Genomic DNA, 103,556 nt, shown 5'->3' with positions numbered 1-103,556 from the left:
TTTTAAATCTATAAATATCATGAGATAATAAAAATGCCCATCACATGTTCCTATAATAGAAAAATCACATTTTCACTTTGTATAACCTGGTTTAGTACTTTGTTTGACCTGGCGTTGTATAACCTAGGACATGACTCTGTCCTCACATGTATGCTCCTTATCTGCTGCTGTCTGGTACAAACTAAGAACTGCTTTGTCCTTGAACACACAGCTGCAGCTAGACAGTTTTGATGGCACCCACAATTGTTCACACACACACACACACATCCTGAACCTGCCTCCTTCTTTCCTTTCTCTATAAAGTTCATGTACACTCTTTGTTCGGCATCAGTCTGCAGTTCCACTCTGTTGTGACTGTAGGCTGATCCTTAACAAAGCTCTTATTAAAATATACAAAGACAACTTGGTCATTTTGACAACGTTTCATTTTCAGATTTCCATCACATTCCATAAGACATTTAATTTACACTCACGTAAAACAAAGGAAAACTGAAAAACGTCACATTTTGAGGAGCAGAGCTCAGTTCACATTGGACATTTTCACTTGATAAATGACTTCTACTCAATAATCAATCGATCAATCAATTCTTAAAATTGTTGTTGCTAATTTTCTGTTGATTAACCAATAAAATAATTGACTAATATTCTAGCTCTCCCTCACAGACCTACAGATCTAAACTTCAGATGCCAGCAGGACACTTCACCTTGACCACCCATCTTGTCAATGGAAACCTCGAGGTGGCAATCATCCAGGAACAGGGAGGGCTCAGCAGCCTTTTCTCTGCGCGCCTGTATATCCGCCTGCTGCCTCCTTCTCGCAGCACTCGAGCGGTTTGCCACACCGTCACGCACTCGTCACGAGGAAACCGAGCTGGCAGTTGTCACATCACAGAGACAATGAGCTTACAGCGAAGTGCTTTCGAGCGGGACAGTGTTTGCTTTTGTATGTATAAATTGTGACAGTAAGTGCTAACACTGTCACAGACTCCCTGTGACGACCTTAATCACCTCAAATCCACCAGCATTTTGTTCCCACTTCAGGTCGGGCGACCATTTCCTGTCACTGATAACAATCTGAGCATCTTCAGACCTGCTGCAGCCATTTGTCCTTTTCTCTGTTTCCTGCCATACTGCTCTGGTGAAATATTATTCATACCTTATATCCTGTAACCCGGGAATTAACCTAACTCCATCCCCTATGGGCATAGCTCTGAAGAGCAGAACCTCGCTGCCCTAATCTATCTCCATCCAGCTCAAAATGGCTGCAGATACAAAGGCAGCCTTTTGCTTGTCAGGCAAAAACAAATTTGAATTCTGCCGCAACAGTTTTTAACATTGTTAGGAAACAGTGAAAAGTCCACTTGAACCCTTTTTGCAGGTAATGTGCACTAAAATGTGTTGTGTATGTGTGATATTCTCCTGTAATAGACTGGGATGTCATTATCCACATACTCACCAGATACAGAGCTCAAGATTAAATTACCCCCTCCTCTCTCTTCCAAAGATTAGTTTTGAGGTGTTCTGGCTTTGCTCAGCTTTCCATTGTTTTTGTCTCTGCGATCAGGAGAAAGCTCGCATGGCGGTCTCATGAGCTGACCAGAGCATTTAGTGTATTATCAGAGACCTCAGCGTGAAAGCCGGCTGGAGTCGGTTTGTGTTTCTCTATGCGTATGTCTTTCCCACTGTGGCTGTGAGGCTGTAAATTTTACATCGACAGCTGATTTCCTCCCCTGAGCAAAACTGCATGTCCATAACCGCCCCGTCTTTTCATTCATTCGGCAGATATAACTGAGGTTGTGTGATTTTGTTTTTCCATTAGCGTGTGACAACATGCCATTAACCTACACCAGTCTACAACGTTCAACACATGCAGCGATTGACGAGGCTTTCAGGAAACACATTTAAATACAATTTCCTTGTAATGGACTGTCGAAGAAAAAATAAAAGCAAGGGTATATCCTCTCAAAGGAGCCGGGCTACAGTAAGTGCCCCATTTATGTAGTTGATTTTTCTTCAACAGTGATGTGCTAATGAGCTTCGCAAGAAAAATGCATCTCGGTAAAGTGCAGCTTTGCAGGAAAACACCTTCAGTGTCGGTGGGCTGTTTGCAGACGAGAGTCAGGATGTTGACTGGGTGGGATGTGTGCTCAGGATGTCAGGAATGAATCCGCGGCTGCCAAATATAGAGCCTCTTTTCACAAGGGGCTTTTGGGTACTTTGGGAGGCTCAGATGTGAGATCCAACAGCCATTCAAGCAGGGAGAGATGGCAGTCTGCAGCGGATGCCAACGGAGAGAATTAAAGGAACATCGCCTTCGTCTTTGTGCCCATGTTACCTGTTCCGGACAGCTGTTTTAAGTAACCACAAAAATGCGCCGCTAAATGTAGAACTCACTGAGAGTCTGTTGTTAAAGGTGTATCGATGCAATCACAAGATGACTGAGTGAATCAAATTTACAATACAACAATACAAATGCTTGCACTTGAACCCTGAGATGAACCACAGTGTTGGTCAAGGCAGGGCACTGAAGTCACGCTTGTATTGGCCGATTAGCTCTGGCCCTCTGCTTTATATTCTTTACAAACACTGGCTGATTCACAGCTGTGTAGCTGGCAACATGCAATCATATTCATTCAGCCGTGCTTCACGGACATTATAACCTGACACTTCCTCATTGTTGTGCTCATGCCAACCATCACCACCATCCCAACCGTCTCCTTCTGTGGTACGTCATGTTGTTGATTCGACCACGAGTCATGCTCGTGTGTGGAGGACGATCTCAGCAAAATCCGCATCGCTGCTTGGATTCATTGAGCGTTCCCTCAAACAGCAGAGCCGTCTCTGACAGATCTAATTACAGAACAATTTGGCCTAAATGGTCGTTTCTTTGACTTAAACGTCTCTGACTGAACTTCTTATATTCTTGAGTATAAGGTGCTCTAGCAGCGCTCCATGAGGATGGTTATTTAAGAAAAGCTCCTTCACTGAGTGCACACAGACAGATGGATGATGCAATTAGTGCTACAAAGCTCTTCCATTGATTTCCTTTTGATCTGTCTGGTGAATAATGACGAAAAACTGCCTTTAGTCATTTGGAGGCTGCGAGAGAAATTACAGAAGTTTAGGACGGAAGTGCCTTAAGTACCAAGGAGTTTTCTCTCCTTTTCAGCAGCAAACACAAAGCTTGTTGTGGTGGGTCTATGGATAATTACACCAAGCTTTAGCCATTCTAGTGGCATGGCTTCAATGTCAATGGTTTCAATGCTTCAATGCTTATTCCATGGACTGCCATACTATTTTGTGCAGACATTCAGGATAAATCCAAATACTCCAAAACTTGTGCCATCATCAGGTCAGAACTTATCATTTGTCCAATACCAACAAAACTAATGAACATGGTAAACCTTTTACCAGCTAAACATCAGCATGTTGTTGTGCTAGCATGCTGACGTTAGCATTTAGCTCAAAGCTAACACAGTCTCACAGGCTTTAGACTCTTAGACTACAGTCAAAAAGTCACAATGATCTCCTTTCCTAACGACTTTTCCATGACCTCAATGGAAAACGTCATGAAGTCAAGGAAAGACGTGGAGAATTGATCATTTCACACTGAGCTTTTTTTCTTTTCCTTTTACAAACTTTATTCATAACACATGGACGATAAATCCTCCTTTCCCAACTACAAAAACAAAGCAAATAGGAATGAAATGTTGAAATAAGATAACATGAAAGAAAATGCAAACAGAGAAAGCTGAGCCATTAAAATAATAATAAAATAGAAAAAAGGAACCAAGCAAGAAATCAGATTAAATCATATTCAGACATATTTTCCTGGCATAGGCACTTTTGACATTTCTATACAATTGTTTTGCAGAGAAAATTAATTTTTAGTGCATTCCACAATGGGAGGGGATTTAGTTAAAGGACATTTATGTATACGCTATAATAAGCTATTTTGTTATGATGATGATATTGTTAACTAGAAATTCAATATGCTTGTTCTTGAAAGACGATTCTAACTGGACAGATTTGAAAGAGAAGAAATCTGTATTCATGGATTTGGGCTTCAGTTGATCAGACAAGGATTTTCGTGAGTTTTGGATCGAGTCACAAACATAAAACAGCTGCCCCGAAGTTTCTACATTTATGTGGGTCTGCCGAGGTGAAACTACTCGCGTTAAATGTCACTGCCACAAGGAATTGTGGGACGGTATTGTCTCCTTTCCTTTTGTAAAGGAAGGTCCAGTGTTTCCTATGCTAAAGAAGATAGGAAGCATCGAAGCTCCTTTCCCCTTTCATTTAGAGAATTCAACCAGCTCTTATCTTGGCTGCTGCTGAAACACTTCAGCTCATTTCACTCAGTTAGGAACCTTCCTAAGAAAAGAGACTTTTTGACGCTTTAGTGTTTGTTAAATGAATAGCTGTTGAAGTTGAGTATGTAAGTTGATAATGCAAGATGTAATTGTATCGTATTGTATCAAAACGTATCGTATCGTATTGTACAGTGCCTCTAAAACGAAAACAGAACATTTAGTTAACACGCTTCTCAAACAGCTAACATGTTCCTTCCTCTGTCGCAACCCTGAGGCCAAATCTTAATTCTTTGCCCTTTCTGCTGGTGGAGATCTAAGAATAGCAAAATTCCCTCTCCAATTTTTATCCATCCATTCATCAAGCCTTTATTAGACAGTGGCAGTGGAGACAGACAGGAAATGCAGGGAGAGTAGGGGAATGACATGCAGCAAATTGTCCGGCTGGCCAGGAGTCAAACTGAGGACTCTCTGCTCAAGGCATTTGATCCCATGTGGTACGCAGCCTCACTATTCAGCTATCAGGTCACTCTCTGGTTGTAGTTTTAGCATACAGAAGTGAGAGTGGTATCGATTTTGTTGCCTAACGCTCAGCAAATTAGCAAATAAGTGTACATGTGAGCTAAGATAGAAACTAGTTGCATGTGGCCGAATCCTGGTCTTGACTAATAGAATTTACTTGAATTTGTTGATACACAAGACGAGGAAACACAAAAATAGTTGGTGACCTGCAGAAACAACTTTGAAATTTTCTCATTGAGGTAAAAACGAAACTTCAGAACAGCTACAATGCAGCGAGCGCTGTACAGTACAAAGTGAATCAAACAGTAAACGTGAATATTCAGGCGCATACCGACATGTATGCAACCTACCTGTATGGACACTGGGGTCTCCAGAGGTTAGGAGGAAGCAGGTGGCCTCTTTCTTAGCCTTGTCTCGCCCTCGGGTGCACCGCAGGGACCACTTTTCACTGGGGGACAGCGGCTGGGTCAGGCTGCAGCCTTCCTCCTCTGAAAGGGCCACATTTGCATCTCCATTCTGTTTGGAATCTGACAGGACGACAAAAACACACGGCAACGTAAATGCCAAAGCTTTTACTGAGACTTCCCCTGAGGGCCAAGACAAAGGCAGAGGTATATTGCATAAAAATGGTATTTTTCTGTGATGAAATCCAATTTGACTGAGATGTTATAAGGTATAATTTGATCTTGGTGTGTCACTTTCTTTATGACTAAGCGCGGTTCATCTGTCAGGCAAACGCTGAAAAGCCTCAGGAACCGTAAGACTGGAAAAACAGTGGCCATTTATGTTACTATCAGGCACAGCACAACTCAAATATCTACAATGTGGGCTCTAGAAGATGAATGATGTGCTTAAGTGAACAGGTTGAATAAAATAATCTGTAAACAATAGGATTGGCTTAAAGAGTGAGTCCTCCAAAATTACAAAAAAAAAACATTCTCTCACTCACCTCTAGTGGCATTTACAGAAGTGTCACTCAGTACTGGAGGTGAATAGAAATGTGTTTGTGTTGTTCACAGCACAGGAAAACTAACTAACCTAAAGGTTCAAACATCTCTTTCCAGCAACAGTGTCCCCATTACTCTGATTATCCACAGAAAACAGGTAGTATATATATATATATATATATATATATCTTTTTTATATATTTATATATCTTTATATATCTTTAATATTAATATATATGTGGTGGAAAGTGATGACACAACTATGACAATGTTTCAGTCATTTTTCAAAGAGTTGAGTGAAAATAAAACAAACTCTCACAGGGCCACACGTCACAAAAGGTAAGTGAGGAAATGTTTTTTCTGTAATTTAAGAGAACTGAACCTTTATTGTTGCATAGCGGCCTGACCTGAACGGTTCCTGCTGACACTCTCTTCAGCAGCCAGCGGACACGTGTCGCTCTGCGTGCTGTCTCTGTGTGAGTTTGTTTCTGACTTCCCAAACGAGGCAGAGTCAGTCGGGGCGTCTGGGTTCGGGTTGTGCTTCTTCTTCTTTTTGGGCAGCTTCTGTTTGGCCATAGCCAGCGAGTAGTACATCCCAAAGTTATTGACGATGACGGGGACCGGCATGGCGATGGTCAGCACCCCAGCCAGCGCGCACAGCGCCCCCACCATCATGCCCAGCCACGTCTGTGGGTACATGTCTCCATAGCCCAGTGTCGTCATGGTGACCACTGCCCACCAGAAGCTGATGGGGATGTTCTTGAAGTGTGTGTGGTTGGAGCCTGTGGGGTCGTCGGGCCTCGCTCCGATGCGCTCAGCGTAGTAAATCATGGTGGCGAAGATGAGTACACCCAGGGCCAAGAAGATGATGAGCAGGAGGAATTCATTGACACTGGCCTTCAGCGTGTGGCCCAACACGCGCAGGCCGACAAAGTGCCGCGTCAGCTTGAAGATCCGGAGGATCCGAACAAACCGCACCACTCGGAGGAAGCCGAGCACGTCATTGGCAGCTTTAGATGACAGTCCGCTCAGACCCATCTCCAGGTAGAACGGCAGAATGGCCACAAAGTCAATGATGTTGAGCGTGTTCTTGATGAAGACCACCTTGTCTGGGCAGCAGACGATGCGCACCAGGAATTCAAATGTGAACCAGATCACACAGATGCCCTCCACCAGGGTGAGGATGGGCTTGGTCACCATCTCCCTCCTCTGCACTTGGTGTGTGACGTTGCCCACGACAACCTGCTCCGTCCGGTTCTGCAGTTCATTGAAGGCTTCATGGGTCTCCAGGCAGAAGGTGGTGATGGACACCAGGATGAAGAAAAGGGAGGCGAATGCAACACCCTGGACGAGACAAGGTGAAAACAGTTAGTCACTGACAATCAGCACCATGTTGTATCTTCCCACAGCTAATAAGTAATCAACACTGAGTTCATCATACTTTCAAGTCTTGTGTGATGGAAGAGCTCCCTTTAAAAGCCCGTGTCTGTAAGATGTGGATTACATTATAGAAATTATTTTATCTGCAAACTTTACAGTATCACCAATAAAAAGACACGGGTGCCAATCAAGCCTGTGAAGCGAGCGGCGGTGGCAGTGAGTGTCAGGTGATTGACAGTAAGCAAAGACTGAAATAATGAACACACTGATATGAGACCACTTAACGCAGGCACAAATAAACATGGTAAGACACGGACTTTGACAACACCAAAGAAAGAATCTAAGTGTGTTGTGATGGATCGCTGTTTGCGAAGCTCAGCATGTGAAAGGATACGAGGATGGATGGCAGCATCCTTTCAGTTCAGCAATTAAAGGTCATATCAAGTTCGACTTTTAGATGCTGCTGTTTGGTTTTGAAAAACTAAATATAAAGATGCAAAAAGGCACCACAGTAAAAAAAAAAAAAAAAAGTCAAATTAAAGTCATAAAATCACAAGTCCACAGGAAATGTACCCAGAAAAATACAGACCAATTTCAAACCAATTACTCTCATGAACACACAGACTGAATCATACTGAGAGAGAACGTGCTTCCATTATCATGAGCCCTGCCAGTCACAGACACCAGGGGGCGCTCACATGGCGCCAAAACAGTGTGGACTGAAGGCGTGAGCTGAACAGCCATGAGGCCGCTGTGCCAGTGGTCTTTCAAATATATCAGGAAGGAGGTTTTTGGTTAATCTGGCCGCAGCATGTGACACAAAGCCAGAGCCTGATTGCGAGAGGAGGAGAGGGGAGAGAAAAGAGCGAGTAGCAGGGGATATGGAGGGAGAGAGTCTGGACAATGAGCTGAGTCATGAAAGACCAACAGTATATTCACCTGCCCTGGTGTCAGCTTTATCACACGTTTCAGCGAACATCTCTTTTGCTGTCAGTGTTGCCATTAATGCAAATACAATATCATAATAATACAAATCATTTATTGAAAATACAAATCCGAACAAAATTGCGATTGACGTTGAACCACTTTCATAGTTGATGGGAGGTAAACCGAATGATGAGGCTGCATAGCGCTCACTTGATCCAGCACAATGGCTGTGCCTGTCTGTGTGTGTGTTAACATTGTGTGCTTACTCATACCCGATCTGTCTTTATTGTTTACTAAAGCCTGGACAAATTGTAATGCCTCTCCAACCTTTCTAATCTTCCAGCTGGATAAATATGTACCTGGGCCTTGCATGCACTTAGCCATTTTTTCTCCCTCCGGGGGCCTCTCACATATCAGTCAGCTTTATAGTGTTTGGGTCTATGATTAGAAAAAAACAAATAAAGCATGCAATGTCCAAGGGGGGCACTAATTCACAGTAGACACAAACAAAATAAATAAGACCTGGGCCGTTTTATGGAGTTTAGTGAGTTGGTAGAAGAAAAACTGGCTGCTTGCAGTTTATCTTCAAAACAGCAAAAACTGAGACGCTTCACACGTAAAGATACAATACCTGTCTCTTCATATCTCTATTTGGCCCCCCACATAATGTGCAGCTTTCTACCATGACAACCCCTCTTCAGCTTCGTCCCTGCAGAGCTCTGAGGCACTCGCAGCTCTGTTCCCCTGAGCAGACAGCGACCGAGCCGCAGGACAAGAGGGAAGGCCGCGAAGCCTCAACCCTTCCCCCGGGAGGAGATCTGAATCCCCCCTGTTGCATGGAGACGGTTTCCCTGAACATCACCAGGGTTAACGGCACAGTGTGTGAGTGTGTTACAGGACCGAGTCACGAGATGCATCACAATGGGACAAACAGCATAAATGGAAAAACTTAATCACATGGGCGAATTAGCAACTGATGAAGCACATTTCAGAGGCAAAAGCTGGGGAACCATGTAAAGAATTTTATGACTCATTTCTAACAAAATCAATATCCTTCACTAGTGGAACTTAGAAATTGCAGCTGTTAATCAATAATCCATTTTCTCCTTTAAAAGTGTAAAAACAAGTTATGTTTTTGTATTTTTCTGATACAGACTGATTTTTTTTTTCCTTTCCTCTGAAAAATTGCATTTGATTAATACTGAATTTGTTTGAACGGCAAAACTTAATTAAGTACTAATTTCCATGCTTTCACAGTTTCTCTAACAAAAGCACACAGATAGATACAAAATGTGTTTTTCTTTGTGTCCCCTCATCCGTGATTTCCTGTTGGAAATCTCTCCAGACAAAGGAGCCAGACATTCAGTCAGCGCCAAATAATTAAGGTTGTCCAAACCGAGCGGGTTCAGCCTCTGATGCAGAACCTCACTGAGTCTATTTCCAACGTCACTTAATAATCTTCCTGTTATGATGGGATCACACCCGCTTCGACGGCGGCGACGTGTAGATGTTCCTAACCGTGAACCGTGAATACTCAGCACTCATGGGTCGGACTGCACCCATCTCCAAAAACCAGCCTTCATTCTGATGTCAACAACACACCTGAGAAGTTTCCTGACCGTATCCTGCAGGTTGTGACGCTCTCGCAGTGACATCTGTCCACATACACCCACCCACACACACCCACACACACACACACCCACACACAGACTCACAAAGTGAAAACAATACCAGCCAATACCAATACTGTCACAGCTTGTAAAAATGGGCCCAGGTTTCATCAATCCTCGGTGGACTTCCAGGTTCCTCTGTGGATTCTTCACTTGCTGAGCCACAGGCCTGAATAATGAGCTCTAACCTCAGTGATGCAGTTCAGTGTAAACATCTGAGGGAGAGCTGTTATAGAAGGACAGCTGCCACTAGATTACTGGTCAGAAATACCAGTAATCAATCAGTAATCTATGCAGGATCATTGATAACAGGGGCTTGGAAATTTCTGACATCGGTGCTGCTATGTTCCGATACTATACCAGCACGTGTTTGCTAGCTTCCTCAGCTGAAACCAAGACCACTTTTTTCATATTTAACACTATAGCTAAACTTGTAAAAAAGCATCACTGTAAAATGTTACTTATTTAACTTTGCTGAAATTCCCACTTTCACTTCTAGCTCTGTTGCGGAGAGTGGAGACAACTGCCACCAGTCACTTTTCCTCACCTGCCAGCAACAAGCCACATGTAGAGGGCGTAACATGTGAGGTGTTTGTGACAGCGTCCCTTAACCTGGAAAACAGTCCATAGGTTGAACTTATTGCAGTCATGTCCCCTATACGTCAAATCTGCCCAAATACAGTAGAAAATTAACAAAAGGATTCGAGATGTATAAAATCAAAGAATAAGCTTCTTCCTCCCACATTCATCCCCTTCCTCACATCCTCATTTCGTGAAACCTTTAATCACACACAGTTGTGGCATTGTCAACGGAAAAATGTCAGCACATGTCGGACGGATCATCACAGTATAGGAAACACGACCAAAGGCAATGCTTTTGTTTACTATCGCTCATCTGCTTCATAATGAAATTCAATGCGGTACAAGATGACCAAACAATGCATTTCTTTTTCATGCTAATGATGCCTGGAAGCACGTTCCACTTCTGTCCAGCATTAAAAACTTTATGACCTATAAACAGTTGACATTTGAATTTGTTCAATTATTTACTGCCCTGTAGATTCTTGATCAGTTTGATTACTAGGGGACCGCGACTGACACATTTACTAAGCACCAAATATGTATTAGGTGGTTCTCAGACGTGTTTGCCTATGAAAAGGACACGAGCGATCACTCTGGTTATGTTTACTCAGCCTGAATTTACCACACTGTGTCTGTGTGTATGAACGCACATCTATAAGCAAATTCAATGATGGAGCAAAAGCAGGTTCAGAAGCCTCAAGAAATGTTTCCAAAACTAAATGTCTTTTCTCTTATTAAATCCTTGCTTGCCACATGGGTTCTAACTGAATATGAGCGTGATTCATAATCAGTCATGTCTATGAATCGGTCTCATACACCGATCCACGATGAAAGAAAAGGCTCCGGGTACGAGGAGACCGACAAACCAGCAGCCACTAAATAAAACATGAGTCCCGCTTCTGTTCAGATGCTTGTGATGATTCTCTCGGCCCCTGACAGAATTCAGTTTACTGAAATGCCAAACGGTTTATCCCTGGACTAAACAGAGCTGGGAATCTGCAGCCGCGGGGGGGAGGCACCTCTGCAGGGGAGGTGCTGGAGGTCCTGGCACACACGAAGACAATTTGCTCTGCTCATAAAAAGGCTCAACCTGAAAGTCTAACAATAACATGAAACAGCCTGACCTCACACCTGTGTGTGTGTGTGTGTGTGTGTGTGTGTATGTGTGTGTGTGTGTGTGTGTGTGTGTGTGTGTGAGTATGTGTGTGTGTGTGTGCCACGCTGCTTGCTGAGAGGATTTTTTTTGGGGGGGGTTTGTGAAGTGTTTGTCTCTGGCTGTTTGTACTTTCATTATTCGCCTGAGTCCATCTCTGCTAGTCTTGTTCAATAAATCTGGCAGCATTTGCACGTGTCCGTGCGGTTTATTTAAGGCCTGACACAAAGGCAGATTACAATATCATGTTTACAGCTCAGTAGTGGAAACTTTAAAACGCAGACACACAGTGGCTGGGGCGATTACCATAATGTGTCTTTGCCACCACAGAGCGTTTCCATGTCGGTCTGCTGAGCCTGCTGTGTTATACAAGCAAGACTCATTACGGGGTCAAATGAATGTTAACACAGAGCTTTTATTTCTCATTTCCGGGGCATGTAAATGTAGCTTCACCAATCTTCCCGAGGGTTAAAGCCGATACAGACGCCATATAACATTATTTATATAACTAGCGCTTTATTTGTATTCTCTGTGTCTTTTCTGTGTCTCTGTCCTGTTTCCTCTTCGCTCTGTTCCTGTGCTGCTGTAATGGTAGATTTCCCTACTGGGGATCAATAAAGTAATAGCTTAGATTTTCTTATATTAAAGTAACTGCACTGTTGTGGAATACGTACATTATATCATTTTAGTGTTTCCATTTTATGTTGCTCCACTAAAAGTCAGAAGATAGACAGAATAGAATATTTCTGAGGAATCTGATAATCAGACAGATTTGCCACTTTTTCCTCATTTCACTTCTAATTTAATCGAGGAACAAATTGTAGATATGGATGGTGATTCACTTGGACTCAATAATGGAATGATTAGATTCTGGTGGTCAAAGGTCACAAAGGACAAACTGATTAGACTTTGGAGGCTAAAGGTCAGAGGATGATGACTTCAGAAAACACTTTTCAGCCATTACTCAAGACTTCACACAGCAAAATTTCAACTAAATTTCATACAAATGGTTAATATTTTATATGATTCTTGATGAACAGGGATGTAACCTGAAACTAGTTGTGGAGGCATACCAGTGTGAGGCGGTAATTCTAGTTTAGCTCTGTTTTTCGTCTCCACCAAGTCCTTGGGGAAACATTTGGCTCTTTAGCTGCTTAATGCTCCACTATGTTCACTAGCTCATCACTAACTGCGTCTGTCTGCTGTTTGGTGCTCAGCAGGTAATGTACAATGGGTTTATCAGAGCTTTTTCACTGAAAACAGCTGCCTGCTGCAGCTAGAAATTAGACCATGAGAGCAGTGAGAGTGAACTGATGGCAATGAGCTAAAAGATGCTCAGAAGCTCCGAAGTGCTGAGGAGAAAAGCAGGGTTGGTAATTATCAGAGGAGGAGGAAGTACACAGCTTCATTACTGGAGTTAAACTACAGACCCTCTCGGTCAAACATGACTCCAATACAAGTGAAAGTTCTTCAGTCAGATTTTTACTTGAGTTAAAGTTAAAGTACTGGAGTACTTGATTTTAAAAACATTGTTGTACACATTTACAGAACCTAATGACTCTGAAACAACCCACTGACTGACTGACTGACTGACTGACTGTAGAACCTGTAGAATAAAGAGCTTGTAGGATGCGAGTCAAAGTCTGTAGAAATGTAAACACAGCAAACATTTCAAACTAGATGAATCTTTCTTTATTTCTAAAGCTTCAAACACAGACCTCAGATCAGACGATGGTCTCTGGTGAAGAATCTTCTGCCTCATCTTTATCTAACGTCGCCATCGTTAGGACGCTGACAGGTTCAAACATGACTGACAGTGGAGGAGTTGGCTGTGATGGATTTTTCTCCTGTGATGAACACAGTGTATGGTCTATCACATTTTCAAAATGAAAGAAAATTAATTCCTCTGACTAAAAGCTCTGCTTCAAAGTAAGAATACTTCATAGAAATCTAGTGGAGTCAAAAGTTCAATATTTGTTAGATATTTGTAAAAAAATAAGAGTAAAATACAGATAATTGAAAAATCTACTTTAGTACAGTACTCAAGTAAATGTATTTTGTTACTGTCCACCCCTGGTGTCACTGTGAGCAACATATGTACAGTCATTTCATCCATTGTTGATATAAAAATACTGATTCAAGCTTTTCAATAAAAAGATCCAATAAATCTTAAATTGTGTGAAGGATGACACAGATAATATAAAATTCTCTGAGCACTGTAATGAAGCCTTTGATGATATGTAATGCCACTGGTGCCAAAAAGACATCAATTCAAGGTCGTCTGGCGTCAGTGTGTAGACAGAGCAGAGCACCCCGAGGGGACGGCCGCCCCGGTCCCAGCTGGGAAAAATCCGAGCAGGAGGGAGCATGGCAGGCGGCTCAACAGGCAAGAGGCTGTGTGTCGGTGAGCAGCAGCTGGGGAGTCCCATCGCAGCCATCACCTCCAGCTGTTCAGCATCACACCCTGTTACTAACACAGACTCGTCATACGCAATAACCAAAACAACAAGCCTTGTGAGCAGTCAGCAGCTGCAAAGCCGAGGAAGAGCAGCTTCTGCTGATTTTTTTCTTAGAATTCATGTCACACCAATTCATGTCCGGGAGTCAACACACCTGAGGACAGAGGAGAAATAATGTCCACGACTCAGCCCGTCAGCTGTGCTTCTCCTGGGGAACCGCATCACAGATTAATGCGACCACAGACATTATCAAAATATTAGAGAAGGTCTCAGACAAAAGTTCTAACTCTTGACTCCCTGCTATTGAGGGGCAGGGAGTCATTTCTACCTTTGATCAACCTTCATCATAAATCATTGAATTACAGCAGGGCCGGGACACTGGTAAATCCAAGAACCACCACTTTCGACATAAAAGATCAGTGGTGAAGACCTTCCTGCACCGAGAAGAACATCTTGACAATGCAGAGGAGGATAGAGGAAGGGGGAGTGTCCGGTAAAAGGAGCAGATAATGAGAATCCTTAAGACCAGGACACACACTGCTACATCCACCAGAAACAGCGCAGTGGGACACCTTTCAGTCACTCTAAAAGGTCTCCGGGTGGAAACGTCACATTGCTGCTTTTGGCGTGTGTTTTGGGGCGTGTCTGCAGGCTGAGCGTCGGCAGGAAAACAAGAGGAAGACTAAACAAACTTTCACTGCAGCGTCATAAAGCCGTTCTTTAATTTCATTTGATAGGCATTAAAAACAGGAATTTTCAAAAGACTTGATGAATGAACGATGAATCATTCGATCAACACTTGAATTAAAAATAGATTTACAAAACAGTATAAAAGTATGATTAAATAAACCATTTAGAAATACATTATTAATTCATGAATGAATGATAGAATTCGAAAAACTATGTGAAAGTCCAGAGTGTCACTGAAAGACTAAATGGAGAGGCCAAATGACTCAGCTAATTGATTAGCTAATAGGAAAAGGAAAAGCAGCTGGAAAAGGGCAGATGAAGAGGGGATCCAGGTGTATTCTCATTTTTAAAATACCTTTTCAAAGAGTTAAATTAATTATATCATTTAGATGCTGATGTGGTTCTCACAGCTCAACAGCTGTATCTGCCCATGACAAGTGTGGAGGACCAGGGATGTCACAGGAAAAGTAATAAAGCATTTCCTTCATTTCATATTTTGATTGGCATTAAAAATAGAAATTGTGAAGAGAATTTATAAGTAATCGATTAATCCCTCAATAAATACTTAAGATTCAAAAATGGACTTACAAAAATCAAATACACCATTTTTTAAATACATTCATTATTTCATTAATGAATCATTTTCTCACCAGCAGACAGAGGTTATACAACCACCTGTTATTACATGACCGAAGCAAACCTGGAGCTGCTGAGGTTTAAGTGTCTGCTGGTGTCTAAGTGCCGTTGAAATTCAAACAAGTGGAAAGTTTTGTCTGCAAACAAAGTGCCGGCCAGAAGGTCGAGCCAGAAATCTCAGCGTGTGGAAAAATAACCATTGAATATTCAGCACTGTTCATCAAACCCTTTAAAACCTCTTCAGATTGTAGCCAGTAAAAATACTGACTGCACATCTGTGACAGATGTATAAAATGTGTGGTTAGTTAAACGGGACATCTATCCCAGCTGAATAAAAATATGCTTTAAGGAATCCTTGTTTTGGAACAATGTTTTTTGACTGTTGTTGTTTCAGTTAAAGGTTTGTACTTCACATGGTTTATTTTATGAAGGAAAAATCTAAACTTTTCCGTCTGAACGGCTTTTAATAAGGGAAAATCACATTGGCAAAAAAATTCCAGTTAAGTTGCAGCTCAAACACCAACAATCCACATCGCTAATAATTGCTCTTTGGTTTGTGTGGAAGAAAGAAGATATTTTCACTAACACTATATTTATTGTTTGTTTCTTGGTTTTTTTTAATGGTCTGCAAAACAAAGTCTGCAACTCCTTTCAGACTTATTGTTGCATCTGCAGAACTCGCAGCAACACGGCCGATCTATTTTCAGCAAACAGCTCAGAACTGAGCAGAATAAACAGCCAGCATAATCACGCAGGATTACATCCCTCTTTCGCTGAGAACTCGGTGTTATAAAAGTCTCCTTAACGAGGCTGTGCTGCTTTGATGCTGTGTGAAAAATCAGATCCTGTGTTTCATTCACAGAGCGGCAGAGAAAGGTGTCAGCGCTGTGAAAGCTGGGCCCAGAGGAGTACGAGGTTCAGCTCAAAACACTCCTTTATTATTTATCAGCTGGGTGTCACACTGACACTAAATGTGAGGTGTGAGGATATGTTTCATAATTAGCAATAATCAAAGCAACTTATTGAAAAGATATTGACTAATATTTTATAAGTAAATGTTGAATGTTGATCATCTCAGCCTGACAAACAGAAGTGAGGTTTTGATGAAGATGTGGTGACATTATTATAATTTAAGAAGTGAACACATTTATATAATTCCCTGATCACACCCATCCGATATTAAAATCTTACAGACATATCAATATCAGTAAAATCTTGGTCCAAAATATATGAATCAAATCTTTATAAATAACAATTCAACAAGATATAAATGTCTGTGATCCCCTCACTATAACAATAAACTGCCTCATCCAAATTCATCCCAACTTTAATGTAAATATCAATCAATAAAACATGTATCAGAGCAAAATTAATAGAAAAAGAAAACTTTATATTGCCAGATAAATTGGTTATTGGACATTTATACTCCAGATAAGACATATCAGCCCTAAAGAATCCCACATCAGTCAATCCCTTGGTCTCATAACAAAGACAAATTGATTCCTTCCTCTATGTGGGAGAAAATACGCTTCTCTTTTCTGTGGGAAACAGCTTTAATTGCTCACCACTGATAACAAGCTGCAGCCCATAACCACAGCGGTGATTAATTACACGCAGCTGGGCCGGGGAATTAATGAAATATTGCATTAGGGAGGATTGAACAGAGTGATGTGTTCTGAGTTTAATGTTAATGTCAAGTCTAATTGTCACGTGTAAGGAAACTGAGATACTATCTATAGTAATACTACTGAAGCAATCGCTTCAACAAACTGGGATCAAAGTGAAACCATCACGATGAGGATAATGTTCTGACTTTCAGCTTTAAAGTTGTTTGAGTGTGTTTACGTCCTTATTTGATGGACAGAAGAAACTGCAGCTCTTTTAATACTGTCAAATTTAGGACGCTGCAGCAGGTCCGTCATCCGAAATAAGCTGACAAGATTTCTTTAGGCTGGACATGAAAACCCTCTAAAAAATTAAGAAATGAAAATGGCTGGAGAACAGATTTGTCAGGTCAACTTGGTAAAGCATCACCGGGTGAGATACTAGTGTGTTAATGTCTACAGTCATAAGGATCATCCAGTTGTTGACACCAAAGAATATATGGACAAATGTTAATCATGATGACTTAATAGTAAAATGATGCTCTCATCCTGTTACTTTGTGTCTGTATAACAGGAGTCTACAGCCTTGCTAGGATCTCTGCAATTAGGCACAGCAGTGCGTTGAGTTAAATGTTTACATCCACTTTTTTTTTTAACTTTTTTTTTGGCCCTTTTTGTCTTTACGGTGATGAGGACATAGACAGAGAGACAGGAAAGTTAGGGAAGAGAGAGAGGGGATGACATGCAGCAAAGGGCCTGAGTCAGATCTGAACCCGGGCCACTGAGGACTGAGGGTCAATGGTGCGCTACCAGGACAGCCACCGGGCAGCCCCAACATCCACATATTAACATACCTACAATGAAAATGCTAACGTGCTAATGCTTAGAAAGTATAATGTTTGCCATGTTCACCATCTTAGTTTAGTGTGTTAGCATGCTAACATTCACTAACTCTCACTAAACATAGAGCGGAAAGGAGGATTGTGGGAATGTCATGAGGATTGCAGGTCATAGAAAAATAGTGGACAAACCAGAATCACCACCTCGTGGTTTTCTGCCTCTGCCACTCAGACTATTTTCAGGGTACATCCCTGTTTATCCAGAGGAGTGTGAAGTTTTGTCATAATAGCTGTGTGATGTCTGGGTAATGGCTAAAAAGTGTTTTGTGTGTGACCTTTGACCTTTGACCAACAAAGTCTAATCAGTACATCCTTCAGTCCAAGTAAACATTTATGCCAAATTTGAAGAAATTCCCTCAAGGCCTTACAGAGATTTTGCGTTCACAAGGCCAAAACCACGATTTGTGAGGTCACCATGACCTTTGACCTTTGACCACCATAGCCTTATGAGTTTGTCCTTGAGTCCAAGTGAATGATTTGAAAGGATTCCCTTGAGTAGTTCTCATGATATCACGTTCACAAGGCCAAAATCATGTTTTATGAGGTCACCACGACTTTGACCTTTGACCACCAAAATCTAATCAGTTCACCCTTCAGTCCAAGCCGGTCGTCTCTGAGATATCGTGTCCACGAGAATGGGACGGACGGACGGATGGACGGATAACCTGAAAACAATATGCCTCTGTCACCGGTGCGGAGGCGTAATAAAAATCTGAAGATGGATTTGGGGGAAAAGCAAAGAAATCACCAGAGTTTATTACAATTCATCCTGAATTAATTTCTGCAACAAAGTTCATGGCAAAGTCAACAGCTGTTGAGACGCTCAACTAAAAAATTTAAATGCCAACTTCATGGTAGCACTGGAGAGGATTCACCCTCTGGGCGCCGTTAAAATCCGTACAAAACTGGGTGGCCATCCATCTGACAACTTGTTGAGATATTTCAGTCTGGACCGAAGTGGCAGATCAACAGACGTTGTCATCTGTACAGCCATGTTGTTAGCATGATTAGAACAACATGCTAATATTCATAGTGTTCATCTGATGTGGAATCTTTAAACTCATTCTCACTGTTCCATTTGTGTGATGGAGCACAGAGCCATTACTGTTTTATCCCCCTCTGACTGCACTGTATGTCGAAGCTGTTACTCTCACAGAGCTGCTCCTCCAGTCTTGGTTGTTCCTGAACAGGATGTGGCTTAAATGATGGACAGATTGACTTCCCTCTGGCTTTTAAGAATCACATTACCTGAGATGAGCTCAGAAGCTCTTTGAAACAAAAAGAGCCATCAAGGTAACATGAATCCTTCAAACTGCTCTCCGCATCCATCCACAGCGCACACGGAACAAACATACGAACATGAATCGGCTGCAGAGGAAATGGATAAAGAACATTACGCCTTTGTCAATACGCATCCGCCTTCACTCATTCTCACCACATCCACATCCAGGCAGACTCACATCTACGCTGCTGTTTTTCCAGAGAACTTCACAAATCCAAATCAATTCATTTACAAATATTGTGAGAGTGGTGAGAGACAGACGTGATTAAGTGGCAGGCACAGCGCGGGTCATCTTCAGATGGCACCTACGCAGTGGCAGCTGTGACTCAGACATGTCGGCTGTTCTACTGTGACAGCCTCAAATGCCACCTGGACAAGAAGCTAAAATAAACACTATTTGTAATGTGACCGACATGCAAAAAGAACATTATACTTGTGCAACACTGTGAGAGTCTGTGAATAGACCATTGAACTCCACGAGCGGGCAAACAGAGATTAGAGTGAGCATCAGCCTCTCTCTGTCTGAACTAAATGCATTTTTCTTTGTGATTGATGAGAGCCCGACAACTCCTGCTGTAGTGACACTCGATACTTGCTTTCAGGTTTACGCCACTAAACGCTCTGCTTTTGTTGCTGAGCCATTAGCAATAGCATATATACTTTCAAAAGCTTACAACAGGATGACATCCCCTGTGGGAGTAATGAAAGCAAAATGATTTTTAGCAACATTTATTGTATCTCTAAAACAAACAGTACGAGTGTATGTTGCTCATCAAGATATCTTAGGACACTGAAGCTGTGACATGGTGTCGATCTTTGCAGGAAATATTATTACTCAATGAGGAGAAACACAGCAGCAAGTGCAGCACCAACATTGTAAAACGGGAGACATCAATTAACTTTCTTAACATTGTTTTAATGGATTATTAGTTTGTTTTTCTTGCCTATATGCGCATGTATACCTTCCTCTTCTAAATTAATATACAGCGTGATTTACTCCTGCAGCCTTTCAAGCACTCGTGCTGTGAGCACCTTCGAGTGTAAACCTTGAACAGGATGTGTGGGAACACTTCACCAGCTCTGTATTTCGGTCATGAAACTGCATTTTCTCTATTTTCAGTATTTCGAACAAGCGAAAACTGCCCGTCACATTATTGAACAGTCTGCTGTACCTGTGGAGGTAAATAGATAAATGTGTCATCTTTTGTAATATGTAATATGTTATTAAAAACAAAACATATGTGTGAAGTGACAGCGGAGAAGTTGGATCCTGGAGACTGCAGAGCTTTTTCCAACAACTCATAAACATGAATAACATGGTTTTATCTGTGTCATACAACGACATGATTACAACAATGAACATGGTTTTGCACTCATGGCATGTTTCAGAAGTTCACTGAAGAAAAAACAGGGCTGAAACAATCAGTTGATTAATTGAACAGAACAGAAATGTAATACTATTTTGAAAATCAAATGCGAAAAAAAATACTAAAGATTCTCTGGTTCCAGCTTCAAATTGAGAATTTGTCATATATGATGAAGATTTTATAGACAAAGCAGTTAATCAGGGCTGCATTTGACAGATCAGTTGAAAACAATAGTTATTTGTAGCCCTAATTCATACGCTGTGTGCTCCGTTACCAGTTTATTAGGTACACCTAGCTAAAACCGATGCAGTCTAATCCAACAGTCCTGCAATAAATCCTCCGTCATCAAGGTTATAATGTTCAGTTTGTGTTGAAACTGTTTTAAAGATGCCAAGTCTGACCGTCATACACTGCTTTGCTTACTGTACTTTGTACCTTGGCACGTGACAAATAAAACTTTGTCATATATCGTATATCATAATTTTGGATATCACCCGAGCTGTGCTTTGGTCGAGGGTTTGTAAGATTTTCCTTTTTAAATGTTGTTATAAAGTGAGCAAATTAAAGAGGATGTTGATTGTGCTCCTCTCTTGACGACGTTGTCTTTCAGTTCCTGTTTATTCCCACCAACTGTATCCACTTGCACCACTGGTCGGGCGAATGCCACGTGACTGAGTGATGAAGTTACAGTGTAACTGTAACGTTAACTGATGCGTTTCTTTAATCTAGCTAAGTTGAAAAATGGAGAGAAAGTATAAATCAGGCGGAGCGAGAGAGTGAGAAAATGTTAGTTGCATCCTGTGCTCCTCCTACACCTTATTTCTCATCTTGCTCGTCCTTCCAACACAACCTTACTGCTAGCTCTCCTAGCCTGACAGTGGCTAACGACGAGGCTGTAGATCAAAGCATGGCATGGAGGAGAGCAGAGTGACGTTTTAACAATGCGACGGGATACATACAGACATCGTTAACCTGTTAGGATCTTTTGGTTCTATGGAGGATGGTGGAATATACAGATGCACTAGACTCCAGCAGGCTGAGCAGGGGCGACAACTGGTGAGTGAAACATCCACAATTAGTCTGTACTATCTTAAACGTTGGTTATGATGAGATCAGTCAGAGCGTTAGATCATCCTGTCGTTTGACTCCACGTTTACCGCATCTCAGCACCTGTCTAGACTGTCTTCTTTGTATTTGAACAGGCCTTGAAAAGAGACCTGCCACGTCTACTTTGTGTTCATGTTATTCTGATGTAAGACAGAGCAATCATGCACACTGGGCATGCGTGAGCCGGTGTAAACAGGAAGTAGATTGTCTACTCTGCAGTTGATTGGTTGCAAGGTCAGTAATGAACTCAAAAACCTGTGTGTCATGTGGACGGGAGGTGAAAACGTAGCAAAAGAGATGCGTTTTAAAATGAGAACGTGCTGGTGTGGACATAGCATGAGACGGTGCACCTGCCTGGCGTGTCTTGAGAGTGCACTGCCCCCCCTCTGTGTTGAGTCTAGCTTCGCCCCTGGATCATCCAGCTGTCACTTGAAACTGGTGGATCAGTGTTGCCAGGAACAAAATGTGCAGCAGCAGCAGCAGAGTTTATGTTTTCTGGTAGATTTTTACTACTGAATAACTAATCTGCACAGTCTCAGATCAATGTGGACACAACTGAAATCTGGATTCCAGTGCACTTAACAGGTTTGAAAAGTGTCCAGACTTGACAGCAAGATGTTGCTGTTGTTTAGTGTCTGTTAATTGTTTTATTGTTGTTTGACTGTGTCCTGTGTTGATTTTATGTTTCCATGGAGGACTGTCCACTATCCAGTACTGATACTGAGAGAATGAAATAAAGTAAATAGAAATTGTACAGACTGACTCTGGCTGACTCTTCGGATCAGTGATATATACAAATCAGGCAATTGTTTAAAACCTTGAAATGAAAAGTGTAGCTACAACGCAGACAGTTCAGATACATCAAACACGGACTTCTAGTTGTAGGCTACCTGTAGCTGCTGCAAGTTGATGAGCCTGTAGAGACACCTGTTGATGAGCACATGTGCGCCTTTTTCCCTGAATGGAAAATCACTTGCAGGCTTTTTATGGTCTCACTCTGACATATGGCCAATAACGCGCTGAGAGGAGGGAACAGCTGGTGAACTCACCCTGGCTGCTCTGGAGGAGTACGGGTCGTCAAACAGGGCCCAGAGCTTCGGCTGCCAAACTTCGCAGCAGCCCCTCGACCTATTGGGACAGTCCTCGATGCCGAACCGCCTCGGCATCTCTTTGTCGTCGTCGGTGTCCTCCGGGTCCGGCGGTTCAAATATCTCCAGGGCCTCCTCCGCGTCCCGGTGCTGGCGGTAGGTCATCCAGCAGCACGGCTCCACGTCGGTCTCGTCTATCCCCCAAAACGCCAGCTCCTCCTCGAAGAGCGGCCCGCAGACGTCTGCCGGGCAGTGGAGCTTGCCGGTCCGGTAATAGTTGAGCACGTAGGCGAAGATGCCCGGGTGTCTGTCGAAGAAGAACTCGGTGGCACTCGGGGGCGCAGCGTCCGAGTCGGAGCTGACCTGCGTGTCCGGGTCTGCCAGCCACGCCAGGCGGGTCCCCGGCAGGGTCCTAAGGGTGCTCTTGTAGGTTTCATGGCGGGTGCCGCCCACGTTGATGATAATTTTGTCCGAGTCTTCCCCTCTGGCCATCTCCTCCTTCAGACATGATTTAGACGGAGGTTTGTTGCCAGACTTGCGCCCTCGGTAAGACGAAACACACACCGAGCTTATCATTGAGAAGCAGGGAGCTTCTGGCTGTTCGCCCCTCCGTTACAAACTGTTGTCCACTCAAATATCAAATAATTAACGCAGAGTGCGCCCTCATTTCAGACCCCGGTCCTTGTAACGGTCTGTGTGGCTCATTTATCCAGGAGATGATGATCCAGACACCAAAGTGAGACGCTCAGTAAAAAAAAAAAAAAAAAAAACACCTGTTACAAAACTCAGCCGGGTGCCGAGACAAAACGCAGGTATGTGTTTTTAAATGTCGAATAGATTTGCACAATGTGACTTAAACTGGTGCCTCCAGAGGTTGCACTTGTTTCCCGTCCATCAACACAAGCTTACTGCCAATAATAAATCAGATTATTGGTTAATTACACGCGGTAGTACAGGGCCTGCAGCGTGAACCACTGAGCCTCAAGTAACAGTCACTCCTCACCCTCTGTTAGACAAAATCGTATCCAAATTCTGCAACGCCAAAATCCACAACTGTTGCTGACAACTTTTCCCTTCTCCACACAAGACGGAAGAAGCCTGAGAAAGAAGGATCCAGCCGTACATTTAATCGTGCACGGAAAAATCCCAGCAGCTCTTCCTGCTGAACGCGCTCAGCTTGCGTGCCAGATGTGGGGTTTGTTTTCCAGCTGGGGATCTGTTGCTTCACCACAAGTAGCCTGTCTTCCCTTAGCGACACACACCCACTTGGACGGTGCGTTTAACAACAGGCTCCACAGTTTAACTCTTTGGCTGCCGGCGGGGGTTGGCGCATTATAGAACCACTCCCTCTAATTAGACCAACATGACGCGCTGATGAAGTGTCTTATCTGTGCGTGCGTGTGCATGTGCGTGTATGTGTGTGTGAGCACTAAGTGTCTCAAACCTTTAATTTATTCTGTTGTGGGCTGCTGTGTATCCAGGTCCGGGTCATCATGGGAACATGCTGACCTGCACTGCAGCAACAGCTTCAGATTTAATGAGTCATATAGAAAACATAGCAATAAGTACAAACAGCACAGATGTTCTCTGTAGTGTCGGCGACCTCTCACTCCTATTGCATGGGGTTTGTTTAGGTCGTACAGGTGCTTTTGATGTGTCTACTCCTGCATGTGGAAATGTAAGGGACATACTGTAGTTGAATACACTGACTTATGGAAGATTACAACTATATAGCAAGAAGATCTGCACAGAAACAACTCCGGCATTTACTGTTGTTGTTTCACTGCGTGGCACGCACAGACAACTACACAAACAAACCTATTAAATTAGGCAATTTCATCACCCTGTGTAGTGATGATAATGTTGAATGATCAGCAGTGGTCACTAAAGGTCAACTGAAAGATCCAGATGTGATGTTGTTGTCATTTCCAGGAGCTCATTGTTATTGTAAGTCTGATCCAACAGGTAGCTCTCAGTACTCCAATGTGTTTAGAAAAGTCATGATGTTGCTGACACAGCCTGTTATTGCCACCTAGTGGACCCTTCAGTGAACAACATGTCTGAACGAGCTTCTGGAATGAGCTGTTCAGTGGTAAAGATAATCATTTGGTGATTATCATTTGGTGACTGTTCATATGCTTTACTCAAATACCAAAGAAATAAATATCTAAAATACCAGTTACAAGCAAAAGCAGGATATTCTATTCAAAATCTTCAAAGGAGAACTCAAGGTCTTTTTCCAGGTCTTGGGGAGTAGGCCTAATACAGCATGTGCAAAATAGAAATAAGTAAATCAAGATAAAAATCCTTAATTGTATTATCAGAAGAAATTACTTAAAGTATAAAAAAATAAAAGAAGTCATAATGCTGAGTGGATGATAAAAGTGTGTACAATCTTAAGCCCCAGCACATTCATAGAAAGAAATAGAAAGATGGAAGATGTGCTGCATTGAAGCGTCTAGCGGGGAACCTGCTTTATTTGTTACTCTTTTTTCAAATATTGAAGTGTGACCCCCTGTGATCTAATGTGGTCAGTTCTCCTTACAGCTAGTTACAATATGTAATGCGTGTTCTCTAAACAGGTGACAGGTCCAGCACAATACAACACTCTATAAAGAGTAGCCTATATTAATACAAAAAGAAGTGTAGGCCTCTGCATTGGGTCTTTATAATATAATAGTATATTTTATGTCATGTTGGTGGGAATCACTGCCAGTATTTTACTTTACACAAACTAATACAATTTCAATAAAATAATACTTCCTTAAAGAAATACTTACATTGCCAATCAGTCTAGTAAGCATTAGCAGCTGGTCTTGGTGCAGACATATGAAGCTGGTTGCTATGGAGAGCCTCTATATTCAAGAAACTCGTTCTGAAATCCTGAATTTCACTCTGAGACATTGGAGGTGAAAACTACCAAACTTTCAATCAATGATTCCTGGAAAAGTGCGCAAGCATTCACCGAACGAAGAGCCCCAGTTGACCTCATGTAGGACCAGCATGCACCTTGGAGAGTCTTTTTTTTTTTTACCAGAGCAAACGAGGCAGCAGGAGCTGTGATTTCTTTCTTCTGTTGTTTGCTTGCTTGTATGGACAGTGGACTGTTTTACCTGTGTACAATACATTCCAATACAGGTTTGTTTCAAGTTTGATTTTGATTGTGGAAAATTGGTCACTAAAAAGGCGATCTGTTCGGATGTCAACCACAGTTTTACTGTGGAAGTCAGTGGAGATATTAGAAATGCCTCCAACCTCCATCCCTTTGAATGAAGCTCCACTGATCTGTGAGGATTAGATGTATGAAGCACCTGCTGGGGACACGGTGGGAGGCAGATTGTCTCTGTGTCCCATCCTGGGAGAATACAGGGTCCAACAGCTCCTGCCTGGAAGTTCACAAAAGACTGAAGTGTATCTCAGCTCACCGCCCTGCACCTCGCTCAGCAGAGAGATGAGGTTAAGACATCATCACTGATCAGGGGAAGACAATAAAGACCATCCCGTATATCATCCTGTGGCCCCAGCATTATGCAGGACCACAATTCAGCCACTTTCCCTCATATCCTGTCAGTTTAACTTTCTCCTGTCCTGTGTTGCCATGGCAGCCAGTCACATCATTGCCCCAAGTTGTTGAGATGCGGTTTTGCCTGCAATTCCTTATGCTGGCCTCTGTCCCTCCACTGGGAGCAGCACAACATCTGTTTTCTATTTCTCTGGTTGTATGTACGGCACCTGACCCACTGACTGTCCTCCTGCAGCTCTTCACGCTCTGCCTCGATGATGATGTGTTTGTTCTGCTGACTGTGCGTTTGGTTCTGCCTCGGTCCTGCTTCGCACTTGAGAGTTGACAGTTGAGAGTTGTGGATAGAAGTGTGGAAGTGTGGAGCGGAGGTGTGTGCTAGAGTGCTACGTCAGATTGGGGCTTTGTGGAGTGGGCTGCAGCAGGCCATTGTTTGGCCAAGGTGGTAAACCACCCTGACTGTGACACATCTCATGTTGTGATCAAGCGAGTTTGTACTGACGTCCTGAACAGTATCCACACTCAGTAAATATGTGGTATTTGCTGTATGTAATAGTCTAATAATCTTTCAGCCTGTGTTTTGATTTTTATGATGTCACAGAGGTGGTCTTTGATTGGAGAAGTGGCCCACCATACCTCCATAAAACACTGTGGTAAACCCTGCAGCTCTTGAATGTCCACCAATTGGCATTAATTAGGTTATTATGGGATGTGCTGCAGGGGCTCCTGGTGTTGCTAGGAGACTGGCATTTACCGAGTACAGAAGAAATAAAAACTCTGATGTTCAGGGGACATTTCAGGTCAGGTTTAAATTATTTATAGTCAGTTAGACCAGACTGAGGTCATGCTGCTGTGTTCAGCGCCGCTTCACAAACTGTATGTGCTGTAACATTTATACTGTATGTGTCACAGTATGTGACGTATTTTATTTACAATTTTATTGTTCATTGTCTATATGTATGCTAAGCTAACGTTAACTACTAAACCGGCACCTGTTGCCATGGTGACAGTAAACGTTCATGTTGCGGAGTGAGGGAATGAAAGCAGGGTGCTGGATTTTATACACTGTGATGATGATGGAGATACATTTTAAATACACCACATTTATGATTTTTGTTTTGGTGAGTAACATACAGGGAAATACAACTAGCACTTCTCCATATACAACTGTTATTGTAAATATCCAGTCAGAGATGGCAGAATAAATATTAACATAGATAATAACATTGTTAATGTTGAGATGTTAGACTCAGTGGCATATTTTAGAATAGATGTTCATTCAGAAAGAATAAACACATGGTCTTCTGGGGGACAGCTAGCTGCTGTGTGAGGCGACTTACTCCCCCAACACCTATATGGGCTCAATTTAGGGTCAAAATGATTTTGAGCTTGTAAAGTAATGTTTACAAATAATTCCATAGTTTGTAGTTTGTAAATCAACCTCTGTAAACCTGTGAAATACGTCTGCATGAGAAATTTTGTAGTGCACACGTCACAGACTTTAGACGACATGAAAAGCATTGTCTTGTAATGCTTCTAATTATGCACATAGCGTTAATATATCAGAGTCTGATGTTCTTCCCTTAAAGACTGCACCATCTAGGGCTACTAATAAGATGAATGCACATTTTTATTTCAGATGGTTTTGTGTCTTTGGATGGAAAAGATACCTGTTAAGATTTTGTGATCTGCAATCAGGGACTACTGAGAGTTTTATTGTGGAGAGCATTTTGCCTATTTTATCCCGAACTGCTCAGGACAGAGATCTCCTGTGCTCGTCGTGGTGTTGGTTCCTCTTTGGGTGTCAATCATTTCTCTTATCTGATCAGGTGTGTGAGGAGATTTTAATGGGTCCATCCTCAGCTGCCAATTCAAGAAGTAGACATTATCCTGGAGACTGTCTTGGCTGGGACAAGGGTTTGGAGAGAAGGTCCACCACTATTGTATGTGGGTTCAAACTAGACAAGTGCGCTGAATCGCACCCTAAAGTAACAGGTGTAAAGAAAACTTACAATAAAAGGCTTCTGGCCTCATCTGAAGAGGGATGCTGTAATGCAATGTAAAACTTCTGTCTACTATATCATTTCTTTACAATGTTCTTATCTCATGTTCGAGCTGCATCACAATAAAATCCATGAAGGGGAATTTAACATGGTAGAATAAACTTCAATTATGAATTCAAAGTGGTTGAGGCCCAACTATGAAGAAGTGGACTTGATCACCACCTGCTGGTTGATGAGCAGAAAACCTCAAGCGAACACTGGTGAGTAATTCACTATTCAAACATCACAGCCACGTCCTGCGTCATGTGTGTTAAATTCGAATAGAAACATTACTGACTGACAAACTCCAATGAATGATTATCGTACATATTTATAGTAAGAAATAATGTCAACAAAACAGAACAATATTTACAGACCTGATTTAGATATGACCCTAAATATAAATAATCCATTAGTATAATATTAATGTAATAAATATAAGAATTACAACTATTCAATCTTTTAGGGGTAACATAGTTTCTTTGTGGAGCAAACAAACTAGAAAAAAATTCTCATGTGAATCTTTGTGTAAAGAAAACAATTGATTTTATTCTGTCCAATAAGCAATAAAATGATTCTGAGCTTCAGTAAGTGTTACTGAAGCAAACATGTGTTACATTACTCAGTGAATTAACGGTACCCTGTCCAATAAACAAAATCACCACCTCCAATAGGATAATACCTGAGACTGTGGTGATCAGGTATAAGATCAGGAAGATCAGGGAAAAGCATGGCTGGATTAACCCACTATGGGCACTAGAGTAAAAATGATCTGTTGCCCCTTAATGCCTCCTCTTTGCCCGACTCTGTGTGTTCTACACCAAGTGTGATGAAAAACCATGTAGCCCCAGGTTTGATGTGTGTCCATTTAAGATCATTACAGAAGTGAAAGGGAAGATAGGCAGGGCCCATTAAGATGCTCATCATTTCACTTGATGTTTATTAAATAGTGGTGCATGTTTTGGGGTCTGGGGCCCTATCGGGTAGCCTGGCCCTTTTCTCTTTTTTTTTTATACCAATTATCATTAGAGCATCTCAAGAATTAAGTGACCACAAGCCACTTATCAGTCATTGATTTTTATTTTCTTGTAGCTTCAAATCACCTGACATCTCAAAACATTCATTAGCCTGTCTCTTTAAAGAACTTTTATTAAGACAGAAAACAGTGAAATTACAACATTTGTGGTACCAAACAATAAGGCAAAAGCATTTCTGTAAACAACATACTGACATCCATGGTTTTAATCTACTTCCTCAATAGTGGGGCCCTGAGAGTTGCCTCCTGCCTGGCCGCCGCTGCCTCCTGGTGCTGCTCCCTGGTACATCTTTGTCACAATCGGCTTGCACACCTTCTCCAGTTCATTCTGCTGATGCTCGTACTCGTCCTTCTCTGCCAGCTGATTGTTCTCCAGCCAGGAGATCGTTTGGTTGCACTTGTCGATGACCATCTTTTTATCCTCCTCCTTAATCTTTCCTTTCATACTGTCATCCTCGACACTGCTCTTCATGTGGTAGGCATAAGACTCCAGTGAGTTCTTTGCTGAAACCTTCTCCCTCTGCACGTCGTCCTCTGCTTTGTACTTTTCAGCATCCTGTACCATCCGATCAATCTCCTCTTTGCTGAGGCGGCCCTTGTCATTGGTGATGGTGATTTTGTTTTCTTTGCCGGTGCTCTTGTCGACAGCGGACACATTCAGAATGCCGTTGGCGTCAATGTCAAAAGTTACCTCGACCTGTGGTACACCTCGGGGGGCAGGAGGGATACCTGTGAGCTCAAACTTGCCCAGGAGGTTGTTGTCCTTGGTCATGGCTCTCTCGCCCTCATACACCTGAATCAGCACACCTGGCTGGTTATCTGAGTATGTGGAGAAGATCTGGGTCTGCTTGGAGGGGATGGTGGTGTTGCGTTTGATTAGCGGCGTCATAACTCCACCTGCAGTCTCAATGCCCAGAGACAAGGGAGCCACGTCCAGCAGCAGCAGATCTTGGACGTTCTCCGAGGTGTCGCCCATGAGGATAGCAGCCTGGACTGCTGCACCGTAGGCCACAGCTTCATCTGGGTTGATGCTCTTGTTCAGTTCTCTGCCATTAAAGAAATCCTGCAATAGCTTCTGGATTTTGGGAATTCTTGTGGAGCCACCAACCAGGACGATTTCATGGATCTTGGACTTATCCAGCTTGGCATCTTGAAGGGCTTTCTCAACTGGCTCCAGTGTTCCCCTGAAGAGCTCTGAGTTGAGCTCCTCAAAGCGTGCCCTTGTGATGGAGGTGTAGAAGTCGATGCCCTCGAACAGAGAGTCGATCTCAATGCTAGCCTGGGTGCTGGAGGACAGGGTCCTCTTTGCTCTCTCACAAGCCGTCCGCAGTCTCCTCACCGCTCTCTTGTTTTGGCTGATGTCCTTCTTGTGCTTTCTTTTAAATTCCTCTACAAAGTGGTTGACCATCCGGTTGTCAAAGTCCTCCCCACCAAGGTGTGTGTCTCCTGCAGTGGATTTTACCTCAAAGATGCCATCCTCAATGGTCAGGATGGACACGTCGAAGGTGCCTCCACCGAGATCAAAGATGAGCACGTTGCGCTCACCTCTTTTACCTTTGTCCAGGCCATAGGCGATGGCTGCTGCTGTGGGCTCGTTGATGATCCTCAAAACATTCAGTCCAGAGATTACTCCTGCGTCCTTGGTGGCTTGCCTCTGAGAGTCATTGAAATAAGCTGGCACTGTGATGACTGCATTTGACACCTTCTGTCCCAGATAGGCCTCGGCTATCTCCTTCATTTTAACCAACACCATGGACGAGATTTCCTCTGGGTAGAAGGCCTTGGTCTCACCTTTATACTCCACCTGAACTTTGGGCTTTCCGTTATCGTTGATCACCTTGAAAGGCCAGAGTTTCATGTCAGATTGGACAATGGCGTCGTTAAACTTTCTACCGATGAGTCGTTTGGCATCAAAGACTGTGTTGGTGGGGTTCATGGCGACCTGGTTCTTGGCAGCATCTCCAATGAGCCTCTCTGTGTCAGTAAAGGCCACATAGCTGGGAGTGGTCCTGTTGCCCTGGTCGTTGGCAATGATCTCCACTTTGCCATGCTGGAAAATCCCAACGCAGGAATAGGTGGTGCCCAGATCGATGCCAATGGATATTCCCTTAGCTGAGGACATCTTGCTCGGTTCTTTAAAGTTCCTAGAAAAATTATGGAGAGATCACATGTAATTTTTTTATGCTACACTAATCACACCACTGAAATCATTCAGAATTACTAGATTATTGATGTCGGTAATGTTGATGTTTCGTTTTTATCTAATTATCAGGCAGAGATACTATGTCAAAGGTGTGGTTAAAAGTAAGGAAACGCTGACTTAAAAACCTTATTATTAAGGTTTTATTTATTTATTATTTATTAAGGTATCTGCTCCACGACAAAAATATAAATGTAACATATATTTTCTCCGAATTATAAACCTTATCATTTTAATTTATGTATTCTGTGAATTAGAATTGTTTTCTATTTTGAAAATGAAAAAGAAAACCACAAACTTTAAGTAATTTTAAATGATCAAATACTCAAATTCAACTGTTTAGTTAATAGAATTTGAAATTAACTTCATATCACCATTAACAAAGACATAATGTAAAGCAGAATTGATGCATTAGTACTAAGTTAAAGATTACATTAAAGCCTGAGGATGCACCCCACACCATCAGATACGTCATAACATTAAGAAGCTTGCAGTAATGCTTCCGTTCAAAGCTGTTTAACACATAAATCTAAAATCTGATCAGTTGCTACTTACTTTCACTGATAAGCGTTTTGTTGCTCAGAGAAGTCGAAGGATCTCAGCAGAGTCCTTTCCCTTGTGTCAGCCTTTGTCTCTGTGTCGCTTTTCTGAAACTAATGCCAGACCCATTGCTTATATAGTTATAACCGGGTTTCCAGAACACTCCCAGCCTCCCAATCCCCTCCTCCAAACTCAGTGACTCAACTGTTAATATTAGCAACTAATGCAGCTGGCCTGGTGCGAGAGAGCCGGTGAATATTCCAGAGTGGGACAGTAGTTTGACCCTCAGCCAGAAGGGCTGACTGTGAGGGAACACGATGTAGAGAATGCAGCAATAAGGCTCCTTCAGGGTGACATGTTGAAGTGTTACCAACTTTATCACCATAATAATGGATGCAACTACTTCAAATGTTCACTTGACACGTCCTCTTTTTCATTCTCTCTCATTTTCTTGGTACAAACCCAGTTTGACATGTTGAGAGTTACTTTTCTCTGTTAAAAGGACTTTGCTTTATTGCTGATTTAATGCATTCTTTTACATACATAGTATACACTTGTGCATTTTGATCAAATTAAGACAGTGACAATAATATGGCAAACATAAAGTCTAAGATTTCTCACAAGATATAGCTCATTCAGTAGAGTTACACTTAATACCAGAAGCAGTGGAAGGAAGACATTAAATGTACCACAGTGGCTGTGGTTTTACAAAAGAGGAATGTTCATTTAATTAAGGTCAGTGCTGATATTTGCTTATTGTAAATGATTTAAAAGGCACATTCATAGCATGGCCTTAAAGGTATTATCCAGTCAAAACACTCTTCAGTGAGAGGGATCGCAGCTGAAATTTGAGTGAGCAAATGGAAACTTGGTATGAAATGAAACAGCAGTTTGAAAATGTTTTTCTGGCCCCTTCTCCACAACTTTTCCTCACTTCCTTTTTTAGGAACGCATACAGCCTGTTATCTTTAACATAACATCCTAATCTGTTATTAGCACATTAAACATCTCTTTGCTTCGCAGCTGTTGAGGAGAAGCTCTGGGCGCTTCAAGATCATTTTACGGTGAGCGCTGCATGCCAACACCGCCAGTCAGGAATTTAAAATGAACTCCAGCCATTTGCACTCTATTACAGTTTCTTAGAATAAACAACACCGGATTGTATTTTTTATATAACAAGTGGTATTAATCACCGTGCTTTGTTGTAATGATAAGGATGACTGGATGTTACCTTTTAGGGCATGTATGCAGATACCATTCAGTGAGATCATTTAACGCATATAAAACAAAACATTTCTAAAAGAATGTACATTGTAATACAGAGTTTTTTTTATGGCTCAACCTAAACTCATGGAATGTACTAATAAAATCTTAATGCCAATGACAGACAAAACATAAATGTTATCTTCTGTTCCATTCTTACGGCCATTATTTGGCACTGTGCGTAAATAGGGTAAACAAACAAATCTATAACTCTACGTGATCTAGTAACAGAAGCAGGAGCAACTAAACAAGAACATACACATGAAAGCATGCAAGCAGGCTTTGTTTTTAAACACGTGACAAGACATGTAAAATGTTAGTCGGTTATACATTTTATATTTCCTACATGTCTTATTTGTCATATTTAACACCATGTCTGAAGTGCTATTAATAAGTTACATTCAGCATAAGTAAAATAATTCCTCCTTTTTTGTAGCAATTTAGAAAATAAAATAGATATCTCTGTTTATCCCAGGGCAACTGTGTTTTGAGGATCACACCACGCCATCAGACACTCTCATTAATACCTGTGAACGAAAGGTACACATGTAGATTTATTACACTAACACATTGTGGTAAAAAAAAAAAAATAAAGGGGAATAGTTGGTGATAAAAAAGGGTGAAAGTCGAAGGACCTACCTGTAATAATTGGGTTTGAAGGGGCCGTTCTTGTTGAGGCCCATGTACTTGGCCTGCTCATCAGACAGCTCTGTCAGGTGGGCATCAAAGTTTGGTAGGTGCAAACTGGCCACATACTCATCTGGCAGAAAGACACAGATTGCAGTCTATATTTTCTAGATGGAAATGTTCTCCAGCACAAAGTACAACTTCTTCAATCTGCTGTATCGTGTCATTTTATGGTCGAGTCACAGGGTGGCGTCAATGAGCAACTTATAGGTGAACTAGTTCTAAATGTTTATAGTATATAACCTAAAACTGCTTCTTTTCAACACATTTATATCATGGTTCATGTGCTCAAGCTAAAGTCATGTGCTACAGTTAAAGAATAGTTTCTGTGTAAACAGAGTCAGTTCTTACCCATCTTCTTAGGCAGGAGATACACATCCTGTTTATAACGTCCCTCTGGGGCATTGAACAACTCGATCAGAGCCAGAGCCTACAAATAACACAGACCACACACTGGCTGTAAGACTCACTGAGGCCAACAGGAAACTACATGTTACTGCAGAATAGCAGGGTGGTGGTGGTGAGAAGGAAAACTTCTTCCTTCAGCTGCAGCTAAAGTCCAAGCATCTGACAAAACTACCAACCTGAGTTGTAGCAGTGATGGACAACACGAACGTAGGCACAGTGGAGCAGCTCAGGTTTAAGAGGCGACCCTGAGAATTAATAGAGAGCAAGTATGAACTGCACTGAACAAAAACAACAGGTCAAAGTTTAAGGTAACATGTCGTTTGAACCACAGAGCGAATTGGCTGAGAGCCCTAAACTGAGGATTTTATCCCACATGCTAGATGACCCGCAGTTACCATGGCAATTTCTATTATAATATTACATCACCAGAATATTTCACAATGGTAAAATGCTTCTGAGCCTGATGTAAATGCAAGATGTTGTTAGAGTTAAAACGCAAAGAGTTTTGATGGTTGGTTCAAGTTTATCAGTGATAATTTTAAGGTTTTAAGGTATGTAGGAGGGGCATTACCTCTGCCAGCAGGACCACCCTCTTTCCATCTGGCCAGATGATGTGGTCAACCTGAGAGCGAACCCTCTCCCAGGTCAGCTCAGGGCTGCGCAGACTCGCCTGAAGACATGAAAGACACTCAGTCCTACAGCCGCAGGTAAAAGTATCAAGGTGAGAGGTCTGACTTTGTGCAACACAAATGTGGTCATTTATATATTTACATGTCAGTGTGGAGAAGGAAAAACATCAAGAGAACTCAGACAAAGAACATAAAAGACGTTGCATGAATCATCCCACCATGAGTCAGTCCAGTTCCTTAAGAGGAAGATATTCTGGATTTAAAGCCAGACAAGGTTAAATAAGGAATAGGATATGAAGCCATTTTGGAAAAGTCTACTGGGCCATATTTAGACTTAAAGAACATGTTTGTTTTTTGTTTTTTTTAGAAGAGTTGGAAACGTATTTTCTGAGGGTTGAATGTGTGAAGAACAAAGTTGTGCGACTTGTTTTACTTCTGTTGGACTTTCATTGAAGCTCCCTCTGGCCTGCGCCTCAGTGTGTGTGCAGAGTTGGAAATTTAAATAGAAATTGCCCTGACACATATATTCAAAACGCTCACCCACACAGAGCTACATAGACATATTACCACATCTATCTCAGTATTGGAGTGTCCCATATTGCAGACGATGCAGCCGTTCTTCATTCGGTCAAGCTGTTCTCTGGTGACGACGTTCTTGTTGCCTGTATTAAAAGAAAAAGAACAGTGATTGAAGAGGGAGTAAGACATATAAGTGGGATCATGACTTGTTTGACTGTCAATGAACTAGCACACAGACCCAAAAATCATTTTAGCATTTAAATGAAAAGGCTGGTTTTGACGCAGAGAGCTCAGCTGCGATATTGAAATGAAATGTGCATTTGTGGGCTGGAAACATTGTGACTATCAAAGCAGAAGTAATGGACGTCACTGCATGAGGCAGAGTACCAGTGCAAGTTATCACCACGTCCATCTGCCGAATGACCTCACTCAGCTTGACCACTCGGAAACCGTCCATGCTGTGCGGAAACACATACAGACGTTTTGATTAGTTTCGGCTGCACAAAACACAGTGAAAGCAACTTAAAACGAATTAGCATAACACATTTTTCTTTTAGCATCACAGTTAATCTGATGCACAACACAGAGACAAAGCGGAGCACATCCAGTGATGGAGCGGTGCTGACTGGTAATGGGTTTGTGACTCACCATGCCTGCAGGGCACAGATGGGGTCAATCTCAGTGATGCACACAATGGCTCCGAGGGCTTTAAGAGCAGTGCAGCAGCCTTTCCCCACCTACACACCACAGGACAGTGCAGTAGTTGTAAACACAGATATACAATGTGCAAAAAGAGTCTGCTGCACCAGTGAAAATCCAGTCATTCCATCTAAAGTAAGATTTTTTTTAAATCAAAGAACGATTCACCTCTCCATAACCACACACAACGACTTGTTTGCCTCCAAACATTATATCTGTGGTCCTCTTCAAGCTGGCAGATACAAGCAAAATAACACACTTTAACCCATCTTCATGCTTCAAACACAGCAAGTCTTCACACTATAAAACCAGACAGTGTGGAGCTTTCTGGACGATTCATTCTCCTCACCCATCCAGGATAGATTCACGGCAGCAGTAAAGGTTGTCGAATTTCTGCTTGGTGACCGAGTCGTTCACATTCATGGCAGGGACGCACAGCTTGCCAGCCTTAGACAACTGGTACAATCTGAGAGGACACATGAAGAAAGATGTTTCACCCACACACACACACACAGACACACACACAGACACACACATATCAACACACAGACTGAGCTGCTATCCTCCGTGACCTTACACTTTCCGGAGCGCCTGGATAATTGATTCCAGTGAGGGTTGTACATGCACAGCTGCTGTGGGCTGCGGTCGAGCTCTGTCATGTTTCTCAAATCGGCTCCAGCCTAATCAGGCCGCTGACCTTTTTCAATCTAGAGTCAGCGTGTATTAAAAATAATATGGTTTATATATCTGCCTTTGATACGGTTTGTGCTGACACAGTTTATATTATTCATTAGTAACCGCTTTTATTGGGAGTATGGTTTGCCTCCAGCTCAACTCCATCTATTCTCTAATGTAAAGACCTCATGGAAAAGGATTTTAAAAGCAGTTTACTATCTGTTAAAAACAGCGCTTACAACACTGGGTTTTAATATCTGTATCTCTTTTATTAGCCTTTTTATTAGCTATTAAAAAAATTGTCTTGTGATCTGAAGAGGTCAAATCATCTGTTGCCCAAAGTCAAGTGCATCACGAAAGCTGCTAAATAAATCATGTGGATATATTGTATACAACTTTGTTTGCATTGATAAACACTTGCTTTAAATCTTACATCCTTATACACTTCATGTTGACATCATTTTGTATTTGGTGGTGAAGGCAAGTGGTTTTAGTATCACACAGCACAGAATGGCCATAATATGATTTCAGGAGTCTGATCAATATCAATAACTCAAAAAATACTGCCAGTCTTTCTCATTCGTTGTCCATTATGGGCTGTCACGAGCTGTGGAACAGATGTGAAAATGTTGACATTTCCTGCCAAGGAGTCAGAGCTTTGTCAACCATCCACATTTTACTCATCAACATCATACTGTAAATGGCCAAAAAGGACGCACTGGTTGTACTAGAAACTGTTTTTCTTCACTTCCCACGTCATTTATAAAATCAATCAATCAAACTTTATTTGTATAGCACTTTTCATACATGTGAGTACAGTTCAAAGTGCTTCAGCTAAAAAGAAAGGGACAAATCAGGTAAGAAAGAGCTGACAATGAGATACAATAAAATGGATTTAAAAAGCTACAATAACATTAGCAAACAAAAAAGAGAAAAGTAATAATAAAAGAGCAGATGAAACAGAATGAAATACAATGATAAAAGAACAGGCAAAATAGAATAAAATACAATTTAGATCATCATTACAATGAAATAAGTGAATAAAATAAAGTGACTAATGACTAACAACCATATTTAATGAAAAGCCAGGCTGAAGAGGTACGTTGTGAGTTTATGTTTAAAAATTTCAACACTTCCTTGGGGAGACTATCTCGTCGGCTCAGAGCAAAAATCCCCCAAACTCATCAAATCGAAGCCCCATCTCACCTGTGCACCCCAGTGACACTCTCCTCCACGATGCCCCGGACTTTCTTGAAGACGCTGGGATACTTCTTGTACACCCAGTGGGTCAAGTCTCCACCATCATCCAGGATCTAAGAGAAAGAAATCTGCATCAGTGAACCGCGTGATGGATGACCTTCACATTAAACCCCCCCCACAGTCTCTGCTAGCAGGGTAGAGCCCGGGGATAGCAGAGACCGAGGAGAGACAGACTGAGACTGGTGTTCAATTTATCATGGGGTTGTCAGATTGATACCATATTGGCCTGCCAGCCCTCAGTGTTGACACAGCGATCGATGCACCACCAGAAGTCATCCTCTGACTCACCCTTCCACGCAAACACAGGTACTCCTGCAGGAAGCAAAACACACACACACACACACCTAATGGCAGAGACAGGCAGCAGAGGACAGGCCAGCTGCACAAGCAACAGATCCATTAAGACAGCATTACACAGTGAAAGAACATGTGCTAACTGGTTGCTCTTCAGTTTCAAGGGTTCATGGGTTCATGCTCAACTTTACTCTTACACAACGTATTTAAAACAATATCAGAAATACATGCATCACCACTCTTTTTGGTATTGTACACATCCATTATGGTTGATGTATTGACTATAATTAGTTTATTTTTAGCAAGTGAAAACCATCATGTTATCTGCCAAGTTCAACTAATACAAAGGATTTTTAATTTTCAGAAATAGATACATTTTATGTATAATTTCAACCCACAAACCACACAAAACTTGATAATACAAGGAAGTTGCTGGACTAACAAACTCGCACAGCGCCAAAGATATAATCAAAATGCCTTTATTTTGTCAGGGCATATGTCCAAAACAAAGATCCCAAAAAGGGAGTAAATCGTCGACCAGTTTACTTCCCTTTCCAACCACGCCCTGAGGAAGACCCTGTAGTGGTTGAAACCGGGCTGCATTTTACTCCCTTTTTGGGATCTTTCTTTTGGACATTTTACTCTGATGTGCTCTAACAAAATAAAGGCTATCATGGACATCCTTAGCTCTGTGCGAGTGTGCCTGACATTAGCCCAGCAGCTTCCTCGTGTCTACATTTCAACTTCAAGAGCACCTTGCATTCACCTGGACTCACAACGGCAGAACGGAGAGCACCCGGTATTTCTCTTTGTATTTTTTAAAACTTGATAATACTTGATATTGGTGATGAGCTCCTCTTGTTCCCATGGTACAAGCTGTTTAGAAGCTGCTGACCGTGGAGAGGAGAAGATCTTACCCGTTTCAGCCAGAGCAGCAGCCACCTCGTTCTGAGTGGAGTAGATGTTACAGGCAGTCCAGCGACACTGAGCCCCGAGGGCTACCAGGGTCTCAATCAGGACCTAAGAGGAACCATGGAATATACAGTCACATGAACAGGCAGCAGTGATAAAGAAGAGAAGGACGTATCAAACATCTGCAGTGGACAGGACGAGAGGACGTACTGCTGTCTGCGCAGTGATGTGGGTACAGCCTACGATCTTGGCCCCAGCTAGTGGCTTCTCCCCCTGGGCTCTCTTCCTCAAGGAGATCAGGGCAGACATGTCTGGGGAGGAACAGATTGAGCACAAGTTAAGGGAAAGCTGAAAGGACATAAAAGGTCAGGTTCTGTTTTGGGAGAGAGAAAAAGGATGGACGCTTCTGAATACAAAAATAAGCCCTTTCCACGCGGTGGATGTGCAGTAAATGGCTTTAAAATGGAGACTGATTGAACAACAACGCCAGCAACAGCTGTTGCTGGCCAGGCTTAAAGCCTGAAGAACACTTGACAAGCACTCACGCCTACTTATCACTAACATGGGCAATGTAAACAACCAGAGAGACGGACGACAGAGGAGGGACTACATAAAAAAAACAAACGCTCAAGATGGGAGAGGATGTATCAAAGGAAGAAAATAAGTAACCAGTGACGAATAGAGCCGAGAGAAAGAACTCCGATCATGTTTCCAGAATAATATTGACACTGCCCCAGCCTTGGGTCATAAACTGTTTTGAAATCAGGAGGGAGAGGACCTTTATCAAATAGTGTCTAAGCAGCAGAACAGATGCCATGTGATACGTATCTGGGAACAAAGTCACAACAGGTAGCTCAAAGCTCTCTCTGCATAAATGGTTGATACAGCGTGTTCACGACTGCCTCTGTGCAGGAGAAGTGACTCCATAAGAGACCAAACGCCACAAATCCAGGCTCAGCTCAAACCCACTGTGATCAAAGTGCAATGACTGAATCATCAACGGATCCATTTTCTGTCTCCAAACGGAAAATTGTCCATAATCTCTGAAACGCCGGCGACGTGCCCCTGAGGTCAGATATACCTTGCTCTGCGATCTCTATTTCTCGACGGCCAAATTCAGCCTGCTTGATGTTCTTCACGCAGAAGTCGCTGCTGCCGTGGGTGTTGACCTGGGCTTTATCCCGCGGGGAGGTTTCATCATCGGAGCTGTCGGTGTAGGACGCAGCTGGGAAACGGAGAACACAAAAGGTCACTATTGTGGAAAAGCATACAATAGAGCCAATTATGAAACATATACTTCAAATCCATTGTGTGGAAGGCGGAGCTCGTGTGTATGCGTCCTTGTACATAATGTGTGTGTTTATTGTGAACTCTCCTCTGCTCGTGTGTGTATATTATATATATATACTGTATGTATATATATATATATATATGTGTGTGTGTACTCTTATGCAAATGTGCTGCATTTATAGGTGGGAGTACATACTTCTCTCCAAATACATTAAATACATCAGGGAGTTTGTCAAACTGACTAAACACCTCATGGGAGGAGCCTCGGTGGCTCACCTGGTAGAGCTTAGTCCTAACTGTAGCAGCCGTGGGTTCGAGTCTGACCCACGGCCCTTTGTTGCATGTCATCCCCCCCTGTCTCTCTCTCACTATTACTATCACAATAAAAGTATGAAGCAACAACCCCCCCCCAAAAAAAAACATGTCATGGAGGTAGAATGAACGTTTCAGGTGTGCAGTACCTGAGCTGTAGCTGTCTGTGGACGACTGCGAGATGGAGCGAGAGAGAGAGCGGCGGCCTGCCTTGGTGGGGTACTTAGTGAATTCCTGCTTGTCCTCTGTGTTTGCGAACTGGATCTGGAGACAATCAGGACAAAATGGTGCACGACGTAAACACAACATGCTGAGAAACGTGCGCTGCGTCAGGGGAGAGAGGAACAAAAACGTAACATCATCATCATCACACATACACAGCGATACACTCCCGGTTATATGGTGCGGGTAATGTGTCGACACTCTCCTGTTATATATTTGAGCTCTTTTTGCTGTTTCAGCCACTAAAACTGCCCTATCAAAGGTAAATCACCTGAGTCTGTTGCAGTAAATCACAGGTGGATCAGGAGGAGGGGAGCTGATGCTTATTTTTAGATGCTCTCTGCTGCTCTGTGATTTATGCTTTGTTCAAATACACAGGCTTCAGTTGTTGGTGTGGTTCATCGTGTCAAACCAAACCCTTCAAAGGGCCTAAGATCAAAGACCTGGAAACACATAAAGTGGATCAGCACACAGCTTGCCTGGTTATTTTCTGGACTAGCCTTTGACAGAAGAGTCTCAACAATCCAGTGTTTGGGGTTACAACCAGACTTTGATCCAATTTTTTTAAAACTCGTATCATTCAGCTACTAAATAAAAGCTGGTGCCTAGTGTGAGTTTGGCTCTATTCAGGGCTTGGCAGGCTACAATTAGAATTAGGAGCTGACAAATCCACTAAGTGTCATTTTAACGCCCTGAAACTGTAACAATCTGGCAGCAGCAGCAGCAGCAGACAACAGTCAGCTGTCAACATTAGAAGCAGCAGGGAGACGTAACCCACAGGTCCTTGAGTAATCTGGGTCAGTTAGGACAGTGGAGAGTCACTAGTTAAAGTTCAGCAGAGCGGTTTGACTACACCGATCCTGACAGACATAGAGAAGTCAGAAACAGTCTCACTCTGGGTGCAGAAATGATTTACAGTATCTTTGCATACGCAGAAGCCCAGGTGGGTGAAGCTGTAAGTCCTATTTTACTTACACCCTGTGAATACATGGGACTGTAAGAAAACAGCTGTTTCTGGACAGGCTCACAGCTCATTATTCAGTATTTTACTGAAATAGGACGTCTGCAGGTGGATAGCAAGTCCGAACCCTATGATGTCCCAGAGGTTGGAGTATTAATATTACAGAACCAATGCTAAAAACCTATGGTACCTGGACGTTGCAAAGAGCCCGATGAGGCGTTGCACAGAGAGAGAGATCTGCTGGCCGCTCTCTCAGTCCGCCTTTCCGAGAAAACCTGCAGGTGTCTTCGGTGGCTTAGCGGCAAGTGTGTTGGATCAAATCCAAGCTCACCATTTGATGTTGTGCGTCTTGTATTCCTCACAACATTGTATAACGTCACAACATCGTATAATGTCTGGCGGTCAAGAGCGGTGGACTCTCAACATGCTTCTTTTTAATGCAGGCAGGCCTCCTTCATCTCTTTGTTCACCTGTTGTTGACGCTGTTAAGTGATATTGTTGCAGAGTATGTTTTTGTAATGTTGACAGAAATTGACAGTTTACATGTGCTTTTTCTGGGATGATTATAAAACCGGTGAAAACCATGCAAAGGCCTGCTTAATGTTTCTCACACTGACAGAAAATCTTTCTTTTAAATGTAGTGTTAGAATGACATTACACACAACTCTCAGCAGTAAGGACCTTCACTCTGTACTATCCTTCAATGTCTAGATGGGTGTTGTTCTCTTCCTTAAACATTCATGTTGACGTCCTTTCAGATCTCCATTCATTGTGACAATGCGGCAGGATTTCCTTGTTCTCTTATTTTATATGTCCATAGAATGTGTTTGGACTAAACACTAACGTGCAGGCCTGCAGAGTTGACACAACACACAGATGATAAATCCGGGAACACATGAATGCCAGACTAACAACAGTGAGTTGGGTAACATTTGAGTGTGATGTGCACTGCACATATGGAAGACATTAAAGCAGTACTACATTTAAAGGAGTTATTTCTACTGTCAAACACAATGCTGCAGAGAGGATGTTTTTCTGAGTGTGAGCTCACAGCTGAGTGAAACTGGTATGCACAAGTTAGTTACCTGGTATTTACCACTCAAACGTTAGCAGATACAAAAATGTATGATCGCTAAAGAAGTTGACCTGAACACAACTGTACTTCTTCATAGTAGTAAAAGTTACTGCCATGACTTCAATCCATTCAAAATAAAAGAACCTATGGCTGAAATGCTCAAACAGCAGTAACTTCTTCACTTATTCAGTGTTTATATCTTGAGTCCCTCTTTCCATGGGCTGTGACACCTGGGCTTCAACCATCTACTGTGTCAGTAAAAAGAAACTCAAGAAGCTTGTGAGACAGTGTGAACTGAGGAGATCTCTGCATGTCTCTACTTTCACAATTTGGAGTGCACTCGATCTCATACACTTGCAAAATAGCACTTTTAGCTTTGCTTTGCATCAGTTTGGACACCTGAGGATTCAGCACAAGTTTTGCATTGTTCTTCCTCAGTTGATGGACGGCACAATCAGAGAGGAATTTTAAGGAAAACAAGAGGTTAATTAATAATGAATTGCTCAGTGTTACTTAAGGCGGCATTCTGTTTTTGCTACGCCTACACAATGAACTATCACAGTCAGGTGAGCTGCGAGAATAAACTTGACCACTGGAGGAGAAGACTGGACTTCTACCTGCATTTCTGCAGAACATTTCTGTTACAAACTGTGAAAGACAAAGAACTCACTCTACATAAGTGCAAACAGAAGACAGAAAACTTGTAACACGCCAAAAGTAACTCCGGCACATCTGTGTGTGAGATCTGCAGTATCTTTAACTGTGCAGGATGAGTTCTCTGTGATGCATTAGTGGCGACTCACCCTTTCTCTCCCGTGCCCATGTTTGTGTGCCATGGCTGCCTGATCTCTCCAGTTTTCCAGCCTACTTCCCTGTGCCTGTATGTCCTCTGTGTGATGGTACTAGGTGTCCCTGATGCTATTATCCCAGAACACTCCCAGGCAGAGCCGGGGGGAGGTTCCCACCTATTATTCTGATTTCTAATGGCCAACCTGGAGAGGGAGAGAGAGAGAGAGAGAGAGAGAGAGAGAGAGAGAGAGAGAGAGTGAGAGGCCTGGAGAGAAAGGGGAGGTTGATTCCAACTGAGCCTCTCTCTCTCTCTCTCTCTCTCTGTCTCTCTCTCTCTCTCTCTCTCTAACTCTCTAATTTTCTCGGGTTCTGCCCTTGACAACCAGCTGCTAAAGTCAGTAGGTTGTATTTTATGGCAGCTTTTTTTTTTTAAGTGCTGAGAGAGCAAATGCAGGAACAAATTGCAAAGGCTTAAAAAGAAAAAAATCCAGTATGTACCTATGCACAAACAAGAAACAAGTTCATAAAAATTCACACACACACAGACACACACACACAAACAACAAATTTGGTGCAGCTTTTACTTTCAGTCTGTATTCCTGATTTGGACAACTAAATAAAAGGGGATTGGCGGGAGGAATTAAACCCTGTTTGCATTAGCCTTCTGCTCCATCAATAAGCGGCCCATCCAGTCCCATCTTACAGCTAAAAATACCCTTTCCCTCCCAGATAGCAGGCCAGGTCACAGACTTAAGCTGTGGTGCGACTGTCAGCCGGCAGTGCAAAGGGCTCAATGTGGGCCTGGCATAAGGCAACACCAACTACTTAGCCAGACACCATTAATGCCCTACAGCGCCATCTAACCGAGACGCCACTCAGACGCTATCATTCAGACAGTCTAATCCACACAGGTCTTTGTATACTGACTACTCACAGTGGTCACGTTCAACAAGTCAAAGACACACTGGAATATTATTGCATACAAATTGTGCACTGACAATAGTGTAATGCTCAAATCAAAAAAAGTGCAGTAGTCATACAAGTCTAGTTCTACAATCTGTGCTTCCTGCAAAGGCGCCTACTTAGATCAACACATGCATGACGGATTAAACAGTGTTGTGAAAAAAAACATACAGCGTGCTAATCCTTCCTCCAGAACTGCGTGACCTTTAGGAGAAGCTATAAATTCTACCCACGGCCATAAACTCCAGTCGTCAGAGAACATGAAAATCGAGGTGATGCAAAATCCTACATCCTCATACTTCATAATCAAACAGACGGGAATGTGACACTGATATTTACAATATCAATATCAGTATCATTTTGTTGCCAAAGGTGTAAAATGAGAAGGTAAATATGAAGTAGGACAGAACGCTAAGAACAAATACTGTAGTTAAACTAGTTTTTAAACACCACAGGCACAACTGAGAACACAGCCTGAAGATGATGAAACTAGTCAGTATGGATGTGTTATATTTCTCAGCCTATGGCGACTTTACCCCCAATGTTAATATGGGTCACACTGTGGGGCAAACACAGTACTTCACTTGTGTAGACTACGGCAGAGTTTTAATAAACACTTTAAAGAAACTGTTTTTCAGTGTTATTTCTAGATAAAGCTAGTTTGATTTAAGGTCCCATATTTTGTTTTATTTGAAGATACATTTGTGGTTTGAAGAGCTAAAAATCCATCTCAATATAGTTTTACATTTCCTCCTTCATGCTTCTCTCTGGAGCTCTAACAAGAACAGGCTGTTTTGTGTTGCTCTCTGAGCCTCTCTTCTGATTGGCTGACTGTTGTCTGAGTGACGCACGGCCAGGCCAACCACAGCCTACCATAGCCATCTACTGTCGCTTGGTAAAACTCATCAATACATTCAAATGCTTCTGGTCAGTCAGCGCTGAAATGAGTGGAACAGACGGTCAAATTCAAACTGAAATGTCCCTGTAATTCAGCAAAAATAAACTTTAGCCATTGGTCTCTAATATTTCCATCCTTCTATAAGCATGTTAAGGAAGGGGGAAGTTAAAGCAACAACAAAAAGGTTGAACGGTGGGTGCGGGTGGGCTGTGGTGGGGGCATGGCGCTGTGACATCACAAAATTACGGAAATCCTGAAAGCTCGTTTTAAATCACAATTTCTGCTTAGACCTGCTTTATGTTCAAAAAAAGACATGGAAATCTCACTTTCCACCATATGGGATCTTTAAAGACCCACAGTGAAAATGTGTCATGTATATTTTGCATATTTGGTTTTGTGTTTTGCATATATGTTTATACAACCTTAAAATTATTCTTATGTCATAAGTTTTAGTAGAAAAACATGACAATGTCGGTGATTATTAGTCCAGTGTATGTGATGCTTTCAGCCGTATTCATTATCTTGAAGTTTGACTTTTGAATCTCTCTCAGGGTTACTTTAAGGCTTTCCTCATCATTTACCTTTTCGTATGTCTCCACACTTTAATTTAAACTTGCCAGGTGGGGAGAAAATCTGTATTTGACCTTCATGAAACTCTGCCATAATGTTGGCAGACAAACAAGACGAGATAAAGGAGAATATGGGGTATGAATATTTTAGAGATTCTATGTGAAACTGTCCACAGGGATCAGATAAAACATGACGACGTATGAACAAATTCATGGTGAGTGAGTCCTGTTCTCGGGGGGGGTGGGGGGGGCGTATTGTGTAACTGCTGGATGGATTCAAAGAGAGAGGAGGCTGAGTCGTGGCGTTCTTTGACTCACCCACCCACACACACACTCACTCACACACTCACACTCACATATTCCATTTAATTCCTAACATTGATTGTTTTTGCTCAGCGCACCTTTCAGCTGATTACGTGACAGTGCAGAGGCCTCGTAAGTTCAACACGACGTCCAACTCTTCATTTTCATGTGTGACGGTTTTTAATTAGATTTTCCACTCATTTTCAGTATTTGTTTTTACTCATTCATTTTCCTCATGCGAACAGGTGGCTCAGTTTGACACTGGGCTCTCACATTTATTCATAACATACTGCTTTGTTTTCATGAGCACCGCGCTCGATCCTACCATCCAATATGTTTTCAGTCAGGCTCCCTGAGGCGGCTCACAGTCCACACATTATTGCCTCGTCACACAGGGGGTCCGAGCTAATATTCTGAAGTCTGTGAACCCCGCTGCTGGGAAAATAGAGAATTTTTTTATTATTCTCATTATTATGTCCAGCTCTTGTGGTCAAAAAAATGTCGATGTTCATTCATCCTGGATGTTGTGGTGATTTTTAAGACGTATGTTTGTTAGTTTATTTAACAGTGATCGTACAGACAAACATTGTTACATGCTACACAGAGGACAAGCATGGAAACAGATGGAGGGATTACTGTATGGAGGTGTAGCTCAAGCTAAATTTCAGCCCCTGTAGTTTCTATTAATGTTTAGCAAATATTTCGTTTCGCGTCTTATGGCCAACAATGGTGATGGTCTGCTTGTGATTAAGTGTCCTTCTCTAACACTGCAGTTTTTGTGTGTTTAAAAAAAAAAATTATATTACAATTATTGCGATTGCAATTTCATTTGGAAAGTTTTTTTTATTTTTTTTTGGACCTAGTACCAAACAAACATGTTCCTTTCCGTCTGGAGAACAGGATTTGTAGGCGTCTCTGTAGCACCACAATGCTTATGGTGCTAACAATGAACAACAATGTGACACATTTTACACATCATAGCTCCTGCGATTTAGATATTGCACGTGGCCATATTGCGATTTCGGTTATATTTCAATTAATTGTGCGGGGCTTATTGCTGCAATCCTTTTGGCTGATTTGTACATAGCTTCAATGAGGCCATCCAATCATGTTAATGTGAACACCAGCTGGCGAACATGTCTGTGTGTAACAGAGGTGTGATGATCACCATCTCAACACTGAATCTTTCAAGGAAACATCACAAGAACCAAGATGCACAAACATCTCAGTTTATGTAATGAGGCAAAAGAAAAGCAACAAAATCCTGATCAACATATATTTTCTTCAGAGGAATCAGAGGGGGGGGGCGACCACTACTGCTTACTGTGACTTTTAAAAGTCTCATAAAGTTCAGCAGTCAGTGGCAGAATAGCTGATGTGTCAGTAAAAAACACTCATTATTTAATGTGTCATGTAGAGGCCAGGTGATACTGACATGGTGAAGCTGGTATCAAGTTTGCATCAATAGCAAATACAAAAGTAATGCCTGTACAGCCGACCTCAGTGGAAATACATATCTATAAATTATAAACACAATACATTAAGGTTAATGAAATAATGAACAATTACACATAAAAATGTTTCTGAAACATTTATGCTAATAAATATGTCAATATACTTACCAATATTTAATGGTGTGAAGCTGATATCAGTGCACACTGCCTGTGTGTGTGCACCAGTAAAGAAGCACAGGTGTCACAAGTCAAAGGTCACCTTGAGGCCATGGCCTTGGTGTTCACCTTCAGCTCCACAGAACAAGTCTAATCAGTTTACGTATCAATAAACCTGAACTCCAGAGCGAAGGAGACAGAAAGGTCAGAGGATTTTTCTTTCTGAGAGACAAAAAAAGAAGCCTTCAGCTCTGTGTGCTGCATGTTTATCCGCTGCCTGCCTGGTGCCAGCTGTTACACACGGTGGTGGATCTGTAACGATATGAGCTGCCACCTCAAGGGAGTCTTTCAGTGTGATGATTGTTCTGGGCCGTTGTAGAACAGCCAAGAAATCTGGCTTTTTCTCACAAGTGCACCTTGAGCCGCTAATACATTTTTATCATGCTCTTCCTATTGCTAACAATGATGATGCCTAATGGGCACGCACGCAGGCACGCACCACACACACACACACACACACACACACACACACACACACACAAGGATGAGTTCACTTGGTACAGACATGATTGATTTTTACAGATTCGATTTTTCACGACCCTGAACCTTCAGAGACCCCCCAGCTCTGTGACTGCTGTTCATGGTGGATTGAAATTCTTCAGAAGGCAAACACCTCATTAAATACCTCATACTTAGAGTGCAGACCCGCTGCCTAAGCTCAGGTATGTCAGCCCATGTATTTCTCCACTTTGCCCAGGGTTTAAGAGCTCAACCTGGCTCTTCGTTGTTTCTTGCCTGCAGGATATTGGCATGATAGTGTGGTTTAAATAAACAGGAAGGCTCTGTGGAGGCAGACTTTACAGACTAACAATAATCCAGTCTTCATGAAAGCTCCTTTTTCATAATTACATGTTGTTACCTCAGTAATAACATAGTAAGAGCTATGATTAGACACCACACCATGTGAGACAATGAGGCAAAGCTTTTCTCCTCGGATTCTTCAGCTTAATCTATTTGAAATGGTAAAGGTGATTTTCCACTTAGCAGATTGGCTCGGGATGGAGTGATCCCTCAGTGGGATGACGGCTCCACAACATACACTACACATTACTGCAACATCGCATCTAACAATGCACCAAAGCCCCATTTTCCTCTCTGCTTAACTTTGGGCTGAAAACGCAAATGAATAAGTGATACATGGACACAGCAGATTACCTATGCTGTACAGTAGTGCTTCACTGCAATGCGTACCAGAGTGGATTTATGCTCCTGACATGTGCCTGCCCACAGCTCTCACACACAGCCTCTCTTCCCGGCGGCAGTGACTGATGGCGGGCATCACGTTCACGTCTCTTACCTTCTTGACGGATTTCAGAGTGGGGACTGCGGTGAAGGCTGCGGACGGCATCTCCCCGACGTTCATGTTCACATCACTGCTGTTTTTGCTCACAGTCATCGCTGAATATTTCTCCGCGACGTTTTCGGTCTCTTTGACATATTTCGTGGCTTGTTTAACCTCCGCCTTGCTGTCCACACCCGAGTCGGTCATTGCATCCAGGTGATACCGATACTGCTAGAAAAGAAATAAATAAATAAAGGAACAGAAAGCCGGCTCGGAGTGGAGTTCAGACTGACGTTAGCTGTTGCCTCCTCGCGCTCCTGGTTGAAGCTTGGTGGTTTAAAATGAGAGAGCCGACGCTGAAGCGCTTCCTCTCGGCCTCGGTGCGGAGCAGTAGGTGTCAGACTCCAGCGGGGATGAACCTGTTCTCTATCCGCGCTACTTTGTCAAAGAGCGGCTCAAACACTTGTTTCAGTCCTGCGGCTCTGCTGTCATCCACTGACGACGCTGAAGTCGGCTTCTGATTCGTAGCTTCCGATTAAGGAAGCAGTTAAGGGGAAAGTTAAGGGGCACGTAACTTCAAGCGCTCAGCGGACACATTGGACCAGGTCCAAAATAAAAACCGCTTCACCTAGACTGGTCAAATCTGGACTGGATTATCCCAGAGAAGCCAGAGACTCTTTAAAACACTGTTTAAGATTTGTGAAACCTTTAATCCAAAAAGGAAACCTCATTCACAGGCAACATCCTATACCCTGAAAGCATGGGAGACATTTCATGTCACTATTGAAACCACTGTGAGGCAGAGGGGTGAAATAATTACAAACTTAAAAACACATTGTTTCGCATTTATAATTTTCACAACTACTTTGAGTACAAAGTATGTACCAAAATGTACATAGGTTTATGATATATATTGCGGGGACAACCCCCAAGGATTTTCGCCTGTGCCTGAAAGTACAGTAAGACCAAGACTCACACACCACGTGACTAAAACTGGTAAAATATTGTCTGTTTTCACTTGGTCCATTTGTGTAATATAAGTCAAAATCCATCACATCCATTAGTTTGAACAAAAAATCAAAAATATTTTTTGTAATATGAGGGAGAGTCTGATTTTTGAGGGGAAGATGCCCCCTCTGGTTTAGGGGTAAGAAGCCCTCCATGCGCATCACAAACTCTTTGGATGATGGGTAATGAGGATGATGGGCAGGGAGACACTGAAGACAACTGGTGGCCAGGAGAGGAGGATATTAGCTGACGGATCAACCAGACGAATTAATTGATTTCTCAATCAAATGTTGATAATTGTGAATAAGTATTGACAGAAAGCTTTTCATAAAAATGTCTTCACATAAAGATCATATGAAGAACAAACACATGAATGGCTGAATCATGGCTATAACACAGGCCACAGTGAAGGCTTTAGCAAAGGAGTAAATTAATCAATTGACCAATTTATGAAGATAAGAAGATTATATCTATGAATCAATGAAGATGTTTTCATTTCAGAGTAAAAGTAACTTTTCTATTTTTGTTACGAAGTGAAAGGGATTAAATGGAGAGGCCAGTCTAAGTATATTGGTTTTTGAAAGAGACCTGGTCCAATATGATCTAGATGAAAAAGCAGTGACATCTCTCTGTGTTGTATTTTCACTAACAGAATAAAGGTCTCACAGATGGCTGGGTTACAGCATCGAGGCTTGGCCCAAAATGTCAAGCAGATTTTCACAAAAGCTAAGGGGAGAGAAAAAACGGCACTCAGAGTTAAGTTTCCCCTTAACTGCAGAGTCGGAAGCTACGAATCGGAAGCGGACTTCAGCGTCGCCATGATCCCCTCAGACAGCAACATCTGAGAGGGGAGGGGGCGGTTTGTTGACGCTGTCACCTGAACAAGTGGGCAGTATGTAGGCGGTGGTCGTCCAGTCAGCGCCGGTGGGAAGGCCCACGGAGAAGTAACGACTGCGGCTCGTTACTCGTTACCAGTTTAAAAAGTAATGACACGGGATTTACTCTTTACTTCAGTTGCCAGTTGGCGTAGACCTGGTTGGATGTTCACACAGCGTCACCCTGGCCGCAGCCTCCTGCCATGGATGCCTTAAAATACATCCCCCCTGCTCATAGGAGGCTGCGTGCAAGTCCCGCCTCTTTTATTATGATTGGCTGATCGTGGTACGAACGTCACAATCTCGAGCGTGTGATTGGCAGAGCCTGTTTGGGACAGCGTTTGAGAGGTCTACTCGAGGGCAAAGGCTTGTTTTTGTCCCAAATGTGAGAGACTCAATTATGGGACCACGATTTCGTAATTGTGACAAAAGTTTATCAATCGTCATCATTCATTGTCTCTCCGATATCTATATAATGAATACGAGCTCAAATATCAATATCATTATTATCCTTTTGATTAAAGTGTTTTGGAAAATGTTAGATACGTCTTCACTGATGTGAACAGATGTAAACCTTTACAAGTAACAGGAAGTAATGTATGAATCGCTATGATACTGAAGAAATCTTCAAAACCTGACCTGATGATTCTCAGGCAAGTTCTGAAGCATCCTTATTCTTCTTATCTATCTTTCTATCTATCTATCTTTCTATCTATCTATCTCTCTATCTATCTATCTAGTTTCCAATAATGAATCATGAATTGAGATACAAGAATCATGTAAAACTGTGACATGACCAGTAGAGGTAATGATTAACATTACTATACTTAAATATAATTTGGAAGTAAGTTCTACTTTGTCATCAATATACACTAAGCACCATACTATTACAGCCTCAAGTCTTAATGGGATGGATTTCACACGATGTTAGAAACAATCCTCTGACATTCTGCTCCTTGTTGACATGATTGCATCATATCATTTCTGCATATTTGTCAGCTGCACATTCATGCTGCCAATCTCCTGTTCTACCACGTCAAAGCTGTTCTACTAGATTCAGATCTGGAGACTGGGTTCATGAAACCAGTTTGAGACGATCTTTGTGACATGGAGCATTGTCCTGCTGGAAGTAGCCAATAGAAGATGGTTAAACTGTGGCCATGATGGATTAAACATGGTCAGCAACAATACTCAGATAGGCTGTGGCATTTAAACCATGATTGATTGGTTTTACGGGGCTCAAATATGCCAAGAAAAAAAATCCATCCGATTACGCCAGCACCACCACCACCACCCGCCTGGACTGCTGACACAAGGCAGGCTGGGTCTATGGATTCATGATGTTGACACGAAATTCTGACCCTACCACCTGCGTGCCACATCAGATATCCACATCCATCAGATCAGGCTATGACTTTGACAGGAGGGGAACCCAATGATGTCTTCTGCTGTTTCATTTCAACCATCTTATTCAAAAGATGGAAGTGTATGTACTGTATGTGCCTTCTGCCAGAATGATTGGCATGTTGGCACTGAAAATTAGTTTCCAATGATATGGCTGAAATGACTCATGAATTTCTGACAGCATGCCAATGGCTGAAACTCCTGACATCCTGAATGACTGATGTAAAGATGTCTACACTGAACAAAACCGGAAGTAAAGAATAAACACAAATAACCTTGATTCACATAATAAAATTTAATTGACATAGGTTTCATGAATTCAATGTCCAACCTTTTCTCATTATAAAAAAAATAACATTTCAGGACTCCATCGGATGGGTAAAAAAATCTATTATCTACAATGAAAAAAAAAACCCACAAACACTTAGGTGGACTAACCAATGGAGAAGTAACTATATGGATAGGATGTGTAATGTGATGCCACACTGAGTCATTTTTTCCTACAAACACTAAGTTTAACTACAAATTGTATAAAATGCATCCACAGAATTGGGCAAATGAGTAAATACATCTAATAAACACTTGGCAAGAAAAAGAATTTCTGTGCAACATCTTCACATTAGTATCACATTTCAGTTTTTTCTCAGTGGACGCAGGTTGCACTTAAGATGCTGGGTCCATCCCCCAGAGTACATGGATTGAAAAAATAAAACTCAAAATATGGGGCATCACGTAAAAGATAAAGGACACAAGTCTAGCATCAAGGCTGAATGAGTGTCTCTGGAAAAAAAAAAAACAAACTCTGTACCATTTACAAAAAACATTTAAAGCAAAAAAGTATCCACTAATGACAAATTTTCATATTTTAACAAACCAGGGTCTAACAGAGTATATGGCTTCGCAGCTGTCATCTCCTCTGTGTCACTGAGCCTGGTTAAACAAAATTTTTCATTATTGTCCAACCAAATCCGTATGAAAATAAAAAGCTGGTCCTAAGTGCTTGACCAGTAAAGCTGAGCATGGAGAGGAATCCTCCATTTCAGAGAAGACCAGTTCTTAGGCTCAGCAGCCGCATGGCCAGCTTCCTGGAAGACCAGTGTACGAGTAGAGAGAGAACAGAAGAAACAGTGGTGGAGTTTTCGTTGGTGGTCTGTGACAGGGGGGTGGGGGGGTGACAGAGGAGAAGGTGCGGCAGATGGTTTAGCTGGGGTGAAGAGTCTCAGGCAGGGTAGAGTTCACTGACAGACATGATGATGATTTTGGCGACAGTGCTACGAGACTCGGATCATCTGAGCCACCGTCTCATCTGCTGCTGCCTGGGCTACCTCCTGCTGCTGCTGCACACGAGGACGACAGAGGATCAGTGAGGTCACCATAATGAAATAGTAGGAGTTTCATTCATAAATGAGATATTGCCTTTTCCAACAAAGAGAAAACTAATTACACACAAAGTATTAACAGAACAAGTCAGTCAGAGTAAGTTTGGCAGTTTACAGAGCTTATTTGACAATTTATGACATACTTACAGGTTTAAGTCAGTATATGTTTATGACTGAGTGATGATGTACAGGTGATGTTATTCTACACAGCTTTTTGCCACACCTGTGCCAGGGCCAAAGCCATTTCCTCTTTGTCCTTAGGGGAAAAGAAACGTCCTCCATCTCCTCGCTTACGCTGCATGGCGTGACGGTGGCGAGACTCGTGCAGGTATTTCTGTCGCAGAGAAAGTGAGTGTATAGGATCATGACCAGTTTAACATTATGAATACATTGTACAGTCTGCACCTTTATGCAGCTTTCTGCTCATTGTTTTGACTCTCTTCTAAACCCATACATGAAATCTCAGGCAGCCACTCCCTCCACGCAAGATGATATACAAAACAAGCCCATCACAAAATGGTAGCCAGACAAAGTAAACGAGTAGCTAGTGAGGAACAAGACCTCACAATGCAAGGAGACCTTCGATGTGCCCATGTGAGTGGTGTAAGGTGATGACTAATATGCCATACCCTCCTTTCTTTGGGGATCTTGCCCTCAGCCTCCAGCTTGGCCCGGGCCTGTCTTCGCTTCAGGATACGATGGTACTGTTTGGCATTGACATAGAGCGGCTCCTCCTCGAGCATCTCAGCCCCTGGCAGGGGGATACGTTGCATTGTGGGAACTCCGGCACCTCCAGGCACCATCTGATAGAGACACACAGACACAAACATGCACAGTGCTTAGACCCTCTAGCATAAAAATCGTTCAACAGAATATACTGACACAAACAAGCAGTTAATGTTCGAATGGTTCAATAAATATCACATCAATCATCAGACCAAAACTGATGTACAGTACAATATCACGTTTAAAAACTGATGTCAGAGGCCCTGAGCACCCAAACAGGTGTTTTCAGTCATTCTACAGGTCGACACTGGCGATATGCTGAGAACAGCATAAAGTCATCAAATGAATGTAGGGGAAAGTTGTCTCACCCTAATAGGTACAATAAATTGAAGAGATCCCATTCAAGCACAGTCTGTATATAAGTTATATATATTTATATAAGTCCTAAGCAAAATAAGTGAAAGCACATGTGTGGGTGGACAACAGGTGTTAGGGACTTTAATTAAACATAGTAATATTCATTGCAATTAACTATCATTTTTAAATAATGTTGCCTAAAAAGTTTCATGGTTCATTTTGTAAGATGTTTAATACAATTTACTAGCAAAAACAACAAAATGAAGTGTCACCAAAATAATTAATAATGAATATCACTGCAATGATTCCACTAAAAGATAATTAATCCACTACGCCAAATTTCTACAGTTTCATATTGTGCAGAAACAGGCAGTTATGATTAGCACAAACATTATAAACTAAATACTAAATAATAATCACTAATAATCAATAAACTAAATAATCACTACATTTAAAAAGACATTTTAAGTTCTGTGACCTCCACCACACCGCACGGCCTCGTGTCAGTCTATATTTAAAAAAAAAAAAAGAAAAGGTAATAAGATGCTGGGTACCTCTGCACAGGGTCTTACCATGACCATTCCACCTGCATTGACCATGTTACCGGAGACGGGCAGGGTGACGGTCACAGTGCCTTGGCCGCTGTTAGTGGTGTTGGTGTTGGCACCCCCTGCCTGTACAATCTGGGCGCCGGCCAAGCTGGCAGCTGGAATTGTGATCATTCCTGAGAACAGATTATCATCACAGTTCTTACTCAAAATGACAACTCGACAGTACACCTGCTTATAAAGTCTACAAAGCACAAAGCAAACAAGAAAGGTAGGAGAAGACGGAGTTTACCCTGCTGCAGCACGGTACCGTCCGCATTGACAGGCTGGTAGACGATGGTCTGCCCGTCAGCTGTCTGTGCCACCTGCTGGCCCTGAACGCTGATCTGCTGACCCTGTGGAGCCACAAGTAAGGAGGAAAGACAATTAGTATCAATATAAATAATAAGTTTGATGAAATGAATTTGCCACTCAGCTGGTCAGAATTTAATACCTGGTTCTGTCCAGCAGTGATGGCTGTCTGGGGCTGCTGGATGATGATCTGCTGGGGCTGACCCTGCTGGCCCTGTAGCTGGAGAGTCTGACCGCCCTGTAACTGGATCTGACCCGGCTGCACCAGCTGGATCTACATACACACACAGTAACACCCAGAGATTGGTCTTAGTTTGATAAACAATACGATGGCTGCAGTATAGACTACAATACTGAGGCCATAATCTACCAGTACTATTTCACAGAGCACCCAGTATCCCTGTGAAGGATAGTGTGGTACATTTTCAGTACAGATTTACAAATTTATTTAATTTATAAATCTAGTTACTAAGCCTTATCCCTTACCTGCTGTAGTCCCTGAGCTCCAGACACAGGGACCTGCATTATGGTTTGCCCCTGTCCCCCTGACATGGCCTGCACCATGATGGGTTGCCCTGATGATGTGATGAGCTGCCCGCCGCTCACCTGGACCATCAGAGGCTGCCCCTGGACCTAGAGGGAGATACAGAAGGCTGTTATAGGAGCACTGATGGTGTTTGTTAGCTCAGTATCACTGATCTGTGACTTACAGGACTGCAAGCAAGCGATGTTGAAACAGGAACATCCAGGATACCACATCATAAATAAAAGTCTTCAATGATTTGCTGTCATTCTTTCTGTTTTAGGATATACTGACACAAACCTGTGTACAGTATACTTTCAGTTACTTTTGTCATGAAGTTAGGCTACACTTGCAAAATACAAAACTTCTGTATTCAGCGGTTTTGTATTTACTGGAATACTACTGCTGAATCAAGGTTATATGAAGCTCATTTCAATCCAATTTGTTTAAAAGCACATGATTAGATAAGATGCTATGCCATCAAATGCATTCACATGTACGACTTGACAAGAACTGATGGTCCAACTAACATCCATAAATAAGTGAATGACCACAATGGACAACTGAAAGCCTGTGGCAGCAGTTGTGCCATAGAGAAATGCCAGGGGGAAGGGACCACCTGCCATTTTGTAACACCAAATATACAGCAAGATGATGAGAAGTGACAGCCAGCAATGATGATGGATCCATGTAATTCAACGCCAAACCCAGAAGGTTGTTCTACTAACTGCAAAACACATCCATGTGATGAATGTTTCAAATTGCTTTCATACTCATCATGAAGAACATCTGACTTGAAAATCTTGCTTTTACAAGCAAGAGACAAACACAGTTGCGACAATCAGTAGCCTTTTGTAATTTCCTTAGCCATTAGAGCATAAGTGAAAACCTGAGGCTGACACACAACACACTGTGCCAAGGAACATGCAGTTCAGGCAGCTGTAAGACATGCTGGGAAGGGAGGGGGGGTGAACCAAACAGCACAGAGATGGGTCATGAAAAACAGCCCTGGTTGTAGCATGCAAACTGGTAGGCTGTAACACTGTCATGACACTGACACAGGGCGGCGGTGACACCACTACCTGGAGTGTCTGCACCTGCTGGCCTGAGGCCGTCACCACTGGCGCCTCTGTTTGCAGCTGCACAGCTGTCACTGTGCCCTGTGTCTGCAGACAAGGCAGGACAATATAATCTCAGACAAGTAGTCATCAGGAAAATAGACTGGATCTGGATTCCACTGGAACGCTTTGATGCTGGTACCTGTTACCTGTGATCCTACAGCAGAAGGTGGGAAAACATTTGTTTATCACAACCAAATTCACCTGAGTAAGTTATGAGCTCACCTGCTGCTGGATCTGTCCATTGGCAGTCTGCACAACTATCTGCTCCCCAGTAGTAGTGGTGGCAGTGGTGTACTGCTCCATAGCTTATTATTGTCACAATCCTCCTCTCCTGAGACAAAGGAAAGACACATACAGTATTAGCTGACATAAGATGAATAGTTTTCATCAATGTATTTTATATACAGCCCACATCATTCTTGACCATCCACGAAATAACATGTTTCCCAGCCCTTATCTAACGTTACATGTTGACAACTCATTGTTCATGAACAGTTGACATTATTTACATAATTTACGGTCACCTAAATTCAGTTTATCACGCTGCCATGTGTCATAACATGTCACATGTGTCTGAAATTTAGAGATGAAATATGAACCTCACAGTCGGTGATACAGCGGGGTCAGCTGCTGGGTGTTGTTTTGTTAACTGATATATTCGTATGGGAGCTAACGCGGCTAGCGTCAGTTAGCAAGCTAAAAAAGCCTGGTAAACGCTAGAAAGCTCAGAACAGAGGCGACTCAACAGGTAACCAGTTAACGGCAGTCCTTAGGTGTGTTGTTATTAATTATAGTTTATGATAATTTGCTTTACTGGTGGGTAGACGCCGCTATTGTCAACCACCCCTTTGTTTTAGATTCGATGTTTTAGCTAAGAAGCTAGCGTTAGCCGAGGCATGCGGACCACCATAGATCATCATGTTTCCTCGCAGGAGCAGACACCGAAAACAAGAAGTTATTTGCAGCCCAACCAGCCTGGGACGCAGCGGCCTAAATCAAACTGCCATTTGAGTTTTTTTCCTCTCTTGCATTTAGCAGGGTTAGTAATTTGGTTGGTCCATGACAAACCAATCCGTGCTGACAACTACCAATGCCTTCAATCGGGTCTCCCTTACCGTATCTTCGCTGTCCGGTTTCCCTCTGATTGGCTCTAGTACAGCTCGCTAAAGCCCAATCAACAAAGTGAGCGGACAAAATGGCGCAAATGAAACAACGGCGCCCCGGGAGGAGGTGCGCAGCTGCGTGACACATGAACACAGGGGCAGAGCGGGGTGCAGAGTCCGCTCTCACCGCCAGGTGTCGCCGTTTGACTAACATCCTGTTGTATAACCATCTTTCTTTAATGTTTTTCACTTCACTTTATCAAATGACGAACAGTATACATTTTATAGACAGGGGGCACAGAGAGTAATGCCAGAAAAGCTAAATTCATACTATTTTTAAACAACAGGAAGGGCACCCATAAAATTTTAGACAGTTTTCCTGGGGTAGGCTTTATTATTTCATCAACATATCTATTTCTTGCATTATTGGGAGTAAAAAAAAACAAATAGCTATTGAAACATATAATGGATTATATATATATATATGTGTGTGTGTGTGTGTGTGTGTGTGTGTGTGTGTGTGTGTGTGTGTGTGTATACCTTATCTATCTATCTATCTATCTATCTAAACTTCCACAAAAGAGGGTGGCAGATGGTGTTTATGTGGATATAACTTGTGTTTAAATTATTTCTGTGAGCTAATTTCCATTTAATAATCAATCCATCTGATGGATGGATTTGGAAACTTATTTCAGTATGGAGATTTATGTGAACTGACCATTTAGAGACTACAATAAAATGATAAATGAAATTTTTTTATAAAGACCACTCCAATTCCCCTTAGAACAATGATTCAACAGAGTTTGGTGCACACACTAGTATTGCGCACTATGTGCACACTAGTACAACAGAGGGGTCTGAAGCAAGCAGTTTACTAATAAGTTTGTTAGAAATGTTTTTATCAACAAAATATTAACACAAACAAGTGAAAAGAAAATCTGTTCTACAAAAACGGAGGCGTAGAGGTGAGGAAAATAAGAAAAATGATCTATCCATCCAATAATTTCTTGCAGAAAAAGATTTTAATTGGGATAACAATTCTTGTGGATTCAGGCTGTATCTGAGTGGGCTACCTTTTCAGAGTTAGCTAAGGACAGAGGGTGTTGTGTGACATTGTTAAACCCAGTCAGGCAAATTTGTAATCTGTGATCCTGTCCTGTGATACCAAGCGAAATTCAACTTGACCTGACTAACTTCAACCTAAGGATGTATTGCTACACCCACTAAATGTCTCTTAAAGCAGAAAAACATAGATTCCCTGGTAAACATTATTCTATTCATAAATGGAAATATTTTTATATATACTTTTATATATATATATATTTATAAGTTTTTTTTTCCCCTTTTGTGTTTCCTGGATTGTTTATGCTGCTTGAACAATGCTGTGTCTTTCATACTAATCAACATTAATTCAAGATGAATATATACAATCAAATTTTGTACAATACAGAAAGAAAATACATATACATATTTACATGAACACTTTCTTTTTATCACCCCCCGTCCGGTAGTCGGCAGTGCAGCACGCTCTTTATGTTGCAAGGCTCATGTTTGCGGAAGCACATCCACGAGTTTAACAGGTCTACGACCCTTTATTTTTCTCCCCATCCCACCCGAAGTGGAGCAGGACCCGCCCCTACCCTGCTTCTGATTGGCTAACAGTCTGTTGGTTTAGTCACAAAGGGTGTTGCTTGGTTAGGGTTAGGGTAATCAAATCAGGGAAAGCCAATCAGAAGCAGGGTAGGGGCGGGTCTTCGGCCACCTCGGGTGGGAAAAAATAAAGCGTCTGCGCCATATGTTCGGAGGTTTTGGATTTGAAGAAGTTTTTCCTTTTGTTGTAAAATAACGGCGAAGCAGTGAAGTGAATCCAGTGAGCGTTACAAGAAGAGGGAGGTCTGGTCTGTGAGTGGATAGTTTGATGTTATCCTGACACTGGACTCACTCTATAAACCTTCTCTCTGACAAATCAAGCTAACGATATTGGCTACACAAGGCAGGACACAGAGTGAGCATGGCCCGACCTCTGCAGGTCCTCTCCCTCCTGTCCAGGCTCGGTTCCCTGCCAGTGAAAACCACAAGCAGCTGTCGGTTTGCCAGCAGAGGTGCCAGCGGGGCGTGGATGGGACAGAGCCATGTGCGCAGAGACAGAGCCTCAAGATACAGCGATGAGATGTCTGAGGAGGAATTTGGACTGGAGGATGTAGAGGATGTAGAAGACAAGCTCCAGGCCTTGGATGAGTAAGAGTCAGCAGGAGTTTTATTCCAGTGTTGAATGTTGTATGCTGTGTGTACAATCTGTGACACTTTAAAACCATGTCTCCCACGTTTTTCAGTGAAGGGAGGAAGAGGCAGAAGACTGTGAAATACCACATACTGAGGAGGCAGATGACTGCACCAGGAGCTCCACAGAGGAAACTAACCTGGGATACTATTGAGCAGATCAGGTGAGGAGCTCCGTTAAGTCGGCCCAGGTGCGTAATCAATAAGTACCATTCACTTAATATAGGCTTTAAATTAAGTGTTGATCAATTCTCAGATATCTGAAGCAAGAGCAACCAGAGGAGTGGACAGTGGAGCGTCTGGCTCAGGGCTTCTCTGTCACCCCTGATGTCATCCTGCGGGTCCTCAGGAACAAATTCGTCCCATCTCCTGAAAGAAAATCCAAGCAGGATGCCAAAGTAATGGCTGGACTGGGTCGGCAGATGCTGCCTTCAGGTGCTGGGGCAGGGAAGGACAGACTGAAGCTGCCTTCAGGTGCTGGGGCAGGGAAGGACAGACTGAAACTGCCTGGTAACTGTGCACCAGCCAAACTCTCATCTGGAAGTAGAGAAGGTGCTTTAATCTCTGCAGCTGACCACACACCAATGATACGAGGAGAAGGCTCAGGGTCCCTGGCCACGAGTCCTGCCCCTGTTACTGTTCTGCCCCCCCAGGTCCCAGCTGGTGCCGGTAGAGCCGCCACAGTGACAAGATCAACAGAAGAAGACAGAACTACCAACACAGCTGCGGCAGAGCAGGACACAGAGGAAGAGGAAAGCTGGGATGGACAGGTGTTGACAGAAGAAGAACTTGAAAAGTTTATGGAAATGCAGAAGGCCGTTCCTCCTGTGGCGCAAGTTGGGAATGATTTCTTTGACACAGAGGGAAACTTCTTGTATAGAATCTAAGCACTTTTTGTTGAACTGTCAGTTAACAATGTTTGATGCTCAGGGTTGCCAATATTACACTTATCATAATCAACTCAGCAACCTTTGGAACAGATGAGTAGTGTACAGGCTACACACAGGAAAAACAAGTCTAACAAATAAAATATATTTTGTATTGCAGCTATTTATTTAACTTTTTCTCTGTCTTGTTCATTTATTTATGTTTATTCACCGATTATTTGATTTGTTGATCTCCTTATTTATTTCCTATTCACTTATTCCCATATCTATACAAAGCAAGATATAAAATGAATATACAGAAAAATAAATGTGGCAATGGCAGGGGAATACAGAAATACAAAAAATGATTTCAGGGCTTAATTGTCTAGTTTCATATTTTTCCCATTGCTGTTAGTTAGAAAAAAGAGTCGGCTGAGAAAAGTAGAGGAACGTATGAATTTATTGGCAAACCCAAATAAAATTGCCTCAAATATACAGAAGAGAGAAACATAGCAGATACAAAGATGTAACCTTGTATATTTACAGAACCATCACAATGACTTATTAATTTATACAGCAGTTTTAAACTGTAAGAAAATGTGTTACCCTCACTTAATGCAATAAACCCTCCTTAAATAAGAACTCAGCAATCTCCCAGTGTATAGCAGCTGCATAATAACCCTGTATCCACTCTGTGTTTTTTATTTGAGTTGACTCTCTTGTTAAGTAATCACAGCCTGAATGTAATCTCATGCCAAGGCAGAAAAGAGAGAATAACCAGGTTTTTATATTATTATTAGGCTTCTTTCTTTATGGAGCTCTGTGGAGTTAACATGCAGTTCAATGGGAGCCCACATGAAACAGACTTCATCTTTGTCGACAAGTGCAGCTACAGGATGTCACTGCCATACTGGATGAAACTGGTTACACATGAGTTGATATAAATAATTATCAGTAAATAGATGCTGGCCACACATTGGAAGGGCCTCACATCATGTCCTCACACCAGGCACTTGCATAACCACATCCAGTTTACTGCACTCCGAACCTGCTAGTCACAAATAAATAAAACCTGCATGAAAGCAACACATTTAAAACAAGACAGACAAATGATTGTGCAACAAATGTTTAAAAGAAGGGGAAAAAAAAAGAAATCCTGTAAGACTTGACATGATCTGATGAAGACAGATCTGTAGAGAGGCATTGGCCATTCCAGTTTAGCTGACAGCAGTGATTAAACAGAAAAATCAGCAGTTTACCCTAAAAGAGCCTGATGAGAGACTTTCCATAATCCAGTTATTTTAAGTGTTTGTTCCAGCAGATGCAAATACCAAAAGAAAGAAAAACCCCAACAGTCTCGCATGGTGTTGCAGCTTATAGAACCATGTCTGTTAACTATTAGGCTACAGTGTTAATTATGCTATACAACATTTACATTATTGAATTGCTCCTGTGTTTCTGTCAAATTACACTGGCGTGTTGGGTTATCTGAATGCGTTGTAAAAAATATCTGTTGACATTTACTATCAAACTATAGTTATTTGAGCCATTTCTTAACATCTTTGTCATTTGCCACGTAAGTTTAAAAGTTTGTTAGTACAAAAAACGGCTCGAATGATTATAAACACAACTCGTATATGACTACAGTGATTATTACAGTATTATCACATTTATCGTTACGTCACATTTAGGAAAAATGTTAAACTACAAACTCTTAGCATACAAAGGACCTTGTGCTTTAGGCAGTTAGAACTGCAGACATTAATGTTTTAACAAACCCTGTCTTTAAACAGACACACTTTACCACCCTATACACTGATGCATAATGTGTTACACACAAAAACGTCTCCATTCATCGAATGGAGCAAGTGGAGACCTTAAGAGATATTCTGCCAATAGGGTTATTTACCGTGCATGGATAATATACTGGATCTAAACATGTTATTGCTATCAATCCTAATACAAATGGAAATGTCCACTTGTGTCTTATTACTTTGACCATGGATCTCAACGCCATGGAGTACCTAAAGTATGCAGGCTTGTATTCCATGTACAGACTAGAACAGGGGATTTCATAAATCAGTGCCAAGAGAGGAGGCTGAAATACCTAATATTTATGTATTCTTGGCCGTCCAGACACTTTTTGACAGACAAATAATTAATCAAAAGTAGGGATTAAGACTCGAGTGGTTTGGGAGAGTTATTTACCAGCTTCCTACATTAATCTTTTTAACACCTTCCAAACTGATACCACGTCAAAAATGGCAACAAAAAAAAAAAAAAAGAAGAAGAAAAAAACAGGTTTATGTACAAGTGCATGAGAAAAAGGACAAAGAGCTTCAACAGAAGTGAAAAGTATTTCCAGGAGCACTCCCAGGTGACGGGAGAGGCAGGACCCGTAATGCAATGGTGGTGAATTTATACAAATCGCTTTTCTTCAAAACCCATTACTCTGGCTCTGTAAGCAGTTCAAATTACTGCATCAGTTCTTCATTTAACTTGAAGATTCAAACTCAATCAATAGAATCAATAACTGAAGCACAACACTACAAGACCTCCTTAGTTCTCCTCAACTGTGCATTAGTCCCAGGACGCCTCCGTACATTCATTATACTTCACAGATGACAGCAGAGTGACACAGACTCTTCGTCTGGTAGCTGAGGCCAAAGTTCATACTAGAAGGTGAAAGGAAGAAGTAGCTGGAGACAAAAGAGTGACAGGAACAGCGGCCGTCCACGGGCAGGACTGGAAACCTGTTGCTTAGTTGCATGACAGGTTGTGCCTGCTATTCAAGCAGGTCCTGTGCACAGGGAAGAAAGTGACATACCAATGAAGGCAGAGCCAATCCAGGTGAGCAAACAAGAAACCACCTTAGTCATGTTTGCACACACACACACACACACACACACCTAACTCGATAACTCAGGGTGACCTAGTTATCGGCTCAGTTTATGTAAATTTTCTTACTTCCTCTTAAACCTTACTGGTTTCTGTTGTATTTTAAAACTTGTTTTCACTTTTGAACATCGCATAGACTGTCTCCTCCCACAATGCAGTGCCGCAATGCCAAAGATATGTTTGAAGTAATTTAGAAACAGTGTCACTATCACATTTACATTTGCATTTATATTTATAGTTTGAATACTTGAGCTTCAGTACAGTGGGAGATTCTAAAGTCAGCACTAAGTACCACACCGTATTCACAACACATCTTAAGGCTAAAAGTAGCTCTTAACTTGCTGATTTAGGAGAAACTCCTAAAAATAAATGGCGTGTCAGTCTGGGAGAAGTTAGAAGTAGTGGAGAGGATTCCTAACTCGCTAAGACCAAATCACAAAGAATCATAAAAGAGCTGCTGTCATTGCACGTTGCAATGTTTTGGAAACCTTAGACGATGCTGAATTATTTAAAAGATGCCAGGTGAGTTTTTTTTTCCCCCAGTAAGGGTTAAACAGGCCCACAACATGAAAAGGATTTACTGTATTTCTACATCCATAAATCCAAGTAAAGAATTTTTCCCCTAGTCGTAACATCAATGTAGTGTTTGCTGCTGACAGCATCTGGAAGTTTCCAGAGCGGATTTAACAGTAACGACTATTCTCTGGTGTTCTCTGTTCTCTGGTGATAATTCATTCACATGAATAAATGCCTATAAAACTTGGATATTTGTCTTTAGCGTCAAAGTGTGTGGCTCAAATTTAGAAGGAAAACCTTGAACCCGTCTCTCTATCCTGACTTGTATATGAGTGAGGGAAATATATCCACCGTACCTCATCTGAGTCGTCGTGAAACTCTATCTTGCCGTTTTGAGCGTGGTTGGTCTCGAGCGGTTCGTCTATCCCCTCGGCAGCGTTGTCCTCAACGTGCTGCTGCAGCACGGAGTACCTGTGAACCAAGAACCTGAGGGGCAGATTCAAAACACTGTCACGTCACAATCATCTGAAAAACACATCCGACACACAAAACACAAGGAAAGCCAAGAGAGGAAGAGCGCTAACTCTAAATAAGTCAAGATACAGTTTGCCATGCTGCACATGTTCTCCTCCACACAGGGTTTTGTTTAGGAACTGGACATATAAATCAGAAGGAAACACTAACCTGCCGCCACACACATATTTCTTGACAAAGACGATTCCTGCTGCGATGCTCAGCAGCATGATGATGATGATGACTGTTATCACAATGGGCACAGACTTGGAGGAGTGACTGTCTATCTGTAAAAATAACAACAGACAGAAAGTGGTAATACAGCAACAGATATACTGTCGGCAAACGTACGGCATGTTTAAATCTATATTCATAACATTTTTCAAGAAGTGTGACGAAGTAGAGGAACTGACCAGAAGCTCTGGGCCCACCAGGTCGCTCACACACCTCTTACTGAGGTCAATCTCTTTACGCTCAGGCATCTCTCCTCCCTCACACTTATCTCCGGGGATTTTCCTGTAGCTGTGGAACGAGAGCACAGTGGTGATGTTATTATTGCTCTTTGTTTACATATTTTTTACATGTCGCGCTTGCCTCGGCTCTGATACACTTAAATCCCTGTAATGTAAAAAACGTAAGAAGAGGCTAAAACAGTTCCTAGTTGTTGTCGTGAGTCTTATGCCTCCGTGCCAGCGACGTCAGCCCGTCCCATTCTCGTGAACACGATATCTCAGTAACGCCTTGAACCTCTCCAAATTTGGTACAAACATTCACTAGGACGCAAAGATGAACTAATTAGATTTTGGTGGTAAAAGGTCAAAGGCCAAGGTCACGGTGACCTCACAAAACATGGTTTTGGCCTTGTGAACGCAATACATATATAACACCTTGAGGGAATTACTTCAAATTTGGGACGAACATTCACTACGAATCAAGGACAAACTGATTAGATTTTAGTAGTCAAAGGTCAAAGGTCAAGGTCAGTATGACCTGACGAAACAGTTTTTAGCCGTAACCCAAAACATTACACAGCAATTATGACAAAAATTTCACTCAAATGTTTCATATTTTCAATGACTCTGGATAAACAGGGATGTAACCTGAAACTGGTCTGAGTGGCGGAGGCAGACAACACGTAAATCTAGTATGAACCTGTATCAATACAGCAGCCTACCCTCCCTGCTGCACATAATGCTTTAACTGGAGTCTTCAGGGACAGTCGAACAGCTATTCATTTTCTGTTGAGCCAGTGTGCGCACAGTGAGGCAAACATCATTTACCAAAAACATTCACTCTTCCACAACGAAGACATGAGACTCACTCTCCTCGTCTGCTTCCTCTGACTGCTCTCTGCATGACAGATACTTCCTCATTCTCATCACTCGTCTCCTCTGACTCAGACTAACACTGAGGCCAATCCTCTGTCACTCTCTCTGGCATAAAACATGACAGTGCTGATGGCCTCATTCAAAACCTGGTTTACACTTTTATATACAAAGTATCTGTTTTAATATTGCACATAGATAAATGGACTACAAAGAATCAAAACTATTCAAGACACCATTACTGCAAAATTAACCTTTTATCACTTCCACTACTCAGGCAAGATGAGTCAAGACAATAAACAAAGATAATTATCAAGCAGACTAGTTAAAGTGAGTCACGTGGCATCAACACATTCACTGCTACCTCCTGTATGTTGTCACAGGGACATTACCTGTTAATGAGGTGATATTATTCTCATAATTGATTGATTTTATGTAACAAACTAGGGTTAAACCAGCAACACTGACACACAGAGATCCTCTGAAGCTGGAGCCTTACCCACTAGTCTGCAGTTGCTCCTCTTTGCCGTGCAGACAGAACTCCAGCACTTTTCCTTTCAGGTCCGGCTGCTCCACACACACCGAGCTGTTCTCCTGACGGTAGTATCCGAAGTCACTGTGACAGGCAAAGGCGGAAGGAATAACCTTGTTGGTTGTTCGGCTCAGCCACAACTTATTTTCACCTAAAGTAAACACACGCTGCAGGATTCTTTCACACTGCTATTTGATAGCAGCTCGGCATGTTTAATGTGGAACCTCCTCAACTTACTTTAGTTTATGTTTTAAATTGCATCCTCTGCATCCAGAAACACAGTTTGAATAAAATATGAATGATCTACAGTAATTCTTCTAGTCAAACAGTAGAAACATTTACAGCCAATTTGCACTTCTACCTCAGCAGGATATTGTGATATTGTGGTCTCTGCCTAAAGCAGAAGCCTAAGAACAGAACATAACAGTTGTGACTAGTCACCAAAAATACATTTAAACTGAACGTTATCCAGTGGCGTCTACTCGGATGTATTTGAGTGGTTGAGTTTGATATATTTCAAAGTCTCACCACAGGAAGTCATCCAGGGTGCACGGACACGGGGTCGGCTGGGTGTTGACCTGGTAATCTCGTCCGTTCCAGCAAACAGAGTCCTTTCTGAGACGCAGGAACTTCTCTTTGTAGCCAAGCATGCAGCCATCGTTCGGGTCGCTGATGTCATCCGAGTGTGCCAACCACTGCACATAGTCGTTGTCGTCACCTAAAAAAACGTCAATATTCTGGGCTCAGTTTACATGTGACCTCAAACAAATCACAAAATGATGACAAAAGATTTACACAAGTACAATAACATCATATTTGTATCCGGTCACTCACAGTCTCTGGTGAGTAGATCCCTGAAGTCAATGGTGATGGAGATCCAGTACTGGCTGAGGAGGGAGTCTCTGTAGCCCCAGACACTGACGTTCATGGAGCGAGCTCCCGGCTCTGACGCCAGCCCAGTAAAGTAGATGGGGTCGTCGGTGAAGTTGTACACACCCCAGCACTGTCCTTCATCGGTGGAAAACCTGTCAGGACATTGAAAAATGTACAAACATTAGCATCAAGACACTTGAAAGTAAAGCAATAACATATGACAGGGAGTGGTAGAGAATAAGATGTATAGAAAGCACAAGGCTGACGTCAAATGTGCTATTGCTTTGATACAATGTTCATTTAACATATCATATTAATGTAAAGAAAGACAGGTTTTAGACTTGTCTTATAGTTTGGTCCCCTGCAAAGACAGACCTGCGCTGTTATTGAACATACAAAGCAGAGCAGAGTGGGAATAAGAATCACCACATGCTTTTTGACTCTGACACTGGCAGACGGTGTAAACACTATACAAGAACTATATAGTAAGCAGAAGTTAAATGAACAGCTGCACATGAATTGTATTTACATAATTTTATATATTTTACATTATATTTTATATAGTTTAATTACAGATTCTATGGTGATTTTATTACTGCAGTTTGTGAAGAAGAACTGTATGAGAAACACCTTTTCATATCCACAACTACAACAACACAGCAGCTACCGCCTCAAAAAAGACCATACAACTGAGTCAACACACTAACAAGAACACACAACAAAAACTGACCATTAATAACTATAACTGTTCAATTAGCATTGTATGAAGTTTCATCTGTATTTTTCACTTTCCACTCCAGTCAGTAGCTGTAGAGAGGGTGAGACTAGAATTCAGACTAGTACAGCAGTAAATACAACATCAGACATATTTCAATTCTATCATCTCATTGGATGTCTGTGTAATAAAATTCTGTAGATCTGAGCGAATCTGACTGACTTAGAGTTCTTACATCAGCACATGAGAGTTTCTGATTAAACAAGAAGCTGTACAACATTATCCTGCTAAATAAACTCAGACAAGCTTCCTGTTGTCTTCTCTCTACCGCTTATGCTGTAAAACTTGACTGGTGTTTGTTCTGGACTTACTGGTCCTGAACTCTCTCTGCTGCTCTGCTCCTCTGTGTTGTCTGCAGAGTTTCAGCTGAGCTGATGGATCCACAGCTATTTGATGCAATTTGGATTTTCTGGGTTGTAACTTCTTTTCTCTGAGCTTTTTAGCCGGACCTATGCTTCTTTCTCTTTTTTTCTTTGTTAGTCATGTGAAGTGAGTCAGCAACAGTCCACTGCAGCCTCAATGTTTAAACAATGATAAAGATACCAACACATAAAGGGTAAGTGGGTGGAAGGAGCTGCGGGACCAAATGTAGTTTGCTGAGGAGGCAGACATGGGGGAGATGATGGCCACATAGAACCAGAGTGGGCTCTGCAGCCTGCTCTACTGGGCCGATCACCACACAGCCACACCCATCTCTCTCTCTCTCTCTCTCTCTCTGATAGTTTCTTTCTTTCACACTGAGCCGCTGCCCCAATTTGTGTAGCGACCCAACGGGAAAAGTCGTGGATCACTGATGGCCACTCCACCACACCACTGTTGCGAAGGCTATACAGAGTTTATCCTAGCGTAGTGAACGGTTCCACTGGGAAACATCGCTTAACAGTGCTTAAGAAAATCTCTCTGTCTTAGCTGATATTGTGGAGGTCTGGGAGTCCACAGCTCAGTTTGCTTGTTCAGCAGCTTTTTCACTGAAAACCTTTGACACGACACAGTAGGGAAAGCACAAATAATAATAAAATTGATGATGGCCGAATTCCATTTAGCTGCTTCATTTTCAGGGTCTCGGTATTGTGCATGCCGGCTCAAGGTCACACTGTTAGCGAGATATTTGTATAGAACAGAGTCATCGATAATGTTATTAGTGAGGCCTGTGCTTTTTCTACCGTGAAAGTTAAAATGTCTGCTGTGAAAAAGGCCTATTACTGTGAGACTAAATTTAATTCAGAGGACAAATTGAGCACAGAAACGTCTCCTAGCATCAGCTAATACAGGTCAAACCCAAACTCCCCCATTCCCTGTAACTGTAGCTCACTTGATCTGGTTGACAGGTTGATTGGGGCTGTGCTCCACAGCCACCAGCAGTCCTCCAGAGTCCAGGATGGCGTAGTGATGCGGTCCATCGAGGGCCTTTATCCAGGTGTACCCTCCATCATCAGACACATACACATCCGGCCTCATCACTGAGATGGCATCACCAACACTCCCTGATGAAATATGTTTAACCAGATCAGTAACTTCCAGGTTATCTCACACAAAACCTGGACAAATTTGGTATGAAAGCTCTGAACTGGGAATTACCATGAGCTAAGATGAGGCCCACAGCATTTGGTTCACTGAGAGGCAGCATGGGGACATTCAGCCTCATGGCAGTGCTGTACGCTGCGTGGATGTGGAGACTGCACTGTAGGAATAGACACAATCAGCATTTGGTGTCTGGAAGTTAATAGTACCAACACGGTGAAAGTCACTGACTGGAGATGAAAAATAACCAACACTGCCATGTACACTGCAATCCAAAAGTCAATTCATCATTCAACAGAATCCCAATCTGTCGCTACAGTTTTCAAAAGTTTTTCATCAAGACTGATCCACTTTTTATCTTTGTTTTTTTCTTAAGAAACACCATTTCCTCTTTTTTTTTTTTTTTTTTTTTTTTTTTAATTTACCTTCTCTGGGTCCTTGGCAGTAGCATCACACTTGCTGTTGGCAGGTTTCCTCAAGGGAACCCATTCCCCTCCCTGATCAAAAGACACCACAGACTGCACAGAGTCACCTGCAACAACAAGAACAGACACAGACAGAACATTTACTGCTAATCTGCAACATTTAGCTCACACTGCACTCCAGAAACAATGTGTGAAAATAAAAAGCTTAGGCTCAGCTAGCCCAAAATTACAAGTGAGCAAGAGTAAGCAATGCAAGTGTCAGACCCATACGGCCTGGGCAATAATCATACACAGAGTGGTCATGAGTGGAGGGATTATAATATAAGGAGGCAAACAGAAGTGATTTTCAGCAGAAAATACAGAGCGCAGACATGATGGAGTTAAGATTTAGCTGGTGATGTGAGATATTTCTGCTCAAGTGTCAGCCAGCTGCACATCTAACACTGAACAGCTAATTAAATATTTACCCAACGCCCTCGCTCCAGTATGTAATGGAGAAGTCATACGTGTGTGTGTGTGTGTGTGTGTGTGTGTGTGTGTGTGTTTCTAGGGGAATTTGAGTATAGGCATGTGTTGCTATTCCTTTATCTAAGCACAGACACATGTATAGAGCTACCTTCAGCCAGGACACTGGTGATGAAAACTCCACGCAGGGAGGTGACGTTGGTGAAGTCTGTATCACCACCCGTGGTGGTATAAAGGTGCCGCTCCAGTGACTTAGAGTACACAGTGCCCCGGTCATCTGATACATAAATGGTACCAAAGCCTGTATCTGTGGACAGACGGAAAAAAACAAACAGGATCACACACACCGAAGAGAACATTCACATGCAGCGTTTCAGCGCTGGTGATATGAAATAATGTCCTGATGGTTATAACAGATAATGAGGCACTTGAATTTACACGGTGCAAGTTCACTGCATGGCCAAAATTATGTGGACACCCAAACATAACACCCGTATGTGACACATGAATATGACATTCCAAAACCACAGACATTTATACGTTGCTATAGCAACCTCCACTCTTTAAGGAACCGCAGCTGATGCATGCATCGCGCTCAGCTAAAAGACCATTAGTGAGGTTGGCCACTAGCGCTGGGAGACAGGGCCCGGGCTTGCAGTCAGGTGTTCTAGTTCATCCCAGAAATCTACATTTTCTTTCATCGGAAATAAATGGCCTAGTTCAAACCATGAAAAACCATGAAACCCTGAGAACAAAAGTACACAAACAGGGTTGTCTGAATATTTTTGGCCTTTTTCACTGAAAGTGTGTCACAACTTCAGGGTCTGGGTATCGTGCATACCGGTTCACTGTCACATAGTCATGACACTTGAATAGAACACAGCCATTGTTAATGTTATTAGTGAAACCTGTGACGAGTCAACACGTCTGCTGTGAGAAAAGATTTTTTAGGTTAAATATAATATTCATAAATGTGTTTTCTAAGATTTAAAAATGTGAGATACAGTTCACACCTGGGGGTAAAATATTTGTGACCAAAATTTGTTTTTCAAATTTATGCACAGAAAACCACATTGTTGCACCTCAGAAGTGTAAGACCTGTAGTACAAGTCAGTAATTCGCATTTACTTATTTCCTCAACCTTATTCACATGTAATGAATAGTTTTTGAATTACATTTCCTACAGGTGCAAACACAACATCTGTCTCTTAAATAGCATTACTGCTTTATTACACACAGCGCGATGAGTGAGTGCGTGACGCTGCCGTACGGACTGACCTCCCGGCTCGTCAACATGCATGAAGACCATTTCATCGTTCGCTGCCAGGATGGAGTAGAACTGCTCGTGGCCAACAGGGGGCAGCTGGGCCATGTTCCACGTCTCACCCTGGTCAACTGACACGTGGATCATCCTCAGAGTCCCCTGCAGAGAAAGACGCGGTACAGAAAGAAATAGAGGGAGGCAGACAGAACGAGAGAGAACGGGGGATGAGAGAAAGAACGGGAAAAAAATAAAAATAACTTGATTAACGTTATAAGGAAACAGAGCCATGCATACATAGGCACAGAGATATGCGTCTTGAAAACTACATATTTTGAGTGTAGCAAATTAATTTAGCATATACAGCATGTAATTCAGTAAATACTGTCAGTACTGAAGAGGAAACATGAATGTATTTTACTTCATATTATTTCCTGCAACCACATCCCCTTCAATTGTGACAACTGAAACCAACGCTACAGAAAAGAACACCAGCACTTAATTTGAAATTCAATGTCACGAAAACAGTCCGGAGGTGCGGTGTATGTCTCACCTCACAACTGCTTACTGGATTTCAAATTTGTCTTACAAACACAAAGGTATAAATCAATGAATATCTGGCCTCAGGATGCATGATCTCGTATGGACCTACTGTGTACTGACCTTGCCTGTCATTACAGAGGCAAAGAGGAAGCGTCCACCCAGGCCAAAAGAGTAGATCTTAGTGGCCACAGTCTTGATGGTTTTACCATAGTCTGTCGTCCTCCTCAGCTCCAGCATTCCCCGATCACCTGACAAAAAAAACTTTGAAATAAAAGTGCAAAGTGCGAGTATGCAAAGTGTAACTAAAAGTTAAAAATATATGTGTAGAATTTAAAAGGAACAAAAAGCTTCAACAGGCCAGAATCATCGGCTATATTGATACCAATTGTCATTTCATTCTTTTTACTCATCATCCAATCCAAATCCAGTCGATCACTGAAGAATAGAGGTGTCAATAAAAGCGCGTACGTGTCAATAAAAACACGTAGGCGCTTATCTTTTTTTGGTTTTATCCCATGTGCTGTTCCTCAGTAATCTACATGTACATACATAAATGGATGAGGTCGAACGTAGGTCTGGACTGAATTGTCACAAGGTCATTTTTCATTTCAGGTTTTGCTTAAAGAGCGGCTCACTTACTGCAGGATCCGTTGAGGCTGGCTGTAAAGAAGATGGTATTCTTCCTTCCCCTAGAATCGGAGTAGACAGTGCAGAGAGTTTGGGATAAGCAGACGCACATTTGACTCCAGAGTCAAGGATATGTGAGCAAAACAGATGTGGACTACTTTGTTGATAATGACGTGATAGTTCTCAGTGTGCTTGCATCTCAATAAACAAAGTCAGGCTGGGAAACTCTGCACCAGGAGGAACCTGGTCTCATACAGGATTCCTCACATAGTCTCCATCTATTCCCATAATGCTGTGTTTTGTTTTCATTGTGAAAGTAAACATCACATGACACAGCTTATCAAATAACCAGCATACAGACATGCACTTCTGCTTTTGAGTGTTGTGTTTTGACATCTCTGTTGATAATGACCCATTTTCCTGCTACCTGTTCCGTGATAAAAGGTTATGTTTCAGGAAGTCTGTTTTGGACCTACGATGTTATCAGCCATGGCGGCCTTGAAAACACAGCATTAAAACTGAAACCAAAAAGATATTTAGAGATCCAAAGGTCACTAGGCAATGAATACCAGGGAGTGCCTCCGAAACAACAGGAGTGTTGAGAGGGCTGGGTCACAACAGAGCTAGTCAAACAGTCACTGACTGCGATACCGTTTTACAGGCAAAGGTGCAGCGACAATAAAAGTCTTTGGAGTAAACCTGTGAACATCTCGGGATAATTAATATTCATTAAAATCCTCCAAACTATCAGCAAAGGAGGGTAGATAGGCAGACCTGTGACATATATTTGTTCAACAATAAAACTCAGTATAGAGAGGTGGCATTCAGTTGTCTTCCCTTACCTGTAATAATAAGCTTGATGAAAGAACTAAAATTAGAGCGAAGGACAACTGACTAAAAGAGAGCATATGGGTTTTTCAAATCTTTGCTATATGCCCCACCAATAAGAATGGGGTTCCTCCACCACTTCCTACTCTCCATGAACAGGAATACTTCACTCAGACACAGACTCTTGGGCATGCTGAATCACACTGGTGTTTGTTCACTGCGCACCTGACTACGGTGCCTGTATCATCTGTTTGTCTTGTCTCTTACCATTTCACCAGACACACCATGTCATGCACCTTTTTCCAGTTGCTGCCAAAATCTTCAGAGAGCCACATTTCATTCTGAAGGTGAACAACAAAAAAAACAATGTCTTAAATCACCTGCAACAACACCAGTCTTCACACAGCTCAAACAGACCTGCTCAGAAACACCACAGCCATGTTAATGAATGTACTCTGTGCAAACACATGATGAAAAATGATTGACCAATGGGAGCCTTCTTGCTATGTGGAGGTGGGATGGTGGTCCGACCTCTGCTTAAGGATTTTATAACTGACCGTGAAAAAAGTCGCTCACCCTCTAAAATGAATGACTAGGAAACTGAGATCCCCACCAACAGAACGGGAGTTTTCATGTTTATATAGACTCTTCTTATGCTCTTCTCTCTGTGAGGTCAACTGACATCCAAACTGATTGCTCTCCAAACAACATTACCATTCATTACTTACGTTGTTGCTGAGGACCAGCAGCGCTTTGGAGTTATCAGGGTTATAAGTGATCTGCATCAGGGGGATGAAGGGCAGGTCCCTGTGGGTGAAACTTTTCCCAAAGTCATCAGAGACAAAGATCCGAGACCCGTGACCTCCGGACACGTCACCTGTCAGGATCACCTGGAATCCAGAGTCCAGAATTCAGATTGATGAAGCCACGCAGGGTGTTAGGGATGCATTATAGCAGCACTACATTTGTGAAAACTCTTGATGATTATATAAAATAAATGTGTTGAGGACTTGATAAGGTCATGACTTACTTTCCCAGAGTTCTCGGGGCCGATAGCGATGCCAAACTCTGATCTGATGAAGGTGTTGTTGATGAGGTTGGTGACATCCTGGAATGACTTCCCATAATTCTCGCTGGTGGAAAAATGGTTGCAGCCAAATTACATGCAAATCAAATACAAACTATGTTGTTTGGTTTTTTTTTCCAACAGGTGAGATCATAAGAATTACCTTCGATAAAGTTTGGACTGCCCAAGTCTTATCATGAAGAAGGGCACCTGAAAAGTGGTCAAAGCCAGGATGACCTGCCAGGAAAGAGGGTTAATCTTGAGTGGAGCTTGGATCATCTATTGTTGTGCATGAGACTCTGATGTGAGGGAACTTATTATGTCATCTATGCAGGCAGACTAGCCTGTTAATTTCATACAGTTCACTGAGTAACCCACCCAAGTTAGCCCTACTCATGTCACAGTGGAACAACCATGCATGCGAGACAAGTGCAGCACTCACCCCCGTGCCATCTCCAACCCAGGCCAGCGACACTGAACCACTCAGGTCATTGAAGGTGTACTGTGAGAAAAAGCAAAAACATCACCATGTATGTCAAATATGTTCAGAATAAACAGATTGAGGAGTATTGTGCACTGTGAATAGTTCACTATGAAAGGGTCAAAGGGACCAACTGACCACACAATTATAAATGGCAGTCTTTGTGAATTTAGCCTCCTGACTGTATTTTTGCTTTGACTGGTGCCATGTTTCCTCTCACCATGTGCTCAAGCAAACAGCAGATGGTTAAGTGTAAAAAATGAAGTACCACTTCACTTTTTAGGACAGAACAGACAAGCATTTCAGCAAGCACAAGGCTTCAAGGCCACTGCTCTCAGGAAAGACTTCTGAATACAACTCCTGAACACCACATTAAAACTAAGGTGGAAGAATGAGATTTTCCTCTGATTATTTTAGAGTAAAACAAGTCATTTTATCAGTGTGGCCCTAACAAAGACACTTCATGCTTCCCATTCTGCCTGAAATCAAAGTCTAGAATCATGTTTTCCATTCAGTGGCTTATCACTCTTCAACTGTGTGGACATTCACAATCTGTTTGAAGCAGGTCTTTTTCAGCAGCTCATGTTGTAAGCAACTCCGGCACAGGTGGGACCTGCAGCAGAAACCTCCAGGGGGATGACGAGGCTGAGCCTCTAGGAATTCTGTCGACTTCAGATTACTGAGGCCAAGTATACAAAGACTGCAATGCAAAGTTGATCACATGGCGATGAGGTGCTACGCAAATAGGCAGCACAGGACTCTGCTGAGTCTGTCCAGCCTGTTTGTTTTGAGTAGAGCAGTGCACAGTTGTGTAGATATTTTATGAGATGCAGAATTGGGTTGCTTTCTCTTTGTGGAGTCCAAATTTAGCCCTCTCTTCTCTACTGTACTTCTCCACTGTAGTCTCTGCTTCCTGACAGACTGGCTGCCTGCTTTCGCTAACACACAAACACAGCATTTAATTACAAAATCACTACCACACAGCTAGTCACATGGATGCCCCAGGGCCAATTTTCCTGTCAACACTGGGACAGATTCACTCTCTGTCAGGCTGAGAAAAGTGGATCCTCTGACACAGACTACAGCAACAATGAGATATAGGTCATAGCCACTGCTGGAGCATTTGACAGAGGTTTTGCTGGTGCTTCTGTGTAGCCTGCGCACATCTTAAAGTATGAGGAAAAGAGGCGTTGTTACAGTTTCACTACACTGTATTTCACTGCACCAAATATTTCAGAAAACAAATCTTGGCAGCCCTGACATGGTAGCCCTCAGAAGGACAGGAAGATTCCTGTAGTGGCTTTATGAGCTTGTAGAAAGGTTTGGTGATGATACATGATGTTTTAATGGCGTTTCACAGGAGGAAAAATAAACCTAGTGTCATATCCATCTAGCGGACATCCTGGGCTGCAGGGTTTTACAGCTGAATGGAAAACAGCCCATCAGTAGCTAGGTTTCTCAGAACACCGGATAGCTGATTAGGCCTATTCGTGCACCTGGTTAGCACCTGCGCATCATCCTCCTCCCTCGGCTCATGTAAGTGTCAGACGTGCGGAGTTTAACGGGACCTCTCAGTAGGTAACTTACACGGTGGGTGTTGTCTGCTAACTTGGTGCCATATTCTTGAAGAGCTTGGCAGGAGTCGCCCTGGTCGGTGCTCCTCCGTTTAATCTTGTGATTTGGTGATGGAGCGAGCCATGCGGGCAGAGACCTCTTTATGATTTTCGCAGCTTTCTCCTCTCCGGTGTTTGAACGCTTCACAAAAACCGACCGTCCGGAGGTTTGGGATCCCGGCTGAAAATCTACACCGGCTCCGAAAGTAGAAAGAGATAACAGCAGAGCACAGTGCAGCAAGAGTCCCATCGTCGTTGCTCGTGTCACCGGCAAAGAAAACAAAACAAAGAGGACGAAAACACCCCACACCGAGTCTTTATTTATCCCGGGCTTGCCTAGAAATTGAAGGTCGCTACAGCTCTGCCGCCGATGACATCAACAAAACAGTAGTCCTCCTGACACCGACTATTTCACGCTTTGAAAACACGGAGCTCCGGCAACGCTCCGACTCCTTCCGCGCCAGGAGGGAAAATATGTGAAAACAGAGAAATAATCGCAATATTGAAAATGAAGGAGGGTGTTTAACACCAATTATTCGCGCTGCAACTCCTCAGCCAACATTGTACACTGTAGCGATCGCGCAAATTGTGTCTGCGGACCCTTAATGCCTATGCCGAGAGGAGGCGCTGTGATTGGCTGCTCTTCTGTTGTGGTCCACCTATCCGCGTTACTGATTGGTTCGTTTCTGAAAAGGCGGTGCCGAAACGCAGGACCTGTATAATTAGCTGTCAAAGGCTGTCAGGATAGGTTGAGTAATACTATCATGTAATTCCATCCAGCTACTACTTCATTTAAAGCAGAAAAACTAATTTTTTTGGATCAGCTATCAACTGCATTTGGATGAAAAAAGGCTTATTGAAATACAGCCAACATTCAAGACTAATAATGACATTACATGTAGAAACAGCAGTGGAATTGCAGTGCAGTTTAATTGGCTCATACCCATCAATCCAGCCACTAGGTTCTGTCACTTAAAATGTAACAGCCTAATAGGTAAATAATTTAAGAAATAAATATGGATAAAAAAAAAAAAAGTCTTAGCCATGTTTCCAATTTATTTTCCCTCATTTAAACGTATGTAATGTTTTCACCTGCTAAATGACAGTTTTTAAAAACATAATCTTGTATGCAAACACACAATTCAATGGAGAAAAGTGTAATTGAGAGAAATTTCACTTTGTGCATAAAAGACACAAAAGTATGCATGCTTTGAAGTCAGAGTGTGCTTTCACCAGCCTTTGTTTATAAGTGTCATGACTATAATATTATGTCTGATTCTATGAGGTTTTGGTAACGTATTAAATGCCATGTTATTAAATGAAGGGGTCATTTCTTCACATGCATACCCCACAGTTTACTTTGTCAGGGATTAAACATCTGGGTGTGGTGTGATGTTGGGAAGCTCAAACAAGAGATTAAATCATGCTGAATATTAGTAATCTCTCCACCAGAGAGAGTCTCTGAAAAGCTCTGTTTGTGCAAATACACAATAATGTAAAAGAAAAAATAAGGAATGTCCTCAAATTTGTTGGAACAAATGACTAGTGGCACCTTTCTAATGGCAGATATGGAAGAAATCCCTGATGATTTAACGATTAACATGATTCATGGAATCCAGTATTTGATTTATGTCTCTGTACTTCAGTCTCTTTGCTCAGTATCAACAGTTTTGAGATAGCTGAGGTGTGTCAAGAAGAACAAGGTCAAAGAATGAAAATGAACCTTTCCATCACATGATCTTAACTTTTGTAAATGGATGTTTCTGTACAGCCTGCTCCATTCTCAAATTCTATTTATTCATTTTGATGGTTGCACTGAGTCATATATTCTTGATTAAATTTGTGCATGTGATGGGACAGTGGGTCATACAAACACATGACTACTGGTCATGTGTTGCAGAAGAAAAATCCCTGCACCCATAGCTGCCACTGGCCTGGCTGAAAAGATTCAACGGTACATTCAGTGTCTGATTATCTTTTGGCGTGGCACAACCTGACCGACAGGTTTGAGGGTGTGCAGCAACAAATAAGGTGTCAGCTCATCGCAGCCAAAAGTAAAAATCCGTTGACCAAGTTTCAATGGTTTCAAAAGCCCTGAAACCATGTACTCGAATCCACATTTTCCCACACCTACACTCCAATCTGCCTTGGAACATCGGGAATGTCCTTTGTGTGTGCTATACCTTTTGCTTGGGAATTTCATGATTCCCGGATGCACTCAGAAAGCCAAACAATCTGATCTGTAGGGCAGCATTCCTTCTCAAAGGGGACTGTACAATAGAGTTGCAGCCCCTCCCCCATGTCAGCCCAGTCAACTATTAAAAGGTGGAGAACAAAGCCACTCTTATTCCTTTGAGATGTGCCCTGTAAGGATGAGAGCTCTGCCTCTCCACAAGATCCCAAAACTTCCTGTCTGGCTGTACAATGTGCTGAGAAAACCTGAGCAAACGAAGGGATGGAACCAAGTGTACCTGAATTTCCCTGTTAAAAAAAAACAAGCTATTTTTTTTTTTTTTTGAGGGAAATACATGGACAGCCTGTGTGGATGATTTCAGCCTATACTGATGGGAGTCATGGGAAACGCATGGCTTGCTTTGGATAAGAAGTTCAGTTTAATGATGCTCAAATAGTGGAAATGGTGACCTCTAGTGAAAAATAATCACCATTACTGCACATTCACTGTGTATTCCCATTTTACACTTTGCAAACTCTTTTTTTTTATGATCAATTACTCATTGCCTAGTGGAAAGGAAGTAACAACCCGAAAATATTACTGGAGGGATGAAAGATAAATGAAACGTAGTAAGATAAGTGAGCTAGTATATCACGAGCCCTCCTAGCTGCATCTACTAGCAAAACAAAATTACAGAACAAAAAAAAAATGAGTATAAATAAATAAATAATACGAATATCAGAAAATAAGAAAAATAAATAATAAGTAATAATAATAATTACAAAATATGAACAAACAACAAGAAAAAAGAGAAAGAAATTGTAAAAATAAAAATAATAAGTTATAAATCCCTATTACACTTTGCACACTGTAATTCTTGTTGGATATTTTCATATCTATTGTTACAGTTTGTTACAAAATGTCAAAAATCATTAAAAAATTAACCCTATTAAACCTTTGCTGGCATGAAAGTGCATTGCACCACCGTCTGGTCGTTGATAACACATTTGTCTGTTAATACAGAAATATTCAGTGCCTGGAAAATTTCAAGCATTTGTATTTTACTTTTTTGGAAGCAGCATGAAGTATTTTGGGTCTTTTCGGCTGGTATCATCATCCCGTCATGAGCAAATATAAAGTACCACAGCTGGATTAACCTGTTACGGGGCCCTAGAGCCTGTATAGACCCCCTGCTCACTTCTCCTGCCCTCTGTGTATTGTGTGTGTATCCTGTTACCACAAGTGCCATTTAAATACAGTTCACACAGAAGACAAGACATAGTTTAATTATATACCCAGTAACTAACTAGTAGGCCTACTTCTGGGCTTGAAGGTGACCTGGCCCCAGGTATGCTGTAATTTGATTAATTTGTTTTTTTAGGGATATGCACTATATTGACATAATATAAACTAAATTAACTAAGGTCTTAAAACTACATTTTGACCCCAAGCCCTTCAGAAAGAAAGGGTGACATGAATAGGAAATAGTGCAGGACCCCACCTAGTTGATATTATACCTTGGTGGCACAAATTTGCAGTTAGTCAAATCATTTACAGCTAACCGGCGGCTAATCTGGGGCTTTTGGGGCGTTTCAGGTTCTTGAGGCCGTGGTGCAGTTGTCTGCCTTGCCCTTTACTCGTATAATGCTCAGTTACATCATGGATTTAAACATTATGTGATAAACATTGCACCTGCTTATTCATATATGAGAATCATAATCTGAAGCAAATTTATGTGCAGGAAAGAGCTGGACAACAATCTGTATTTATACAGGTCAGCTAGTAAAATAATATAGAAATATATAGTCGTGTAGATAGATACATAGTGTAGATGTCATTTTGGTGCTCAGAAAATGCATTTGAATACAGGGTGCACATTTCTGGAGACCAACTGCTCTTTTTTTGCTGCAGGGCTTTACAGAAGGTACTAAAAACGGAAAGACTGAAATCAATATAAATGTAGCAGTGAGAAATATCATTCTCATAGATGCTCAGTTTGCACGTTAAAACAAAGTGCCCCTTATCTCAGATACTACTGTAGATGGCTTTGCCTTGTGTGCCTAACATGTTTGCACAGTTAGCAAATATACAACTATTAGGCCTACATGTGACTTACAGTTAACATAATATGCAACATGGTCAACTTAAAAAAAGAGGGGGAAAAAAGATACAAAAGTAATCATGCACTTCATTACACTACAGTTTGGGCACATAAATGCGCCAGGGAAACTAATATGATGAAAGCAAAGGAAAGAAATCAGGTAATATTCAACTGCAGATTAAACGTATTGTTTGATATAAACGTTCAACCCAAAGAATTTGGCTTTTTGCTCATAAAAATGTGATTTTTCCGCTTAAAACTGGACCAATGTGATGAAGCAGAAGGTGAAATTATAACAGTCTCGGTAGAAAGTGTTTGACCAGCATCGCCCTCCTCGACGCCTTAACGTCAGCGATCACGTGGTTTCTACTACGATTCGCTGAAGTTGGAGAAAAGTTTGACAAACCCGAGGAGCTTCGACAGAGCTGCAAAAGAACCCGGACACGAGCAGACACAAACGAGCGAACGGGGATCGAACTAACGGTGGTTTTCTCCTGTGGAACGATGGACTCTGTCGCCCAGGTAACGGCCCTGACAGAAAGAGGAAGAGACGTTAATGGCGCTTAATGACCGATACTTGTGTAGCAAACACACTAGACCACTTCAGAGCAGTGTAACGCATTCTTCTTTCTCACCGTGTCTTTATTTCTCATCAGAAAGTGCTGACCTCAGGATTCAGTTTTGACTGGGGACCTCTGAAGGAGCCTTTGGCATTTATCCGTCTGCTGGAATGGGTAAGTTTTACTAAATCTTTTTTTTTTTTTACCATATGGCTTTTTGGCGGGGTGTGTTTTTAACATCAACTGTCCGTTCCTGGTGGTGAAAATGTCTTACAAATTGATTATGTTGTTTGTCATGTGACCCACTGCACGCCCGGAGAAGCTATGCAGATCATCCTTTGAGCTGTAACGCCGTTTCAAATATGGCATGCACAGCAGTTCAGGGGGTGATGATCAGTTTATGGCCTGTCAATTAAGGAAATGTCAGCCTGTAAAACCATAGTTAGTGTTTTATGGCTCTAACTGACGGGTTATGTGTGTTAGCACCTGGAGCATTTCAAAATCGAAGAAAATGCTTTATTTGATTACTGACTGTTCAGGTTGATGCTTGGCTTGACATATCGTCTTGCCAAATAACAATACAACATGCTAGCTTTTATTTGCAGGGAGGTATTGTTATGTGTCACTTTTGGATCAACCATTGTATGCTCAGTGGTTAGTGCCTCTGGTTTTAAATGTAATGACATGCTTTTTTTGTGAACTGTGCACATAATTTACAGTGATGGACATCCTGTGACTAAGGCATCGGCTTCCTGACAGAAGTGTGTTGCGTAAAATATAAAGGAAGTGTGTGTGTGTGTGTGTGTGTGTGTGTATACATGTGTGACTAACAGCAGTGCTCTGTCCTGAACATCTTCTCATGCCAACGTGTCTCCTCTTATCTCGTGTCTGTGGCTGCAGCTGTTCTCCATATTTGCATTCGCCACAACTGGAGGTTACACCGGCGCAACCAGCATCAACATCGTATGTGGAGGTGGAGGCAATAATGAAATACAGGCAGTGTTTAACTACCCATTCAGGTGTGTGTGTGTGTGTGTTTGCAAACACAAACTGTCTTAAACCAGGGACCGGCTTACTGTGTGTTTACTCTAAGGATTATTCAAACTAAAACTAGTCTATGTTTACACAGGTTGATGCAGCATCCTTATCATGTTCCCGACTGTAAAATCAACCAGACTACCACCACTACTTACTATCTGACAGGAGACCATGCATCCTCGGCAGAGTTTTTCGTCTGCATTGGAGTGTTGGCCTTCCTTTACAGTACTGCCACACTAGTCCTCTACTTGGGCTACCAGCACCTGTATAGAGAATCTAGTCGTGGCCCCATCGTGGTATGTTTGTCTGAATTCTCAATATTTCTCAGTAGTTTTGTTGAAATGCTTGTCCTTAGCCAGGACCTCCTCTCCATGTATAAATAGCTCAGATACGGAAGATGAAATAACAGTGTGTAATTCACAAGGTTGCATTTCACGCAGGAATGTGTCTTCTGAATCTGAATCTGAGTGGATCTAGTTTTATCCAAGCAGGCAATATTTATATTTTGTCAAATGTGTGTAAATAATGTAACATCTGACATCAGCTGCTGGATTTCAGGGAGTCTACTTCATACCGGAATCCAGCAGGAGGTCAGAGAAAGTGCATTTAACAGAGCTGTGTAAATGAAACAGTTGAAGGGGGTGCGGTTTCAAACAGATTGCACTAGGTAGTCTCTGTCCAAGAAAGCTCCTTTGGTGAAGCTGCCACTGTAGTCTGTGTGTTACTGATTATTTTTCTGTGCTGCTCAATTAGGACCTGTTGGTTACTGCGGCCTTGACCTTCCTGTGGTTGGCCTCATCCTCTGCTTGGGCTAAAGGCTTGTCCGATGTGAAGTTGGCCACCAGTCCTTCAACCATTCTGTCTTTAATTGGTGTTTGCAAGGATGACAAAAACAAGTGCACCCCGGGTGCTATGCCTCACATGGGCCGACTACACGCCTCAGTGGTAAGTGAAAGTAGTCTTTTTCCAGTGTGCTTAAAATTGTGTGTACAACAACAGCCTGGAACATTTGACTCATGTGTTATTCTTTGGCAGATTTTTGGTTTTCTTAACCTCATCCTGTGGGGTGGCAACTGCTGGTTCATTTTCAAGGAAACACCTTTCCACAAAGAAACAACCACCCAACAGCCTACAGATGTGGAGGGGGGTGTTAGGCCATCGTAACTGCACAGCTTCTTCATCTCAAAATTGTCTAACATGTAGTTTTATTGAAGGAGTCGTTTTTGTACTAATTGTTAAAAGTAAATATTGTGGAATATAAGGTAGACATTTCTAAAAACCAACTGCTCCTTTTTTGTGAAGTTATTAATTTTATATTTAGAGTTGTATTAAAGAAGCTATTTGTAAGTTTAGCTATTGCTACATAGCAAACATTAGCATTAACAGCTGTTTACTCACCAGTCTTGCAGAGAGCTTTAGTTATCATTGCATTTACAAGACAAGAGGTTATAATATGACCTCTGAGCAGCTACTTCTTCAGGGCAGAATGGTCAGAGCAGTGACGTCAGAAAGTGACGGGTTGGCCCAAGCTAACTGGTTAGCGTGCTAACTTCAGTAGAAGAAAAGAAGTGAGAGAACTAGAACCAAAACAAGAGGGTTGCTTTCCACTGCTAGAGACAGCTGTGGGTGAGTCAAGGAATTATGGTTGATACTGAACTCTCAATGTTTCTTCTAGACTGGTAAGTAAACAATTGTTAATGGTAATGTTGGCTAAGTAGCAATAGCAAAAATGTAGAAGTAGCTCCTTTTAAATTGAATTTAGTTCTGAAGTCAAGACAGGAAATTATAGCAATCAAAAATATTATCATCATCTATGTGCAATTTGAATGTTTCAACATTTACACCCAAATATCCCAAAGAAAGGGTCCTTATCTCAAATGGTACTACGGATGTGGACTGTATGCCTAAATGCAGCATGACTTTGTCACCCTGTTAACTGTCAACAGTACCACATCTTACTTTTGCCATCAACAATTTCCAAAAAAAAAGAAAAAAGACTCAGGACTATTGAGTGTAGGATTACCAAACACCCAATGAGTATAACATACTTGAAGTGTATTTATTATTAACACCAGTCTAGCCTGGGGACCAAATTAAATTTCAGTCTAATCCTGAAACCTACAATCGGCATCAAAAAGTGAAGTTGCAATGAATGAATGTTAAATAATAGCTAATTTGGAAAAATAATTCAGTTGCCAATATGAGATTATTTATAATGGGTAAAAACAAGTTTGTTTAATCATTTTTGTATTATGTCTCACCTTGTCATCACAGAATGCTGTTAGGCTAAAATAGTAAGATTAGCCTTGCAGCTGATTATTATGTTGAATGTGGTGAATATATCCATTTACGGTATGTTGGCTCTTGTTTTTTTTTACCATACTACTTTCTAGGTAGAATTTGTGACATTTTTCCTGAAAGGATTTGTTTGTGTTCTGTTTGTCCTGCAAGCTTATAATGTTGTATAATTAAAGACAACAACCCAAGGTCCTACAGTATTTGAATACCACTGTACTATGAATTGTATACCCTTAGTTACCCTGGCAGTTTTTCATAAATATTTGACTGATCTCTAACCTGTTACTAATTAACCGCATATATTTTTCTTAACTTGCTGTTGCCAGGCTTCTACCTCCACAACGTTGTAAGGGAAGGCAAGCTGTTTTTCTTTATTACGGTCATTGTTTTGATTTTCCTCTTTGATATAGCCTTGCCTGTTTCACAGTTCTGGCTTGATCCACCACTGTGTTGATAAAAATGTCACAGATCAGACTGGAGTTCCTGTCACTATCCAGGAACACATGATATGAAGTGCATCATTAAAAGCAAGAAATTGACTTGTGTGTCTGATTTTTATACCTGATACTCTGACCGGTAGCACACATGTACGATGTGTTGATCAGACAGATGAACCAGAGCGGACACCTGGCCAGTAATCAGTCATACCACACTCTGAAGAGCTGATGTGTGAGTTTTATTCATTTGTGTTGATCAGACATCCAGATAACACGGCCAGGTAACATGTGGTGCAGTTTGACACTCGCTAGACATTCTGCATCTGCCAGGCATCTTCAGCATCTCAGCTGCTAATGAAAACATCCTCTCTCACACACACACACTCTCACTCACACATACACACACTCTCACTCACACACAAGCCTCCAAAACACCTGACCCTCATCAGTCCAGTCAAATTTGAGTGTGACTCACAATGCAGTGCACTGTCAGTGAATCAGAAATCACCACTGTGCTCAGACTAAAACTCCGGACTCTGGTCAGGCTATAATTTAGAAACTGTGCACAAGATGGATGTTATTGTTGAATTCACCAATTTTAATCTAAATGTGTTTATTTCCCTTTAATATTAGGAGGACACAGGGAACCTGACCGCATCACTGAGCTTTGTGAAATCGTAGATAGTTATACATTATATATATATATATGTACATATATCTATACAGTATATACATATGTATGTGTGTGTGCATGTATATATATGACGTAATAGCCAGATTAATCAAACAAAAGAGATATCACACTTCATAGATAATGTTTGCTGCAGATCGTCGCTGTAAAATTTGTGTAATGACAATACAGACAATTTGGTACCACTTTATGATTAAATTTAAAATCTTTAGATTTTAAAGGCTTTATGTGTTGTGATTAACTACAGCTTCTATTAATCGTTACTGCTTTATAGGTCAGTTTTAAGTCATTGATAACAATAGGTTTTGGGTTGCCAGGTTGTGGAAAATCCTCCTCCAGCATGACACTTAAGTAGCCCTTAAATTCATAATGGAGCCCCCCCCCCCCCAACCCATCAGTTCTGCAGTAATAAATATTAGGAATTAATTTAAAAAAGATTACCATTTTCTCACTTTCTAATAAATCATATTGAATGCAGTTATATATAGTTAGCCATTAATAAAGACTAATGGGTTTTTGTAGTAAGCGATCATCAACAGTTAGTCAGTCACCTGTAAATGTTAATAATTCATGTCTGTAGTAGCAGATCTTAATAAGCTAAGATTTTGGAGAAAATCCATTTACAAACCATGAACAACACCGAGCTAAAAAAGTGTCATGCTGGAGGAGGATTTTCCAACTGATCTATAAAATGTGGGCTAAATTATTTATTCATAAGTAATAGAGTCATTAATTATCTTTTATAAACCTTTGCTTATCAGGAAGTGGTAGACCCCCCTACAATTATTTTGCAACAGATAGATAGATAGACAGATAGACAGATAGATAGATAGACAGATAGATAGATAGATGGATAGATAGATACTTTATTTATTTATCCCCTTGGGGAAATGCATGTTTTCAACATCTCATTAGTAGGCTAATAATAATAATAGTAAATAATAAACAATAATAGTTCAATTAGTCCCGGTGAAGGGTTTGTCAGCTTTGATTTCCCTTAATTCAATCAAAACTGGTCACACCACCTCAATGAAACCCCTACAATATCGTAACATTTTAAACGAAAGGCCCAGATTATGATGAAAATAGGGGAACTGAGGAACATCCTTCTTGGTCCGGTGCACACAGAGGAACAGGCTGTTCCACTGGAGCACACTGCAGACAGGTCGGCTGTTGATGTGGCGTTATTTTGTACACAACACCCGCAGGCTGTGCAGTCTACGGTGCACGGCCACACCGTTTCTTACACATCTTGGGTTTAGCCTCGGCAGCGAGCTTGGTGACGCGGGTGTGATGCGCGCGAACTGTCGGTGTCACCTCGTGAACGCGCAAGAGCAGCAATGGCCGCTTTGAATCGGCGAAATCCTAATCTCGACGATTTTGTCGGATTAAACTGGAGTTGTTGGGTAGATAGGGTGAATATTTTACCATCTGACGGTGAGTCGCACTCCCTGCCCCAGGTGTGGTTTCCATCATGTCATAGTGTCAATGTCCTGTGATTTATTTGTTGTTACATACACACACAGAGCGGCATAAAGCGCAACCCAAACAAAAGACCTACTGGGTCCTAGTGCAGGGTGGGTTTGCTAACAGTCTGTACTGGCACTAAACTAAACACAAATGTAAGTTATTGTTCCTTAGACGTGGAGTAATGTAGTGATAAAACACTTGCTAGTAAACACAAGGCGAACGTCTCACCTGTGGACAGGTAAATTCACCGTTAGCGTTAGCCCGTCAGCTAGTGTCACACTAAAAACAACACTACTTAAGAGGGATTTGTCCAGCCTGCGAGCAGCGAAACTGACCGGCAGACATTAGCAGCTGCCGGAGCAGATATGAGGGAAGCTGCAGCACAAGTTTGACGAAGCACTGACTTTTAAATTCATGTATAAAACCCGTGGGAGTACCCAAACCTGGAACACCGGCTGATGTGAAAGACATGTTCCAGGTTTATCTCAGTAAACCTGCTTAGATGTGCAGGCATCTCATGCTGACTGTTTTTGCCTTGCATGCAGCTGGGTCTACTGAAGACAGCAGCATGTGTGGGGGGAACCGATCTGAGACCATGACCCTCAGGAAAGAAGGTGAGGACCCAGAAACATTGACAGTATTCAGCATCATTTCACATAGATCAATCCTAAAAATAATTTCATTCAAAACTCTGTTGTGTATTTTCCTCTACAGATATGCATATATATGGCCACTGCCCTGCACATGATGAGTTTTATTTGGTGGTGTGCAGCCACTGTGGCCAGGTGGTGAAGCCTGAAGCCTTTGAGAAGCACTGTGTGAGGCGTCACGGTCCGCTCACAAAGATGTGTGGCCAGTCATCTACTTTGGCGCCACAGCAGCGACCTCGGCCTTGCCGGCCTCTTTCCAATCTGTCCTCCTCTAGAGAGAGACAGAAAGATGGCAGACATCATGAGGACGCCAACCCACCCTCAGCCGCGTTACCTGCCCACCAGCACAGGCCCAGTAAGGCCCAGAGGGAGGCAGTGAGGTACTGTTTAAGATTGTTCACTTTGTTTGATATTTTATGAGAGGCTCAGCATAATGGTTGGTTTGTGTTGAACTCAGTCCTCCTTGCGTCCTTGTTATTTATTTGTTGCTTTGTTGAATGATTACAATTGTGGGTGGGGGATCATAATGTTCATTAGAATCATGGAGAGAAAAATCAGAAACGCTTTTAGTTTTATAATTAATAATAAACGCCATAATTCTTTGCAATGTGGCTTTGTTTGTATATAAGTTCAATATGTCACTGACTCAGCTGCAAAGCATCCACACACCCATGTTCACATAGAATGATGTCTCACATACAGAACGCTGTGCACTCTGACCCACGTTCGAAGCTGTAGTTTTTATTCCATCTGGGTCATGCGCAAACCACAATTTTGTCACTTACTGTATCTAAATTTCACGTGTGAATCTCATAAGTCCGTTCTGAAGTGTTGCTTCTCCCACCACCTCTTCAGTTTGCCTTCAGTGGAGAAGTTCCCTCAGGAGAACCATCCCCACCCCCACCACTCCTCGTCCACACCTCGCCTCAGGGTTCCTCCGCGGCACGCGGGACCCCTGCCCCCTGGCCCCTGTTCCTCTTCCACTCCCCCGTCAGAGAGACCTTCTGTGCAGAAGTCCACAGCTGGACAGTCCAGTGAGTCTCACAGTCCTTCGCGGGGAACAAGAACCTACAGCCGGATTCATAAAAACATAGACAGTATGTCTGCCGTTTATACAACTTCTGTTGTTGTTGTTTAACTATCAAGACTGTGTTAGAAGTATTTGCATCCTACTATAATTGTATCATATGCAGAATCATTTTCTATTATTTGGTTGTAAAAAAGAAAATGACCATATGTTGGTCTGTAATCTCCACCAGCATGGATCATGTTGACTGACTGTCTCCTGCTGTTACTCACAGACTACTGTGTTTGCTTTTTTCCCATAGAGAAAGAATGTGACCTGAACAAACACTGCAGAGTTCTGGATCCAGAAAGGAAGAAGCCGGGCAGCCAGGAGCTTATATGCAATGTAAACTCTCAGTGCCTTTTCCTTTTACCCAATACTGTTACCAGTATCTTTGTTATTGCTCATTATTAACAGAGACGTGAGCGCTTTGTCTGCGTTTGTCATTTGATGCAGAAACATGAAAGGTTTTATCATTTGTTTGGGATGGGACGTCTCTCTTCTTTCTACACAGACTGATTGCATCCAGCAGCAGCAGAAAGCACTGGGAAGGGCTAAGAGCTTTGATCAGCTGGCAGTGGAGCAGAGAGCGGCCTCAGCAGGTCGAGATATGGAGCAGCTTCTTGTCAAATTAAAAGACAAAGAGCAACATTTGGAGGTTTTCGAAGAGAAAATAACAACTCAGGGCAACAGATACAACTTCAACAGCAACTGCCACATTCTCAGGTATGGAATACAATTATTTACATATTAGCAAAGTTATGTTATTCACTCAAATGCCTCCTGCGCAACTATCAAAAATTGTCATTGGAGATGAAGTTCATAAATGTTATGCCTCCATGCTGGCAACAGTCAGAGCCAGAGGCATATTGTTTTCAGGTTGTCCGTCCATCTGTCCAATTCTCCTGGACACGATATCTCAGTAAGGCCTGGACAGAACTTCTTCAAATTTGGCACAAATGTTCACTTGGCCTCAAGCATGAACTGATTAGATTTTGGTAGTCAAAGGTCAAAGGTCAAGGTCACAGTGTTCTCACAAAACAGGGTTTTGGCCTTGTGAAGGCAATATCTCCGTAACGCCCTGAGGGAATCCCTTCAAACTTTGCACAAATATACACTTAGACTGAAGGACGAACTGATTAGATTTTGGTGGTTAAAGGTCAAAGGTCAAGGTCAGTGTGACCTCACAAAACACTTTTTAGCCATTACTCAAGACGTCACACAGCAATTAACCAAAAGGTGAGAAGTGAGTGGCGGAGGCCTACAACCACGAGGCGGGAATTGTAGTTATTTTTGCGTTATTTTGCCTTCATGCAGGTCCAGGGATTCACAAGAAAGCTTTCCAGAAGAGGAAGGTGACAGCACTGTAGAAGTGGAGGTACAGCCTCCCTATCCCTTCAACCAGAGCCTGCTGTCAAGCGAGGAAAGTGAAGATGATGAGCAGGAGGAAACTACGGACCTGCCTGCCTCACCCTGGCACCCCAAACCTCTCGGGGTGAGTGGAGAAATACACGAGCACAGAAGCAGCCAGTAGACTGGGATTTTTGTCAGAAGCTGACTTCAGAAATGTTTAAAAATAAATTTGTAGAATCGTTTTAAGAGGAAAAATGAATTGTAGGCTAAGCAGCTGAGATGTATGAATTGGAAAAACACTTTGCAGATTTAGTCACTGTTAAAAGTGGAATTGTATTTGTCTCCAAAGGACACTGGAGTGTGTCTGTGTTAATGAAATTGTCTCTGTTCTGTAGCTATGCACTTTTGGATGCCGCACATTGGGTTGCAGCATCTTCACCTTCGACCGCCGTTTGCATCACCTGCAATTTGCCCTCAGTGCCATGTTGGAGCACCATGTCAGCACACACCTGTGGAAGTGAGTATCATCGCTCCATATCGCAGACATGGCACTTATCTGTTTTCAGCAAGGTGAAGAAAAGAGTTGCTCAGTGAGCTGATAGACGTCCAGGCAGACTCCAGTGTGTGCATGTGTGTGTGCTTGAACTAGACGCTGAAACCACTGCAGGGCACTGTTCTGTTGCTGAATCTGGTTTCTTCTCTCCAGAGATTAAGGAGATATTACACATAAATAATCATTAGAAAATGCATCAGTTTATTATTGATTAAACATCTCTTAGACCTTTACGAAATTATTAATTATATGATCAGGAATGGCCAGACTTGATCTGATACCCTTACAGAAATAAAACATCTTAAGCGGATGGAAGGATTGATGGCATTACCAGGTTTCACTACATCAGACAGATTCTAGAAAGACTAGTCCTCTCCTTCAAGTGTGTTTAGAGGAGGAAATATCAGAACTTAAGCAAACAGTTGTCTGTTATACTCAGTAGCAGGGATCCTGGCTAACATCTGGGAGTTTCTGTCACTGGATTATCTATGTCATAATAAAATGATCCACCAGAACCCATCAGTGAAAGTGTTTTTATGCCTCCATGCCAAACATGATTTTGGCCGTGTGAACGCAATATCTCCAGAACTCATCAAGGGAACTTCTTCAAATTTGGCCCAAATGTTCACTTGGACTCAAGGACAAACTGATTAGATTTTGGTGGTCAAAGGTCAAAGGTCAGTGTGACCTCATAAAACACTTTTTACTCAAAACTTCATCCAGCAATAATGACAAACTTTCACACAAATGGTTCATATTTTCTATGACTCTGGATAAACAGGGATGTAACCTGAAACTAGTCTGAGAGGTGGAGGGATACAACCACGAGGCGGTAATTCTAGTTCTTTTATTTCATTTACATGAACTACAGGAACCTAATCAGCTTCATGTTTTTCCTTTAACTTACAGGAAAATGCCTCAAGTATCATCAGGTCTCAGGTCTTGTCATGTCAAACCACCACCAACTGTCAGGACTGCGGCTAGACCCTCCCAGTCCACTGGCTCCCTCAGTCTCGAGTCTACCTCACTGGGACAACTGGAAACAAAAAGCAGTCAGCACAACTCTCAGAGTACCAAACCGCCTTCCTCCACCTCCTCTGCGAGCTTTGGGCCTGGCCGACGGGGCAACGCTGTCGGGCGACCAAGCAAGGCTCAGCTGAAGGAGGTGGCCCTTATGCAAGATGCAAGTACAGCACAGAAAGCCACCAGGCTGCCACACAGCAGGGAGGATAAATCCTCCAGACACATCAGGGATCCCCCCCTCCAGGAGAAGGCCCAGCCACACATCCCCTCCTTTCAAGGACCAGCCACTGTTACCTTCTCACGTGGAAAGAAGCCATGTCCTCCTCTGCCACTGCAGCCCTCAGAGAGACACTTGTCAGGTTTGGAGAAGCGTTCCCCTTTACCTGCGACAACCCACTGCTCCCCCCGCAGCAGAGGGAAGCCCCCAGGAATTCAGCAGAAGGTGGTGGGTTATGATCACAAGGGTCGTGGCCAAAAGCGCAAAGGCAGCAGTGAGCAGCCCCCCCTCAGCTCCTCAGTATCCAGAACCTCCAAGTGTAAGCGCTTGTCCTCTCCTTCCCGCTCCAGCCTCCTCACCTGGAAGGGAGAGAATATTGGTTCTTGCCTGGAGAAAAGATCAAACTCCTAAAGAGCGAGTGGACTCACTCACCCTGCAGGTAATAGGCTGCAAACACTCAGTGTTTTTTTTTTTTGTTTATGCAGATCTTGTCCTGTAAGCATGAAACGCCTGTCTGTAGTATGAATGTCTGAATATGTTTTGAGGAGTGTGTTTGTCCACATTTATTTATGTCTTCACGTTTTTATGCACAGACATCAGGAATAAGTGTTTGTCTGCATTTTACTGTGTGTTTCTTTTTGCAAAATGTCTTCTTTTCTACATGACTAAATGTCTCACTTTATTACCTGTGTAAGAAAATAAAAATACCTCAAACTACTAATTATGCTGCTAAAATGAAAAGTCACTTCATGGCGAAACAAATAAAAATTCTTGAATCCTTATAGCCCTGTCTTATTGTTTTACTGTGGGTCTGTACTGATGGTACAATGCCAGTTTTGCTCAGTTTAGTTTACTCATTACTCTTTTCCCCAAAAGATGAAACTTTGATAATTTTTTTCCAAACACCAGATGGTAAAAATCAATTAAGTAACTGGGCAGAAATCTTTGTTTTGACCTTTTAAATGTAAAATTTTTATGTAAGTGAAAGAAAATCTACAGATCTTCTCGAATACTTCAGACAATCATCACAACGATTCCATATACACAGTATATGCGGCTTGGACACTGGGTGAATTATCCACTTGGAGGACCACAACAATTTGTTCATTTGGTGATACAATTCACCCAAGTACCCTGGACCTCTGGCTAATTTACCCAGGATATATGTGTGTATTTGGAACTGTTGTGCTATTATATCAAAAGTCATTGAGCCTGTGCAGTATTCTTTCCACTTTTATACAACTTCTGCTGCACCTGCCTTTTTTCAGTTATTTGAAAACACATTTTAACCATAATTTTTCAAGCTCAGATTCCTACATCAAAAGTAGTTTCAGATTTTAAGAAACACAAATTCAACAATAATTTGTTTAAATTTCCAAACTCTTCTATTAATTATCAAAGCAATAATGACATTTCACCACTAGATGGCGTCACGCCTTTAATATTGTCCCTCACAAAGAGCAGGATGCTGAACCTTTAGTCATAAGTTACATAAGCACACATTGTATAGAAACCTACACAGACTGTTCTGTTCTGCTCATGTGACAGGTAATAAAAATGAAGTGAGGCATCTTATATCTGTATCTTACATAGGGTGCATATATGGCGCTCACTGTCTGTGGATTAGATTTTCCATAAGGGGCTGTTTTTGCTAAAATTCAGTCCATTAGTTATAAAGGAAACATATGGTGTTTTGCCTAAGATATCCCAAACTCCTTCACTTATTGTGATCACAGACAGCTTTGTCCTAATTGGATAATCTGTCAGATACCAGCCATAAAAATCTAGAAGCAAATAACTAGAGGAACATTTCCCTGAGATTATTTCTGGTAAAAGTAAGAGGCGGCAGTAAAAATGGAGGCAGCACAATGTGTAAATCTTAATCTTTTATTAAGTCAAATGATATATCAGCATTCTTTATTTCTAATGCCTACTATGTCGCACCTATCCTGCAGTCAGAAAAGCTCTTAAGCGTACCATGCAAAGCCATTCCACTAAGCTGCGAGACCTTTCAAGATTTTATGGCAGCGACTAACCAGCTCATCTTAGAAGCAGTGGTCAATAAACTCGGTGCTTTTAATGCTGTTAAAAGCTCCATTCTTGTCCTTCGGACATTTGTATTAGCACATTGTAGAAGCAGTGAGCTTTTAGCTCCACCATCTCAACAATGTTCCCGTAACTGCTACCACATAGTTAGATGAGTGGAGATAGATGTCGGGCAGTGAGAGACCACTCCCTTTTCTAATCTGTGATAACTGATCATTAAGGGAACAGTTAAAGTGCCATTACTGAAAATGGCAAAGGGCCTGTAAACTGCACAGATCTCTAAAACCAAAGCTTTTATCTTATTGTTGCTGCAAATGTGAAAACCTTTAAAATGATGCTTTCACATCGTATTACATTAGAACTTAAAATAGTCCTGAGAAGATTTATTTACCCTCTGTCTTCAAATCCATTCAAAATCCACGGTGTTTCAGGAATTCGTTGCTGTGGGTGGACAGATCTCAGTTTGCATTATTCATCATTACATCCTTGGCTTATTTATTATTGAATTCTTTGACTTTTCTTACAGATAGAAAGTTGTTGCTTTAATTGTTATAAAGTATCTGTTGGAGAACTCACCTCTCCACCTACAACACCCTAAAACACCATTCTCATAAAGCACTGCACTTCCTCCTTAAGTTCCTTATGGCTTTATGAGCGAAGTCAAACACTGACTGAAAAGAATTGGCGGCTACATACTCACTACCAAATGATTTCAAAACTGGAATCCTTCCTATGCAGTTCTTGATACACATTCAAACATATTTTCAGTTGAACCAAATTCTTCAGCAGAGTCAAGTGTAAAATAATCCTCTTTCAATAAAAAACTAAACCCCATCCCGCTTAAAAAATAAACATTTATGTCAAGACTTTGAATGTTGAAACAGCTAACAGTAGCACGGTGGCAGACGAAATGCAAAATGATCAACAACATCGGATTATACAAGAATACAGTCAGTACACTGGTAGAACATAGCAGTACACAGCTAATCAATACTGAACACAGAAAAGTGAATCTTAATACATATATATATACTGTATATATAGATATATATAGGAAGGCAGATTTGCTTTGGAGGGAACAAAGCCACTCTTCTCCTCTATGTTAGGACCTCCGATACCAAAATCACACAGTTTTTCTCTGTACATAACTGCAACTTGTATTTTGAGTGGCGTCCCACAGAAGAAGACCACCCATTAGCCACGGCAGATTGAAGTGGTTTGACTCTGGGTTACTGCAGGGCAAACACATGCTATTCCTCCATGGTCCAGCGGTTCAATGTGTGCTATTCAACGGCTGCAATATCTGTGTATGATTTTAGTTTTTAGCTATTTCTGATTCTGTGACTTACATTCAATAGCTTGTCTGGCCTTGAAATCCAAAGGGGGTTTAGATTGATCCCACTATATACGTATTTCACTTCTAGAGGGCAAAACATGGAGCCTGGATCTCTTACAGTGTGGTGGTTTCTGCAGCCAGTCTGCAGTAGTTATAAATGTGGCTTTTTTTAAAAATGCGTCTTGTGGTATTTTTGCTGCTCTATATTTCTCCACCTGGTATTCCTATGTGTGAGAGAGTGGAATGATTCACACACCACCTCTCTGGTAAGTGTGACTTCCTTTTCTCACCCACACAGGAGATGCTGCGGTGCACACAGCAACTGTGAATATTTCACCAATTTTGCGTAAAAAAACGATTGAAATCAGAAATGCGTACATCTCAACATTTCAGAGCTGAATTGATATTTCTAGGTGAGATGTGTGTGATTTACATAACTGTCACCTCTACTTTTTCTTATATATACTGTGGTACTCTCTGAACTGGAAAACTCAAATTCCTGTATTATACTGTACTGTACTGTCGAGCCATATGTATCAGTGGGAGAGCAAATGTTCAGGAAAGCTCCAGGCGTTTCCCTCGTAAACAAATTACAGACTACTTAAAGGGCATCAGATTCATTGCCCGGTTGAATGATTGCTTTTGAACTTCAGTAAGGGCGACCTCGTAATGACAGAGGTACACAGACAAAGCAAACACATCTGGGCTGAATTGAGGCGGTCAGTGTACACGGAGCCAGAGAGAATGGCTTTGTGTTGCTGTGACTCATGATAACACACCTATCCTCTCATGCTCAGAGAGACAAAAACATGGAAAGCATGGGGGAAGCTACATCCCATCAAAAGATGCAATTAGCATTCGTGCAGGCCGAGCCTTGTTGTACTATGTCACGAACGCCACATAATTTAATGAAATCCCTCTTTCTGGTTTGTGTCAAGACACAGTCCTGTGTTTTAAACCTGGTTAATGAAATAAGCACAGCATATGATGTGTCTGGTAAATTCAATTCACAATAGATTCAATAATAGTTGTTGAGATGAAGGGATCCTCTGAAGGATAGTCCCCTTGTTACAAGAGGTTTCCTGACAGCAGTTAGAAACAGTAAAATCAGCTCTCTCCTGTCAAATAATGTACAGCCTCGTCAATATTATTCATAAGCCTGCTCTTCAGAAGGAACCCTGTAGGTTTTGTTGTGGCAGGCTCTAATGTTTACCTGCTAATACAACATACATAATTTCCTAACAACCAGAGGGCAAAACATCTCCACTTTTAATCAGTGTGACACTGGGAATTGTTCATCTCAGCAAAATGCAAGATTTAACACTTAAATCTGTGACATAATTCATGACGTAATGAAGGTTCATTTTTCAAGCTATGTACATTAAAATATATCATGATTTTGTGTAAGGTGCACACTTTGCATACAGGGGAGAATACAATGAATGAAAGCTGGCAGCTTTCAGCAGGGGCTCGGTATTTCGCTTCCTGCTACAGCCTCGGAGAGAAACAAATATGACTTGGAATTCTACTCTGCAGTACAGTAAGTGGCCCCTCAGTGGACAACAGCCAGGAGCCTGTTTGTCCTTGTAAGGACCATGGTACCTGTCTGTATACAGGATCGAGACATGTTGATAATCAGTCAAGACAGAATACTTCCCTGCGCCTTAATGTGTTGTTGTAAATCATGTAAGGCTTCAGAAGCTTCTTTTGGGTTACACTGTAGATGTGCAGTAACTAAGAGGCAATTATTTTTGATACGCAATTCATTCATACGCAGTGATCCGCCTCGAGCCGGTTAACAATTTGATACCATACATCCGTGGAAACTGAACCCTCAACATAGCAAAGAAAAAAAGGAGCTCTCTCCTTCATCTCTATACATGTGACTATGAATACGACCAAGGATGAGTCTGATGGATTATATCTGAGCGTTGGCTATGAATCAGGATGAAAATGACCTGCGATGGTCTCTTAATATAATCTTTCTGTCACCACTTTCTCGATATAAAAGACCAAACGTTTGATGAATCCACATTTCTCTAGGTTAATGACACGTGTGTTCACAGCCTGGTGACAGTCTATCTACGTCTCCCTGTGTTGATAGAGAAGGGGAAAATGATTCTAAGCTCTAATGTTTATGTCAGATGCAATCTATTCTAGTCCCTGTAATAAATATAATTATGAGCCAGCCACGGTTTCAATATATACTGTATGTGAACTATTTTTTAATCTAATTTCAGCCTGTGCATTGTATCATATGTATTTCCCACACTTAAGCAACTTAATCGATCACTTCCTGAGTGCTGATATCAACAACATATCTTCCTGTTATTCTTATAAGACTTCAGTAGTTCCCACTGTCCATGCACACTGCCATTCCTTCACAGTATGAATATTAAGTGCTACAGATTAAAATGCTGGAAATGTCCTGCTTATTGTCCTCGTCGACAACAAGACAGTTTGTATGTTACTCCCTTTGTGATCCTCATTCGCACCTGCCAGCAACTACAGATGAACATCCTGCCTCCGTTTTTCTCCCACAGGTTCACAGTCACAGTTTACAGTAACTAAAACATGGCTCATGTTGTACCATATACATCCAGTCGTGCAGCATCCATCTCATCTCCTCTCATCTCCTCTCACACCACCATGGGCGTGTCTGAAAAGACGGAGCTAATGGACTCTGCTACTGACTTCTTCCTCTTCCCCTTCATAAGAGAACCAGCCTCTGCATCGAGGTCATCGTCGTCCTCATCCCCATTGGGGTTCAGCTTGCCGTTCTGGCCCTGCAAGTCCTTTGAGTCTATGAATGCCACGTGCCTGTTCAGCTCAGCCTTGAGCGCTGGGTCCTCATGGGTCGGCGTCACACTGAGCATGGACGAGTGGATGCTGTCCTCTCCCCGAGTCTTACCCTTGTTGGGGCAGCAGAAACAGCGACACGGCGTCAGGTAAAGGTACATGAGCACCAGCACCACGCTGGCCAGGCAGCCCACCAAGGTGGTGTACGCTGTGTTCAGGGTCTCTCCGCCGCCGTTCATGGTGAAGTTGTGAACCTTCAGCACCACATAGATGGTCTCATTGAAGGCCTCGCTCGTCGCAAAGCAAGTGTAGGTCCCGGAGTCCTCGGCCTTCACCGGACTAATCCGCAGACTTCCGTCTTGCAGGACTTTGGCAGTTTGGTTGCTTCCAGGTGTCACTTGCACGTTGCCAGGCATCGTCCAGGTCTTTAACATGTCCCTGTGTTTGGTGTCACAGCCCAGCGTGAGCGTTTGCTCCAGAAAAGCCTCTTCATCTGCCTCCGTGAATGTGCTGCAGTTCATACTGTCACCGCTGAGGTCAAATACACCTACTTTTGTTTTTTGCGGGCCAGGCAGAATACATGTGTAGTCATCTTTGAAGTCCACGGCAGAGTTGAGTTTCCGAATGTACCAATGGGCTAAGAGTGTGTAGAGATCACAGTGACACAGCAGAGGGTTATTGTGGAAGTAGAGGCCGTTTTTAATCCAAGCAGGCAGAACCTGGAGCTCATCAATGGGCAATATCTTGATCTTGTTGGAGGACACATCCAGGAGGCTAAGTTTCTCCAGGCGGGTCTTTTCCTTGACCAGCTCCAGGGGGAAGCGGGAGATTTGGTTCTGGCTAAGGTAGAGCTTCTGAAGGTTGCCCATGGTAACAAAGGCTGAGCGGTCAATCTGTGAAATTTGGTTATGGTACAGCAAGAGGACCTGCAGGTTGACCAAAGGCTCAAAGATGACCTCATCCAGCTGCTGCAAGTTGTTGGAGGACAGATCCAGGTAGCGCACGTACTTCACATTTACGAATGCCTCTGAAGACAGGAAGTGGAGACCATTGTGGCTGAGGAGGAGGTTATGGAGCTTCGGGAGCTTGATCGGGGTCCACTCGGATCGCAGCCGCGTTATCTCATTATAGCTGAGGTCCAGCACGACGGTGTAGAGCGGTATAGCAGTCGGGACGGTGGTCAGATTCATCTTGGAGCAGCTCACTATGTTTGAGGCGCAGATGCACGTCTTATGGCAGTTCAGGGCAGATCCCTCCGCCCCCGGAGGCCAAAGGAGGGCCACGCAGAGGGTGAGGAAGAGGCCCCATCTCGGACGCTTACTCCACTGAGGTAACGTTTCCAACAGGCTGTCACCTGTTCTGGCGGCAGGCTGCAACATCCTAGCAGTTGATCTAAATCCCGAAGAGGTTTACTACGATCCCATTCTCAGAAAACAGCATCGAAGAGCAGCTGGAGGATTCCCAGGCATTGCTGATTGAAGGCTGAAAAAAAGCAGAAAAAGGATGATAAAGAAATATTATTATTATTATATTATCATTAGATAGATAGATAGATAGATAGATAGATAGATAGATAGATAGATAAATAGATGTTTTGTAAACACAAATAGACAGATACAAACTGGGTGACAGATATTCAAATCAATACCCCAAAGGAAAAACCTGCATTTACAAAAGACACAATTTGTGTGTACAGAGATGTAAACAAAAGAGCTGCCCCACCACCACAACTCACATGAACTTGCTGTCACTCCCACATGGATCAAGTCTTTCACTACAGGCACTAACATTAGACAATGATGCTGCTGTTAAATGTTGGTTTACATCAAAACAGTCATTAAACATCAATTCGGTTCAATTATGATTCCTTTACAACAAACATTAATAATTGTTGTTTTTTTATTACTTATATGTAACATTGTTCCGAAGGCACAAGAAAAAACAGAGTAACAACTATTATTAGCTGTTATTTATCTAAGTATTGAAACGACGTGTATTCATCGCTCTCTTTAGATCTCCATCTAAAACATCAAATCACATGTGAACATGCAGCATCACATCATGTACAGTAGCCACTGGTCCTGTCTGTCTCATCATAGCCTCCTCACGCAGATACTGTAGCCTACATACAGTAGAAACTTTCCTCTGCTGCTTTGCACAGTGCGCGTCTTTCCCTAAAATAAATACACACGCACACACACACACACACGGTACTCACGCTAACCCATGTGCATTCACACTCCTGGAAGACATGCATTGATTTTCTTCTTCTTCCCATTTTCTCCTTTCTCTCTCTCTCTCTCTCCCTCGCTCTCTTTACCTCTTAGACACACACAAAATAATGTTGTGCGTAATAAGATAAAGAGGAGGAGAGAAATAAAAGACATCAAAATGTGAAATCCTGCAAATATTTACGTGTATTCTGAAATGTCCTTGTCCGCTTGTGGAGGAGCGGTGCAAACGTTGCATTGCACCATTCTGTTGGGATACAAACGAGCACAACATGGAAACGTGAGCCGAGAGACGGAAACCGACAGAGACACCTACCTTCAACCGCGGTGCAGCGTTGTTGGCTTTCTTTCATTAAAACGGCTCCTCGTCTGTTTACAGTGTTGCTGTCCCCGTCTGGCTGAGTCTGAGTCTGCTGCTGAGCACAACAACGGATGCAGGGAGGAGGGAGAGCACTGGAGATAACCTCACCAAAATAATCCCGCTCCACGCGGCAAACAGTACCCAGTGCAAAATTACGCAAAAAAAAAAAAAAAAAGGTTACGTAAAGAGCAGACAACACACGTAACCTACTTTTAACTACTGATAACCACCGACAAGAGACTGTTTTAATCAGCTCTCTTTGATTTCAGCGGAACATATTGCTCTGTATACACACCGCCGCGCGTCCGTCTTCTGCAGATAATTGGCGCATTTGGAGCAGGTCCGGCTCCCGTCGGCTCTCATCAGCAGCCATGGAGATAATTAAGAGGGAGCAGTCTGTAACTGGCAAGCTTCCCTATAGGCCTGCTGGCGTGTCCGTGCAGTGCTGCTGCTGCTGTTGCTGCTGCTGCTGCAGTAGTGGTGGTTGACGTGTTTTTCGGCAGAGGTCGTGCGTTCAAATCCAGAAGGCACTGTTTATCTAAAAGTGATCGCATCAAAGATGCGCTGCGGAGACGCAACACTGAAAACCCATGAGAGCTGAAATGTACGAAAATGTCTCATTAATAGTAACAGATTTTAATGGTTTAAGACACTCTTAAAGGTTTATAATAGCTGCACGGCTGCACGGCAAAAAAACAAAAAAAAAGCT

The 103,556-nt window shown here is 42.1% G+C and overlaps 9 protein-coding genes across 22 annotated transcripts in view; 3 read left to right on the top strand and 6 right to left on the bottom strand.

The window, feature by feature from the left end:
- The window catches only part of kcnc4 (potassium voltage-gated channel, Shaw-related subfamily, member 4), a 26,215-nt gene extending 2,321 nt beyond the window's left edge, over positions 1-23,894 (bottom strand). The window contains exons 1-3 of the mRNA XM_056385808.1: positions 22,585-23,894; positions 6,187-7,123; positions 5,183-5,359 (exon numbers count right to left, since the gene is read on the bottom strand). Of these exons, the coding sequence (XP_056241783.1) occupies positions 5,183-5,359; positions 6,187-7,123; positions 22,585-23,199 (1,729 nt within the window). The 5' untranslated portion in view covers positions 23,200-23,894. The remainder of the gene's footprint in view (positions 1-5,182; positions 5,360-6,186; positions 7,124-22,584) is intronic.
- Positions 23,895-29,316: 5,422 nt separating this feature from the next.
- hspa1b (heat shock protein family A (Hsp70) member 1B) lies at positions 29,317-32,134 on the bottom strand. Its single transcript, XM_056384659.1, has 2 exons — positions 31,977-32,134; positions 29,317-31,365 (listed from the first exon to the last, which is right to left on the bottom strand). The coding sequence occupies exon 2, from the start codon at positions 31,341-31,343 to the stop codon at positions 29,427-29,429; it is 1,917 nt and encodes a 638-aa protein (XP_056240634.1). The 5' UTR covers positions 31,344-31,365; positions 31,977-32,134; the 3' UTR covers positions 29,317-29,426.
- A 309-nt stretch (positions 32,135-32,443) lies between these two features.
- On the bottom strand, positions 32,444-50,152 carry ahcyl1 (adenosylhomocysteinase-like 1). 3 transcript variants are annotated; one of them, XM_056384660.1, is made up of 17 exons: positions 49,657-50,151; positions 41,059-41,173; positions 40,389-40,532; positions 39,518-39,618; positions 39,313-39,415; positions 38,319-38,413; positions 38,048-38,154; positions 36,516-36,632; positions 36,335-36,398; positions 36,116-36,204; positions 35,855-35,925; positions 35,516-35,610; positions 34,891-34,989; positions 34,496-34,564; positions 34,263-34,341; positions 33,864-33,984; positions 32,444-33,751 (listed from the first exon to the last, which is right to left on the bottom strand). In XM_056384660.1, exons 1-17 carry the CDS (start codon positions 49,846-49,848, stop codon positions 33,745-33,747), a joined length of 1,668 nt encoding a protein of 555 aa, XP_056240635.1. In that variant the 5' UTR covers positions 49,849-50,151; the 3' UTR covers positions 32,444-33,744. The 3 variants fall into 3 exon arrangements, with proteins under 3 accessions (XP_056240635.1, XP_056240637.1, XP_056240636.1); XM_056384662.1 differs by lacking the exon at positions 49,657-50,151 and adding an exon at positions 43,971-44,124; XM_056384661.1 differs by lacking the exon at positions 32,444-33,751 and having other exon boundaries at positions 33,860-33,984; positions 49,657-50,152.
- Positions 50,153-53,208: 3,056 nt separating this feature from the next.
- On the bottom strand, positions 53,209-59,172 carry nfyal (nuclear transcription factor Y, alpha, like). Of its 12 annotated transcripts, none has more exons than XR_008828737.1 (10): positions 59,049-59,172; positions 58,156-58,264; positions 57,892-57,978; positions 56,776-56,922; positions 56,432-56,563; positions 56,231-56,333; positions 55,945-56,114; positions 54,937-55,110; positions 54,455-54,641; positions 53,209-54,265 (listed from the first exon to the last, which is right to left on the bottom strand). XR_008828737.1 is itself a non-coding variant. In XM_056385946.1 (10 exons), the coding sequence occupies exons 2-10, from the start codon at positions 58,234-58,236 to the stop codon at positions 54,200-54,202; spliced, it is 1,071 nt and encodes a 356-aa protein (XP_056241921.1). In that variant the 5' UTR covers positions 58,237-58,264; positions 59,049-59,172; the 3' UTR covers positions 53,209-54,199. The 12 variants fall into 12 exon arrangements, 10 of the variants coding, with proteins under 10 accessions (XP_056241921.1, XP_056241926.1, XP_056241927.1 ...); XR_008828738.1 differs by having other exon boundaries at positions 53,209-54,262; XM_056385946.1 differs by having other exon boundaries at positions 54,531-54,641.
- Positions 59,173-60,797: 1,625 nt separating this feature from the next.
- On the top strand, positions 60,798-62,362 carry ngrn (neugrin, neurite outgrowth associated). The gene is made up of 3 exons (XM_056384767.1): positions 60,798-61,274; positions 61,370-61,480; positions 61,573-62,362. Exons 1-3 carry the CDS (start codon positions 61,048-61,050, stop codon positions 62,201-62,203), a joined length of 969 nt encoding a protein of 322 aa, XP_056240742.1. The 5' UTR covers positions 60,798-61,047; the 3' UTR covers positions 62,204-62,362.
- A 262-nt stretch (positions 62,363-62,624) lies between these two features.
- On the bottom strand, positions 62,625-79,051 carry sort1b (sortilin 1b). Its single transcript, XM_056384766.1, has 20 exons — positions 78,419-79,051; positions 76,793-76,852; positions 76,514-76,587; positions 76,315-76,417; positions 76,013-76,174; positions 75,552-75,625; positions 74,469-74,518; positions 73,950-74,077; positions 73,304-73,448; positions 72,177-72,332; positions 71,561-71,667; positions 71,193-71,295; positions 70,927-71,098; positions 68,801-68,991; positions 68,495-68,684; positions 67,934-68,050; positions 66,523-66,631; positions 66,281-66,396; positions 65,953-66,082; positions 62,625-64,982 (listed from the first exon to the last, which is right to left on the bottom strand). The coding sequence occupies exons 1-20, from the start codon at positions 78,692-78,694 to the stop codon at positions 64,968-64,970; spliced, it is 2,478 nt and encodes an 825-aa protein (XP_056240741.1). The 5' UTR covers positions 78,695-79,051; the 3' UTR covers positions 62,625-64,967.
- Positions 79,052-83,077: 4,026 nt separating this feature from the next.
- Positions 83,078-87,153, top strand: sypl2b (synaptophysin-like 2b). Its single transcript, XM_056386135.1, has 6 exons — positions 83,078-83,240; positions 83,375-83,452; positions 84,179-84,297; positions 84,408-84,612; positions 85,070-85,261; positions 85,352-87,153. The coding sequence occupies exons 1-6, from the start codon at positions 83,223-83,225 to the stop codon at positions 85,478-85,480; spliced, it is 741 nt and encodes a 246-aa protein (XP_056242110.1). The 5' UTR covers positions 83,078-83,222; the 3' UTR covers positions 85,481-87,153.
- A 1,566-nt stretch (positions 87,154-88,719) lies between these two features.
- On the top strand, positions 88,720-94,847 carry atxn7l2b (ataxin 7-like 2b). Its single transcript, XM_056385179.1, has 9 exons — positions 88,720-89,179; positions 89,758-89,826; positions 89,927-90,242; positions 90,718-90,959; positions 91,191-91,273; positions 91,443-91,654; positions 92,246-92,423; positions 92,677-92,798; positions 93,744-94,847. Exons 1-9 carry the CDS (start codon positions 89,083-89,085, stop codon positions 94,483-94,485), a joined length of 2,061 nt encoding a protein of 686 aa, XP_056241154.1. The 5' UTR covers positions 88,720-89,082; the 3' UTR covers positions 94,486-94,847.
- Positions 94,848-95,947: 1,100 nt separating this feature from the next.
- Positions 95,948-103,311, bottom strand: amigo1 (adhesion molecule with Ig-like domain 1). Its single transcript, XM_056385970.1, has 2 exons — positions 102,803-103,311; positions 95,948-101,737 (listed from the first exon to the last, which is right to left on the bottom strand). Exon 2 carries the CDS (start codon positions 101,632-101,634, stop codon positions 100,096-100,098), a length of 1,539 nt encoding a protein of 512 aa, XP_056241945.1. The 5' UTR covers positions 101,635-101,737; positions 102,803-103,311; the 3' UTR covers positions 95,948-100,095.
- Between the last annotated feature and the right edge of the window lie 245 nt (positions 103,312-103,556).

This window comes from Seriola aureovittata, chromosome 9 (genome assembly GCF_021018895.1).
Source record: "Seriola aureovittata isolate HTS-2021-v1 ecotype China chromosome 9, ASM2101889v1, whole genome shotgun sequence".
NCBI lineage: Eukaryota > Metazoa > Chordata > Actinopteri > Carangiformes > Carangidae > Seriola > Seriola aureovittata.
The sequence above is the reverse complement of the archived record's forward strand: the minus strand, read 5'-3'. Positions and strand labels throughout refer to the sequence as shown.

Bases quoted from the DNA above. Each gene is read 5' to 3' on its own strand.
- ahcyl1 (XM_056384660.1), bottom strand. From the start codon at position 49,848: ATGACCGACTCGGGTGTGGACAGCAAGGCGGAGGTTAAACAAGCCACG. The intron at 34,565-34,890 runs GTAATGCCCCTC...ATTAATTCTCAG, and splicing joins GGGTGGTCCTGCTGGCAGAG to GGTCGCCTCTTAAACCTGAG. The intron at 34,342-34,495 runs GTTGGTAGTTTT...TGTTATTTGTAG, and splicing joins CCATCACTGCTACAACTCAG to GCTCTGGCTCTGATCGAGTT.
- hspa1b (XM_056384659.1), bottom strand. From the start codon at position 31,343: ATGTCCTCAGCTAAGGGAATATCCATTGGCATCGATCTGGGCACCACC.
- nfyal (XM_056385946.1), bottom strand. From the start codon at position 58,236: ATGGAGCAGTACACCACTGCCACCACTACTACTGGGGAGCAGATAGTT. The intron at 56,923-57,891 runs GTGGTGTCACCG...ATCTCCCTCTAG, and splicing joins AGGTGCAGACACTCCAGGTA to GTCCAGGGGCAGCCTCTGAT. The intron at 56,564-56,775 runs GTAAGGGATAAG...GTGTGTATGTAG, and splicing joins GAGCTCAGGGACTACAGCAG to ATCCAGCTGGTGCAGCCGGG.
- ngrn (XM_056384767.1), top strand. From the start codon at position 61,048: ATGGCCCGACCTCTGCAGGTCCTCTCCCTCCTGTCCAGGCTCGGTTCC. The intron at 61,275-61,369 runs GTAAGAGTCAGC...CACGTTTTTCAG, and splicing joins AAGCTCCAGGCCTTGGATGA to TGAAGGGAGGAAGAGGCAGA. The intron at 61,481-61,572 runs GTGAGGAGCTCC...ATCAATTCTCAG, and splicing joins GATACTATTGAGCAGATCAG to ATATCTGAAGCAAGAGCAAC.
- amigo1 (XM_056385970.1), bottom strand. From the start codon at position 101,634: ATGTTGCAGCCTGCCGCCAGAACAGGTGACAGCCTGTTGGAAACGTTA.
- atxn7l2b (XM_056385179.1), top strand. From the start codon at position 89,083: ATGGCCGCTTTGAATCGGCGAAATCCTAATCTCGACGATTTTGTCGGA. The intron at 89,827-89,926 runs GTGAGGACCCAG...TTTCCTCTACAG, and splicing joins CATGACCCTCAGGAAAGAAG to ATATGCATATATATGGCCAC. The intron at 92,799-93,743 runs GTGAGTATCATC...TTTAACTTACAG, and splicing joins GTCAGCACACACCTGTGGAA to GAAAATGCCTCAAGTATCAT.
- sypl2b (XM_056386135.1), top strand. The intron at 84,298-84,407 runs GTGTGTGTGTGT...ATGTTTACACAG, and splicing joins GTGTTTAACTACCCATTCAG to GTTGATGCAGCATCCTTATC. The intron at 85,262-85,351 runs GTAAGTGAAAGT...ATTCTTTGGCAG, and splicing joins GCCGACTACACGCCTCAGTG to ATTTTTGGTTTTCTTAACCT.
- sort1b (XM_056384766.1), bottom strand. From the start codon at position 78,694: ATGGGACTCTTGCTGCACTGTGCTCTGCTGTTATCTCTTTCTACTTTC. The intron at 71,296-71,560 runs GTAAATTAAAAA...CTATTCCTACAG, and splicing joins CTGCCAAGGACCCAGAGAAG to TGCAGTCTCCACATCCACGC. The intron at 68,992-70,926 runs GTGAGCTACAGT...ATGTCCTGACAG, and splicing joins CAACCTGTCAACCAGATCAA to GTTTTCCACCGATGAAGGAC.